Source organism: Apteryx mantelli, chromosome 2 (assembly GCF_036417845.1).
Source record: "Apteryx mantelli isolate bAptMan1 chromosome 2, bAptMan1.hap1, whole genome shotgun sequence".
Classification (NCBI taxonomy): domain Eukaryota; kingdom Metazoa; phylum Chordata; class Aves; order Apterygiformes; family Apterygidae; genus Apteryx; species Apteryx mantelli.
This window is the reverse complement of record NC_089979.1, coordinates 13,101,382-13,243,017: the sequence shown is the minus strand read 5'-3', so window position 1 is coordinate 13,243,017 and position 141,636 is coordinate 13,101,382. Positions and strand designations below refer to the sequence as shown.

Sequence of the window (141,636 nt, the reverse complement as noted above, 5' to 3'; positions counted from 1 at the left end):
TATTCATAGGGGTGAGTTTGGTCTTGCTGGCAAGACCCATCATGTTTGCGCATTGGTCACAGCACTGAAAAGAAAGGATTTCAGATAGTGAACTCAGTAGAAGATACTGGGCTAAGCACATTAAATACAGAAAATGCTCTACACCTGGCACATAACCTAGTGTGGAAGAACGGGGGATTCTGCCCCAAAAGAGGGAAGGGCCAGCCAGCAGAAGCTGCCTGTTGAGACAAAAAAGGGGCGGAGGTGCAAATAGCACAAAATCCACAGCTGTTCTGTGTGTTTGCTTCTCTTTTACAATTCAGGGAAGCTAGCATTTTGCCTTACTTTTGAGATGGAGCAAAATGAGAAGCAGTTTCGTCTTTATCTGTGAATTAACATGCAGCTTTTTCTATTCTAAGCCTTTAAAAAGTGATTTTGGTTGTATAACAGCTCCTGGCCTCCCAGCTACTTGAGTAGCTATGATGTTCTTTCAGGAAATCAAGTCATATCTTCCTTTAAAAAGAGCCAACAAATATCTTCCTAACCTGCTGGGAAGGAGCAAAAGACTCCTAGTTACTTCTGTCTGATTTGTTTTCTGATTTCCCAACTAACCCTTCTCTATCCAGATAACAAGGCAAGTGTTATCTGGATAACACTTCACACACTCAAATTCTTTGGTTTGGGTTGAAAATGAAGGTTGTGCTCCGGGAACTGCTGAAGTAATCAATAAGCGTCTGTTTCCTTTCTTGAGGGACAAGCAGGGTATTTTGCTGAATATATTTCTCTTCCTCGGAGCAGTCCCATGATCACTGCTTTTCTCTCAAACCTCGCCTATTCCTTGCTGACCCTCAGGCAAGCTGGTTCTCAGATGTGTGTACACACACGCGCACAGTCGCCACCAAAGTGAGAGATCTTTTCTTATATCAGTTCTGCTGCTACGGCTGCTGAAGCTAAACCTTACTCTCCCCTTTCATCTCTTTTTTTTTTTAAAAAAAGGCAAAAATAGGTAAAGCAAACCTGTAACTTTGGGTTACAGCAGGTGAGATCCTTTAAGGGGGAGAAGGGCAATGGGCCAGATGTCATTTTGTCAAAGTTCTCGGTAGCCAAACACAGCTCGATCTGATACGTGTCTCTTGGAGCAGATGTTTTGTGGGTATTTCCAGCATAAACCACAAGCAGCAGTATCTTAGGGCATCAGTGGATGACTGTTCTCCACTGCCTACTTGGCCTAAGAAATGTGGATTTTTTTTCCCCAAGAGGCCCCCAGGGTGTGTAGTGTTACTGCAGCAGGACTGGGGCTCTGAATCCTTTAAGCTCTGCTTCTGTCTTCGTGGTGGTCAGTGAAAATGGGATTGCTGGAATTCCTGTCTGTCAGCATTCCCGTGTGCTTCTTAAAAAAACTAAATTGCCAGTCAGAGTGGAATGGGTGCATGTTATTTTCTCCTTTTTTTTTCCTGACTTACCTGCATTTTTCTCCTCTTTTGTAGGTATCTGAAGTTCTGCTCACCTTCAAAGAGGTATAAGCACTGAGATTCCCAGGATGTAAGAAATACATTACTGTGAGTAGCTTTTTTCCTATTTTACTTTTAAGTGAGAAAGCCAAGCTTGCACAAACAGAAGGAAGATTTAAAAAAAAAAAAAGACACTTTAAGAAATGTTTACAACAAGCAGATCCAGTGTTTTGGAACCAGTTGTATGTCTTTGGCACCTCTTTGCAACCCACAAAATAAAGTCAGCATTGTATTACCACATAGGCTGAATAATTATCTTGCTGCAGATACAAACCACATGAATGTATTTAACTGAGAATATGGTCAACAGAATGGACCATTAGCACCATCTGAAGCTTGTTTATTGTTTTCAAGCCCTACCAGCCATTGAAAGACAAAATCTTGTTGAAGAGTTGAGACAAGGAGTTGTTCTTCAGGAAGAAAGCTTGCATATTATGAAAAGGGAAAAGAACATAGGTTGCCACAAGGTTTTGTGTGTGTGTAAAGCAACCCAGGTCTGTCATCAAAACAGAAAACTGAGTAGCAGTGCAGGTAGGAAGCAGTACCATGCTCCTGCCTGATGAGGCAAAATAACTTCAGAGGAACTTTTACACCGCATGAGACACCTAAATGCCTGGTTCCCTCCCCTTGCCCCAGAGCAGCAGGGGTTGTATCTCGTGTGTTTAAAGAGCAGCAGCACCGTGGGCTTCTCCCCTGTGTTGATGAAGGAGCTGGGGCTGTGGTTGCTCCACCAGCTGCAGCTGGTTTGCAGAATGGCCAGGTGGGACAGCTTGGGCTGTGCTAGGACCAACCACTGCCCTTTTAAGGAAGGCTGGCCAGAGCCTCCCTGCCATGTGTCCCAGTATGAAGGGACGTGCAGGTGGGAGCTTCTCATGTTGGAGCTAGGAGCTGAGATGTGCTACAGAAGAATGGGGCTAAAAGTCAGACTGGATGTTTGGGTGCTGCTGCTCTGCTGATCCAGGCTTGTTTCTCTGTAAGTCCTTTGTGCTGACTCTAGGTGTTAGGAAGCAGTAGGTAACAGCCAAAAGTTAGCTGGTTCAAAACATCAGACTTGGGGTTTAATGACAGCATTGTGCCCAGCTACAGAAAAGTTACATCTAGGGTGAAGAAAGTATATGTGTGTGGTTTTTCTCAGTAGAATAGTTAAATAGTTTTCTTGAGTTTTAAAATCAGTCTGACTCCCATCCCATTTTTACCCATGCTCTATGGTGATAGAAATCTATGGTTACTGGGAAATCAGCAGAATTTTGTTTCCATTTTTATTTCAGTGGCATACAGCCTGTTTTCTATTACACCAACACAAATCTATTTGGGACAGAGCAGAATAAAGCCCCAAATTGAAATCAGCCTTAAAAAAAAAAAAAATCCTGTGTTTTGTTAACAGGAAAGAAACTGAGTCTAGCAATCTTCAAAAAAATGCTTAAAAATTGCAAAATAAATACCTAGCAGGCATTCAGAAATTGGTAAGGAAAAACCTGCAATAGGGAATCCTATTTTCAGCCTTTTGTGAATGATATTGGAAATTAGTCCAGTAACAGGGAGAAAAGGGACATGAAATTATCATCATTTGTCATCTTTCATATTTATTTTTCCCTCAGCAAGTTTCATAGCTTATGCTTTCCCTTTGAATCAAAAATGTTTTCTCCCAGCTCCTCGTGTTTAAACCACCATGTGAGGCTTGCTAATCAAGCTGTGGGGCTTTTATTTTACGTCAGTTGCTTTTGATGCCTTGCACAGAGCAGACTCTGGCTTCTTTTTCTACAGCTGTGGTGGGAAGAGTAGAAACTGGTTCAAGGAGTAAATTCAGCAGACACAGCCGAGACAGTTGTGGGGTATATCTGTTAAGTGCCATGTTTACATATTATATGTCTCAGAGTATATCCATATGTTAGAAATGCTGTTCACTTGTCTTCCAAGCAAAGTTTGCTGTGTCTTTTTTTTTTTCTTTTTTAAAAAAAAAAAGCAAGCAGTGTTGAAATTTGGCATGGTTCTGCTCTGCAAGCATTTCCCAAGTCTGCTGTCCTAATGAATCTCCGTGTCCTAATGAATCTGTGTGCTGTTTGCTGCTGTAAGTGGAATAAAGGAGGAGACTTGTTTTGGTTGTGCGTTCTGCTCTCCAGAGGCAGGCCGGCAGTGCTGGGTAGATGTTGTCCACTAAGTCAAAGCAAAGCGGTGATGCTGAGAGAGGCAGGCAGTCTGCGGGTGCCTCTGGTATATCATAGCTGTGTTAAGAGGGTGAAAGATAAAAACAGACTAGCGTGCTGCTTGGAAGCTGCCCAGGTAACTTGTGAATGTTCTGAGATGGCTCTGAAATTACTGCCATGTGTTGTAGTCATTGCTCAGCAGTGAAAGGAGGCTGTAAATTCCCATTTACCTGTCTCCTAGTACTCTGGCATATGAAACGCTGTTTGACAGAAGCTTGAATGAAGAACTGGGGAATGCAAAATGTCTGCTGTTGCAGCAGGGTGATTGTAAAAAATTATGTGCTGCTCAAAAGGTAGGGGAGAAACTGAAGCTGGGGACCCTTGGTTCCTCTGTATCTGCTCTCTGCATAACATTTTAAAGGACAATACCAAAAAGTATTGGGACCAGGTATTGAAGGATGTGTGCTGTCACCTTGAACCTGGAGAGACTTGATGGAGAAAGAAGACTTTCTTTGCTGTTTTCCCCTCTCCATCTTATTCTCGTTTCCTCCCTGAGGACGCGACCTGTTGCTTGACCAAAGGGTGAGGGTGTTCACTTGCAACCCCAGGTGGAAGCTGAATAGGGAACTGCAGGTGGTTGTCTGCCCTTCCCCCTTTCTCAAGGTACTGTCCCCTTACAAGGGGTGGCATTGGGCAATGCGTAAGTTGTTCAGGATGGCTCTGGCCATCACCCATACGTAAGGGAGTTCAAAACCATTGTCAGTTTGCTATGTTATGACTGATCATAAACTGCATTGGTGTGGAGAGATGTGTATGTTCCCAGCTGGCCTGGGAACATGGACTTGAGAAAAGAGACAAGGCTCCAAGAGCTGGGAGCAGCAGTTGCTTCACCTGTTAGACATTAACTCACCTGCTCTTTGTTAACACTCTGCTATTGAACAGAAATATCTATGTTCTTCTGCTCCACTGGGCAAGATCCCATCCACAGGGTTTTGTTCTGTGGGTGACAAGACAGGGCCACCTCCTCATGAGAGAGAAGAGGGGCCAAGCACTGAGAGGAAATGGGGAGACTGTTTCCTTCAGTCTGGGTCCACTCAAGGAGAAATGTCTGCACCTCTGTCATCGTGGTGTAGTTGCTTTCCCACCCTGGGATGCTGTGTATGAGGAAGAGTTGGTGGGCTGGCTACAGATCAGTGTAGCCAGCAGCGTGGGGTCCCTGGGCCAGGCTGTGGCACTGGGCTGCTGAAGTATGGGAGGTCCAGCAAAAACATGCATGTCTCATGTAGTGTGTAGTCAGTGTTTCTCATGAGTAATGTAGAAAATTTTCCAACTGTTTTCTGTAAACAGCTGGATTTTATTTCATTGTGGCTGACCTGCATTCTCATGATGCAGGCTTGAACCAAATCACTCCTGATACCTGGTTGGGAAGCTTGTGTGTGTCATACCATGTGCAGTCTTGAATGTGTGACTGTAAAGGAGGTGCTTGTTGTGGTGGACCATTCCCAGCCAGGTGAGATATGGGTGGATTTGGGGTTTGCAGACTTTAGGGGGGTTTTTTTTGTCTTGTATTTGAAGCCTGAGCACTGCATTTACAAACTGCTTCTAACAAAGCAAAGGCAAAGCACAGAGTCTCCGGCAGTGGTGTGTCCTCTGAATGCTGGCACTACATACGGTGATGACTGCAAAACGTGGCAGCGGTGCTGCCACCTCCTCTTGTGTGAGGCGAAAGATTTGGGTCTAGCTGCAGCCTTCCTTGAAGGCTGAAGTGGTCATTGTGCTCTTCACCAGAAAACCCACCTTCTAAACAGTGCGCTCATTGCAAAATCAGTGGCACGTTTCCCCTGTACTCATTGTGCTACTGTTCGGTGGTCTTGGGCAGACTGTATTTAACTTTTAAAAAGGGAGCGGGGGGTAGAAGTACTGCTGTACCTGAAGAATACAGATGGGGAAGAGGAACTAGTTGGAGAGCAAGAGGAATTTAGTCAGGAGAAGCTAGGTTTAGCTAAACCCCTTCATTCCTCCTTTAATATCAGCTTAGGTGGAGATGGACCACTCTTAGCAGATCACAGGGTGATTCCTCAGCCAGGAGAGGGTGAAGAGATTCTCTCCATATGAGTGTGAACCTGCAGTCAGTCCCATGCAAGCTGGAGAGGAGGGGAAAAGCATGGGTTTTCCAAAAAACTCAGCACTGGCCTGACTTGGACAACCCTGGGGCTGACCCTATCTGGTTTTCCAGCAGCAGCCGCCACCACAGTGGTCCCTCGGGACCTTGCTCAGTAGATGGGAGTTGACAGCACTTGACAAAAAGAAAGCACTTTTTGTTCTGTGGGGATTTTTTAAATTTTTTTGGTAGTGTCTCCTCTTCTTCCCTTTCTTTTCCATTGAGCATGATGTCACAAATGACATCGGTCCAATAACTGCTTGTGGTTGTCATAGTCACAGGCTGTGACACCCAAACAAAGCAGCAGGCAACCGAAGCTGGCATACAAATGCTGTAATACTCATCGCATTCCTTTTGATTAATAAGTACATGGTTAGGGACTTATTTTCCATTGAAAAGTGCTGGGGGAGGGCATTAACAAAACAAAATTGTTGAGGGGGGAGGACAGGTGTCCCTGCCCTGTGTTGAACGGCAAAGCCTCACTTCTCCCTCTTGTCCCTCTTTCCCAAGTTAATGTTATTCTGGGCCTTGACACTTAGACTCCCTCGGGACCCCTGCAGCTGTTCCCCTTTGGCTTCATCCACACATCTCAACAACGGGAAAGACCCCATCGCCTTTAACAGGGGTCATGTCCCCAGGTAAAAGCCCCCTGAGGACAGGTAGTGACTGGTGGCCATAGTGGCACCGGGCTGGGAGAGCCGCGTTGGCCGTCTGCATGGTGGCTGCTGGCCAGGCCCTGCTGGTGGAGTGGGGGGTCAAGGACCGGGGGGGCCCGGAGGGCTGAGCTCCCTTCCCCCATGGCAGAAGGAGCCAGCACTGCCTGAATGGGCTCTGTGGTGGCCAAAGTTGCTGCCCCGCAGTGCATGGGAGACTGCACAAGTTGAGGGAGTGGAAGGGCTTTTCAGGTGGAGGATGAGGTGGGTTCCCCCCCCCATAAAATCTGTTCTGGGCAAGTTGCAGAGCTGTTTTGCACTTGCTAGGCTTAGTCTCCTCTCCTGAGTTTTTGCACAGTTGGCCTGATAGTAGGAAGGCACCTGCTGCAAGAAATGATTCCAAAAAAAAAAAAACTTACAGAAATAGATCTGGTGCAAGTTGTGTGTGTGGCAAGAACCTAAGGTGGGTGATCAGGACCCGCTGGGAACGAGCTGCGTAACCCTCTCCTCGCTGCTGGCGCACGGGGAGCCATCGCTGGAGCTGCTCTCACCAGAACCTTACGTTGCCCAGGGCTTTCGTTTAGCCCCCGCTCGGTGTACCTACGGGGACGTGCAGACCAAGAGCCCTCTGGCATGGCTTCCTCAAAGTAGTTGGGCACGCGATTTCTGTGCTTAGCCTGATAACTAGCCAATGCTGCCCGAACTGGGGCAGCCGAGAGGCGTCTGCCGTAGCAAGGAGGGCAGAGTCCAGCACCCGCGCGACTGCTTTGCGACTACTGATTCAGCAGCTCGGCGCTGCTGTTGCCGCTATGGCAGGCCCTTGCAGGGGGGCGCTCATTATATAATAGCTAGTGGTTGATTAATATGCTGTGAGTCAGAAACACCAGGGTATTTTAGCTTTCTCTAGTTGCTATGGTAACATTATTTTAACAAATAGCTTTTTAATATTTAATTAAAACTCTGCTTTTGGCAAGCTGGAGTAAGAACTATTACAATTGCTACTACAAAGGGTTAGCAGTGAAGTGTATTTCAGAGCCACGATTTTTGGTTGCTTTTGTTTTGTTTTTTTGTCGTCATCCCTCCCCCCCGGAACTGTCAGCTTCCTTTTTTTAAAAAATAAATAAATAAAATCACTGTAATTCATTAGTTGTGAGAAACGTATGCCTGTTCCCAAGACACAAAGCAAATGTAATGCAAATCGGCAGTTACACTTCACAATTGAAGGTTGTCACTTCTTTAATGTATAATGTCAAGCTCGCTATATAAGGACAGAGTGGTGTGATAGCACTTATTAAACTCTTCTTTGTCATTGGAGTTCCTTGCTCTACCTTTGCCTGCCTGATGAGATCATTCTCATTTTGTTTGCTTCGTGTTCCCTCTGTGTCAGGTCAGATGCTTTTCCCTCGGCAGCTTGTAGAGGAGGTTGGTGCTGTGTCCAGATCGGGCTCTGGAATGAGTCCTAGTCTTTTTTTAGGTGAGCTCCGCTGCTCCCTAATAGTGAAAGATTCAACAGTGGAGACAAATGAACAGAGAACTCGGTCTCAAGAGAAAAATAAATATTTAACAGTGCTCTCTGTAAATACCTCTTATTTATAGAACACTTACAGGTTCTATCATGCTTGGTAAATGTGGATACTTCTATGCAGGGATCCTACCTTGAGGGACATAGTGGCTACTTAATGTCATTTGTGATACAATAACGAAATGTGTCAATTGCATGGGATTCCCTCCCAGCCCCTATTTTCCATGATTACCATCAATATTGCACACTTTGTATCTATCTGAATCACATCCCTTAGATTCATTACTTGGAAAATAACACCTTCATTTCTTGAAGGGAGGGGAAGGCTATTTAGTGTTTTGACTTATTTGAAAGAGTCTAATGTTATAGGTAGTGCCATCATGTACCGCTGTGGTGTCTTGCCAGGTCCCTGGCTTTGCACTTGCCCTCTTGTGCTCCCAAAGGCTGGGATGGTGCTGTAATCCCATCTCTTGCACAAGGGAAGGTAGACCCAGAGACAGACAGACAAAGTTTCTCACCTTGGCTAACTCTAGCTGCCTGGAAGTTGAGCAGTTATTCTACGCTAGCTGTCTATGCCACCTCTGTAATCAGCTGAGAGACCGTACTATTTCCAGACATGTTTCATCCTACCTCAAGATAAATGTTCAAGACAGGCAGCCGATAACCCTCGGTGGGTGACCCCTCTGCCCACGAGTGATGAGGTCGTATGTTGGGTGGCAAAAGTTTGGTAGGAGAAGTGCTGTCCTATGTGAAAGCCTGCAGGCTTTTTGTGCCTGTTTCTGTAGGTAGTCCCAGGCTAGAGGGTGTTCTCGTTCTTTGTGCTGGTGAGGTCACAGTAATTTTGGGTTCCCCTTCCAAAGTAGCACAATTAATCTGTTGCACACTGTTCACGCATGGGTGTTAAGGCTTAAACAGCCCAGAGGGTTATGCAAACCCACTCTCTAGACATGTCAACTAAGGTACAAAAGACTTGCCAAAACTCTTCAAGCAAGCCAGGAAGAGAACCAGGGCTCTCCTTCCTATTTATGCTAAAACCATGCTACTGCAACCGTGATGACAGTGGTAATGTTATTGCTGCTGTAATACTGCAAACGGCAGGTGTTTTAGATGGTTCTTTAAAATGTTATTAGTTGCAGCTGCTTTTTTTTTTTTTTTTGTATGCTAAACACAGGTCTGTGTTTAAACCTTTGTGCTAGCTGGTGTAAGCCCCAAGGAGTTGGAGGGGATCCCGGGATGTGCCAGAAGCTGTGGTTAGAGCAGGGTCCCTTGGCAGACAGTGACAAGCGGAGGTTTTGGCAGGGCAGCACGTGGCTCCCAGCAGAGCTCATGGTTGCGCAGGCTAGGTGTTTGTAAGGCTTGCAGGTTCCCGCAGGGGTCTAAGAAGGCGTCCTTTTTTTCTTCTGCCAGTAGTGAACTGAGACTTTGCTGCTGCAAAATCAAACTCGATTGGTTTCACGGCAAATGGGGATCTTCCTGAGGCTTGTAGAGCAGCAGCAGGGCCCGGCTCTGCGGATGAATTGAGGCAGGTCCTGCCATGCCAAAGGGGCAGCAGGGAAGGAAGCGCGGTGCCTGGCGTGGGGGGAGCTGACAAACAGGTGGATGAAGCTGGCACTGCTGGTGGAGCGGAGGCAGCGAGTGTCGATACGTTAACAAACAGGATCAGACAACTGCAAAGGGGCGAGAAGGGCTGCAAAGTTTGACTCTACCTCACCGGAACAAGGGGAGCTTGCGGGGAGGCTCTTTGGGAGGAGATGGGAGATGGTGACTAGCGCGGGTAGTGATCCATGCTAGCTCTTTCGAGCCCATTAGGGTGGGATGGGGGGTAAAGTAGCTTCCTGCTGAGGTGTAGGAGAAGTGACCGCCAGGTGCGGGTCTGAGGGGCACGGCCAAGAGCCGGGATATCGACAGTGCAGCAGAAGGGAGGGAGAAAAGGAAAGGTCAGCAGCTTGGTTTGCCCCAAGCAGAGGTGCCTGAAGAGGCACGCAGCAGGCCGTATGGGGGGATTGCTGTGCCAGCAGGGTACGTGGTGAAGCAGGACCTAGGCCATTAGAGATTTGGGAGATTTCTGATGCCAGTTCAGAGTGCCATGTTGTGTGGCAGCTTCAGCTCTGCCTGGAAAAAGGAAACTAAAATAGCTCTTAAGGAAGAAATTAAATTTCTTTAGGAGAAAAAGCAGAGACAAGAGCTTATATTTTTTGTTTGGGTATGCTAGAAAGTTTCGCTGAAGAAGCTGTGTTGAGCTGAAGTGTGATATATGAGGGAAATAAAAGGTCTGCTGCAGACACAGGCAGGTTAAAAAGTGTTTCCAGGCCAGGTCCCTGGCTAGGCATCCAGAGCTCGTTCAACCTCCTCGTCAGCATGGGGCTACTGCAGCACAGTGCGCTCTGTAGGGTTTCGCCTTGCAGTGAGTTTGGGTGGGCACCTCACTTTGAGAGAGGAATAACGCGAACTGTGGCAGGCTCTGCTGCTGCTGCCCTTCGTGCCAAGGGGGGATCTGAGCTCGCGGAAAGGAGCAGAGGGTCCATCTCCAGAGTGACCACTGAGCGACTGAGGTGACGGGGCTCCCAGAAACGGGGGGAGCCCGGGCGCCCTTCCTCTCCACGGTGGTTTAGCATCCCTGTACTCACCTGCACGCACCTTGTACGCCCGTTCTGTAATCCACCCCACACCCCTGTGTAATGTGCACAGAGCCTCTTCCCTTCCCAGCAGCCTTGCTCCCTGGGCTGAAGCAAAGCTAACCCGGGGTTTGCTTCCCTTCCTCTTCTGGAGTCACACGCGATTTAAAACACATGCTGCTTTCACGTCCGCTTGGTAAGCGAGAACATCAAGGGAGTGAATAGAAAGAGGCAGGTAAATTGAAAGGGGGAGATGGGAAGTGGCAAAGATCCCAAGGGATTTTCCTGGAGGCTGTGCCCCCTCCCTGGATACCATCTCCATCCCATCCTTGCCTCTCTCTTATCCACCCTCCTGCTGCCGCAGGTTGCTTCCGGTAGTGTGGCCTTCTCGGAGCACTCACGTGCCTGTTGGAAGCTAGGGAGGCTTGATATCCTGAAGGAAGCAGCTCTTAAATCTGTGACTGTCACGTGTTAGCGAACGTGTTTCTGCCTTGAAACTCGGTGTCACATGAGTATCACATGGTTTCCATCGTGCTTGGTTTCATGCCATGCAGCTCTGAGATCAGCGCTGGATGGTGTGTATCTAGTCGCAGTTTTGCACTTGGTGGAGTTAGGCTAGTACATCGCACATGCGTTGAGCGCAGTAGTGGTCTCTGAGCTTTCTCAGCTTTCACTGTCAGCATTAGTCATGACTCAGGTATAAACAGATCTGGCACGTCTCCTGTCTGCCCTTCGCAAAGCACAGCTTCCCGCTTGCATGTCTTCAACCAGGCTGCGAGCGTGCTTGCTGCTCTCTGAAATCCAGCCAGGATTGCTCGGGATGAATCAAACCCAGCAGCTTTCAGAGTGGCTGCTTTTCAGATGTTACGGTGAACATGAGTAGGAAGGGCAAGTGCGTACAGTGTTCACGATCTCTTACAGAGGGAGACTAAAGCTCCAGCAGTATAGGGAATTGTGTTGCATTTATTGTGCTTTTCAAACTGTATTCACGTGTGAGGAGGAATAGGAATTTCTTACCACAAAGGGGTGGGGTTTTTTCTTCTCTTTTAAAACATTCAATGGATTCCTATTCCTGGTGTGACCTTCTTTTCTGATGGCTTTCTCATATGTCAAAGAGCCTGCTGAGTGACCACGAACAGACCATTGCTGTGATGCTAGAGGAGTGCAGAAAAGCATTCGCTTCCTTCTTTGATCTTGCTTCTGTTGAAGTCGGTACCAAATTTCAGAGGACTTCAATGAGCCAGGATCAGCCCCTTTAAAAATATTTGCAAGGCACTAGAAAAAAAGCACTTTCAAGAAGGTGAGAAGAATGCTATAAGTGCCTGAATGCACCATTAATAAGGGTTGTTTTATTATAAACACATTCCCTTTTGGTGCATATTATCAAAAGGAAGGGAACTTCAGCCTTCTGCAGCAGCAGTGCAACGCGTGCTGCTGCCTGTTGTCACAAGTTGTGTTTTGGTCTGTTACTATAGAAATAGCGCTGCTCCTTTTCATAGGAGAAAATCTGAAGGCAACTTGCTTCACTGTCTGTGAAAACTCGAGGTACGCGTTTCATGCATGTCGTGAGGATCTCCAAGTATCTCTTTCCAGACATGTCGTTTGGGCTAACTGGTGGTTGCTTGCACTGGACTTGCGTTAGTCCTGAATGATGGAGGCAGCAGAGAAATCGGGGTTAGGCCCTGTATCTTAAAAGTGGTATAAAGCTACTAGAGTTTGTAATAGTTTATACCATTTTCGGGGATCCAAGGGACAGTTTGTGAGCTTAAGAAGGTGGGGGGTTATGTTTGCATTTGCTTCCACGTTTGTATAACCATGGTGGCAGGGCGGCGCAGGCAGAGGAGGGCTGTCATGCACGTCTCCCTTCCTAACGCAGAACCGACTCTGACACGTCTCTAAGCCTGAGGCCGGCAAGGCAAAAGAAACGTGCTCAGCCCCGGCGATGGCCTCTTTGCCGCCCTCCCAATAGCCACGTGGCTGGTGCAGCACACGGCAGGACTGCCTTGTCGGAGAGGTGATAAACGGGAAGGAGGGAGCTCAGGCGGCTGCGGAGCAGCTGCCACGATGGCAGCGGAGGGGAAAACGTTCAGTAGGTCAACTGCAGTTGGTTTTGGGGAGGTAGGTGATGCTAAAAAAGTGTTTGAACAGCGAAACAAATAGCACGCTCAGGCTGAGAATGGATATTTTGAGAGTTTGGGGGGGGGTTTTGTTTGTTTTTTTGTAATCAGCTTATTAATCTCATTTACAGGGATGAGAATTTCTGCATTTGTACGCGAGCAGATCTCGTAGTAGTATCCCTTGCATTACAAAAGCTTTGCAGTGGAGCGTGTGGAGCTTGGTGGGGGCAGTGGGGCAGCTCAGATGTTCCAGTGGCTGCTTTTGCTCAGGTTCCTGCGGGAGGTGTCAGCTTGGCACCTTCCTCATTCCCCTCTCTGCCCAGCCAGCCGGGTGCCCCTCCACTGACAGTAGCTCGCAGAGATGGAGGCCCCTGGTGTCCATGAGCCAGGCTCGCGGCACTGCCCCTTCCCGCGCACAGCCTCTGTCACCATTTATCAACCACTCTTCAAGTCACCAGCTCGGGCCGTGGCCTAGTTTGCAGATTACCTTCTGCTTCGTTACGTCCTGCTGCCATAGCACAACGTGCTGCTGCACTTGTGATCCCGTTGAACTGCCCTTCTGTCCTGCTTATTCATGATTTTATCGCTTCCTAGATCTGGCGGTTTTATTTAGAAGTCTTCATAGCCAGTAAAAAAATTCTAATAGACTTAGGAAATTATGCCGTAAAGCAGAATCCCTGTCTGCTTGTTTCTGTCTCATCATTTTTTAATGTCTCTTATCTCTCAGCTAATACACAGTGTGTCTATCAAGTCTCTGGACAGTAATACATACGTATTTAAAATGTTGCTTCTCCTCCGAATAGATGCAAAGGCAGTGCTTCTCTTGTGCTCAGTACAGTGGCACGATATTGGGACATCGGTGCAGCAGAGTCTATCGTCCTGGCTCTTGTTCTGAGATTTCTCCACAACATCTTGAGCATTAGGGGATGCGGTATCAGCTGTTTTCTGGCTATTGAAATCCTCCCTTAAAACGTGCTGCTTTTGTGATGCTTTCAACCTGAAAATTTCACAACAAATGCCGATTTCAAAATACATCAATTCTTATCCGTTGCACTGTGTTTCTGTGGCCTCTGTCTGGCTTAGTGTCTGGTCATGCAAAGGCTCCTCATGTGAGTTGATTGCCCCAGTGTGCTCACGTTTGGTGATAATTGCGGTGTTTGCTCACAGACAGGCCCATTTGGAGGGAGAAGCCGTCCTCCTTTGTGCAGCCCCATCAGTTGCTATCAATCAACTCATTTTCTTTTTCATGAGTCTCTAACAGGATTAGTCTTGCTAACACCATCCAACTCCACTCTTTGTGCCTCTGTGCTTTTCCTCAAACATTAAATCTTAAGATCTGCAAAAGGAGGACGATTCTAGGTGTCACCTACCAGGAAATAGTGATATTCAAAGAGTTCAAGTAATTAGCTGCGCTTTCCTTTAGATAACACCTAATCTATTTGAGCAAAGGAGCCAGTCATCCTGTTTGCTTCAGTATGGCTAGTTGAGGTGTTATATAAAGATCTCGGTATGTGTGCTGGCGTTTTCCCTTGCTCTTCTCGCTTGTGGGAGCCTTGGCATGGATAGCAGTGCAGACCTAGATAACATCATAGTTGGCGTATTTACCAGTGTGTAATATCAGTGCTGTGTTGTACACCTGTACAAAATGCATAAGACTTATTTTTCCAGGACACTCAGCTGCTGAGGGCCCTATTAATCTGTTTGGGAGACTTGCATACTGAATGTATTTAAAAACTAGTTGGTGGCTGCTTTAGGAAAGCCAGCTTTTATTCCAAGCAACTGGAAGTTCTTCAAGGGGAGGTGTCACATTCCTTTGAGTGAATTTGGTGAATTTTTTTATTTAGCCCAAATGGGTGACTGATAGTGTATGGCTACATGGATGCACAGTGGTGGCCTGTGCATCCTTTCCCATGTGGATTACCGGGGATGACTGGTGTTTCTCTGCTGCTCCTTGTCAGAGATCCTCTTGGATAGAGGACTGGTGCCAAATTATGTGTCTTCAGCACAGCAGTGGTTAGCTCAAGGTGAGAAGGTCTCATAAAATCTGGGATGGTGGTTGCCTCTTAGCCAAGGTTGGAAGTCACTATGATTGACTCCACTTGCTCTGTGCTTTCTGCAGGGCAGGAGCACCCTCAGCTCTCTGCCTTCACTGGGCTGAAGGGATTGAACAAAACTTGTCTCACTGCATGAGTTGGAATGGATGATGCTGCTGGGCAAATTGTTTTTTAAGCTTAAACCTACAATGGGCTATTATCAGACAGTCGCACTAGCTGTTGCTTGTTGTTCCTGAGCTGCCAATCATAACACATCCAGCTTACTGCTCAAAATTACTATTTTTATCATAGTATAAACAGATAGTGAAGAGTTTCAAAGAGGATGTGTTGACTCATGGGGACAGCAGTATTTAGGTTTTTTGTTTGTTTTTTTTTTCTTTTTTTAAACCTTCAAAGCAGTTCACAGCTAATAATCCTGTACTCACCCTTGAGGAAGGAAAGACTGTAAAGTCTTTGGCACAGGGATTGGTTTTGTCTGTTTTGTAGCACTGAGGTTGTGATTTGGAAATACTATTGATCTGATAAAACGTTCTTGCTATACATGTCCTACGTAATAATTATATGGGAAAACCATTTTAAGTGAATTTCTCAAAAAACACTAGAGAAGTTACTGGGATGAGGACACTTCTAGTGTTAAAATTAAATAATATCCTGCCTTTCTCAAATTCATGCAAAGAAGCTTTATCCATCTGAGGAGGGTTTTTCTGTTGTTAAAATTCCATAAATCTGCATGGGAGATCTTAAAGTTGGATGAGGGCTGTGTGACTAAGTGAGGCATTTCTGAGTTGATTTGTAAATTGAAGTATAAGAAAATAAAGGTTCTCTTGGCTTGTTGCATTACCAGAGTATATTTGAACCAGTGCTGCATGTCATTAAACATATGGTGAATCATTTGACATATATGCCAAAAAGAGTCTGAGATAATGGGACCAAAATGTCATTTAGTAATAGTATTCACATAATGGAGTAATTTCCTGGAATATAATCTACAGGGAATATAAAATGAAAATTGAAAAAGTATTCTCACTTCTGTCTTGCCCCTTGTGAAGTACCACCACGATGAATTGTTAACCCCTTGGTCATCCACACAGCAAGTCAGAAATGTTAGGTTTCTTGTTGTGTCTCAAGCGCTTCTTTGTGCATCAACTTCACCGGCTCAAGAGCAAAATGAATTTGCGTGCTGTCCGTTTGTGTTGTCACTACGTCTATACTGTGTATAGTGAAGGTCCCTCATATAATCTGTAGTTATGGACATCATATGGGTCATACTTAATGGCTATCAATTGTGTTCTCCTGAAACAGTAATTATTTTGAGCACTATCAATGCCACATAACAGATCCAAAAAGATTCTCTGGGATTGTTTTGGTTTCATAGGATATGTTCAACTGATGTACATTGCATGGAGTTAAATGTGTAGTGAACCAGTGCTGGCACAAGCAATGTGACATCTTCCAGGGATTTTTACACTAGATTTTATTTTCTTTTAAGGTGTGTAATTATTGTAACCTATCACAAAACTGCAGTAATTATGAGATTGCTGAGGTTGCAGGTAGGGTTTTCTGAAAGTCAGCTACCAAATCTGCAGTCGATGTTTTAAACATTGACTTTAGCTTCTAGCAAACCTTCTTTAACTTCAACTATGCTTGAGTCAAGTGGCTAATTTACTGAGAACTCTTAGGGGATTCACTCTGTTTATCCAGTCCTGACTGGACCTGATTGGAAAAGCATTGTGATGGAATTTGAAAGAAAAGCAGAATGTGGATTTTTTTTTTGTAGTGTTTTGGGGGGAGGAAGTCTTGGGAGTATTTATCTATGTGTAGGTGCATATTGCTAGCAAAAATACAGCAAAGAATGTGTTTTATCGTTGCTGCCTTGGCCAACATGCTGCACCTTCAGAGCTAAAATAGGCAAGTTTGCAGTTTGGGCTAAAAACAAGGCAGGAGTGAAGGGACACCTGCAGCTCCTGTACATTAGGCATGGAAAGGAAAGCCTCATGCACGCTGACTGGTGGTTTACATCTCCACGGGTAGGTAGATGAGGTGAAGAGGGTTAAAGATGCTGTTGTAGATTTGGATGATCCTTTTTGTTTGGAAAACACGGTGGATGGCGCTTGCGGAGCATCAAGTTTTTCTCGCAGCCCTGTAATCTGTCTTGGTCCTTGACCATGCCGGGGCGTCAGGGCAGCGTTGTGATCTGGGCATGCACCATGGGGGCCATGATGGACAGAGGCTTCCCCTGTGCCGAGGCTGGACCCAGCCGTGATGAGGCCGGCTCTGCACCATGCGCAGCAGGAGCAGAGTCCAGGTGGCCAGTGTGCAAATCCCGGAAGGTGTTGGCTGCTGCTGGGATGCCCAAAATGTCATAGGCTCAAGCATGGGGTTTCTCAGCAGCCAGGGAGCCCCACTTCTGCGACCTTGGGCCAGGATGTGTTGCAGGTTTCCTCTGCTCTCTTCTCCCATTCCTGCTGAGCTTTGGGAGAAGACAAGAGGATGCCAGTGGCATTGAATTCAGGAGGACAGATTGTAGGAAATTGGAGGGAAAAGCAACTTCCTTATTTATTCTCCTCTTCCCTTTTCTCCAAGCCCTTGTGACCCCTTGCTGCTGTCTTCTTTCTCTCGCCTTCCCTTTGTCAGCAACCCAGCAGCCTGGCGGCCAGATGAGGTGCAACCCAACAACCACCGTTTTCATCATCTACCTACAAATCACTCCTTTTCCCCCTCTCTCCCCAGCTGAAAAACCCTGTGCTATAATGCATGTGGTTGAAACAAATTAAAAAACAAATTGGTGGCCCCACCAGGATAAATGCTATATTAAAATCACACATGTAATGTAATCAAAGCTTTGGTGTAAGCAGGGGAGATAGAAAATGCCCTGCTGACCTAATGCCCATTAAAAAAATCTGTAGCTGGTGTCAATGGGATGCCTTTTTCTTTTTCCTTTCTTCCCTTTTTCTATCACTTCTGTGCTCTATCTTCATAAGAACTTCAGTGCTGCATTAAAGAGATTATAGGTGCTTTTCATCTTTATCTTTTTTCCCCCCAATTTTGCTTCTTCCTAGCAAGCCTCAGGGGGTTTAGTAGTATTACGGTTTTTTAAGCAATTGATTTATAGCTCACCTACCTGCTGGGAAAGATTGACCTACTCCTGTGCACCTTCAGAGAGCCCTTCTTTTGAGTCACTCGGGACTGGGAGCAAACGGAGGGCTGGGTTCAAAGGTGCTCCTTTCCTGGTGCTAGCTGCCCCTGAAGGAAATGGTGATGACGTGCTGTTTTTTATAACTCAATATAAATTGCATGTGTGTATGTTGAACTAGCATTGTCCAAGGAGGAAAGGCTCTTTTTAAACTAACACCCTCTTGTTTTCTTACTCTGGATCTGGTAGAAATCTCATCTTGCTTTTCCTTCCCTCTTCCTCCCCCAGTATGTTTGCCATAAAAAGCCTCAGACAGTGCTTTGGTTCCTCTAAAATGTGAGGCTTGGATCGCGTCCAAGGCTCCTTTCAGTGGGTTAAATAATTTGTGGTTCTCCTTCAAGTTTACTGCCCTAGTCTGTGTCATAGCTCACTGTTGCTGCATGTCCAGGACAGGCACCGCAAGGTCAGCAGCATTCTTGCAGCTCTGTGCTGATAAATGAGCTGGGAAGGACCTCTTTCACAACACTCAGTATGCAACGAATTTAAGCGTACCGCATGAGCCATCCTATTGTTCAGCTTTTGAAGTGCTAAGGAGATATCCTTGGGCAGTCTGGAAAGGGGAATTTTTCAGTTCCTGCTGTCCGATACCAACATTAAATTGTTTCACCTTTGAGCAAATTTTTAGTGTCAGGATAACTGCTCTCCATCTTTTCAAAAGGATGAATTGGACTGCACTGAATATCCTGGGCCAGATCCCCCGCTTTTATAGTTTGGTCTAAAACCACTGACCTCAGCAGAGTTAGGCTGACTTACTCCAGAAAAGGAGCAAAATCTGTCCTGCTCTTGTTTAAACTGGGTTTTGAAAGAATAAGATCTGGAATTAAAAACAAATGATGAAAAGAAAACAAACGAGCCCTTTTCTACTTGTCTTGCTAGACCTGATAGTAAGGGTCTCACTCCCTGGTGCAACAAACTGTAGAAGTCCCATGGACATAGCCCCTGAGCTCTTTTTGTTTAGTGTCGCCTTCCATCACTACAAAACAGTTGGAGATGCTGCATCAGAGCTTTGGCAGGTGACAAAAGGGACTAACAAAGACTATGTGTACCCATTCGAAAGAAGAATCAACTTGGGGTGATCTGTCTTGCCTGTCCCACCCCTTCTTGCGCAGCCAAGTATGGTCTGGACATAGCTAACCTCCTGTGCGAGCCACCAGTATTTTGAGAGTAGATGTCTAGGAGCCGACTTCAGCAGCTTGACCCAGTTTCTCAGCAGTGTTGTGTGCAATTGTGTTGTGTTTCATCACATTCACTTTATTTTAATTCTCTGTTAAGAGAGGACTCTTTGATTTAATGATGATTTTTTCCATTACAGTTTCTGCAGCCTTTTCAAACTCCCTGGCTGCTTTCCCTCCTTTTGCAGTACCTCACATAGGATAACTCTTCTTTAGAAATGGGATCTTTCAAAAGGAAAGTGGAGGCACAACTCGCCCTGTGCCTGGCCCATGTGAGAGCGAAGGGATTTTAAGGGCTCCTTGTTTGCAGTATCTCCAATTTCTGCCCTTTCACCCCTCCTCGTGAGGCCATGAGAAATACCAGTAAATTGAATTCATCAGGTCATATCAGGCCCAATTACTTCCAAAGCCAGAAACACCCTTCCTCTGCAGAGGCTGCCTCACAGGTGTATTTTTAAAGGTTGTCTCGCCCAAGACAGGACCTACATGAGTAATTTGCCCTGTTTCTTCTGACCAAGCTTCCTTAACCCCCTTGCTATTCTGGTGGGGGTGGAGAAGGCAAAAGGCATCAGAGAGGAAGCAGGTCACTTCCACAAGACAAATCATGAAGACAAAAGGAATTTCTGGGAGAAAAGAAATAGGTAACTCAAGAATTAGATTTATTTTTCTTAGATTCCTCTTTCAGGTGAGGAACATAAAGTCTTGATCTAATTCACTGAGTATCACACAACAGTCTTGAGACTAGAGTTGCTTCAGGAAATCTTTCTGACCAATTGTTTATCCATCAGAAGAAAGCTGATCTACTGAAAAAATTCTTTACAGAAGTGTGTGCTTTGAAGCTTTTGTCAAGAAAGGCGCCTGAAGCACCAAATGGATTTGAGAGAGGATGGTCTGAATGCTCCTCAGAGACATGGCTTCAAGTCCCTGCTCCGGCCTGAAGAGAGTAGGGAGTTGGACCTCAGGTCTCTGCCATCCTTGGCCTTAACTGTTGGACTGTTGTCTCTCCCCTTCCCCCTTTTTATTTGGGTTTGGGGTGAGGGGCAGTTAGAAAAGGGGGTGTGGGGGGGGGGAAGCTCTCACTCTTATTCAGCCAAAGGAACATATTTTTTTTCTAAACCTCAAACTGTTGTGAAATCAAACTTTCACATAAAGCCTCAGGAAGAATAACCCTGGACTGCTCCAGGATGGGTAATTGTAGTGCTTAAAGCAGAATCTTGCAGGTGATGAGCAGCAGAGAGAATGCTGTTGGGGAGAAAAAAAATCCTTGGGAGCTGGCTTGTGTCAGCTCTGGATCCCAAGCGGTTACACAAAGGATTTGGCTGCATGGCTGGATTGAAGAATAGCCAAAGACAAGATGTGCCTGGAGGCCTTAGCTCCCACAGATGTCTGGGGATGCTGAATTTCTAAAGTATTCATTGAAGGGCAGGGTGGAGGCGATGTTTCAGAGAAAAATGTGTGGTGGCAAAGGCAAGCTTGAAAGCATAGCCCGTATTTAACTGATGCTGCAGCAGCTGCAGGTTGGTGCTAGCAGAACATCAGGTGCAGCAGCCAGCGATGGCTATCGGAGGCAGAGAGGGAGCTCACAAGGGCCCTGCCCTCGGCGGCCGCCTGCAGCAGCCACGCTTCCAGCAAGGTGGTCCTGCTAGTGCTGGGAGGAGCAAGGGCTTCTCTCCGAAAGAAGATGTTCCCATCAGTGAGCTTTTCACAGTCGCAAAAATATAGTGTGTATATTGACTATGCACAAAAAAAAACCAGCCTGCAAATGACTGAGCAGCTGGTTAACAGTTTGAGATAAGATGCGTTTCAGTAGCAAGGCTGTAAAAGTGTTGCCTTTCTCTGATATCTTCAGTGTTCTGGGGCAGCAAGGTTGTTGGGCTAGAGGAAACAGCTGGAGCTTTTTAGCATGCTCTTCTCCTTGCCCTTCTTCCTCTTTTTGTAGCTAGGTCCACGCAGAAAAGCACTGGTGCGCTAGTGGGTTGCCATGGAAGGAACTGCCACATTGCACTGAGTTTGTGCTGCCTTGTTGTTGGTTATTTCTTTAAAGAAAAGCAGGAGAAATTCTCACAAACATAATAAAACAGGGAGACAACCCAAATCAGCCCAAGCTGGCCACAAAATCAGCAGCTCTTGAAATTGTGCAGCAAGTTAGGGATGATTTTCTCCCCCACCCCCTCCTTCCCTTGGAAGGAGCGCACATGGGTTTTGGCAAACAAATACTGCGTATTAGTGTCACACTTGGGTTTTGACGACTGGTTGGTTGGAGCCTGTTTTGGAGCACAGGGGAAAGAAGGGGGAGGAGTGTGAGCTGAAGCGAGGGAGGAACGAGTGGATATTCTGGTCTCTGAGCCTCAGACCTGTCTCTGGCCACTTCCTTGCTTTTCACGCTCTGTGGTCCTGGCACGCCGTGTTATGTATTACTAACATATTGTGTTGGAGGAGATATGCCTTTTAACTTCTTGTCAAAGTCAGCTGTTAGCATTGCCGGGCAAAGCGGAGATGATTTCTGTGTTCTCGCCCTGTGATTGATGTTGGATTTTGGGGGTTCTTGGACACGCAGATCTTGCGAGCCGTTCCCGACCGCCTGCTGTGGCGGTGGTGACGCTTGGGTGCTGCAGGATTGCAGTCTGGCTGGAGAGGCAGTGCCGGCTGCCCGAATGACAGGGGTTTTTTTGGAAACGGTGAGACTTAGCGCTTTGGTAACACCTTCCCTGTGCGGACCTCGAAGCGCCTCGCAGGCAAACGAGCCGCGCAGCATTCCTGCAGAGCCAGCGCCTGCGCCGCACTGCGCGCCGCTCACCAAGGCAGGCAGAAAGAGGTTAACGCTTTCCTTTCTCCTTCCCTTTGGCCTTCTTGAACAATTTAGCGAGAAGATGATCCACGAGGCCAGCAGCCAGAGGAGAGCTTTGGAGTGTAGTGCAGAAGGGGGAGGCAGGTTGAGAGAGGAACATGAGTCACCTAAGAGGAAAACTGAACTAATGAGTCTTATGGGATGTTACAAACTTTAGCTCAGGTCTTGCTTGCCTTCTGTTGACCTAGATAGCGGCAAGATTAGCTGTCGTTTGAGTTAATTCCCATTTTTGTACTTCTGCCTGCCTATGGTTTCTTTATTGTTGCGTTTTGCTCAATCTGGTGTAGTCTTTTTGGAGAATAGCTGTTAGAACTTCGCTTTTGGGGGAGAATCAATTATGCCTATGAAATTATTCAGAAATAATTTGTTCAGCTGCCTTCTTAATGGAGTGAAATTGCTCAGTGACAGATTTCTGACATACCAAAAGGCAATCTGAAATAATCAGTTGACCTCGTAAGAGGCAACTTAAGATGTGTTCCCCTAGGGAGTCATTTTTTCATGTGGATAAGCCAGCCTTTGCTTTTGAAAATGAGGTCCCTCCTCCTCCTCGCCAGGAATGGGGAGGAGAAGAAACCCAGCTTCAAAAAAAAAAAAAAAAAAACACTTTAGACAAATATTCCTTCGTAAGAAACTGTTGTAATAAGCAGTTCCCCTTTTTCTGTGTTTCTGAAGTGTTGCTCAAGAAACATTGTTACAATTTGCTCATCTGGACACGCTGTGAAGTAGCCCGAGGGGAACCGGGCACCAGGGAGACAAGGAGGCTGGTGCCTGCGATGACTTTTTTTTTCTTTTGCACGGGGAATAGTAAGTATGCCCGAATTAAAGCGGTGGGAGGAGACAGGAGGAGGGAACTGTCAAGTACACTTTGTTGCATTTTAAGGTGTTCTGATTGCAAACGCTTTTACACTGGGAAAAAGTCATGAATGGGAGGTTTTGCCAATTGGCTTTTATTGTTGGCGGCTCGTTCGTCGGCACACTAATAGCTTATTGGGGTGAAGCGCTGTCCCCCGCAGCTCGGGAGCGCGAGGGGCAGCCCTCCCCGCACCAAAGCAGCTGAATCTCGAATGCGCTAAACCAAACCCGGCTTTGGAAGTAGGAACCAGTTTATTCTGCGCGCTGTGATGCTCACAATGAGAAGTGGAAGGAGCAAAGCGTCTCCCTCTTCGTGGCTCTCTGTGGCGGAATTATGCCAAGGTATCGATTGTGATAGTCTGATTGTATTTTACCAGTGTGTCACTTAATTTTTTTTTTTTTAAACACAATCTAATTTTATGAAACCTCACTTGCTTGCAAAGACTACTCATTCTCTTGTACTTCTTTCCGAAATAAGAAGCAGTCTTCCTTTCAAACTGGGGCATAAATAGTTTGTGAGCAATCCGATAAGCATTTCTGCACTTTTTTATAATTATTATTTTTTCTACCCATGCGGTTCAGACAAAGAGAAGGCATTCCCAGCCCGCTACATCCCCCTCTTTTCTACCAGTGTCGTGTCAAGGTGTGCTGGCGCCCTGTCCCCTGCCCTGGGTGCTGGTGTCCTCATGCTGGAGCTCGTGGGTGCTGGCAGCTCCCACCTGTGGGCCGGGGACCCTCGTTGCACAGGCCAGCACAGGGAAGGGTTGCCTCTTGAAGACTAGAATAAACCTGGAAATTAGAGATCCTTATATTCAGTCATCTTGTAGTATCCATGTAGAAAAAGCACTGCCAAGAAACCCTGAGGCTGGAGCTCCTGCAGTCTCCCAGCCCCACCATGTCTCTGCTGCAAGTTGGGATAGGATTTGCGGGAATTATTGCCCCAAAAAGCAACGATGGGCTCCCCTCCCCTGCAGCACTTCGCACGGGGATATAATGTCAGAGCAGGGGAGGGTTTTTTAATCATTGTGGCTTGGTGGTGTGTGGTGGGGTTTTGTTAGTTTTTTTGTTTTCCTCCTTTTTTGGGTTGCTTTGGGGAGGGGTGTTTCTAACCAAGTCCTGGGAAAGCAGCCCTGCGTGGCAAGGGGGAAGGAAGGATTGCAGCAGCGGGCACCCGAGTTCTGGTCTGGACAAAGGTCCTTTGTGGCCTTGCCAAATCCTGCCAACAGCCCAACTGCGACTGTGCGCAGAGGGCAGCGGCTCTCCTCTGCGACAGAGCCGAGAGGAAAAGGAAGCTCCTTTTGGTTCCGTGATCCCTACAGGCAAAACGCGCTTGTTGGCCGTTCTGCCTCATAGATGCCCCACTTGCCAGTAATAACACTTAATAAATGGTACGCGGCCACCTGAAATCTCAGCATGTTGTATAGCAAGGCAGGCCTGTTCACCACGAGCAGGCACTGTGCTGAAAATCTTCCTACATCTGCATGTTCGTGGGGTTTTTTGGTGTGTGGTGGTTTTTTGTTTGGTTGGTTTTTTTGTATAACGTGATGATTCTAAGGAAGCCAAATATTTGATTGAGAGCATATTAGTTGGATGAAAGAAGAAACTAGAGCATTGGTACAGAACAAGAATGTTCTTTGAATAATTTTAGCTCCAAACAACTATTATTTTTAAGCTGCAGGTAGAGAAGGCTCGGAGATTGAGAACAGCAGTGACGCTTCACCTCTCTTCTTCTCACTTCCTATGACACACAGTAGTGGTGGGTTTTGGTCTTTTATTAGATGTCTGAAATTCTCAGTAAGCTGGGGAGAAGTGTTGTGTGACCTGCAGTGAAGGGGATACATGCAGGTGTTTTTTCTTTGTCTATTCCACTGAACATGCCGTAGGCCCTCTGGCTCTGTCTTGCTGTACAGAGGATTATACTGAAGCTAAGTGTTTTCAGAGTTTCAAAGTGTATTTAATTCTCTCTCCTTTTCTTCAGTAAGTGCCCCGATCTCATACCCATATAAAACAAAGTGCTGAGATAAAATTTGAAGCCAGTGAGGGCAAAATGATGTGCAGAGGTGATCTAAATGGGAATTGCAGGAGGTGAAGAGCAGACATGATGAAACAACTTCAAAAGGCAGGGCATGTGATTAGGGTGATGGAAAGCAGCGTAGCTAAGCATCTCTTAGAAGGTCACTTTTCCAGTATATGACCTCTGAGCTGGCTGAGGAACAGATGAAGGGATAATGTGATGCATGCTAGGAGATCTTGACTTGTATTATCAACAGCAGAAACAAAACATGCCCTTGATGGAAAGATGTACGGATCAACTCTGAGTGGTGTAGGACTTCTAGGGCCTTCAGAGCTGGAGAAAGAAGAGAACAAGTATATTTACAGACTTTGATTGGGGTGGGCTGGGTATCGTCATGAGAAGGTCGTTTTCACACAGAGACCCTCCTTAAAATACTGAACTTTCCAGAATTTAGGCAAAAAAATGGAAGTGTGTGTGGGGGAGGGGGAGTTCTGGAATTGTAGCATTCAAGCAAAGGAAGATCAGGAGGCTGTGGCACCGCTTTGCTAGTGGTTATATTTTCTTGCAGCTGCAGAGGATGGTAATTTTCAGTTGGCGCGAGGACTGAGGGAGTGTGGCCCCGTCAGAAGCTGTCAGGTGGCTCTGCCGTGTGCAGGCACCTGGCCTGGCGAGTCGCTCCTAAGGGAAGGCAGCTAGTTCGGCCCTTTGCTCGCCAGACTCTTGCTTCCTCTTTTGAGACCACTAGCGAGTGCGAGTTGTGATGGCAGGTTTCGTGACCTTGGTGCTGTTTCACTGACACCTCAGTTAAGACTCTCATCTCCTTTTGCAGGGCTGTTAAAAATATTTAACTCATGAGCAATGCGGATAATGTTAATTATCAGAACACAGAGCAGTAGCCTGTGGCATGTAAAACCTGGATGTAACTTCTAGCTTTGTCAGACTTCCAGCATGACGTTGGGCAAGGCCTGGCTTGGGCACGCTGACAACAACATCCCTTTTGGCAGCAGCAAGGTGTAAACTGGCGTGGCCATCTAACGAAACCTCGGCCACAGTCTCTTCGTGCCTTAATTGCCCGTCGGAGCGATGGGGGTAATAGCACTGCCTTAGCTCCCAGGTCTGCTGCCAGGATAGGTGCCTTAACAGCTGTAAAGCCTTCAGTACCAGGCCAGTAGGATGCTCTGAACACCACAGGCCATTAACTATCTAAGGCAGACTCTACATGAGTGGACAGGACCTAGAAAAGATACCTATTTTACATAATCTGTGGAAGTCACGTGACTGCTTTTAAGGAAGAAAAGCCTCCAAACGTGGAACTATGTTTTTTGTTGTCTGATACAAGGACACTCTTGAAAAAGTCTTTCCTTTAAACAAGTAGCAAGAAGAAATTTAATTAATGTGACAAGATCAGAGTGCGTCTTATCTCACCGAGATACTCGGAAAACCTCTCGGCAGACCCAGCCCGGCTCATCACTGGGGCTCGAGGGGAGCAAGGAGGTCAAAGCGGTGGAGAGTGCTTCCCAGGTCAGTATCTCCCACCTTAGCCCTTAAAAAGGGGCTGCTGCTGCTTAGGAGGGTTTCTCGCGTGCCGGGATGGCAGAGACGTGGTCTTACGCACCGCCTTACCAGTGGTTTAGGCTCATTTGCATAACGCCCCGCTTGCGTTTTGGGGAGCCCTGGGCAAAGCGCCTCTTGCGTTTGGCCAGCTAGTGGGGACCTGACTTGCACGTGGGGGTCTGCACCGCGCGCCCACTGCCCGGTCTGCTTGCACCCCCAGGCATGGACGTGGCTTCCCAGCTCGGGGAGCCTGAGGCTGGCCGACTAATTTCACCAGGGTATTTGACTATGCGAGTTAGGCCAATGGCTGCCTGTCTGTGTGCTTAAAACTAGAGTTGTCCCCAAGTGTCTTTGATGTGAAGTTTGTTTGATGTGCTCTGGCTTGACTTGGAAGAGACCGAGTGTTTGGGTCCTTCAGAAAATCTGGCTGGCGGCTTCCAGGGACGGTGTGGTTTTGGAGGAGGGACGTCTGTAATAGCTGCTGCCGAAGTCCAGACTGCGTAAACGGTGTCAGTTCAACTGCCTTGACCTGACAGCTGTTGACTCTGACCCAAAGTTAAAGGATGCAAAGGGAAATGGGGATTGGAGAGGAAAAGAGCTCTGTTTTGGGGAGCAAGGTAAAATCATGTGAAAGGAAGGCGTTGCACTAGCCTGTTGTAGTATTTTATCCTTCAGTCTGTACTCGTCTTTCCGGAATGTGAAGATGCACAGAAAATCCCCTGGGGGGACAGACAGACGTAGAGTGACTCATCAGCATTATAAATCACAAACCATCTGCATTTTTATAACACATCTTGAATGAGTCAAAGGGGGACGTGTGCAACATGTAAGCTACTAATGTTTAATGTTAATTATCAGCTCCTTCCTCTTTTTTGAAAACATCATAGACTTCTTCAGTGCTGCTGTCTTGTTGGACAAGGCCAATACAAGGGGTGCTTCCCGTATCGAGCAATAACATGCTGGCCAAAAGTCCCCTGAGCCTGCATGCATAGCCCGCTTCATTCAGGCTCAACATCCTGAATATATGGATTTCTTTTCCTTTCTCTTTCAAATTTAAACTGTTTTGAGAAGCAGTCACCAAATCTCCCAGCCTCACCTCTGATCTGCAGGGCCTCCCCAGGGTGGGGTGGGATGAGATGGGATGGTGATCGTGCATTGGTGCCCTGGCGTTTCTGCAGGAGGAGTGCCCAGAATTCACATCTGACAGTGGTGGTGGTTGTTCCCCTTGCAGTTCACCTGTAAAAGTGTTTGTGAGTGCCTTAATGATTTTACCTGAAGAAAAAAGGAAAAAAAAAAAAGACACTTACTGGTCCATAAGGAAGGATTGTGCAGTTTCCAGGGCTGAGGGGACAACTGGTGTGGGAAATACTAAAGCAGAAAAACTTCTGTACTGTTGCTTAAGTTATGGAAGCATGTGGAGAAAAGAAATCAAGTGTTTCTGTTCTATAATTGCCAGTCGTCTTTCTGCTTTGGAGACACTTAACTGAGAGTATCCTTATGATAACATATCTGAAGAGAGAGGTTATTTCTGTGTAGAGATATACCCTGTCTAGGTGGCAATGTCATGGAAGAGATCGCAGGAAGGAGAAAGGGGATGTACACATTGCTGTTCAGATGTTTGACCTTAACAAATGGGAAATTATTTCTAAAAGCTACTTAAGCAAAGAGGTGGTCTTTAAAACATCTTCTCCCCCCTTCCCTCCCAATAACTCTTTCTTTTCTAGTATGCCTTTAAAGACCTAAAGCCAAATATTCAAACAGAATAAATTATTTGTTTTTTTGTGAAATCAAATGTGGATACATCCCAGTGTTACCTGTGTAGCTGAAGATACTGTATGCCTACAGGTAACTTTTGTTTTGCATCTGTGAATCTCTTGTCCTTCCACCATGTGGTCCCACGTAAACTCAGTGTGAAGAATTACTTGAATCTAGTGATTTTAGTCCAACCCAGTGATGAGGATTCAGTGAGCTGCACAGACAAGTAATTAAACTAGTTAGAATTAATGTTTTTATAGTGTTTCTATTTCTGTCTTAAGAAATCTGCTCTTCTTTATTTTTCTCTTATGAGCGTGCAAATACCTTTCCTAGGAATAAAAATACCACTGATGAAGGGAGATAATTTTGACATGGTACTCAATTAATCTCTGGAACTCGCTGCCCCTGGAAACGATGGATGCAGGGCGTTCGCAAGAGGCTTAAACCCCCGTGCGGCCACTGGGGACGCTTGCTGTTGTATGGGGTGATGTTTTCAGGGGATGGTGAGTAATTAATGCATCTCGCTTGGAAGAGCAGCATGAGCCAGAGCTGAGGTCAGTTTACACCTTTCCTTCCCAAAGGGGTGTTCAGGGCCCCGGTAGCGCATCTCCTAGCACCTTTGGGGGATTTTGAGCGCTTAGCGTGCACAGCCGTAGGCGCCGTGGGAATTTTGGGAGCCTTTCTCCCATGTGAGGGAAGGGCTTTGGTCTCTCTTTGCCGGAGGCCACCAGCACAGCCAGGATCCCGACGCAGGTGCCTCTCGCAGCACCACTCGCGGTAAGGAGAGACATTTCCCAGGCTGCACCAAGATCCGAAGCCGGTGGGAGCTGCAGCTCTTGTGCCGGTCACAAGGGCCCTGCGCGCCCTGTTGGGCATGCAAGCTGTCGGTCCCCCAACCCTTACCACAGCGGAGAAGGTACCGGCCAGGAAGCGAGGAAGCCTGGATTTTGTCCCCAGCTCTGCCACTGGGCTGGCGCGTGTTTCTGCTTCTCGTCCCTCTCCTCACTGGCCCTGCGTGCCCTTCTTCAGGGCAACCATCTCTTGCTGTGCCATAGATCCAGGTCACTGTCTTGGGTGGATTGTTTTAGGGCACGAACCAGGGCATAAGCTGATGGTTTTCCTCTGGGTGGGTTATTCCATTGTTTTTCAAAGAGCAAAAATGCTAAAATCGGGCTTATTCCAGATCTGAACAGCTAAGCCCAACCTGAATTTAAAAAAAAAAAAAGAAAGAAAAAATACATGCTAGTGATCACAGATGTGTATTTAAAATAGAAAATTCACAGCACACAATATTTAACTTCTCCTTTTCCAGGAAAGAGTTGGCCCCTTGGGTTCGTTCAATGCGCAGTGCAGAAAACCTAGTATTTTACCGCATCTTTGGCTTTACAGCAGTATGAATGAGAACATTTTAGTTTAAAAAGAATATGCTGTAAGCAGAATACTTTGATGTATACGTCTGTTTTGAAAACCCTTTCTCATCCTACGTTCAGCACCCCCCACGTTTACGTTGCGCGTGTATTTTTACAGTGTGTCTCTGGGCTTGGGCAGGGCAGCGGCATGGGTCTCCTGGAGCAGCGGCGCAGGATCCGTTGCCCTCCCCTGCTTCGCGGAAATGTTGACGTCCCGTTTTGAGAGTCTGGGCGCCAGAGATGGCGAGAGTCCTGGAGGCAGCCTGCTTCACTGGCAACCTCTGGAAAATTTTGAGCCTGTGATTCTTAAAAGAAAGAAAAACTGTAATTGCTGCTTCTATTCAGACATCAAATTCATGGCCATAGCAACCTGCCATCAGCACAAACATCTATGTGCTTGGACTCATTTTTTTTTTTTTTAATTTTCCTCTCATTGTATATGCCTACATCAACATTTGTGAACTGAAAACATACAGCACTTTCAAATTGTGTTTCTTCACAAGTACCCCAAAAAGGATGAATATAGTGGTTTATACGCTTCCCTGTTAACTCTGTTTTATTCAGCATACTGAGAATTCTAACTGTGTTAGAGCTTCAGGCTGATCCAACTTAAATGCTGTTTTAAAAGCTCTAGTCTGTAGTTCACAGTTTTCCCTTCTTTCTGTTGTTTTCCTGTGTAAATCATTACAGTCCTGATCCACTGTACAGGAGTTATAATGGGATTATAGGAATAAGCTTGTGCTTGTACAACTGCATATGATTAAGCACTGTTTTAAGGGTGTTATCACAGTGGAGAGCAATGGCATTTTTGCTGTGCAAGCTGATATGCTTTTTGATTATTACTGTAACAGCTGCATGTTAGAAACAGCTGTAAGGAAGGAGAAAAATCACCTTTAGGCATTTTCCTTTTCACACCGTGAAATGCATCTCCCAGCTCTCATCCCTGGATTTACAGAGTACTCTTGCCACAACGTTAGTGAATGTGAATTCAGCCTCCCTGATAGGGAGCAGGGTAATAGTTTAACTGTGCTTGTATGTATGCTTCTTGCTGCAGCCTTCATGGGCAAAAGGTAAATGGTTGGGGGCAGCTTATGATGTTGTCAAGTAATATTAATTAATTCCTGCTCTGAGCCAACGTGACTCTTGGACAGCCAGTCCGGTTGGAGTCGAGTGTTAAAAGCAGAGTACACATGCGCAGACGCCTGCGTTCATGGCATGGAGGAGCTTGGGGGAGTTTTCAGATGTTTGGGGTTATCTTTAATTTTAAGGGTGTAACTTGCTCTGTTGGACATGTTTGCTGTTGTTGCAGCTGAGAGGACGCTGTCTGTGGAGACCAAGCTCCCGAGCAGTAAAGCAATAAAATGCTTCCACCCTCTTTAAACTTCAACTGGCCCTCGCAAGTGAAATTCCCTCTATTTTGGCTTTGGTTTGTAGGTGTCCTTGTGCAGTTGCTTTTCTGCTGGTCGCTCCAGGATAAGGCTGGGGCTGGGAACTCTCTGCTGGCCTGTGGCAAACAGTTCAGTAAGAGGAAAAGTAGGAAAAAACTTTGCTGGCAAACCATACAAGTGTTGCTAAAGTGTTTGTTTAAATTAAAAAAAAAAAAAAAAAAAAAAAAAAAAGGTGCAGAGTATATCTGTGGAAAGTAAAGATCATTTGCATTGGGTGGGAGTTTCAGCCTGTTTCGGTCTTTGTTATATTGCTTTCTTTCAGCCCTGGCCTCCTCTGAGCAGGAGGCAAGATGCAGTGTGAAGTGGTGCTATTTCTGGTGCGCCGTTCCCTTTCCGCAAGCGCTGGGCAGGGTTTTTCCTGCCTCTCGATTTGACTTCTCTGCAAATCTGGGATAATCTTTGGACACCCTTATTCAGGTGGTCTCGTGTTTCTTGGATAGGAGAGAAGAGAGCGTCTCTGTCTGCTCCCCTCTCTCTCTCTCCACTGCCCAACCGGTTTGCCAGGGTTTTCTCTCAGGGTTTGGGGTTATGCTTTGTGTGAACGGCAGTATCGCAGCTGCCGTGGGAAACGTCCACCCTGCCGCCAGCCCTGCGAAGCCAGGTGTGGGAACACGGCACTGTGGGAAAGAGTTCAGCCTCCGTCCGAGTGCTTGCTTTCTGTGGGTGCTGGGAGCGTGAAACTGGCTGGGGGCACAGAGAAAAGCTGGGGGAGAGCGAAAAGGTCCCAAAGCTCAGCAAGAGAAAGCTTTGATTTATTTTTAATATTATATTTTTTTTTTGGACTCTTCAGCCCTTTGCTTGAACTGTATGTAACGTCAGTCCTCACTCGCAGCTTTTGTTGGCTTAGTGCTGCTGGCACAGATTACATTGGATTTTTTTTTTCCCTTTTTTAACAGCTCTGAACTGGCAAATGCACTAGTGCAGATATATTTTTACCAGCCCTGAGGTATTTTTACCGGCCAGACTCGATTCACTTGAGAAACCTACAGAGGCAGAAGTTACCTTTTGCTGCTGAAAGGTGGCATTGCTACACAAGCAAGCCTTTACCAGTGCTGGCAAGACCTAAAACATGGTTTATTTTTCCCCATAACTCTGTGGTTCTCCACAGTTTCCCCAGTTCGTCCTCCGTCTGGGCACCAAGGGACCCGCTAGGAGATCTGGTGTTTTGTTATTCATGCGCAGAGCCGCCAAATTAGTCGCCACTTTGTTCTCGTGTCTGATGCTCTGGAGCCATTTTAAGAGGGGTTGTAAAGATCATAGGACTGTGGTTGGGTTATTTCGTTAGCTCTTGGAAATTAAACAAAAGCAGACCTGGGGCCTCTCTCGTAACTGCTGCAATGCATTTTTGAGGAGGCATGTTTAAAAGAGCACATTGCTTCTGACCTGTGCGCTCCCATCCTGGATCGCTTTTCTGAAGCGGAGCAAATCAAAAGCTCTCGCTGCTGCACATGCTCTCTGCGGTTTGGTTTGGACCTGGTTCACGAGCGCAGCTGTCTGCTTAGAGACGAGCGCTTTTGTTTTTTAACCTGGGTGCTTTTTGCTGCTTTGTGTGTCTGCTCATTAAATTAATATATATTAATTTTATATATATATTTTTTTGGTTGTTGTGCTGCAGCAATGCAAGACAGAAGGGAAGCACGGCAGCCTGGGTGGAGGGGGCGCGGGGTGCACGCAGGAGGCGAGGGCTGGGCTGGGCGAAGGTGGTCGGTCGCCCGAGTTCCCATCAGCAACGAAACACGAAGAGGGAAACGAGCCGGGCTTTAGCAAAGCGGGGGCTATAAACCTGCTGGGAGAAATCGGTCTGCGATGGGGCTCCGATCATCTCGCCCCAGATGCAGGTCTTGTCCCTCGCAGGGGTGCGTGCGCACGCTAGACTCGGCGCAAGCTGTGAGGTGAAACATCCGTGTTTCCCACCTTGGTTTGCAGCTTGCTAAACAGAGACTGTTGCCAAGGGGTATTTCCCCCCCCTCTTCCCACCCCCTCTGCAGTTTTGGAAATCACCGCTGGTTATTGCTAGTCACAGAAACAGCCGTCTGCAGGTAAAGCCTGGCGGTTCGTGCAGCCAAGTTGGTGTTTTCGTTGCCCCCTAAACTCTAGCTGACTCGACGCCCAGGAGCGTCGCTTGGCTCCCGTATCGGCAGAGCAAAAGCAGCGCCGTTAGCAGCACTGTCAGGAGGAGCCCTGCGTGCCGAAAGCCGCCTTCGGTGGCGTTGGCTCCAGCAGGTGGTTTTCCTTTGAAAGCTCTGCGATGGTGGGTTTTTTTTGTTTTGGTTTGGTTTTTGGGGTTTTTTTTGGGTTGTTGTTGTTGTTTTGTTTGTTTTTTAAGGATGTGGTCCTTATTTACTGTGAGAACTGACTGGAAGCCCCAGGGCAGGAAAGACTTCTGAGCAACTTAATATAGACTTATCCCAAATGAGATGCCTGCTGAGGTCCTGGAGGGGCAGTGGCCTAAGTCCCGATACGCAGCACCTCCTTGCTCAAGCAGGCAGCCCGCCGGGGAGGCTTTCCTCTGACGGCAGAAGGCAGCCTGTGGAGCCGGGCTGCGCCTTGTCTTTCTCCCCCTCTTTCAGGATGCCGTCCTGCATCAAGGTCAAAGGCACAAAGGACGGTCTCTGGTTGTCCATGACCTCCCCCTTCTCTCCTCCTCCCCCCCCCCCCCCCCCAAACTGCCCATCTCGGATAGAAACTCTTTTCTCTTGTTGCTGGTCTCCAAAAAGAAGCGTTTGGCTCTTGAGTTTGATTTGTATGGTGGATAATGGTTCTCGTATGGCAGAAAAACTATTAAAAACAGTGAGTTAGCAAAACAACAGTTACGAAAATAGAATGTTATCTGTGTGAAATAGAACAGGCACAAGTGGCAATCTGTGCCATTTTCTGGTAAAATCTTAACAGGCAGAATTTCTTATCTCGCGTCCATCCACCCATTTATCTCGCAGCTGTTTTGGAGGGATCTTGGCCCTTTCGTCTTACCTGGGCATCCTTGCCTAGGGCTGGCCAACCGACCTGTCTTTGTGAGGGGCAGGAGTTTAGCAGAACAAGCCAGCTTGGCAGAAGAGCTCAGTGAGGTCCCAGAAAACAAGGAATTCAGATGGATTTGCAAACATTTAGTCTGACTCTTAAGAAGCCTTTGATCTAAGGTAGGTTTCTCTTTCCTCCACTCTTTCTCTTCCATCCCATTCCTTTTTGTTCTTAAGCCTTTTTTCCTTTTTTTGACGGGGAGGGGGGGGAGATGTTCAGTGAAATATAAATAAGCCTTGCTCTTGCTTTGAAGTCCTTTGATTCTCTTCCTTTTGCTGAAGTTGCCACGTGACTCTTAGGTAAGGTCATACATCAAAGAAGGAGCAGACCCTTGTCAGTGAAGCTGTGCGGCCCAGCACAGCAGCAGCGAGGGGAGCTGTAGCTCTGGTCTTGTCTCTGCCACCCTTTCCTGGGGCGCTACCTTGCGTCTCCCTTCCCTCATCTGTAAAAAGCACAAGTGCCGCATGATTTGCGAGGCAGATTTAGGCAACCTGATTACACTTACCACGGTTTCTGACAGCAGCAAGGACGATGCAGTTGATTTCTGCCCTCTTCTCTCACCTTTTGACCAGTTTTTGACTGGATTTCATGCAGGGGCCGAAGCTTCAAAGATAATTAATTTTCTGCAAGTTTCATAAAAATGTATGGCCAGGAGGATGGAAGACCCAGTGTTTGGACAGTCACATATTTGTCTCTAGTAACTTCTGATCCTGTCTGCAGACAAGCCATAGATCCTGGCCAAAGGACTCTGTGGGAGGATGATTGTGAGGGGAAACGGAGGGGAATTGAGGGAATATGTCTAAATAATAGAGACTATTCAGTGTAATCCAGTTTAAAGGTCAGTCAGCACAAATCCATAGAAAACCGGGCTCCATTTCTTCCCCCGTCCATCCCCTTGCTTATTGCAACAGAAAAGGAGATGGTGGAAACCCAAGGCTGCATTTTTTTTGTTTGTTTGTAATTTGCAGTTTTAAAACTAGTGCAGTCATAATATCAGCTGAACTGTGAAGTGGTCCTGCAGGTGACTTGTAAGTAATGCCAGCTGGTGGAAACCAGAACCTGAAACTGGGGGTGAGGAGCAAAAGCTCGTGTCTTTTCCAGGTCAATCAGAGCTGCTCCCATGGAAAGGAGCACGCTTGTCACTTGAGAGGACAGCCTGAAGCCGGCTGCCTTCCCCCTTCCCTGGCTCTTCTCCACCAGCCTCCCTGCCCGGACCTCGACCACTCGGGGAGCCTCAAAACTTGGCGGCGGCAGAAACGCCGGAGCTGCGTTCCCACAGGCTGGCTCACCATTGCTGCCGGCAAGGCTCGGTGAGGGGTCCCTGTGCTGGAAGGGGCTATGATCCTACCGCAATAGGCTGCGTTATGACGTTCATTTGCGAGGGGGCTGCCCAGCCCCAGGGAGGCATCTTCTAGGGAAGCGGAGAGCCAGGCCGCGGGGGTGTCCCACTGGGCGCAGTTGGCTCGGAGGTGCTAATGCTCTGGGAAATGACAGCTACAATATGGGTGATTCCAGGTTAGTGGGAAACGGGCACTTAATAGTCCTGACTGAGCCAAATGCTGAAGGCACCTAGTTGGCCTGCAGCATGCGGACAGCCCCGTCCCTTGTTAGCAGAGCAGGAAGGTGGCTGCGAGCAGGAGAGCGCCCGTGCACCGTGACGTCCGTAATGTAATGAATGGCATCCCCGGGCAGCCTCTCCTCCGGGCTGTCCGTTCATCGCATTAACACCTTGTGTTTAGCGAGAGCCTGATCCGCTACAGCGCTGCAAGAACTGATGTATAGAGAATTGCTCCGTGCTGCGTTTTGAGTAAATGGAGCTGGAAGCTGGCATCCTGGCTCTTATTCCCAGCCAAAGCTGCTTCTCCCGTCAGTATGTTGTTTTGTTTTTCCAGCTATGCAGTAGTGGGCTGATCTGTGATGGGCAGAGTAGCAGAAATATGCTCTAGGGATTTACAAGGTATTCATAAGTTGCACCACGAACCAGTAAGTTAGCTTCTGCTTTTGAAGAAGTTGTTTCTAGCTGTCACGCCAGTGCATAAAGGAGTAGGTTCAGGGGCAACAGTGAGGTGGTTTAAACTGTCCACTGAGGAATACTGCAGTGGGATTTTACTCTTTTATTAGGGTGGGTTGTTTTGACTTGGTTTGGTTTTGGTGGCTCTGCTGGGTACTGGATGCAGCTCATCACTTACAGACTTCACAATGAGAAAATCTGTGTTTGATCAGATGCGAGATCTCTAATTCAGATTCCTGAACTGAATGGGCTTCTACTGAAATGAATACAAGTCTTATCCCCTTACTTCACACATCTCCGCTTTCCATCCTCCTCCAGTTTGTAAGTCCTGGTGCCTGCCCCCTTTCTCCCTCCTGCCATATCCCAGGGACTCTCTGGGTGGGAAGGATGAGTTTCCTGTCAGGCCTGGAAGTGTTACGAATCCAGACCCTGCCTGATCAAGAGTGGCAGCAAATTAGAGTCAAGGATTGATTAGAAAAGGCATCTCACCACAGAGGCATTTCACCGAAGGGCACATCCCGCTGACGGCCGCGATGGGTGTGAGGAGACTCTGGGCTCCACCAGCTATTTTCCGAGCTGCACCATCTTTTTGGCTCTAGGCTGCAGCTTTACCAGTCTGGAGGCTCCAGCAAACCCTTGTTGCTAGAAACCCTGGGAAGCAGCCGGTGCAGCTGCTCAGGTCAGTGCTACCATACCTGTGTCGTGAACCCGGGGTTGGTGGGATTTACTGCCCAGGCAGCGTGGAGCTGATTGATGTGTCCAGAGCACTTCACGGTCAGTACATCTGTTGTAGGGGATGCACTGGATCAACTGTTTTTGGACAGTGTAGGTGCATCCGCTTTGATAGGGAGCAAAGACCTCCCTTTGCCACGGTGCTGAAAGCCCAATTTATGGGTTAAAATCAGCACTTCCGGGGAAAGCAGCTTGCTAAATAGGGCTGTGCTGGGCTCTCTGCACAATGCCTCGCTCCGCGGCTGGATAGCTTTGTTCTGCACTGGCTCAAGCCTCTACGTGGCCCAAGCGCCTAGCAGAGATTTGATGGTAAATGAGGGAAACGACTCTGCTTGGGTGACCTGCGCTGTCACAGTATCCATTAGCTGAGCCTGTGGAAATGTAACAGCATTTATAAGCTGTTTCAGTACTATTTCTTAATCCATGAATAAGCATTAAAGACACTCTTTTGGTTAAAATTTAAGTAGAGCTTTTCATTCTTCCGTATCTTATGCCAGTGAGAACCCACTGGAGTCAACACCAGTGAACCAAGGTTAGTCTAAACTTATACATGAGAAAGCAAGACCAAAATTTGGAGGTTGCTGTCTCGTTATTTTTGCTTATGTGTTTTTTGGTTGTGTTTGATTTTTCTGTTCTTTGGGGTTTGCTTGTTTGTTTTCAAGTTGACCTCACTTCCAGGCAGTGCTGGACATCTGTAGCTCCTCTCGGTTTCAAGAGGAGTTCAGTTCCTCAACATCTCTGAAAATCAGCCAGTATTGCCAAGCATAAGACAGTTTCAGGGGTGTTTTTTGACCTTTTAACAGTTCCTGTTTTTTTGCAGGTGAGACTTAGTGACATCAAAAAAAATTTTTTTTGATAGATAAAACAGCTGTGACAATTTCCACACACACACACACCCAGTGAGCACAATTCAATCATAACACAACTTGTGTAGTTTCTGTTTTGCTGACTGGTGTTGAAGTTGTATCTTCTTTAAAACACGTTGGGGTTTTTTGGGGTTTTTTTTTGTTTGTTTGGTTTTTTACAAAATGCTTATGTTTCAGAGTCTCCAACGCTGCTTCAACATGTGAATCATGCTTAAAAACAGATTTTTTTTTTTTTTTTTTTTAATTCTGTAGGAAGTCAGAGAATATCAGCAGGACACAGGAAGGGGCCCCATTTAAAAGGTATCTGGAGGCTTCTGCTAGCTATCTTCATCAATATTCAGTGAAAAGTGGTGCTTTTAGGAAACTCTTGTTCCAGAAGAGACTTGTAGCAGGTCTGTAGAGGCCTGTCATAGCTGGCTGTCATTTGTCTCTTAGAACCCACCTCAAGTCAAGACAGAGCTTTGAAACTGTTGATTTGTATTAACTCTTCTTTTTGCCTTTTGTTTTACAACTAAGGCACGGCCCTATAGCTTTATTTAGGATTCACCCATCATTAGTAACCACAATCATTTAGTAGACATATTTATATGGTAAGTGACAGTGGGAAGTAATTAAATTTAATATAAATCACACTCAATTCCAAATTTGCAGACTTCAAAATAATAATTAATAGAAACTGCAGCTTTCAAGAAAAGATACAGTATTTATAGCAGTGTCTGTCTTTAACAGCTAAATGTTTTGACTGGTTAGTAAGGATTAAAATCCAATGTCTGATCATCTTACTTGCTTCAAAGCTATTTTCTACCTGTGGTACACTTTGTGACTTATCCACTGCTTTTATTCTTTGTGGGCAGATTTTTGCCTCTTAAGTTCATTGGGGGGGGGGGGGGGGGGAGGAGGGAAGAGTTCAGCATTGTCCAGACTGGTGCTGTAAAAGCACATATCTTGAGCTGCGGCTTTCTGCTAAATACATGTTTTATAGATCAGTGCCTAATGCCATGTGCTTTGTTTCACAGGTGTCATGCAGCTGATAGGTTTGCTGCTGAAGCTGATGGTCACAGCCGGTGCTGAAATGCTTTATTAAACGAAGTAGAGTAAAATAATCCTGGAAAGTTGGAGCTATTTGCGACAACTTCAGAGTTTATTGCTCCCCCTGCCAGAAAGCCACCATTTGGGACTTTAGCCCACTGCAGACAGCTGCCATGGCTAGCAAAAGAAAGTCAACGACTCCGTGTATGGTGCGAACTTCTGAAGTAGTGGAGCAGGAAGCTGCTGAGGGCATAGAAACTCCTAAAGAAAAGAGGGCTGCCACACCGCAGCAGGACTCTAAGAAAAGCTGGCCTGCAGAAAGCTCGGTAAAAGATTGTGAAGTGGTTGAGGCAAAGCCTCCAACTGAAAATCAATCTAAGAAACCCCAGGGTGGTTATGAATGTAAATACTGCCCTTACTCAACACAAAACTTAAATGAATTTACAGAGCATGTTGACACTCAGCATCCAAACGTCATTCTCAACCCCCTGTATGTCTGTGCTGAATGTAACTTCACAACCAAAAAATACGATTCGCTATCTGACCACAATACAAAATATCACCCAGGAGAGAGTAATTTTAAATTGAAATTAATTAAACGCAATAATCAGACTGTTTTAGAGCAGTCCATTGAGACCACCACTAACAATGTCACTGTCACTAGCAGTGGACTAGAAAACGCAGTGTGTGATGACTCGCTTCTTGGGGGGATTAATGCGAGTAAAACCCCAATGATGAAATTGGGAAAGCCTAAAGTGGAAACCAAGAAAGGTCCCAAAAAGCCAGAAGAGGGACGTATAGAAAACCATGTGGATGGAACTCTCCCCCGCATCATAACTGAGGCCACTGAAGCTATTGCTTGTATAAATGGAGACCTTCTCCATGATGTGTTAGCTCACGTTATGCCCTCTGTACAGCTACCACCAAATATTAACCTTGTCCCCAAGGTCCCGGTACCTCTGAACAGTACCAAATACAACTCTGCACTGGACACTAATGCAACCATGATCAACTCCTTTAATAAATTTCCTTACCCAACGCAAGCAGAGTTGTCGTGGTTGACAGCAGCGTCAAAACACCCAGAGGAGCAAATCCGAATCTGGTTCGCTACTCAACGTTTGAAACATGGTATAAGTTGGTCTCCAGAAGAAGTGGAGGAGGCAAGAAAGAAGATGTTTAATGGTACTATCCAGGCAGTTCCCCAAACCATCACTGTCCTACCAGCTCCTTTGACAACTGCAAAAATGCCCCAGCCTATCATCCAGACAGCTTTGCCTTGTCAGATACTGGGCCAAACTGGTCTGGTTTTGACTCCAGTGTCAAATGGTTCAACAGTTTCCTGTTCACCAATTACGCTTGCTGTTGCCCCTAACCAGGGGCAAAAGAGAACGATACAGACTCTATCAAATATCCCGGAGGCCAAGCGTCCACACATTGTTCAGGTGCCTGAGATTCCTGCCAAGTTGACTGCTGCACCACTGACTCCAGCAAGTGAGCGAAAAAAGACAAAGGAGCAGATAGCAGAACTGAAGGCCAGTTTTATGGCAAGCCAGTTTCCTGATGATGCAGAAATCTACCGGCTGATAGAGACGACAGGTCTCTCCAGGAGTGAGATCAAGAAGTGGTTCAGTGACCACAGGTACAGAAGTCAACGGGGCATTTTGCACGTGAGTAATGACTCTTTAGCAAAAGATCCGATAATGACTTCAACTGGTCGACATGGCCGTTCATTCCACCCCTATGCAGATTTTACACCCCAGAGATTCAAAGAGAAAACCCAAGAGCAGCTTAGAGCCCTTGAAGAGAGCTTCCTACGATGCTCTTTTCCAACCCAAGGAGAATTGGACAGGCTTCGAGTGGAAACTAAACTGAGTAGGAGAGAGATTGATTCATGGTTCTCCGAGCGGAGAAAGATAAGGGACAGCATGGAGCAAGCTGTCTTGGACTCAATGGGATCGTACAGAAAAATTAAAGATCAAGGAACCCACAACGGTGCAATAAGCCGGGCAGAACTGCTGAACAGCTCCCAGCTACCTGGCTCTTTATCTGGGTCCTCTGCCATGACTAATAAAAAAACACAAGAGCAGATTCATCTACTGAAAAGCACATTTGCAAGAACCCAGTGGCCATCACCCCAGGAGTATGACCAGTTAGCATCTCAGACTGGGCTTACAAGAACTGAAATTGTTCGCTGGTTCAAGGAAAACCGGTCATCGCTAAGAACGGGCTCGCTTAAATGGATTGACCAGTACCAACAGCAGTGTGTTGTTGATGGTCATAACGAGCAAAACCAGAAAAAGGGATCAAAACACACTGAGAGCCCAAAGAATGGTAATGAGGTGTCTCGGCAGCATTACCAGGAACATAAAAAACTGAATGAAGAGAATGGGGGGAAACTAGTTGTGAGGTCAAGAAGAGACTGTGAACCACTGAAAGACTCTTTGTTGGGCAATCAAGCGGAGGGTATGGACAGGTTGGAGTGCAACAGCCACGATGGCCATGGCAGTGAGGAGAACGAGGAGCCGGCAGATGTGAACTGGGTGGAGGTGACGGTGGGCGAGGATGATGCTGTGTCAGACTGTACAGATAGCTGGAGTCAAACGGCACCTGAAGGCCAGGCAGAACTGGCAGACTTTGATTCTGAAAGTATATCTGGAGACAATTCCCACGTATAGACAGGTAACACTGCTGCTGCCCTGTTGTTCTGAGCCAGCCTCAGTCTGGTTGTGCTTCCAGTATCCAGTAGCCCCTTTTCAGTGTCAATCCCAGGAGCACATCCCTGCCGGATGCTTGTGCCTGCCGGATGCTTGAACACGAGGGAGACCCATCCTGGTTGCAAATTAAAGTAACCGCTCAGCAGGGGAGCAGTTAGCACTGTTTGCTTTGTTTCTCTTCTCCTTGTGGGTCAGGTCCTGGATAAGGCAGAACTTAACTGGAGTAAGTGATAAACCCTGAACTTTCTGCCTTTAAATGATGTGTGCCACTTCTGCAGAGCTTGAGGTGAAATACATTAGTTGAGCCATGCAAAGAAATAGTAGGTAACCCTAGTTACTAATGTCCATCTTGCTAACAGACCATTGATCTCCTGTGAATAGAGGCTCTAGCTATTTTTGCACCCTGGGTGGAGCCTTTGCAGCATCCTGACTTGCTCAGAAAAAAAGGTTGCTGGGGGAAGGGCCCAGGACAAAGATGTTTCTTTATGCAACAACAAGCAAAAAAAAAACGTTGTGGGGACTGAAGGGGCTCATGCAAATGTGCTCTCTTCCTCTCGCAGGTGAGAACTCTCTCCAGCCTTGCTTTGTTCTGCTTGCTCACGGTAGAGGTTTAGGAAATGCCCCAGACTAAGCCGTGTGGGTGTTTTAGCAGCTCTTCACAGGAGCCTGAATTTAAAAACAGACTGCAGGACTTTTCTGAAGGGGGTTTATACAGTCTCTCAGCATGTGAAAGGATGTGTTATTTGGAGACCTGAAGCCTGTTTGTGATCACAGTTAGGCAGGTATAAATTCAGAGCAAGCACCATCAGTTTTTCTCGACTTGCCTGTTGAATTGAGTTCACTGGAGCCTTTAACGTTTTATGCTTGGTGTAACTGAGATCTGAATCTGTCTCTGCCAGGCTGGAGTCTACTCAAGCTAGAAATTATCTAACAGAAAATGGCACACAATGCATTAACAATCACAGAGAACACATTTTAGAAATAATTAACAGTTTTCTGATATCTAATAAGTAGAAATACTGAAGCGTATTATCCTTTAAATGCACGCACCCCCAAAACCAGGGCAGGCCAGAGTTCCTCTACATCTACACTAAAGACTTTTATTATTGCAGCTTTGCAGTAGTTGAGTTGAACCATTAAATGTTGCGGCAGTGCAGTTTTTCCTCACAAGCCATGCTGGCTAGCCTAGAGCTTTCTGATTTCTCCTTGTGAAACACTTATCCAAAAGCCTCCTGAACGTATTCTCCAAGTTTAAAAGGGAAACACTCCAATGGTTTTATTTTTGAGCTACAAATTGTACAGACTTTAATTTTTTGAGAAATGTCGCAGCATCTGTACTGCAAAATATTTTAAAGCTCCAGACTGCAGTACAACACGTTGTCCTGCATTATGCTCATGGAAATGGGTAGTTATGGGCGTAAGGAAGAGGTTGTGTGTTACCTGAGTGGCAAACACTGAGGTTAAAGGAGGGAGGACTTGGGAACAGCATTGAGAGGTGTCGTCTTCTGGCCTCGGTAGCACGCTGTTCTCCTTGGGATGCCACCACTGTTTCTGAAGCCACATCCAAAATTAGAGCTGGAAACTGATCTGGCTTTTAAAACCAAATGAGCAACAACAAAAAAAATGCACTGTAGGATTCCCCCCCCACCCCCGGTTGTTATTCCAGGTCAGTTCCCTGTTCCAGCTACGAATTTTTACTAACGTAATGGAGGAGAGGCAGTGTGCCATGGGCTAGGAGGCTAGGAGAGAGTGGGATTACCTTATTAAACTTATTTTTTGCGAAGGCTTTGTACTGTGAAACCAAGCTCTGCTGCAACCCTGTTTCGGCAGCGCAGGTTTGGCGCCTGTGAGCAGCACAAGATGTGCTGCAGTCAGAAACCTCCGACTGTGAGACCTAGCGCAGGTACCGGCCGTAAAGCTCTGCTGCTGTGCAGGTGTTTGAGTGTGATCAGAGAGGAATTCTAATAAAAACTTTGATCTCAGTTAAACTTTCACGACTTTATCTTTTTGATGAGGTGTTTTCAAATGGCTGATTATAAAATACTCCTGCTGAGAAGAGCTGCACTGGAGCAGGACTTTCACGGCGCAGATCACTCAGTTAAGACCAGAGGATCGTTTTGTCCTCTGCTCTTTACCCCTCTCGGCATGCCGGCCTGGGGCCTCCACCAAAGTCTGTCGTCCGTTTTGTTTTCCCTTCTCTTCCCCTGTAGCTCTCAGCCCCCAACTGCGAGCGCAGTTCTGGTGACTGCATGGGAGCCCCGACAGGCAGGTCCTGGCGCAGGAGCGTTGGCACGAAAGCCGGGTGCTTTGTACCCTGCCGCCCATGGGAGCCTCGGAAAAATCCCTGCAGCAGGCTCCGGGCAGTTTCAAGCAGGCACTGAACAGGCTGCCCCTTCCCTTCGGGCTACGCCGAAGCTCTTATTTGTGTGAAGTGTGGCTGTCCTACCTAATTTTTAACTAAAACGTCGGTGTTAAATTAACTAGGGGTTACCTGAAATGACAGCCGTGGTATGCCTGGAAAGCAGAGAGACCTGAAGGAGAGCTCGTTTTTGCTGAGCTGGCGACTTCCCCTGTGTTACGCTCTGGCATAAAAGGGACCTTCCTAATGCTGGAGTCCTTGGTACCTTGGAGGGGCTGCGGTGCTGTCCTGGCCTCAAATGAGAAGTGCTGCAAAGTACTGAAGAGCTGACAGGGGACTTCTCCTTGCCTCGGCTTTCACGCAGCTGTAGTCATTATGTGAAGCTTTCATTGCTCAGCTTGACGTCATGCACAGACATAGTCCTTCGATATTCATGGTGTTGCTAGCTCCTCAGCTTGATGTATGTGCTTTAAAGTGAGCGTTATTCTCTGTTAGTCTTGGTATTTCTGTCATTGGCTGAGCTCATGTGTAGCTCCTGTAAAACTTGAACTGTTCCAGAGCTTCTCAGGTCCCTCTTAGCTCAGGTATGTAGTTTTAGGAGTTTCTGAAATTATTAGGTAATACTTTATTATAGCCTTGATGGACATGATGCCTTAGCAAATGGGATTTTTCAGAACTGATCTGTGTTCACCAGATTCTGCTACTACTGAGGCCAGGGGGAGTTTTACCGCTGCCTGGCCTCAGTGAGAGCAGAATTTGCTCAACACTATGAAATACCAGCCATAGGCTAATGAAAGTATCTGTTAGAGTCTGTTTCTGCCTCCTTGAAGTTCTTGACAAGATTGGATTGATTCCACAGAGTAGGATCATGTTCCTTAAACAGTAAGGCTGCTAGAAGTGTCTCCATAAGGTACCGGGGCCTTCAAGACGTGGCTGGCTCCTGTAAGGTGCGTTGCAGTCGTCACTAAAAACACTCTGTGCGCTCATACCGAAGCCTCCCATCCTTCTCGTTATGTCAATACCGTGTTGTAGCTCCATTTCCGTCAATAGCGATGCTCCTGCCTTCCAACAGCATGGGTTAAGATTAGGTCTGTTGTCAGCATTTGTGCAAGCCTGACGGACAGAAATTGGTGCTAAATTAAATGCAGCAAATTGCAGCTCAGTCATGAGAGCGGGGACGGCGAATGCCAGCGCGATTGGCAGTTGCTGCTGGCTTTCTTCACAGCTTGGTCTCCCAGGGGGGTTTTCCCAAGATCGGTATTTCTTCAGAGCTTTTTCTTTTTCTCAGAAATGTACATTCCTCCCCATCCCACCCCCTGATACAAACTTTCTTTTTGAGTCGTTCCCACGACCTCCACCTTGGGCCCAAATCTGGAGAGCTGCAGCCACCTCACCACCTCGCTCACGGTGAGCACGAGGTCCCTGGGTGCCCCTAAAGACAGGCGCCCCGGCTCTTGCTAGCTGGGAAGTGCTTGCCCCCATGCTCACTGCTCCAGGCGCTTGCTTGGCCGCAGTCACCTCCCTGGGATCGTGTGGAGCTTGGGGGAGATCTGTCCAAGGGGGAAAAAAAACAAAACCCACAAATCTGGGAATTGCACGCAATAGAAAAAAGTCCCCGAAAAGTCACTCCTTGCTTCATATGTACGTGTCGTACTGAGCATCAAAGGTTGTCTGGGCCCTCTTGGTGTCTTCAGCTCCTTCGGACCGTGGCGGGAGTTGAGATCACTCAGCTTCTCATGTGGCCTAACACATTCCTCACCGTCTGAAACTGGTAAAAGCTAACAACCCTGGGCTTTCCCTCCCTTCCTGCCCAAGTTCTTGTTTTTCTTGTGGTTTAGGGTTTAATCCTTAACGCCAGCTGTAGTGCCTGTTCCTGTTGTTGGGCTCCCTCCTGAAGGTGGCGTGGGATTTACCAGCGATCGCGGCAGAACTCGGGTCACCCTGGGACGTTTCGCGGGCCTGAGCCTGAAGCACGGGCGACTTGCTGTTTCCCCTAAAATCAGCAAGGCATGTCGGAGAACCAAGCTCTAAAGCAATGAAGCAATAGAGGGGAGGAAGCAAAGCTCAGTACAGCAATTAAAAATTGCTAATGAGTTGGGATGAGAGCAAGGGGGCGAGAAAAACCTGCAGGGACCGGGAGGCTTTTTGCCGTATGGGTGCGTGCAAGCCCATGCTCTTTTACTGGCCTTGACTGCTTTGCTTCCTGAGCTGTGGATGCCAGAGCTCACCGCTTCTCTGGAAATAGCAGACCTATTAGCAGCATTAACAGGGGCTGTGAAATACTTGGTTAGCTCAGGTTTCTGTAAGCCTCGGTGCGGGCTGAGCGTGGAAGAGGGTGCGGGAGATGTAGCTCCTGCTGCTGCCTGCAGCTTCAGCATGAGCAGCCACTTGCGCCTCCACGCTTCGAGCAAGGGGGAGGAACATGCAGAGACAAATCGCTGTTGTGGAGCCCTGGCCATGTGTCCCTGTCTGATCCGTGCTGAGAACTGGGTGTATGTGTAGGCAGGCGAGTTTTTGAGGGTTTTTTTTTAATCACTAGTCCCTGGTACAGCCTTTCCTTCAGTGCAGGAATCGTAGGAGAGCCCCTGAGTCGCTCTGTGCAGCACAGAAACATATAATTTTTTTTCCATTGTCTTGAGGTTTGTGTAATTCATTTTTAAAACCATGCAAAAAATTGTATAGAGTATTTATGGGCAAAAAAGGACCTGTAGCCGTCTTGCCTTTAGCACTATCTGTTCCTCTTCACAAAGTAGCTGCCTCCAGCCCTTGTGCCTAAAACCATCTTTGAACAACCGTGAGGATCTGTGCAATTTATAGGGTAATAATGAACCAGCAGCGAGTCCAGGCTCGGCTGTGTGTCCCCGTTAGAAATCTGTGGGGAGGTATTAGTTGAATGTTGTATGCAACAAAACATCTGGTGCCCTACTGCAGGGTCCAGCTGAGAAATGAGTAAGCTTCAAGGTATGGTTAATAGAAAATCCAGTGCTGCTGCTCATGTAATTGTTCAGAGTGCCTTTAAAAATGATGTTTCTTTTTTAATTTTTGCAGGGGTTCTGATCAGCTGCACTGTCCTGACAATGAAGGAGAAATGCTGTTTGAAAATAGAAGAAAAATCTATTTTCCTGCCTGGGGTGAGATAGTGTGTTGCAACTCCAAGTCTCAAACCGCGCTTGCAGAGGCACAGCGAGAGATACCCTTGTGGAGCATCATCATGGGATTGTTCATAGTGCCAAAGTCCTACTACTGCATTAAAAAAAAAAAGAAAGAGAGAGAAAAAAGGATCCCTGTATATAGGTTTCTCCTTTGCTTCCTCTCCCACCCACTTTCCTGCCCAGCCTCTTCCTGTACTGGAACAGATTTGTACAATGTGGAAATTTTGTTAACTTTTTAATCAGTGCAAGTTATTCTTGCCTATCATGCCATTGCAAAATTTGGGGGTTGGTTGGGGGGAGGGAGGTGTCTTTTGTGGGGAGGGCAGGGGAGAGGAAGCTTTTTTTGAGGTGTTTTCAGAAACATTTGGAATCATTTGGAATCCCTTGGGTGCAGATCAGCGCCTGGTCCCAGGTTCCCACCCCAGCAAAGGGGTTGTTCTGGCTTAGCTGGGGAGGGAGGGGGGGTGTTTCAAGGCTTTTTGTTTTGTTTTATGGCCATCTGCTACCAGTTGAAGTATTTAAATCTCTGCTTTTCTGTGCTCCTATGAAGCGAGGCTTTTCCAGCTCCTGTACTTTGCTTTTCACAAACCAGCCCAGGCCACAGCTCTCTGAACATCTTGCTAGAATGCCTTTTCTTTTTTAGCACTTTTTGTTTAAACATGCAGTGCAACCCCCAGAGGGGTTGCAGTGAGGAAATTAAGATGCTTCATAATCTGAACTTGTTTGTGTTTCTTTGGTTGGTACAAAGATGGACAATATAAACAAAAGTCTGCCCTCCAGCTTTAGATATTGTAGCGCACAAATGAAATTCCTGATTAACTCTCGCCACTAAATTTTTAGATCAGTTCTAGATTCCCGAGTGCACTTTTTTCAAATAATGCTAATTTTCTTTGCGTGGGGATGTCTGTGCGGGCATGTGTGAAGAAGAAAGAGAGGAGCGAGCATGTGTACGTGCGTGTCCGAGAAAGCGCGTGTGAGAACCGTGTGACGTGTTGCTCTGACTAGCTGTGTTTTAAAAACTTACCCGTATTTCCGTACACTGCACAAATATAATGCTAGGGAGTTTGAATAAATCCAACTTTTCTAACTTGTTGCTCATTTGTTGTAACTCAATAAAACAAAGGCTAAACATTTTGGTAACCTTTTTCTCGTCTCTTCTTTTTTTTTAATTAAAAGCAGAAATCAGCCCCCACCAGCTCTGCATTTGTACACATGAGCTCAGCGTCTTTATAGCTGAGATTAGGGTTTTAACTGGTTTTGCAGTAATCGGCTTGGCAAACACTAACCAGATTAAAATGAACTCGGTGAACCACTGATTTTTTTTCCCTCCAAGGTTAGAAAGTAGTTCCCCTCCCTAGGGGTTAGATAGTAGCTGTGCGTGGGGAACCGTGTTCCCCACACGTCCGTGGGCTCTCCGCAAGGTCTCCGGTGGGGAGCACGGCAGTTAATGCAGGACCAGTGGGATGAGGGGGGGCTGAGTCAGCGGTGGGACTGGTGCGAAACCCCGGCCTGGCGCGGTCGGGGAGTGAGCAAAGCTGGGGCAGGGTGCGTGTCCCTCTGGAGTCATTTCCTCTGGGGGGGGGCTCAGCAAAAACAGCAGCAGGATCCCAATTCTGAACCGAGATCAAAGACAGGAACTACATGTGTTGGAAGTTAAAGCTTGAACACTTGGTTGGATTTGGAGGTACCTTTATTTTGGTTGCATTCATAAAGCAAATGAATGAATGAACCCTTCACTGAGACTCACCAATACAGAGTTATTTTTGCTAAGCATCTGCACAGCATTTAAGTGTCGGAGGAGGTTTACAGTGGGTGGCAGAGCGCCCTTTCCGACTTAAGCTTTCTTACAATAGAGTTGTCTCGTTCCTTCTTGAAGGGGAGTGAATTACCTCCCACCATCCGCGAGCGTGCATGGGGCTGCATCATGAGCTGTGCTTGCTGCACATCCTCGTCCAATAGCAAAATCCAGGGGAACCTCAGCTTTTACGCACGCAAATGCAGTCGGGGAGCGTGTACATGAGTTATGCCATCGATCACAACAAGGCTAATCATGCTCAGTGCTTTGAGCTACAGGCCATACAACCTAATGCTCCATACGTGGAGCCTGTTTCCCGCGCAGTCACGTACGTACACCCCTGTGTGGTTTGTCAAGTCAATAGGTGAAAGTGTCATGTGGCAAAAAAAGAAAATTTCTCTGATAGGGTCTCCTCCAGGACTGGAAATTTGTAACAGAAACTAATTGCCGCTTCTGACTGCTTTGCTTACATGAAAGGATGCTAATATTTTAATTGCCCTTGTGCACAGTTTTCAACAACCACTTGGCAGCTTAATATTCCAGTTTGCATCATCTCTTCTTGTTTGGTGTGCACGTATGTATGTGTGTCTGGAGCGCTGACCTACTTCACTTAACTAGCAGCACTCCCATGGATCTCAGTGGGAATTTTAGGAAGAACAAGACACACCTGGGTTTTCTGTACTTGTACAGCACCATACATGGTGGGATTATGGGCCATGACAGGGGCTCTTTTAGATTGCTGCAATACAGATGAAACAATAGCAGTAGCCCTGGAGGTTGTTATTGCATAGATAATAATGTTGAATCTCTCCCAGAACAAACTTGCTTGCAAAAAAATGACAGGGGCTTTGCCAGCATCTTCCGTAAAAGCTGGCAGTACAGCAACATGGACTAGGTCTGTGTAGGCAGGTTATGGTAAGATATCAAGCCTTCAAATGTAAGGTTTCTTCAGGGAAAACCTATCCCATTTCCCTTTTTAGCTTAAAGCACCCCAGTTCTGCACAAAGATTGCTCTATGGTGGACGCCTGAACAAGTTGATGAAGTGGGTATTGCAAGCAGGCTTTGTTTTTAATTAATACCCATGCAGTGACTGCATGTCTATGAGAGTCCAAGTATCGAGGCACAATCAGAACGTTGTTTGCACTCTGCTGCGATTAGGGAAGTATTTGGGTACGGGTTTGCATTGCATGCTGGTGAAAAGAGTCTGCCAACACGTGGTTTTGTCATTCATGAGTGTGTCTCATCCAGTGCAGGAGCCGGGCATTTTCTCCACTGTTTGTTTTTGAGAGCAGTGTCCTCGAGCTAGCTAAGCCTTGAGATTGCTTGGGATATCCCTCCTCCACTGGGACGCAAGGCTGCTCCTCGGCTTCACTGACACCACAAACTGCTCCTCAGGACCAGAATTTACTGATGTTCAAGTTTTGATTGACATCTTTCACAACATTTTCTTTTAACATAACTAGTCTCTCAAAATTTTTTAATCAATCAGAAGAAATCTCGTTAACAGACGCACAAAAAAAAAAAAAAAACCACCAGTTTTTGCACTTGTGCATCAGTTTTCACAGTGCTTAGAAAAGGCCAACACTTGGAAGCTAGGAACCACTTGAATTAGGTGGCCTGTACTTCCTTAATTTGCTCCACTTGTATACTGTCAAGAGGATGTTTTTTTCATTATATACAGATGCTATTTTTCCTGCCCTGTTCGTAAGATGAGGGGATGGATGCTGTTCAGAAAATGTGCAGCTGTTAGCTTCTTACTGCACAGTTATTCAGGCTCTGCTTTGAAAATAGATTTATTCTTTTTTTTCAGGTTTTTCTGTAGTTCATGCTGCTGCATCTCAGCACCCCACCAATATTAAGCAGTCAGTTCCCAGAATAACTTGCGATGGGGTGTCTGGATATTGTACCCATCTTATAGATGAGAAGCTGAACCAAAGAAACCTGAAGGTCCTACTAATTTGAGAGTACGGTTGAAGATAACCAAGCACCACAGGCTTTTTTCAGTGTGGTTGGCATTTTCTAGCTTTTTCTTCATGTACAAAACAGCTGACCACTGACTCCAGCTGCAGCTCATGCACATGCCTTACCTACAAAACAAACCCTGCTTGTTCATGTCCGGCACCCAGAGGAACGCATAATTTAAGGCTCAGCCACCCCACGTTTGAGGCCGCACTGCCGTTAGTACCCTCCCAGACCCATGTAGAAAGCAGGAAGACTAAAATCCACCCTTGTCCTTCTTGGCATTTCTTCTTCGAGAGTGGACCACAGCGCTGCTTTGCACTGTCGTTCCAGGTGGGCCCAGGAGGACTAGAAATACTTGATTTCCATCTTCTGTATCTGGTAACGTCAAGTGCGGCAACCACCTGACGAGGTTCAAGTTGACAGCCTGGGTTGAGGGACTCCAACCAGCGCTTGCCTGGGGACCGCAGTCACCCGGGGGCCGGCGTGCCTGACGGCCCCCCCAGAGCGGTGCTGCCTCTCCTCATGCTCGAAGGAGGTCATGGCTCGTCTGGGAAGAGAGCCGAGCGCCCGCTGGCTTGGAAGGACCATATGGAACAGGGGCCACGGCAGCGGTGCCCAGGGCTGCCCCATAGCGTCCCCACGTTTACCAGGTTACCACGCCTAGGGCACCCCAAGCGCTGATATCTCCTGCTCCTAGGTGTTCGGCTTTGCTGTGGCAGTGGCTTTCTTCCACAGCGCTCTGGCAGGGCCATGTGCTGGTTTTTTGTTTGTTTTAAGGAGGAAAGGGAAATGTTAGTTTATGTAATGCGTTAGAACACGCTGTTGCTAGGGTGGCTTATAATTCAGCCAAGTGTGGATGCATTTTCCTAGGGAGGGTGAAAAGCAGAGGTGACATAGGCCATTGCCTTGCTGAAGCCCTTTCCCTAAAACGGGGGGGAGGGGGAATGGGAGTTTCTAGAGCTTTCCAAAAGTGGGGGCGCCATTCCCACCTCAAGCCTCCAGCGCCGACCTTTGGGAATCACCTTTAACGCAATGCTTCGAAAGCCCACAAATTTCACCACTGAAACTTTCCCGGTCACCTTCCAGCCCTTGCACGGCCTTCGCTAGTGAAGAGACCTGTTTCTAAATCGCGTTGGCTAACAGGAGGGGGAAAGAGTTATTAATTAATTAATTACAAAGGCACATGAGGCTCCAGGAAGTCAGCTCGGCATCCTGATAGCCAGGGAAGAGCACAGCGGCGAAGCGTGAACCCTCGTGTTTTCTCAGTCATATCCTGAGGAGAGAGACCAAAGGCATTTTAGGTCAGCAAAAGGGATGATTTCCATGCTCATCTGATCACTAATGAACGAAGGGGAAGCTGCTAGGAACGGGGTCTACGGCTCTGGAGCGTAATTCTGAAAATACTCGAGATGATACAGCAGAACGGTATGCGTTAAGAGAAGGTGCGGGAAGCATAAGATATGCCCCAAAGGAACGAAAAAGTCGCACAGAAACCTGAGGGCGGGTTGCTAGGGGGTTGGGCAGCTGAAGCGTGTCCCGACCGGATTAGCGCAAGCTCGGGCGATGGTGGAGGCAAGCGCCGAGTGAGCGGGGGTTTGCCAGACCGATCACAAAATGGGTGTTTTGATCGCAGCTGGCAAAAGCAGGGGTTTTCGCTGTCACATCCCCGACAGACCTGACGCTCCAAAATGGTAATTTTAATCCCATTATAATTCTTATAATTTAACTATACTATGAAAACCACATAGCAAGCCACACAAAATTGTCCCTTCCTTGCTCTTTCTCTTACTTCTTTAAAGTCTACGCAAACACAGTGCAATATATCAAATAAAAATTTAGTATCACAGTTTTAATTTAAAAAAGCATTACTTTACAGCACATCTACGGGGTAGTTAAAGGAATAATACCACTAACCCAAGTTTATGGATACAGAAGCTCAAAGATGTCTACATAATTTTTCACAAGACTGCGGAACAAATGGGCTAGATACAGAGCCAGAGTTCAAGCCTGCCTTGTTTTGAATTCTGGTTCAAAGCTTTATCTTCAAATTGTGTATTTGTTTATATTTTATAGATAGTACAAAATAGTCATTATTGCTGTTTTGTCTGCATTTCTTAGTCTTTTAGGTGTTTTGCCTTCTAAGAGGCGAAGACGCATGGGGCAGGAAGGAGCAGGCTGGGGCTGTGAGCCCTCGCGGGGTAAAGCAGAGCCCCGGGTTGTCCTGCAGACACACGTCCCACCCGACCCCACTGAGACCTCGCCTGGTCCCCGGCATAACTCTCCAGCCAAAGCTTTCACCTTTCTACTTTACTTGCCTGCATCTGCCTCCCTGCACCTTTAAGTCCCTCGCTGTCTCCAATTTACGGCGCCCCTCCTTGCTCTCGGCAGCCCCACGGGAGGTGCTGGATGCTAAGTGCTTCTCCGAGCCGGGCCCCCAATTGCAGCCAGTCTGACATTTCTGGCTTTTTTATTACTGCCGAGGGGGGATTTCTCCTCCCTTTACAACAGGAACTCACAGAGTGCCTCTGGGTGTGTTGTGACACGTTGGTCTGTGAATGCGATTAAATCCCTCTCGGTATTATGGGCAGCACTATCTCCTCAGAGACGGAGCCGCTCATCCTCTTTGGCCCATCTGAACTGCTCATGGGAGGTCACCAGTATCAAAACGGACTTTGCCACATGGTGGCGTTTAATATACATCTGTATCTAAATGTTCAAAATCTGAGATATTTTGCTTTTTCCAAGTGTTCATCCTCTAATCCCAGCGGACCCTCTGTCTCGACGCTGGTGCAGCCAGCTACTGCTGATTAATGATTATGCAGTTCTCCAGCAACTTGGAAATACTTGACTTTGCCTCGTACCTCAATATGCTCCCAAGACATGCATTAAACAGCAGAGTCATGGCTTATTGCCTGACTGTTAAGCCTTTTCCTAAAGCGATCCTCCCCAGTGCCTATTAATTGCTTTCACACAAATTCAGGTTTATTTGAATGTCCTCTGACAGTCTGTTGACTACAATTCTGCTCCACGTTTCCCAAGGTACTTTTGAACATTTACCTTCATCTGGGCTGGCTGTAGCTGCAATCTTTGATCCACATCATCTACTGGCTTTCTTGAAGGGTCTCAGTCTGACTTCAGAGGTGGGTGCACAGCTTCCCCAAAACTTGGAGTTGAGTAGAGGATGCTGAGCTGGGTAATCGGCCCTTAAAAGCCAGGTAGTCTTACTGCAACTGGGAATTTAAACCAGCATCCAATTTCATCCACTGATGATGATATTATTACTTGTGACACATTCGCAGATGGAGACCGAACTGAGGTGTTGCTTAAGCTAGGCACTGCCCACGCTCAGAGCGAGGGGATCTGCCTGGAGCAGCCTGCCACACAAATAGGAAGATGCAAGCAGTACTGGCAATATTAGCAGCGTTATAGAGAAGAGGAACTGAAAGGCCCCAGAGCAGTGAACCACGGCTCCAACCCCGGTCTCAAGTCCAGATGCAGCTAGTGCCCTCACTGCAGGCAAGCGCACACGTGTTGCGGTACAACTGTAGCCCACGTTGCAAGGCTGGCTGGAAGGGAGGTAAGCTCAGCATCTCGGCCAGGCTCTTGGGCGCCCTCGTGCCCTTCCCCTGGGCACTATGGGGTGCAACCAGCTTGAACCATAAACAGGCAAGCAGCCAGGAGCATGGGCAAGAGGCCCTGGGTCAGCCTGTTTGACTGCTCCGAACCTGCTCTCTGTGATACTGATGTAGTCCAGAGGAACAGCCCCAGATGAGGAGCTCAACCCCTACCCCAGCCTCTGATCATCATCTTGCTTTAATGCTGTTAGGGATTTAAACAAAGTATTTTTTTTTTTTTTTAAATAATGCCAGTGTTTCAAACATGGGGGATGGAAAATTGAACATGAAGCCACACTGAAGGTCATTCATACAAAGGCAGAGCAGACATTGTCTTCAATAATATTAAAAGGAAGACCAACCCTGCTGCGACAGAGCAAAAAAATGAATACTTCTTTTGATTGGAAAGAAAGTTTCTCCATGCCCAGTTGTGGTGCAGTGTTGCACAAAGGAGGCTGCTGTGGCTGGAAGCCATGAGAATTAATTACTTTGCTTTCTGAAGCATGTGCTGCTCTGTGCTGTTGTGCCAGCTTCAAGAATGATAAGCCCTCACCCAAAGAGGGCAGTTTTTTTCTTCTGCTGGGGGAGTTTTGCCTGTGTAAGTCACAGGAGGCTGCTGAGTTTTTGTTTTTTTCTTCATACATGGCCTAAGCTCGAACCTGAGCAGCACCACTTTCCTTTCAGATTCACAGACATGAATTTTATATTGTCCAAGGGAAGAAAATTTCACTGAACACCAGCACTCACTGAAGCACCGCAGTGTAACTGCATTAAGCAGTGGCCTAGAGAGCTCACTACTGTTGCAATGGTGGATTAGAGCATCGTGATGGATACAGGTTTTTGACAAATACAAATTTATCTCCAAGCCACCTACTCTGTGGATTTTGCTTTCAAGGGCATTTTAGCATCTAAACCAAGATGAAATACGTCTCTCACAGAGCACACGGTGGGGTGGTGGCACTGAAGGATGCCTTCAGCGCTTCGTCCTCAGCTGCTCAGCAACGAATCTTGTTCCAGAATCAGCTTCTTGATGATGTTTTTGGCCTTTAAGAGTTCTGAATTGCTTTGTCGAGTCTCTTGCTCCATTATTCAATTAGGAGTTTGGTTTTTTTTGTTTTTGTTTTTTTTTTTAAATATATAAGTGACTTGCAAACTGAAGTCAGAGGTTTCTGAAGCTTTTGTCTTCTGCTCACAAATGACTTCCAGGTGTCCCTTGGCAGGAGAGAAATGGTTTCACTCAATAAAAACACCACCCACCAATTCAGGATAGCTGCAGATGCTGCCACACTGACCTTCAACAAACAAAATTATACAGCATTTAAGTTTTCATTGGAGTGCTGACACTCCTTCTGGTAAGCAGCAATTCGCATCTCTCCCGAAGCCAGTGTTTGTGGCCATCTGCAGCTTCAGAACCATAACTCCTACATCTCCTCCTAACTTCAATTTTTTGGCAACAGCTGCTAATTTACCTAAAGAGTTGTCCTGCACCTGTGTCCTTAAGTTCTTCTGCAATTTTTACATGAACAGCTCCTGATGACTTGTTAGACTCTTTCAGCAATACTCAACTGTTTTCTGAAGATAGCAGAGACAAAATTGACATCTCCTTAGCATCCCGCACACCAAAGTCCTTAATTTATCTTCATATCTTTAGTGGTTTTTTTTAAATGTAACAAACGTAGGATTAAATACAAGTGACATTCAGATCCTGGCAGGCTTCCACCATTCATTTCTTGATGTGAGCTAGAACTCCTTACCAGACCATGCTTTGGACAACTGATTTTAATTTATTTCTCCTGAACAACAGTGATGTAATAAATAAATAAATAATAATGAAAAAAAGATTACCACTTGCACTCCTTAGTTCCTAAGCAAGCCAAGAAACAAAATCTTATGCACAAGATCAGCTCTTATTTGAAATGATGTGCTTCTTAATTTATTATGTGCAGATAGCAGTTTCTTGATTGACACTTACACTTGTTCAACACCAGATCAATGCTTCAAATAATATGACCCAGATTACCAGCTTCTGAAAGCCATTGCCATCCAGGCTGTCAGACAAATGTACGGGGTGGGAAAAAATTTATATATACACCCATATCCTATCTATTGCTGCCACCATTCAGAAAGAGGGATTGCAAACCCAGGGCTGCAACACATTTCTGTCTCTCAACCTTCCCCCTTCCACCTCCAGCTCTTTACTGGGGTTGCACAACCTATTAGTGGCTGTTTTCTGGCCTGTGTGTAGCAAAGTGGAAGCCTGACACAGTGGCATAATCAGAAATAAATGCAAGTGCACAGAATTGCCCTCCTCTTATTTGGGCAACGTACAGTTTACCACTGCTCACGGCCCAGCAGGGAACAGCTAAGAGTAAGCTGGCTTACCTTTTAATGCCTACTTGAGCACAGCTTGCAACTTCACAATACTCCTCTGAAAGGGGAAAGATTAAAGCTGCGCAGGCAACACAGCTGGTGAATTGGGAGTGCCGGCCCGGCCCTACAGATTTTGCCCACAGATGAATTTAGCTCAAGTCCAAAAAATAGCAGCAATGCAAGAAGAAAGGTATATATATCCTCTGTGAGTGCTCTTGGCAAGGCAACAGTACTGAATTAAAGATCACCAAATATAAAGGTCAGACTGTGTACAGTCCTCCCCTGGGCTGAGGGAGATGCCCAGTCCTGACCTGCTGCTTCAGCCCATGCCTAAGGGCATCCTCTGGCAGGGGGCTCCTCCTGCACTCTTCTGCAGGCCTAGCCCCTTTTATTCCACCTTGGTCCCCACAGCACATCTCTATGCGTAAAAAAAGCCATAAAAACAGAAGCAAGTTCTCTCTGGGCTTTTGTCTATGCAGGCATCAAGACCAAACTATTCTTAGATACCCTTCCCTGGGGTCAGAGTTGCTACCTTCTTGGTAGTATACGAACAATGGTTTTTCTGCTACTTTTTCCCCCCTAGACAAAACTCCTGCTTCCCCTCCCCCCCCCCTTCAGTAATATTCCCACACTTTTTTTTTTTTTTTAATGCAGCTAGAGGTCGTTATTAATTACACTGTTTCCCATACTCCATTTTCCTGCTCATTGTCCTCTGCTGCTTGTTGAGAACCTTATCTTTATTAGCTGGTCTTATCATGACTCGATTACACATTAACAGAAACTCTCCTTATTCAGCAGGATTTCCTCAGGATTGCATTGCTTCCAGCTTCAGAAAGCAGCTCTGAGGAGCAAGCCACTCCACTAGAGCCATCCTAGGAAGTTATTGATCTAATTTAAGACGCACGAGGGGACAAGAAAAGCTGTAAAATGACTTTGAGGAACTGGCAGGAGCAGATTTAGAGGACAAAGCATGCCTGTAGAGGAGCAAATGCATTAGCTTATGTTGTTTGCATTGGCATTAAATTATACAGTAATTATTTGGTTCTGGTGAGCTGTGCTCTGAGAGCAGCTACAGAGCTATCTACAACCCTGCAGCACAGGGATTGCATCCAGCTAAAATGTCCCCCTATCTACTTAGTTACTCAACCAAATAATACAGCTGTAGGGCCTATTGTTATCTGTCTGCTTTCACAAAATTAGACTATGATACAGTTCTTAAGAGACTTACTAGACCTTCAAGTGCTGTATCACCACACCACATACACTACTGATAAAGGATTTTTCCCCTTCAATGCTTCAATCTTGCTCAGGAAGGTTAAACAGCATCAGTTTTAAGGGAAGGATTTTGGACCTAGTTTTCTATTTCTTTCGCTTTTCCCTTATGATTGAGTATGAATTACACAAAAGAATCAGTTGCAAAGGACAGGGTGAGGGAAGCAAGAGACAAGGAAACGCAACGCAAGAGATGAGAAAATTGTTTCTTAGTTGACAGCTTTGTCAACCCCCAAAATACATCTCTTGAAGGCAATGCTCCATCCAAGGACCCCTCATGCAGATAAAACCTCGCAGTGTTAGACAGGGGGCTGCGACAGATACTCGAGGCAAGGAGTAGCAAAGCCCTGTTTGTTTAATGAGAGCTTTCCCTCCAGGCTTGAAGGAGTGGTATTGCTGTAATGACACAGCTCTTCCCACTCCCCTCTACTCCCAAACCCCAGCCTATGCACGTCTCATGGGGTGGCTCAGGGGAATAGAGATGAGGAGAAGGTTTACAGAATTCATTAGACATTCAATGGACCCAGCTGGAAAAAAATAGTTAACACTGAAAGCACAAAAGCTCTTCTTCTGAAATAGAAGCAGCAAGCTCCAAAAGCATATACAGAATTTGAGAACAATTGCTCCGAGTTTAACTAGTTACTTTCATCAGGCTATCTCAGAGAAAATGCAGCTAATACCTGGGAAACAGAGATGGATGTGAGCAAGGAAAGAGGTATTAAACTGGTTATCTCCTATGGGGGGGGGGGGGGAAAGGAAAGCAACTGGTAATTTACTGCCTGTACGACAGGCAATAGAGGCAAGAAAGATTATAAATTGCTGTAAAACCAATATTGCTACTGGGCCTATGATTTTAAGTATCAAGACTCCACTTCTGAAAATGGTTTGAAGCTCTTCTTTATATATGATGGCTGTCATGGTGGGTAATGGATGAAGAGTCCCTGTAACAACCTGCTCAGGCTTTGTAAATTGAGGAGGATTTACATTTTGAGGGTGGATAAGGTGAGTTCTGTATGAAGTTTTTCCTTTCTCTGCAGGGCTCAACCCTGGAGCAAGCACAGAGAACACATGCAGGTCTAATGTGCTACAACTGAGAGAATATTCCACAGAACATCCCTCCTGTGTTGAGGAATATTAATTTGGACCGAATTCTTCAGGCACAGTTTCAGATCAAAATGGGGAGGGGGTTGAATAAAATAATACTGTTCTAATTAAAATATTGAGGGGAAAAAAAAAAAAAAGATTGCAACTACCCCAATAAGAGCAGCAAACATGCTAGGGAGCTTTGACCATGAATGCAGAAACTCCCTGCCCAGAAGGTACAGGTTCTCAAGCATCACCACGTACTCCCAGCTCACAGAACAAAGCAAGACAAAGCTGTTGACAATGATTCAGACTAGACCTTTTTCCAAAATGCAAATTGTTTCAGGAAAGGGTTGGAAATTTCAAATTGTTCCTTATTGTAATGAAAAGTTACTACCAGAACACTTTCTGAAAAAGGTTACAGAAGCGTTGTCCACCAAAATGATATGGTTTCAACTTTTAGTTTCATTTGAGTTCTAAAAACTAACACAAAATGCTTTGTGTGTTCTAACCTAACTAAAAAGTCAATTCAGAAGTAAAGTCTTGAAACATTTTATCCTAATCAGTATCACCCAAATGAAATATTCTCATGTTGGAAAACTCCCTCCTGCAAACACTAATTTCTTTCTGATATTATTTCAGTGAAACCAAGCCAGGTTGCAGGCAAACTCAAGTCTGCTCTTCAGCTAGGGACCTGCCATTTATATACACATATACACACCTTTCCTTTCATATTAGAAGCTAAATTCCCCTCTACAGCATTCAGGAACAGCAGTTTAAATTCTGAGAGGCCTCCCCAGAAAAGGCTGCACCCTAGAGGTGCCAAACCGCAGCCTCCAAGAAGTGATTCAGCTGCATCTTCAGCCTTGTCTGCCCTACTCCTTTCAGGGTTGTATAACCTCACCAGCTTAGCATAGCTGCCTTCGGCCTAAAGAAAGAAATTCAACTGTCAGGTCATGCCAGACACTTCTCTCCTTCCTCTTCACTCAGTTCCCAGAGAGTTTTTGCATTTAGGTGTGCTGGTTTCCCATAGGAAGCTACTGCACCTGGCTATGTGCAACTTGGACTGCTACAGCCAAAACAGGCATTGACACAACTAGAAAGGAGTGAATCTTGTTCCCTATGAATAAGTGAAGACTATGTTTTTGAATATTGTTAAGAGAGCCGCAGAGTAGAAGGTAAGTAAGTATCACTGTACTCTGCAATCCGGAGCATTCTGAATTTCAGCAAGAGTTTGGATTGTTGCAAAATTCTTGCTCCCCTGCTCATGGGTATGTCCAGGATCTTCTCAGAATCCTGCAAGATTTAATCTCCGTTTTCTGAATTTACACAACACTAGGGCTGAAAGAACAATAAAGGTCTTTCTGCCATCAGCTGCATACAGCTTTGGGATGTTCGGGCTTCTTATTGCTGCCCCAGAATCTTTGCTGTACTTTTTTAAAACATTGATTAGATTTTTATCTTAAATTGCATACTCTGGGGAAGAAGAGCAAGACAGAACAGAGAATAGGACAAGACTGTAGCTTTCCTACTCATTTACACACATTAAACCCAAACCCTCTAACGTCTAGGCTTCCAATCACCTTTCTAGGAAACTTTCTAGGAAATGTTTTCATTTTCTAAATCAAAAAAAAAAAACAAAACTAATGTTAAGTTTCAATAAAATCCTTAGGATACGAATGAGCCCCCCAAAAAGATGAGGCCAACACCCAAGGTATGCACATTTCCATTTCCTTTTCACAGCTGCTGAAATTAGCAGCGAAAAACACAGACAATTCAGACTGAATAAGCATCTGTTTAAAAAGATGGGGAAAACAGTGTTACAAGACACAAGCTCAAGGCTTCTGTCTGCTGAAAGACTTACCTGTTTATTCCAGTTACAGTACAAATAGAGTCTCATCTCTCCCCCTTTACAGGGTTAAGGATTCAGCAAAGACAGGTGTTTTTTTTTCTTTGCAATCTGAAAGCAGATCATCACTTCTGGGCCCATATTGTGAAAAAAAGCACTTTGAAAAAACATTCTTTGGTCAGCCTATGAATACAACCCATTATCTTCTTTCTTTTTCATTCTAAAGTCCAGTTAAAAAGTCATTTGCCAACTTCTCGGTACCTTTAGATCCCTTCCTCCTAATTTTTTTTAAACCCCCCCCCCCCCCAAAGATTAGTACCTTATTAGACTTCACTACCTCATATACCCACTAACGTCATAGGCTCACAGTATTTTCATGAGAACAGCAGCAACAACAGAACCTTAGTTGCATTCCTCGGTCATGGTATTTACACCCCACGAGACAGGCTGTGATCACACACCGCTGTCAGAGCGGCAGGAAGCTCAAACACGTTTGACTGAGCTGGCTTGCAACGTTCTCCTGTGAGCAAGAGGGCACTACGCAAACCACAAACAAGTGCGATGGCCCCTCCAGCCTAATCCAGCAAGCAGGAGAGGCACACGGCACATTGCGGCCGGAACAGAGCACACGGGGAAGCCTCCTGGACTTTTCTCCTCTCATGACGCCAAAATGAAATATTGACACAATCACCTGCTAGAGTTTTTAAAGCACCAAATCTGAGGGGCTGAGAAGTCTTTTAGGGTTCATTAGAGCTAATTGACCAATTAATTTGAAAACAACAGGAAACATTACTACAAGGAAGTTTTCTACGTTTAACTGGCTGCTGCAAGGTGACCTGAACTCAGCCTGGAAAGCCTGATTGCTGCAGGCAGCCTGCTGACACCCCTGGTTACAACAGAGACCACCGGACCCTTACACAGGGACCTACCCATCGCCCTTCTATCCACAGCCAATCCAGGCATTAAACACACACACTCAACTTTTAAGAAATACATGCAAGTATTCAGATGCAAGAAGGTTGCTTGTCATGTTTTTGTTTTTAAACACGGCCTCCAATTTCTGTGACCTTCATCATGGGTAATATGTTGGTAATAAGTACTCTGGGGAAACTTGGCCTTGACAGCCAGCTCCAGCTTTAAAGGCATTTGCAAGTGTTTTGTCCTTAGGGCGGGGGGGGGGGGGGGGAACCACCTCCAAGCACTAGAATTAAGGTTTCTTCATCCTCACTTCCCACCCCCAACATCTACAAGATTTTGTAGAGGTCTTGCCAGCATCCTCACAGATCTTTTTATGCAACTTTTGCTCACAACCATTGTGATCACGCCTCCTAGACCACCTTGCAGAAGATAAAAGGATTAGGTGGTGTAGCAAACAGAACTCCAAAGATCACGCTTTAAAAAAACCCTAAACTGCCAAAATGAGTCTTTTCATCTTTTCAATTAAAAAAAAAAAAAAAGTACATTGTCATCTTTTAGACATAAGTACTTCCACTTAATATGCACACATTTAACTTCATTAATAGAACTACTAAAATAGAGTCTCAATCTGAATTTCAAGTTATACTGTTACTAATATCCATGGCCAAATAAAAATTTAAGGATGCACAAAACAAGAAAAGCTATTTACTATTGCATGCAATGGCAATGCTAAGAACATCTTTGCTGATATTAGTGCCCCACTATACTACAGCAAGTGCAAACTGATCCATCATCCTAATCCCTTCACAGGGCAGGGGGCAAGTGTGTGAATCATCAACATTTTAAGGATGAGCAGGAAGTACACAGATATGAGGCGGCTTGTCACATCAAAACCTTGAGACTGTAAATTCGTGTGCATTTCTTGAGCTCACTACCTTAACCAGCATTCTTCCCTCCCGACGAGGTACACAATGATACACAAACACAGAAAGGATCTTATGCTGTATTGCAAACAATACGCTATTCTGAAAGTTAAAGCCTCTCATTTTTCCTAACACAGCCATTAGATGACAGCTAAATGAAGCAACAGGTCCAGTTTCTCAATAAGGCATTTGCAATACTATATTACCAAGTTGCATTGAGAGAGGAGCTGACACCAAGTCGAAGGAAGTGATAGGAATGAAAGATGAAGTGTTCTAGAAGCAGACACATCTGATTTCTTATTCCTGGCTCTTCCACTGACCCTTTATGCGGCTTCAGCAAAAATCAAAAGCCACACACTTGCCACATTGCTTTATCTTGTGATTTTAGTATGGACCAAGACCTTCCTAGTTGAAGGAGATCAGCAAGTTCATATAGCACCTTATGCACCAAGACCACGATCTTCAGGGCCTCTATGGTAACAAATAGGACAACTGCAGTCAGATGAAAAACAAGGTTACGAAGGAAGAGACCAGAAAAGTCATGCAGAGGATGCTCATGGTGGGTCTGAATCAGTTGAGATAACAGACCTTCAAGAGGAATTCTGGCATACATCTGGCTGGACAAAGAGAGAGGATATTGCAAAATACCCAAGCTTACCCCCGGTAAGTGACCTCTATCAATCCCACAAAGCTTGAGGGTGAGCAGAAGGTATTTCCTCTTAGACAACAATAAAAGGATGAACAATCAGGTATAAAAAGAAAAAAAATGCTATAAGAGGATAATAGCTCAGAAAGGACACAGAGTCAAAACTCATGCTGATAAACAGGCAGAAAAAAATGCCTTTACATTTTGCAATTGATCAGAGACTTCAGAGAAGAAAAGACTCTCCCTCCATCCCCCCCAATAACAGATCATTTTCTTGAGTACTTTTGATCAACAGCAGGAGGTGGTGTAACAACACGGCTATCACACATTCTCTGGAGACATGCAGATCAGAAGGTTTGTCTTAAACTGAAATATGATTTAGTGAAACAGAGACAAAAACAGTGATTAAAACTTTAATTTAAAACTTTGCCAACAAAAAATTGATTACAAAAAGGGAAGTTATCTGTACAAAATAAGAAAGGAGGTACTCATTTAACAAGAGACTGCCATTGTGTTTGCTGAAGGACACACAAACAGTGCTTCAGGTCAAATGGCAAGTGAGAAACGCACAAACTGAACTTGCAATATGAAATTCTAAAGTGAATCTTCCATAAACCAAAATAAACTGAAGTTTTTCAAAAGCAAATCAAGACTTATCAGAAGCCTATTTTCCTTGCAAACCCTTTCCTCTTGATTTATAGAAGGAGGATACACTACAAAGTAAGACCCAACACAGTGCACAGGGCCAGGACAGTGACTTCTGCCATGCTTCGTCCCTCTCGTGCCTCCATGCTGGCCTTCTGTGCAAAGATGTTCTGCAACTTGAGTGCGCCCGAGTTTAGACTAAGTCACAAACTACTGCATCTTCACTTAACAGTTAGGTCCTGACCCAAAATAAAGACAAATGCTTTGGAGACAGTGATATTGCCATGACTAAAAGACGACCAGCTGCATTACGACTCCTATAAAAATGACAGTTCTGAAACTTTTCAAGTTAGCATCAATAACAGCTGTCAATCAATAGTAGATTAAATATTTACAACAGTGCAGTCCTATTTTCCTCCTACCATTTTATAGAGGGACAAGATCATCTTTAAAACTTATCACCAAATGGACAAAAATGGCAGGTGATTTCTGAACTCCACGTTCCTGTAAAATCTAAACACACAATATGATCATTACTGGTTTTCTACATCTGTCCATAAGCCAGATCAACAAAATTGAGTTGCAATAAAGAAATGGAGCATGCATCTTTTTCAGACAAGACATGTGAAAACTTCCAGGCTGACTGCTTAATTTCAAAGTTTCACATTAAGTGGTAAGTAGTATTTACAAGTTTTTAAACCTTCAGAACTCAGATTTAGTGAAGGAAAAAGAGTAGTAAAAAGATGTTTTGGCCCAAATTCACTTCACTTAGTTATAGATGCCCGAGACACGTATGCTGGGGCAAAACTGCCCTGTGTGGTCTAACTGCCCAGTAAAAAGACAGACAAATGCTAGAGGAAAATTCAGTGTAAGATCTGAATCTCATGCTAGTGGTGCTCTTCTTTTTACTCCAACTATAAAGGGAGGAAAGGGGCAACTATACTCCAACTCGAAGTCTCAGTTAAGCCTAGGGCAACTGCACTCCCAGTTTAAGTGTTATCATTCGTGTGAGCCCAAGCCTTACCTCTCTCACTAGCAGCTCCCACCTAGGGGACCTGGGGCACGGCTACATTTTCAAACTATGAGACATGCATGAGTCCTCCTCACAACTGGGAAAATTGAGATAAGCAAGAAGCTTGCTCAAGTTCATATGGTGAGTCAGTAACCAGCTAGCATTACAGCTTCCTGGCTCCTAGCCCCATGCTCTGCCCACAAGAGCCCAGTATTTGGAAAATACTGTACAGAATCATTCCCTTCTCCATGTCAAAAAGTTTTAACAAAAAAATGGAGATAGTAATAGACAGTTTATGTAGTTTTTTACTCAACAGTGAAAGAGTCCTTTAATAAAGCAATCTGTTCTATTGTATCTTGAACCTGGAAAAATTTATTTCCAGCTTTGATTCTTTGATGTCTTAAAGCTTTTAATAGAAAGTTGTAGATTTGATTAATAAACAATGCTGCGGTCAGTACCCTTCACATTAACTACAATGATATGTTATGTTTTGTAGTTGTAAATTAGTATTTGTGCTATCCAATTTTGCAATCTAAACAGAAACCCTGAAGCCAAGAATTCACAGCTCTCAGGAAAAAAAAAAAAAAAAAAAAAAAAAAAAAACACACAAGCCAGGCAACCTCAGTTTAAACAGAGCAAGCCTTATACATGACATGAAGAACTCAGATTTCAATTCTGTGAATATTTGTTATTGCAATTTCAAACGAAAGCCCTCTTATCCTTAGTCTTGCCCATCCCACGCTGCAGCAGGTAGGACAAATGCTGCGTGGCAAGAAAAAAATGCTCTCAAAATACAGCTTAATAATGGAAATGAAACACTTGCACTTTGCTTTATGAATGCATCATAGATATATCACTTAAATAATGTTTCCAGTGACCCTGGAACTTAAGCACAGCTACAGGAAAAATCAGCTTCCTAATCATAGGGGTTAATTTGATCCCTCTGCCACACGCTGGATTCTTACCTTACCACAGGCAACAAAACTTTGAACACATCAGGTGAGACAGAACACCATTAGCTTGTTCCATCACATCACAGAACAAGATGCCAGAATGGATGCCTGTTATTACAGACAGACAATACTGTACAAAGAAGGCTTTTTTAATGGCAGAGTCAAATTGAATACTACTTGCTAACCTGGAGCAGGATCTACATTTTTCCCTTCTGGAGTTTTTAATTTTGTCTTGCACCAGAAAAATTCTTTCTAATCAGTTAAATCCAACAATACTACAAAGAGCTCATTCTTAAGCACGCTCTGTACCAGGAAGGATCCATCCTACGTGCTATTAAAACCAAAGAATTGCTGTTTTTCAAGGGCAGGAGTTCTTCACTGGTCACCTAGCCGGAAACCTTGGCCCCAGTTGTGTCTTCCACCACCTTGTTGATCCTCAGCAGCTCTTCTCATGCTCGCAGGTGGGACGCCAAACCCTGACACTCCTCCTCTTCTATTGGGCAACCAGCGGTACCTAGGACAAGCCATGGGGGAGACAGAGAGAGAGAGTTTGAGAAAGAGCCGTACTTTGGGGTGTAACTACCAGACTACTTCTCTACACGCTTCCTTTTAGCTGCTAGACTTTGCAATAAAATTGGCTTTTGATAGCAATACCTCACAGAATTCTTTCCAAGTATTAAGCTCTCAGCATGCTGAGAAACAGGAATTCCGGGCAACTTAAGTCTCTGTGATATGGTTATACACAGTAACCCAAACGGGGAGGGAAGGGGGGGGGTGGACACACACGGTAAGGAAGTCTCATTGTTGAGAACAAACACTCTGATACCAGCTTAATTCCCCTTACTTCCCTCCTTTTTTCCCAGAGAAGTAATAAAAAAAAAAAATCCAAGTCACTGCTGAGCATATATCTCTCTAATACTTACAGAGCTCCAGCATTCAAACATCCCACTACCCTCTGAAGTAAAGATTCCTGAGGAACTAAGGACCAAAGAGACTAAAGGAAATACAGGTTCAGGTACCTAGCCTGCCTGCAACCAGAGTTTAACTGACTTGGCCAGAACAAATCAGGGCTGTAGAACCTCACCATCCAACTTCGGCTACCATTTGAATAGGCAGTGATCTAAAATACAATTTTTGTATTTTGCTAGCGATACTATCAATTCAGAGTCATTTGAGCTCTACAGCACACAGACAGTCACACTGTGCTCCTGTGAATCCCTTGCTGAATTTGGCCATGCAAATCTGAGGCCCAAGGAAGGAAGAGGAAAAAAAAAACAACAATTCCTTTATACAAGAAAAGTGATCTCGTACAGAAAAGTTCATTACTATATTAAAGGTATCAGTAATTCATCACAGAATCTTTTTAATAAAACACTGCAGTACAGAGACAGAATTTATCCCTCTTTAGAGATGTTTGTAGTACTTCTGCTCCTGCTTCTCAAATACAGAGAAGAATTAAATACCTGTAACAGGAATCAGGAGAATTGCACATAATCAACAAGATTGATGGTAGTTTCAAAGCTGTTATTACTTTGAAAGACATTTTAAGGCAACATTTTGTCTTCTAATCTTTATGGAAAATTAGGTTTAGCAGGAGGGCTTGCAAAGACAAAGCTAGAGTATACAGCCTCCCTTATTCATATAAAAAGTCGTACAGAAAGTGTAACTGTAATCCAACTTTGCATCTTTTAATTAACACTTTAGGCTATTAAAAAGGGTTAATTCAGTTGCTAAAGCTTGGTAGAGAAAGAACATTTACAACCCAAAAGGATGACAATAAGGGGAACTGAAGAAATAATCTTTGGTTTCTGATCTCAATGTTTCAATGCTAAAACAATGAACAGATTGCAAGAAAAAGCACCTCAGAAATCCAGACCTGCAGTTTTAGTCAAGGCCACTGGTATCAACTGCAGAGCAAAATATGTATTAATAGTACTGAACAGATCTGCAACAGGCTTCTGTTCTGTTGTTGCTGCAGGTTGCTAGCCTGGTAGCTGCTATAATGATACATGGAAATACAGATAAAAGATAATTTACAGGAGAAAGTGTGATTAAAAAAAACAAAACACCAAAAAACCTGGCAGATATTGCCTGCTAATTGCCAGAGAGATCTCTATTACCATTCAATACACCAGCAGAAACATGACTCTTATCTCACTCTTAAGAGTAGGCAAAAAAGCCATCCACAGTGGTAACACTTCCACCTCAGCAGTTTACAAGAAACTCAGGTTTTTTGATGACTCAGAATAATCTAATATGATTTTCTATGCATGCAACCCAGTCAAGAGATTGAAGCAGGTTGATTTAGGAAAATATTTTACACCCTGCTGTCCCAACGAATGTGTGTTATATAGAAGATTGTTCCACATAGTGAGCCAAAGAATAAAGTCAGCTTACAAGAACTGAGGTGTGGACAGAAAATTCCTTCCTCCTAAATCCATTGGATATTTAAACATTAAGAAGAAATACAGGTGTCCAACCAGATTTCCTATCAGCTCATTGATGACCCTGCAAGGCAAAAGAAAAAGAACTGTTTCACATGCTCTCTTTTGCAGAGCTGAACGACCATCTTCTGTCAGTTCACCCTGTTCACCTGCCACAGGCACCCCTACGGCCATTGGCCACAGAAAACTCTCCTTCCCTCAGCGTTTTGCATTCACATCTTTTGAAGTGCCAGCCTTCAGTGCCAACACATCAGCAGGCTGCTTCACCCCCCCCCCTTCCAAGCCTTCTCTACAGACTGCACTGAAAATGCAATTAAATGCTTGTTTACATCAGTGAATTAGACCGTATAGCTATTAGTGTTGAAAATAAGTCGACCTAACTTGAGAGGTTGCTGCTGTTTCCACTGGACAGCCTGTCTCCTGCTGTACTGAACAGTTTTGTTCCCAACTTTGTAAAAACACTGCTGAATGGAGGCCCTTGAGTATTTTCTGTCATGCATAGAAACAGCAGGTATCCAACAGCAAGCAGTTTTCTTAAGTGACGGATGAGTCAGTAGGAGGCACAGCCAGAAAAGGGAATTTGGAATTGCTGTACTCTTATCTCCTTTTATAAATCAACCACATAACTTATTATCACCAATTGTGTTACAGCGGCACCAAGAGGCTCAACCAATACAGGGGCACTAATGTGAAAGATCGTGCACAAAGAGGGGATTTCTGCATCGCAGAGTTTAGTCAAAAAGATGCAAGGCAGACCAAAGGATTCAGAAAGTGCCGGCATGTACTCTGCAGGCTTTTTATGGCCATATTTCTGTTTCACAAGCAGAAAAAAATAGCGTGCTGGGTGAGATTTTGAGGGAAAGAAGTAACAATACTGTCAGAATCAAGCTGAGTTTGTTTCTAAAACCAGTAATAGTGGTTGATCATATGGGATGAAGTCTTTCTTTTCTAAAAGTCTAATGCATAGACCTACTAGAAAATAAACTAATTCTTATTTCCCTCCCCCACATTTTCTAGTTCTCTTATCCACAATTCTCCTCCATTGCTTTTATATTAAATAATCGCTGTATGACACAGTGAGCATTACCAGTTGTATTAGTACAGCTTTAAGCATCTCCTTTTAATATTGCTGCTAAATTTAGTGATAAGATAAATAGCTGTGAAAGCCTTTATAGCTTCAAGCTGGCCATATTAGTAAATACATACGATCCACCAATGATGTAGTTGAATCCCAGAATAACCCATGGAAGGTAACAGGCCTAAAAAAGAATTAAATGGAGACAGAGAAGCTGTGAGTACAAGTGAAGGACATAAACCTGCATATGCTCCATTGTACTTTTGTAGGTATGGTTATACCAGTATTTTCAACATTACACAAATCCCAATATATTAACTTAAGTAGATTCTAACTAACAGGTAGGATACTCTAAACTGAGCAATCACCAACATTTTTAGACAAATCATACTGATTCAAACATTATACGCAGATATCTCCTGCACGCTACCTTTCACAGCAAGCTTACACCTGAAAAGTCATAATATTTCTGAACTTGAAAAGGTCTGGAAACAAGTATCAAAAGACTTTTCGCTACAAGATCTGGCAGAAATAGACTAGGTTACAAACTATAGAGAAATTTAATATACCAATATTTTTGCCACTATTATTAAGCTTTTATTCGGGTTAATGTTCATCAAGAAAATTTTTCCTCTTTTTTTCAGGCCAACGAATTTCAGATGTCAGGATATCTTTTCGTTAAAGCCACACTGGATGACAGCATATGGAAGACCATGGAGAAATTATTCTTCACTGCCTCTCAAGGAGTCTGTAGCTTTGTGTAAGCATAGGATATCTTTAATAAGAGAAATGTATTTTGCCTTCTAGCTTATACAGAAATAATTAAGTCCAGCAGCATCTAGCATCCCCTTCACATGCATCTTAAGCACAGAAGCTTTTCCAATATCCTGTTTGGTGTACCTTAAATCTTGTTCCAAACCAAAATGATACAATCATGTCTCTGTTCAGCTGGGCCCAAACATAAAGTACAGACATGATGAGAGGAATCATCAGCAACTGCAATATTAAAAAGAAAAAAGAAAAGAAAAAGTTACCATCACTTTTGTAGACACCTGAGAAACTTAAACAGGCAGTAGGAACTACAAGTTTCAGAAACGATCTGTAAGCATGATACATCACCAAAATCCTTAAAGTTTACCCCAGAATCTTTGCCAAATATCATGGACCTGTTCACAATCTAATGAGAAAGCTAAGCAAGAGAACCGACAGGGTCATTCTATATTGCTGCGCTGGAAAATGCCTTCTCTGTTAATGAAGACACGGTCCCAGTAGGCTAGAGGATTTGGGCTTGTGTGCTTACCTAAGCTATCATAAGCTGTTCACTTCCTGGTATAGACATCAAATGATTAATTCACACACAAAAAGCACAGATTTTCTGAGCGTCATACCAAATATGATCAGTGCTCCTCCTCACTCTCAACACAGCCATGCCTATGCTTCAGTGTAGCGCAGTCGAGGCACAAAAAGGTATCTCAGGTACGTAAAACAGTAGCACAAGACCACATGAAAGCAAAGGGCTCTAGCTCTTACTGAGTGAAATGGGAGCTGCAGCCAGTTCCACTGCTCCTGGCTGCTTGGTACCACACTTACCACAGTCAGCAGAACAGAACATATTTGTGCCCCAATTGTTTCTGTTCACGAGCCAGGGCACTAACCCAAACGCACCCCCATCTGCAGCTAAGCTAACAGGCCAGATGAAGCGTTACTGCATCTAGTTACCCATTATGTCTCTCAGAAGCTACCGCCACCATGGGAAGGTGTACCACTGCTTCAGCATCACCAGCTCCCAGTACCACGGCTAGATTCGGCAAGGTCATCTTGGTAGAGCCTCAAGTTAAACCTTGTTCCAAGCTAGGAGATGAGACCGTTTCAAATACTCCAACTACATACAGGCACAGTAAGGAAGTACTGCTAGTGAAACAAATATAAAGCAGTATTTCAGCTCTCTGCTGATTTCTAAACTGGAGAGACACTGGGCTAACACTTCTGCAAACTGGCTTGAACACCACCAAGCAGCTTGGCTGACTGGAACGGTAGTTAAAATGCATCACTGTAGAGGTGGCACTAATTTAAAGTGAAACTTGTTACAGTTGGCATACTCGAGTCGGTGTAGCCTTCCGCAAGCCCTACGGTGCTCAGCACTCTGGCTCTTCCCACAGGCACCTACCTAGAGGTCTTTATTCAACTAGCTTTTGCCTTCTGGAAAAACAAAGTGATGTCTAGACTCTGAAAGTATTTGACATGGGAATAAAGGCCCAGCTGAGGTAACTCTGTCTTCTCACTTTGCACACAAGCCACTCAACATGAGCAAAAAACCCTATTTCTAACAGCAAAAAAAATATTTGTACACCAAACAACTGCTCCTCTTTCAAGTAAGACTTCAAATGTAAATTTAAAACCATTTTAATTTCCCTTTTATAAGGATGACATAAATCAATGCTTCAGTCTCAATTCAAACAACATACGTGCAATTGTAGCATTTTTAAGAGAAATTCTGTGGAATCTTCCCCCCCAGCAAGAACATTTCAAGTGCCAAATTAAGAAGAGCCTTTAACAGAGCTCAATCCTGACTGCAGATGCACGATCGCTCTTTTAATCCATCAGATAAATGATCTAATAAATACTAAAATAATCTTGTACAAAATACTGGAGATATTGCTGCAGGCTTTGGGTGATGGGAACAGAAATTAGATGAAGAATGAACTTCAGAGGCAGGCTGAAAAAAATGTTATCTGATTAGATACTCTGTTGTGTCCAACATATGTGTCCTCATTTTCCTCCTCAGAATCTGGGCAGGTAAGAATCGCCTTACTGAAACCGGTTATTTAGATTGCTATTTTAATCATTCTTGTGAGGATTTTGCACTTCACATGTCTGGTATGAATCTTGAGATGCATTTTTCACAAAGAGATCTTCTGTCAGCAAGCAAAAGGAAGGAATGCTGTGAAATGAACTTGAGAAATCTAAGGAACCCAAGAATCATTTTTAAGAATAAGAATGCACATCCACAGATCTTACTACGCGCTCATTATAGGAAATGGTACACAGGTGAAACTCTGGGTCCATTTTAGTAAAAGAAAGAACACTTTCTAACTAGAAGATCAGATTTTCGTTCCTTGACTCCCTATTGACATTATGCGGGGCAGAGTCAGATACAGGCTTTTGATCAGGCTAGCTGAGGCTAACACAAACTACTTTGAAAGCCAAAAACTAACAGCACACACATAACTAGTCTATTTTGATATAAGCTAAAGCAACCTAGCGTAACTCATGATGTGCAGTTACGCAGATATGCTGTCTACAAAGTCATTAAATAGACACAAAGTTCCAAAAGGTTATTTTAAAAGACTGCACTGCACTTACCTGCATGTCCATTGCCAAGCCAGTTATCTGTCATCGCGTCACTAAGGAAAATGCAACAAACCTTGACAGATGAGAATGACCAAAAGAAGCTACACATGCACACACTGAACACACATGGAAAGGTCTTTAACTGTACAGCTTAAATGTAAGTGTCATGTGAATGTAATGGTCATGTGAATTATCAAGTCAAGCTTTGGAAAAATGAAAAGCCTTCTATGATGTACAGACCCATGCACATTGCTTATGTACATACCAAACCCAATCAATCTTTGCAGAAAATCATGTTACAGGCCAGGAGTTGATTCTTTCTTTAGTCTCTTTAAACACAAAAGTGCTGTTTTTATAACTATAAGGATACTAGATCAGAAAAAACATCTAATAACACAACTGGGTCATAGAAAAGAAATAATTTCTTGAAGTCTATCAATGCAGACTTTTAATAGAATTTTCCTAACTCAGAACATGAAGGATCTGCTTGCTGTCGTAATTGCTGGGGAGAAACAATTACTGAAGAATTATGCTATGATCAGAATGCTTTTAATAGTTCACAAATGAGTGTAAGATGGCACCAAGCTTTTTCCCAGATTACATATTCAGGTTACTCCTTACACTGTATATGGAACAAGCAAGTGGAAACTTTCAAATGACCATTTTGAAAGTCAAGTCATAATCAGATTCCTCCAATAGCTCACAGCTCAATAGCCTGCAATGAGAATTAAGCTGACGGTTTTCTTAACATAACTAAACCTAAGCTGTTTTCCTAGTTACTACTGTAGCTCAACAGGATTAGCAGGAATGACAACAGCAATTCCCTCCATACAGTGGAATGTGACTGGAGATAGTCAATCTATTGATAAGGCAGCAGCATTTCTACACAGTAGCTTTTCTGGCTTATCTGGTACACGCTGAAGTCACAGGTCCCTTTTTTGCCTGCATATTGTGCTACTCCAAATTGCTATAAAGGAGGCTAGGAACAGCAAGAATAGAACAGGAACAGAGATTATTTTTCTAATGGGGTACAGTAAGAAAGAATAAAGAAGTGCCATTGAGAACTATTCCAATCAGTTCTGTTCAAGAAATAAACACACAGCGTAGCGAAGCCTGGGGTCATCCAGGGCTCCCTAGCTAAAGCAAGTCTTTCAGATCAAAATCGTTCATCCAACTCCAGCCTGACTCAGCATTCAGAGACATTACTATTCCACGACTTTTCTGGCATTAGACAACCTAAACTACGCTGAAATGAGAAAGTACGCAAATCACCAGAATAAGTAACAATATGTTAGCTAAAGACTGGACAACACAGACCTATAAGGGCACATCTACACTACGAAACTGAGTATAGCGCAGAGATCCATAAAATCATAGAAGAGTTAAGGCTGGGAGGGACCTCTAGAGATTGTTTAGCTCAGCCCTCCTGCCCAAAGCAGGGTCAACTAAAGGAAGTTCCTCAGGACGGTGTCTAGTTGGGTTTTGAATACCTCCAGGGATGGAGACTCCACAACTTCTCTGGGCAAGCTGTTCCAGTGTTTGCCCACCCTCACCATAATAAGGTTTTGGGTTGTGTGGGGGGGGGGGGGAGGGGTTTGGGGGGGGGTAGGGTGGTTTCTTGTTTTTAAACATTTAAATGAAATTTCCTGTGTTTCAATTTGTGCTCGCTCTGCCAAAAGCAACACTGCTTTCACAGATTTAGCCAACTTGTAACCAGCAGGTGACGTATCTCTCCATGAGGTACCCTTGAATTTCCAATTCAGGGAATAGCAAAGATGAGACCTGTTTACACCCGCCATCTTAAACACACTACATGTACTAGCCCACGGGCTCCTAGCCCATATGGCAATCCACAGAAGTGGTTAGTCGAGGCAATACAGTGAACACGATGGAAGCTCATGCAACACAAGCAGAGCATTATGTAAGCAGAACTCTAGTCCCCAAATTACAAACCTTTATTAGTACGTTTATTAAGATTCTCCCTCCAAGTCACTCACTACTTCTTCTCACTACATTTTTAAAACTGTTAGTTGATAAAACCTGGTCTTTGAACATATTTCCAAGTAGAAATAGGAGAACCGAAATATTCCAGAAGTTTAATAAGCAGAAGGATACAACAATGCAGATCCAGTTAAACAGGAGCATGAACATGTAATCTGCTGGTCTTCCATCAAAAGCACCTGTAAATAAGAAGAATCATTAGAAAAACCCTTGCAAGGCACTGAAAATGATGAAAAAATCAAGACTCCTTCCAACACATTTATATAATAAAGGTCCACTAAATTAAAGGTCCACAAACTCTGCTCTGTGCCCAAGTAACCAGCTAAGTTGGCAGACAGCTAGAAATTACTATTTTGCCTCGATTCTTCAAATAGCTACCCTGGATAACAATGTAGTATATCGCAATCACAGAATTGTTCGGGTTCTTTTGATTTCCATCTACACAAACACTGCCTTAAGACCGCTTACAAGTAAGCTCTCCCTTGCTTATCCAGAGCATCTTTTCTGAGGATGTTGGTAGGAACGAACTTAATAGTACAGCTGGTTGATGAATGTGACCAACACCATGCAAGGGACACATTATGGCAAGCTAACATTTGTGGATCATCCTCCTTACCTGTTTTACTTTTAGGAGTTTAAGAAAAACTCAGATAGTAACAGTTACCCTAAATACAGCCTGTAGCTTACGGTTTTGTTGGTTTTGTTTTTTTAATTATTTATTTTAAATAGGCTTATAATGGAACAACCTACAGGACTGGAAACTAAGACATTCAGCCTATTGCATTGCATGTGCACACATCAACTCTACGTTAAAAAAAAAAAGTTAACTCTGGAGGTAAGTGGATTTAACTTCGTAAGACTTAATGGGGTTGGATCCAGTCCTTCCTAAGGAGTTACCAGTTGGAAGCACACAGTAAGCAAATACAGTTACACAGCAAAAGCAGAGACACAAAGGTTAACTATGAAGTCATAGGAAAACTAGTCCTTTCTTTGCCAACTTACATCTTTCTTGCATCATCTAGTCAGGCTCAAGAGATATGACTATTTTTAGACTCCAGAAGAGTTAATGTATGTGACAGAAGAGTATGCATGTGCATGTATACATGCGCACTGTTCCTTCTTACAAGCTTGTTTCCAGTTCTGAACATGTATCAGCATTTTTCAGGAGATTTTTGTTAAAAACCAAAACCCACAACAACCCCTTGTAAACATGAAAATCATAAGCTCCCACTCTTTCAGATTCTGGTAAGTCTGTTATCACAGACCTCAGCATTTGAGCACAATTCCTGTTAACTCTAATATAGCCCAAGAATACTAGTGAGATATACCCAAAATATAGTAACAAGCATAATGCACCAGAAACAAGCTGAATTACACAAGCTGAATTACACAAAATAAAACATCAAAATGCCTAGGGATTTCCACTGTCAAAGGAGGCAAGCTGAAAAGAGGGGCACTGTTTAACGCTACCACTATTTAGTTTCCTACAACTATTTTATATGCCCCCAAAATTAAAAAACAAACAAAAAAATACCCTCAGTATTAACTTTTTTTTTTAAAATAACAGCTAGAGTAACTCAGCCTATGTAAAGCAAAACTGATATTTCAGTCATTTTATTATTTAAGTTTAGACACACAAGTTGGGGGAGGGAGGGTCACTTCAAAAATATATTTTATAAAGTTTAAATTTGGAGAGCTACATGAATTGAAGTTTTCTCCTTACTGTTGCCATACAACAAATCTCAGCAAATAAAGAGAGGAAGCTGACTAACTCTATAGAAACTCCAGCATAGCAGAATATGAAGGAAATAAAGGAAATATTTTTCCTTCCATTTTTTTCACTTCTCATTTTTCAATTCTTGTTAATAATCTCCTAGATAAAGTGTTTAAGTTGCTTTTTTCCATTTAATACCTGAGAAAACTGAGCTACAGACTCACAAGAGGTGACAGACTACCAAGCTGTGAAAGCTCTTTGCTGTAATGAGTTGGTTGAGCACAGGGATGAGGTGGGCTCCAGCCCCCTGGGTCCATCCGTGGGGCCCAGAACGCAGCCTGGGCATTGGGGAAGAGCTGCAGACTGCTCGCCTCCTCATTCACGCTGCCACTGAGCAATCTCCGCGTATGCCCATTTTGGTTTCTCTGCTGGTATTTGTTATGTTCTTCAGCAACAGAAGCAAGACAAAACACGTCAATCTCATTTTCCTCAGGAGGCCAGAGGTCAGCTCATTAGGAAAACATCACAAGCACAGTACAGAACTGTATGGGTATTTTTACAGCTAAATCTCCTCCCCACATAAATTTGAAGTTAACATGTAACATTAGTGTGTGCTCAAAAGCCACGTACAACCCTGAAAATAAAATCTTTCACTTCCTCATTTTCACCGACAAAGGGAAACAGAGATCTCTGCTGATTCCAACCTGTAAATACATTAAAAGCAACTTGCACACCTCCCACTTCAATAACTACAGGAGCCAAACCTTTTTTTTTTTTTTTTTTTTTGGAAGAAAGGGAAGGACTGACCTAATTAAAAACTTTTTATACCAAGAAAAATGACCATTAATAGAGAGGTGACATGCATTAGTTCAAACAAAAACACATCAGATGACTTCCCAGTTTCAAACTCCAGATGCACACAGCAAGAGTGCAAATTTATTCTTGAAAGAATCCAGTTCCTTTCCTGACACTTGTGCTGTAGCATAGACACCTAGAAGATTTTTTAGTATTACCAGTGATGCCTTACAATGTATTAATAAGCAACTCTTACTACACATAGCTTTGCACAGTAGAATGTCGTAACTGCCATACTCTCTTGCATGCACATGTCTATAACATAGTACAAGAGAAGAGAAAGGGGGACTGTTTTTAGCTCTAAAACTACTACTTGATAAGAAAAAGCAAATATTTAAATCCAATCTGGCACCATGGCTGCATTTCCTCCCTTTCCCTGCTACTGTTCTCATGACAAAAAAAAAAAAAAAAAAAAAAAAAAAAAAAAAAAAAAGGGGGGGGATTTTACAATACTCTCTGGAAGACAGATTTACTGTGGAGCTCTTCTCTGCCTACCCAAACATCATCTTTCTATGCATTGCCACTTATACCATCAGCTCTAAGACTTCATTAAAACTACACAGAAGTTCTTCTTCATAAGGGCTTTCAGGAGGAGTTCAGCTTTGTAAATACTTTAGCTTAATTATTTATCTCCTTTGAAATAATTTTTGCCAAGCCTTAATGGAATGTGCAACACAATGAAACCAGTTTTGAAGCTACCTTCTAACAACAATCTCTTGAGACTATCAAAACGATGCTTTTTTCATAAATTGTGCTTTTCTCCATAATCTGATCTCCTTTTTTCTGCTCCCAATTTCTTCCTCTAAATTGAAGTCCAACTAGTTTCCTAACTTTTTAACATTTCTATTTGACAGAAAGGTACAGGATTTCTCTCAACTCAGGTCAAACTACAGAAGAACACAGGTAAGCATCCTTGCCAAAAATGATATTGTTATTTTCTCAAGATGAATACACCTGCTGTTATATATGTTTTAGCATACTTCCGTGTTAAAGGAATCAAACACAGCAGAACTGAGGCAAAGTTGTCTTTTATTCTCAATTCCTGAATTCCAACAGCTGGAAGCACCAGGCTGTATTCACAGGAGAAGCGTCACATTTAGATCCCAAATGAATAAGCTCCCTTCCAAAGGAAAAGAGCCGGTCACACCAACCAGTTTTCAGAGCAGTTTCCCATTGACCAGAGTACGTGGGCACAGAGATGAGCCAATTTTGCCATAATCCTGTCCAATCAGCCATGTGCCTGCCTCCACAAACCAACAGAAGCTCTAGCTGGCAATACTAAGTCACTATTAATTCCGGGCAGCGTTTACCACATGCATACAACTTAACGGATAACATACCTGTTTCTAATCGTGACGAATATTGATACAAGAAGTATAAATTCACCAAATAGAGAAATCCTGTTCCAGGTCCCACTGGGAAGAAGAAAGTCGCAGTTATCGGACGCCAGATCTGTCCAGATCAAAAGAGAAGGAGCTCACTTTTATACACTGTAGAATAAATTCAAATGTACAGTCTTTTTATTTCATTTGTTACCAATTATGTGGAAGATTAAGGAGTAGATTAAAAGATAAATAGTCCAAGTATCCATTTTTGCTGCTACAGCAGCCTTTACAGGATTTTCCTTTTATGATCTGATCAGCAAAGCTATCAAGATTGCAACAGAAATCACACACAATTTTAAGGTCATCTCCACAGTACTGAGCACCTTTTGCAGTGCAAGAAAGAGATTCTTGTCATGATGCTACCTGTTTTAAAGGCATCCATATGGCACCCATTCCAACTTGTACAGGAGCAAATCTTCCGTAAGGACTTCACACCATAGCCTTTAGTATACATTTCCAGATAGCAACACATACTATTCTGAGCATTTTGCACCTGCTTTAGAGACTTTCTCAACTATCAGTATCAGGTACAGACATCAGCAATGCAGCAGGTAGCAGGGACAGAAAACATCTACCCATTTACGAATGAACCAGCACTTTAGCGTGCACCATTTCAGAATAACATATTAGGATCCTGAACACCATAACTCAAGAAGCATTAACGGAACTACAGAAAGAGACAGTCACTTAAGATAGTAAATTCAGGGGACAGTCATGAAACAGACTACAGAAAGAGTTGCTTATTTGGTTTTTTTTGCATTTTTTTTTCCGCTGTATGTATAAGGAGCACGATGATAGAATCTTAAGGATTGGGATTTTTTTCTTCACTTTCCACTTTGATTCAACCAGGCATTCCACATCCTAACCATGTGCAAACCAAAATAGCAAAATTTTAACCTCCCAACACAAGGGGAAAAAAAAAAAGATTCTATGTCCAGACTGCAACCACCCTCATCATTGTTAATACATGCAACAGCACTGCATGTCTGAAACTCCAGGACGTCAGTGTTAAACTACATCAACCATAAGCACAGAAGTTGACAATCTCCAATTTTAAACTCCAAGTAATAACACAAACTCTACGAAAGTATATAAAATGCACTTCACTAGCTCTGCCTTAACATTTCCAAAAGCACCTCAGGTTCAGGGCAGTTCTGCACCTGCCTTTCACGGGGTCGTACACACACGATCCCTTTACAGACTAAGCAAGGCTGGGCAAGTCACTTGGAGTCCACCAAGCGCCCAGGAACAGCCAGTGACAGCCAAGAGGACAACCCTAAAAAAAGTACCTAGGAAAGGGGTGCAACAGGATGGGTTACAAGCCAAACTACGAAGCCCTTCACAGGCAACTGCCCCTTTCCTGCTCGCCAAGGGCCCTGGACAGGGCTGAGCACCACTGCCTGTGTCACCTTGGGGCGCCTCGGGGCTGCAGAGGACTAGCTAAGCGGTGCCCAGCCCGCAGGCTGTGTACAGGTTAAGCAGGAAGGCAGGCCCAGCAGGAAGGCAGGCCCAGCTTCCTCCTGGAGGCAACGGGCTCGCTCATGAGGGCTGTCCCAGTGCGTGACTCCCTCCCAGAGACGCCACCAGAGCGGGGGTGGGGGACCGACCTGCCGCCTGCAGCCCAGCCCGGCCGCCCACGCACTACAACTCCCAGAATGCCGAGCGCGCCCCCGACCTAGGCTCTCTACGGCGCGGGCGCCGCAAGGCACGCCGGGACCGGTAGTGCGGCGCCTACCTGGAAGCGGTTGATAAAGGCGTCAGGCCAGAGGAAGAGATAGACGGGGCTGACGAGGCCCAGCTTGCCGATGAGCGGCACCGCGATGGAGCCGGCGAACCAGTAGCGGGTGATCAGCGGGATGCTCCGGAACCAGTCCCCCAGGTCCGACATGTCGCTGCGCTCGGCCGCTGCGGCCGGGGCCCCGCTGCGAACCGGCCGCCGAGGGAGAGGCGAGGGCGCGGGTTTGGCCGCGCGGCTCCCACAGCGCCGCCGCCGCCCCGCCGAGGGAGGAGGGGAAAGCGCAGCCCGCACCCGCCAGACGTGGCGCCGCCGAATTCGACCCCGCCGCAGCCACTTCCGGCCGCGCCCCCTTCGGCTGCCGCGGCAACGGCAGTGCCGGAAGTCCCGCCTCCCGGGGGTCGGCAGTCCGGCGGTGTGGGGCGGGGCGGGAAAAGATGGCGCCGACAGCGAGAGGCAGTTGCCGGAGGGAGGGAGGGAGAGCGGTGCGGTGTTTGGGGCAGGGGAAAAGCGGGAGGCGCGCCGTTGTTCCCGGTGGTGCATCTCTCGCTTTACTTTTATTCAGGCTCTCTATAGGCTCAGGATTTACAACTGGTTCATTTTCCCAAGATTAAACGCATGAGAGATGCCAGTGTTTTTGTAAAAAGAAATGGATCTGCAGTAAATTCTGCAAAAAATGTGTTAAGTATTTGCCTTGAAAAGCATGGGCTCCATTTTTTAAAAAAACACATGGTGACTACGTTCCAGTTTTCCATTCCTTACCTTTAGCCCATGTCTTGTCTCAGGGCATATCCAACTTCTGAAGCTTTCAGAGCAGTTCGGGCACAGTCTGTAGCCGCCAAGCAATATAGCATTATTTTGCCATTAATAACAGCATGAGCTACAGTGGCATTGTACATATTTTTATTGGCTGATGGCTAACCCAATTTTTCCATCAGTTCAAATGCGGGCTCCGTGTTTTTGAAGCTATGTGAGGGTCTCATCTTTGTATGTTTATGTGGTTTAGTAAGAGAGTTTCTACATGGGTAAAATTATAACCTCGCTTCTACAAAAATCCAGTCTTTCAAAGTCACGCTGATCTTTTTCAGTGTTATTTTCAATAAAGTGTTCAGCCGAATGTAGGACATCCTTGCCAAGCTGAATGCAAGACTTAAGGCTCCAATCCTAACTTACACACGTTGCTGGCTTTTGCTTAGATTGCTAGTAACGCATTCCCAGCCTCCTCGTGCTGCAGTAACGGGGCTCTTCGCCCCAGGCCGTGTCACAGCACTGTTTCCCCTCGCCGTGTTTGTTAACGCCGGCTCCGCTGTGACCGCCCAACGGGAACTACAACTCCCGGCAGGCTCCGGGGCTCCCAGGCCGCGTGGCCTGTTCCATTCTCCGAAAGGCCGACAGTAGGGGGGGGTTCCCCCCTCCACTTCCCATTGCCCCGTATTGATAACATGAAAGCGGGGCGTACCACGTGTGCGGCGCCCCCTGCCGCGGCGGGGCGGCGCCCCCTGCGGGGGCCCGCGCGGCGGCCGTTGGAGCGGACTTGAGGGGAGGCGGCGAGCGCCGGAGCCGCACCGGGCCGCGCCGCGCCGAGGATGCAGCGCTGCGACCTGGGCGGCCGGGAGCAGGGCCCCATCTGGCACCGCAAGCCCAGCCCGGCGGCGCGGCAGGGGTAACGGCCGCGGGGGGCGGCGGGGCAGGGCGGCCCCGCGCGCAGCGAGGCACCGCGGCCGCCGAGGGCCGGGCGGTGCCGGCCCGGCCCGGCCGGGCTCCGCCCTGGGAGCCTCCCTCCCTCCCTTCCCCGTTGCGCAGCCCAGGCCTCCCTTGCTGCGCCGGGGCGTGAGGAGGCCGAGGGCGCTGCCTGGGGGGGGAGGCCCCGGCGGTCACGCTGCCGCCGCCCCCCACGGGAAGGGGCGCAGGAGGCAGCGCCAGGTCTTTCATGTCGGTCCGGGGGGTGCAGCGAGCCTCGGCGGACACAAGCTACAGCCGCGGGGTTTCCACTTAGATAGTAGGGAAATTTTTTCATTATGAAGGTGGTCAAACATTGGAGCTGGTTCGCAGAGAGACTGTGAAATCGCCATCCTCGGAGATGTGCAGAATTTGCCTGGACAGGGTCGTGGCCAACCTGGTCCAACTTCGAAGTTGGCCCTGCTCTGAGCGGGGCTTGGAGCAGATGACCCCGGGGCCCCTTCCAACCTGAATTATTCCACAGTTCTGTGACACACCTGGAGCATCTGTACATGTGGTCCAGCTCCCATGTTGTGCATTCAAGCAAGAGACATAGCTTCAGTGGACTTCATAAATTATCTGTGTAACAGCTCTATAAGTAGTGACTGCTTATAGGTTAGGACCTTAATGATCAGAGAGCTGGCAAAACCATATATGGTCTTATGATACTTAGTTTATAGTGCAAGCATTCTAGGGTTTCCTTTTTATAAGCAGGAGGTTGAACTACATCATTGATTGTATGATTTTGCAGACCATATCTGTGATAAGGAAGATCACTAGATTATTAAAGTGATAAATAAATGTTTACGCTTGTTGAGTTACTGTCCTCAGAGATGTGTGTAGATTGGGGTGTTTACAAATAATATCTTCCAAAGATTGAGCAACTCTAATATTGTAGCGGTTACCCATGCTAACTATTTTGAGCTTGTGAATGTCAAAATCATCCCAATTTAGTTTTTCTTTTGTTTTTAATTGTATTAAACAAATTACCATGGGCAAATTCCCTGGGGAGTTTATTTAAAATGTTCGTGATACATGAGAAAAGGTCAAAATATGATCAAGCCCAAGCTAAAGAACCATATAAATGCGGTTTTTTTAGTACTTTTATAGTGCTTGGCATGGAAATTCTGGATGCAGTTCCATGAACTGATATTTTTATTCTCCTAAGTTAATTTAGTAGCAAAGGAACTTTTGAAAGGCAGAGAACCATGTTGAGGAAGTATTGGGAGATGCTGTAACTAGACTGATAAGTGCTCTCATTTCAGGATGTTTTTAAAATTGGAAGTCATACTTTGTTTTTTAATGGCATTACAGATACTGTTATCACATGATTATAATATAATTATAACAAATTAGCTTAACATCCATCTAATCTTATTTTTATGGCCCCTCCCTTTTACCCCAGAAAAGAATAATCTTAGCAGGATGAGATTCAATTAGTTTTGTGTCTAGTGTGAACAATAGCTGCATGGCCCATCTTCACACTTTGTACATGTACCAACAGTTGCATGCAGATGCTGGGTTGCATATTCTACTCTCTTGGCGGTCAGTGGCTGCAAGTGCCTCGTAGTCTTTAATCAGCATCCCAATATCCTGTGCATTTTTACATATTTACTTTGATTCTGAATTTACATTCAGGTAGTTATAGAAAATAATTGGTTTGCCCTGTATTATCCAAGAAATCCAGGAATAGCAGCTCTCCCATGTTTTTGGAGTAAGTAATGTCCTGCTTCCTGGACCAACCTTCCTCTAATGACTTACTCTGAATATGGGCTGCTGTTCTGCATCAGGCCCCACCCTCTGCTAACAGAGTGATACAAGTTCAGAGTGTGAAAAACTGTCAAGAGCAAATTTTGTTCCATAATATCTCAGATGAAAATGATAAAAAATGGCTTGCTTCATACTTGTAAAGACTTTAGAAAGAAGTGGTATGAAAACCAAATTGCTCCTCATCTGATCTAAGTGGTTTCTTATAGTAACTCATAGCTTTTCAATTTTCTAGCTTGTTTCTTTACAGGGAGAGTGAAGAACCTGGTAGGCAATACATCACCATAAAAGTTAGTGCTATTCATTAATAATATGAATGGCAGTTGTGTAACTAGGAGCCTCATAAACTGGCCAGGAATGGTGGATTTCCCCCTGTCTGCTTTACATAATGTCTCCTAACTACCTTCCAACAAAGTGAATACTTTTAGAAATATGTGCTCTTTCACAGAAGAAGATTTTTCAAAGATGACAATGAATGATTAGAATTGTAAAAGGAATACTTTAATCCTAGATCCTGGAGAAATACATCTTAAGGAAACAGTTCAAAACATGGTCATTTTGCTTCCTTTCTTCACAGAGTTATAGTAAACATAATTCATAGTGCCACAGGATATCATTCAAAGACAATACATTTTCTGAATGTGACTTTTGACAGTTCTGGAGATTCTCTACTTGCTGGAGACCACCAAGGAAATATATATGTTTTTAACTTGAATGGAAACAGGTAAGAATATTTATATCAACCAAAAGGTGCTATTTTTAATAATACATTTTAATTGTCTTGACATCTGTAATGTTTTTCATGCCTGGTTGAGATAGTGGTTTACTCAGACCTGAAACTGCAAGCCAGTGTCTCACGTAGGCGCCCTACATACTATTTTATTGGTTTAGCTGCTCCAAAAAAGCAGAAGATTGTAACATTATACTGAACAGACATCAATATCATAGATCTTCAGTGATTAGTTAAGTGTTACCACATGAAATAGGTTATTCTGTGAATAGTACTGATCAATTAATAATTATCTATGAATTACAATAAATTAGACCAAGTATTGTCATTTGCAGAAATACACGAATCAGTCTTTTCAATTTCACACTATTGAGTTTTAAATATGAGCATTGTTTTTTATAATTCTTTGCTCCCTTCTTTAACATTAATTTGTTTTTCTCTTGGCGAAATATGTTGAAACTGATTAATTTATTATTTTACTTGACATTCTGAACCAAAGATTCCTAACACAATAAGAACATCCTTTTTTAAATAGGTTCAACCTTGTCCAGCGAACAATGCAGGCTTGTACTGCTTTGGCATTTAATCTTCGCAGGAAGACAGAATTCCTTGTGGCTTTGGCAGATTATTCCATTAAGTGTTTTGATACAGGTAGGGAGAAATTTAAAGCCTTTCTGTAAAAATCTGGATTGTTATGAAAACATATATAGGTTTAGCTTCAACCTCAAATTTGTAAGATTTTTGGTGGAAGTCTCACTGTGTATTACATGCAATGTAGTCTTCTGAAACAACAACAAAAAAGATTATAGTCCTGTCTTTTATGGGTAAAGAGCCCTTTGCTTCGTCACAGCTTCTTGTTTCCACTGAGTCACACAGGTTTCTGTTTAAGTGAAGTATAGCACAGGATCAGGATTATATGTGTTAGCTTTTCTGAAGCAGATCCATATATGCTTCTGGAACAAGGTGTGTAAAAACAAAACAAAACCAGCTGTCAGTGTATTAGAGTTTGCAACTGAGCCAGCTTTAAACTTTATTTACAGAAAAAATATTTAAACAGGAAGACAATACACTAAAAGAACTGTCAGTAGTTTTGAGTATGCAAGTAAATCTGTATCCTCATTCAAAAGTGACATCTAAAATTACTTTCACAGGCTACATGTTTGTTTTTGACTTGATTAGAAGTTAAATGGTGAAAGGCATTGACAGTTCATTCTTCATAAGTTAGTCTTAACTTATCGGAAAGTGCACTTGTAGTGTCTCCTATCATCTGGACTTAAATCTTTAGTAGAAGCAGTAGAAATAAGTCATCTGTGATTTGAAGGTTTGAGTCTGATATTATTGGTGGAGATTTTAACTAACGCTGTTTCCCAAAATAGAGGAAGAGTAGGAGATACGGTCTGAAGTGCTCTGTTTTTCCCCCCATAACTTTCTCACTGAAGACCAAAGACTAAATTTAGTTTTTGGATGCATTTAGAGAAATCTTGTTAATCGGTCCACAGAGTTCTGGCTGTTTGTATGGTGGTGTTTCCAGATGCCAGATCATACTGAAGAATGTTTTAAAACACTATAAATACTTTCCACGTAAATCAGTATTGGGCAAACTATCCTTAGAGGTGTATTAGTAAATACTCAATTGGAGGGCCCCATCAACTGCTTAAGAGGCTCTACCCTGTAATCCCATGTCCTCCTCCCATGCGATAACAGCCCTAATGAGCTGCTCAAAAGCCATTTCCCATCTTTGATGCCATAGCGGTAGGTCAGTTGGAACCACCCCATGGGCTGTCAGGCAAACTACCCAGTATAAATAGTATAATTGCCACAAATATTGTTTAGTTGCTGAGGAAAGATTAGTGGTCATGCAGTCACAAGTGGGAGAGAATGCAGTCAGAGAAACCATTTCTTTAATATGCAATACGCTGCATAAAAATGTTCTGCACTCTAAAAGAATTAATGAGATGTAGCTTTCTGACTCTGCCTTTCTATAGTCATAACCTGTTGCCATTAAGCCTTCCTTCTTTACATCTGTAAATGGCTGCGTAATCATTCGTGCATATTGCCCGCAAGTCAAAACAAGTGTAGATTTCTAGCTAGAACATTCATGCCTCAACTTTTAGACATTACTGCTGGTGTTCACAATGGATAATCTGCCTACTAAACATATTGAACTTACCCAGTCTCAATGTTCATGGCTTTTTAAGATTGATTCTTAGGCTAAATTAAACAAGTCTGTGCGAGTTGGCTTTCTGCGTAAGGAATAACTTACAAAATCTGTTACTTAGCGATGAGGAGAAGGTTATGTTTCTGTAAGGTATAATAACTATATGAAGATTGCTACCTTTGTTTCTTGTTTGTTGGATTGTGGTGGTGAACAGGTATACTAGGTGTGCTTAAAAGTCTCTTTCACTGCATAATGTTGACAATAAAGAGTAAAGCAGTAGTTGCTTTGCTTAGAATGAGTTTCAGATCCTTTTCATTTTTTTCATCAACTCCTACAGAAACCAAAGAACTAGTTAGTTGGATGAGAGGACATGATTCTTCAGTGTCTTCCATCTCTGTCCATGGCTCAGGCAGGTACGCCATCACTACATCTCCTGATACAGCACAACTCTGGGACTTGGACACCTTTCAAAGAAAAAGAAAGCTGAATGTTCGTCGGTCTGTGAGTATACAGAAGGTGAGTAAAGAGCAATTGCTAAAGCATAAAACAAGCATACCTGGGTGGGAGTAATACCGCATATTAAAATCACAGTACTTGAAAATACTTTAAAAAATACAGCTGAATCTTTTCTATGTTCTTTGGACATATCTCCTTAACTGTGATTCTGTCACATCACCCAGACCCCTGGAATCACAACACACTAGTCACACAGGTCTGCTGGGAACATTTAAGGAACCTCCATCTTTGGAGATACTGAAAACTAGGCTGGATTTGACCCTGACCAACCCAATCTAATCTGGAAGTTGGTGCCACCTTCTAGATTGGCCCTGCTTTGAGCTGGGCGGGAGGGCCTCAGAGGACCTCCAGAAATACTCTCCAACCTAAAGGTGTTGCTCAACAGAGTTTTTTGGCAATAATGGTAGTTTAAACAGTCACTACCACCCACCCCATTCAGCTGCTTATTGCAAAGCTGCTCCCCTTCCTGTGTGCCCTGGTCATGCCAGCACTGAATGTGAGAGCTAACAAAGCTGAAAAGTAACTCAGCAGAAAGAATTTACTGCTAGTGACTACTTTGGTTCTGTTTGCTGCAAGACATGCCGGAACAACTCAGGGAATGAGAAGGGTATGTTTGCGTCGAGGAGTGGTTTAAATAGGTCTACCATAGCATTATGCTGATTTTAATAGGTCTGCCTGTGCCACCAAATGTCAAACCTTGGCATAAGTACTACAGAAAGTACCAAAGCTGTCCCTGAGCACTGCTTACATGTGCTGCACTACAGGGAGTAGTCTTACAGACACCACTTCAAACTGAAGTTCTTGTCAAATTGGTCACTAAAATTCCTGTGCTGGTTTTGCAAAGAACAAGGGTATTCATTTGAGTATCTTCATGTTCTAGGTCAGGCAGAAATTCTGTCAACCTGAAATAATATCCCATGGAAATTGCTTGGTGACTATGTTTACATTTTTTGTTGTTTTATTAAAACTGTTCTGTAGGCAGGTCACTAAAATAATTATCACATCTTCCCTCCAGAGATGGGTGCATTTATTTGGTGGATAAAATTTTTCTGATGCTCAGTATGGGTTTTTGTGTAGGCTAGGTGTGGGGGGGTTCTTGTTGGCTCTTGGAATTTGGTAGAATCAGGATGTTTCAATATGGAAACAACTTTTAAACCAAAACAGTAATGGCTGTGGTTCGGTGAATAAATCACTGTTTAGGGAATCAAGAGCTTGTGGTTTTGTTTTGTCTCTACCATTGCTGATATGACCTTATGCAAATAGTCTAACTTATCTGGATCTCGTTTTCCTGTCTTTAAAACAGAGATAATGATGTTTACTCCCATGTCATGGTTTAAGACATGCAGATAAGTGCCAAATTAAAGATCCAATTTATTATTAGACTGTAGCTGGTGACACTCAGTGTCCGAAGTGGCATTCTCACTTGCTATATGAGCCTTCCTGGTAGTTTCCCACCAATCCCTGTAGTGTACTTTGGGTGGTCTCTTCATGTAACCCCAGTTTGCAGTCCAGCATACACCTTCTGTTCAGTCAGTACAGGGGCAAAGCTAATTAGAAAAGACAAAGAAAGAGTTACACCCTATAAGAATGGCAGATGAAAAAAGACAAATGAGAAAAAAGAGCTAAAGGGAGGACATTTGTAATGGCCATTTTCAAAGCAACTTTTCAACAGCGGCTTGTGAGCAGCTTGTGTTATCTATCTAGAATAAAGCACAAGATGAGGAACTGTTCAGTACTCCAGTTTGTCAAAAATTAAAATAGCAACTTTCAACTGCTCCTAAGGCTTCACTTGCTGTTGGAAGGACCCATAAGCATTTTTTTGAGAACAGGAATTAAGAAAAGGTAGAAATCTTCCTGCCTAACTTCATCCATCTGCCTGATAGGCGTCTGCTCTCAGTTCCTTGTCCGGACTTCCTCAGAATCCCTGAAGAAGGACAGGCAGCTCCACAGGGCAACTCAGCCCAGCTAAATATGAATGACTATGGTAGGTGAGGTGACTCTCCCCCACAGGTAACTTTCTCTCACTCACTGTCAAGTGACTAATTTGGGCTGAATATCTAACTTTTAGTCACTAACGTTAGGCAAGGTGAATCCCATCTCACATATCTAGATTTACAAAATGTATATTTATAACCTTTTTGTTATTGTTTTCTTTCATCCTGGCAGCAAAAATTGCATTTCATAGATGAAGAATACATTACTAAACTGTCCACAGTGTTTTTTCTACATTTAATAGTTATACGTAAACCTAAAGAGTTCAAGTCTAAAGAAAAGTCATGGAGTTCATTTGCAGGCTGTTGGTGCTGTTTGGAAGCTGAAGCTACGTTTCAGATGCAGTGAGCTATTCAAAACCCACCAGTGCTGAAAGAGAGCCCTTTTCCTCTTGCTCCTGGATGCTTATTGCTACCCTTTATATTATGCCCTCTCTGCCCCTCATCAGAATCCCCCACAAGCCAATTTAACAGTCAGAAAAATAACGCAGAAGAGACAGGTGATTCTTTGTCACTTCAGCGAGTTAAACCGGCTTAGCAAAGGGTACAAGTTGTGAACCAGTGCAAGGGAGGGCAGGCCTGCCTGCCTGGGGCAGGGGAAGGGGACCTGCCACCTCAGGGATCTCAGCCTTGCGTTGCAGCTGCAGTATGCAGTTACAGTCTGTTAATATCCATGCTGCTGTGGTTTCTTGCTGTATTTTATTCTGTTGTTCAGTTTTGTCCAATTTAAAAGGTACATTCTGGACAACTTTATTCCATTTTTTTTCTTCGTACTCTTTCAGGTTTTCTTTCTTCCACTGAGTAACACCATCCTCAGCTGTTTTAAAGATAACTCCGTTTTTGCATGGGAATTTGATACTCTTCAGTGTAAATACCAGTTGCCAACTCCAGTAGAAGGTTCTGTATTCCTTTATAAGGTCTTTGCAATTACCAGGTAAATTGCTATCTTAAACATTCAAGAGGATACAAAAACTGCAGAAGTTGTAGTTTGTAAAAAGGTTTTCACTGCTTACTTGTAATGTTTTATGGAAGTATTGAGCTATATGTTATGATAAGCTTTTGATCTCTGCTGTGACTGACCCTTTCAGCAACAAATGGCATCAGTTTGTATTACAGCCCCATAGCAGTTGAAGTAAAGTAAGTTGAATTTTAATTACTACTCAAATAAAGTTTAAACTATCCATTACAAAAGCAAATTTTATTATTTAGGAGCTGTTTTGTTCTTTCAGTACAGTATGAGAAGAATAATGATGGATTCAAAAGTGATCTAAGGGCGTAGAAGGAAATGTATGATCTCTCTTATTTTAGCTAATATAATAGTATTCTGATGAAAACTTTGCCTTGTTTGTGATCCAGAGATGGCCGGATTTTTGTAGCTGGTGGAAAATCAAATCATCTTCACTTATGGTGTTTAGAATCAAAGCAGTTGTTAAGAATAATCCAGATGCCTACAAAAGTACGGGCTGTCCGCCATCTGGAATTCCTCCCTGATAGTTTTGATGGGGGCTCTAATCAGGTCAGTTTTTTACAAAGCTTAAGACTGGAAAATTTGTTTACTTGATTCAACACATAGACTTTCGGAGGGTTTTGGGGACAGTGAGGGGATGGGCAGTCTTCCATACAAAGAAAAGTTACTGTCTTAAATATTTGCTCACTTTCTTTTTTAGCTTAATGGAATGTAATTTCTGATTTTGATATTCCTCCTTGTTTTGCATTGTCTATATTCATTGTTGTGTCCTTTTATCTTGTAGGTCCTTGGAGTGTTAAGTCAAGACAATATTATGAGGTTTATCAATATAGAAACATGCAAACTTCTTTTTGACATTGGGAGTCATGAGGAGGGAATTAGTACAGCAGCGATTAGCCCCAATGGACGGTATATTGCATCAGTAATGGAAAATGGTAGTCTTAATTTATACAGTGTCCAAGCTTTGACTCAAGAAGTAAATAAGGTAGAGTCTTTTACATTTCTTATAACAGCAGGAAATACCATTAAAAAAGATACTTGTCTACAAGATTTGCATATCAGAAATAGTTTGCTAATGTCATTGGCTTAAAAGTTTTGGAGTGCTGTGTTTAAAATGACAAATAAAGATTTTTAGAGTTCCCTTCATATTTATTTCAGCCTGTCAGTTAGTATGATGTTTTTAAAGTACATCATTGTGTTTCTGTTTTCAGGAGGTTGCGGGAGGGAGGATTTCTTTCTACAGGAATTTATATGGAGGATTTCTTTCTATGGAAATTTATATGGACCATTTTTTTTCTTTGTAATAATGTTGTGGGGGGAGCAGGGGCGGAGATCAGAGGATTGTGTTGCTTCTACTCCATTTTCTTCCAGGAAATAGTTTGCAACTGTTGCTCTCTTATTCTGCTGGCACAAATGGTCTTTTTTTTTAACTGTGATTTTGTTCTTCTTACTGTGTTATTAGATACTAGAATCCATCATTATGACACAGTCATCTTCCTAATCCTTCCTAAATAACAAACATTCTAAATACCAGTTCTTATTTTATTAAAGTAATTTATTAATGGGAGTCAAGTTTCTAAATCCAGAATTCCATAAATCTTTAATCACCATGTCTTTGAAGTAACCAGCTTTGTACAATAAAAGAGTTTGAGCTGAGGAAGAATGTGTACGAGGTTGTAGGTCAGACATGCATTTCATTTGTGCTTTTCCTGCTGGGTCGACATGATTTGGGATTGTTACTTGCTTTCCCAATCTCCACAATTAAATTAATACCTACCTGACAATGAAGATTAATTAAAGTTTGTTAAGGTCTTTTGTATTCTCTTTTAGCAGGTTGTATAGAAAGATCTTTCAGTAACACTGAGAAACACACTAAAGTAAATTAGCTGAATACATAATGCACTTGTACTATCCCAATTATATTTTAGTGTTTGCTAAAGAAGAATATACATGATGACTGAGTTGGTGTTTGGAAGCTACATAAACCTTCTCATAGTCTTCTAGTTTATTACAGCATATTTATTCACTTGTGTACTTATTCTGGGGTTTGCAGTCCATATATCTTTGTTTCTGTTATAAATGTGTATCTGTTGTTCCTACTGTGGCTATTGAGCTCAAGAACACTGCATAGAAAACAGAGTAAACATCAAGTTAGAGTGACCTTTAGGCTGTCTCACAAGATGTTAACTGAGTTTTTTTTATTTAATACTAGCCTCCACCACCCCTGTTCAAAGTAGTGGAAGATTGGTCCAAGTGCAAGTTGGGGGCAAATAAACTTAAAGTGAGGGTGACTTCAGGAAGGTCAGAGCGCCCGTGGAAATCCAGAGGAAGCAAAATTCAAACCAGATCGCTGAAACCACAAGTGAACACATCACTTGAAAATAAAGAGGTAGGAAGAAGTTGCAAATACTCTGTTCTCCAGCCTGCAGCTCTTGAATTTCATTGCGAAAAAAAGTTAGCTGCTTACTCTAGAAAGGAAGTTCAAGCACTGATTGACTGTGAAGTTTGAACAGAGAGGGGATTAAGAGTTTTAGCACCTTTCTCCCCCAGTGTTTAGCACATACTCCTGCATTATGTGACACAGACAGAGCTGTGGAGCTGTCCCTTGCCCTTCCCCTGGTCAGGTCATGGGTATCTCTCTGAAGTTGTTCAAGTCACTAGAACCACATGTGGACTTTTGTTAAAACTGCTCTGCTTCTCTGCTAGCAGACTGCACTCCTAAAACTTCTGTCTAAAAACCATAGCATTTTTGTTATTATTTAGGAGGTGCATTATTGTTACATTTATTTCCCTTTTCTCATCCCTGTACTATCTTCTGTTTCTTTATCCCTAGTCTCATATACATTCTCCTTACAGTAGCATTCATCACAAAATGATCCATTCCTTATGTTAATATGGTTTGACTATAGCTATCATTTAATTGTACATAGTTTAGTCATTCGGGGTCTGATCTGTTTCTGACAGAAACCAGTGACAGCTTTTTTTGACTCCAGTAGAAGGTGAATGTTGTTAAAATATCCAGAATGATGTAACAGCAGTATACCTCATAGTTTTTTAAAATACGATGGTAGGAGCTTCAGTATTTAGCTACTGTCGTCAATTAGAGCACAAGAAAAAAGATTATGAAGCAGAAATCCTTACATACGTTCGTTGTTAATTTCCTATTTTGTAGAATGAGTTGCCAGGTGGATTAAACAAGAAACGTCTGCAGGCCTTGTTGAAAGGATTTGGAGAATATCCAGCAAAATACAGGTACATCTGTGTGCATGTCTGTGCTTGCATAAAATAAAATTGCTTGTGCTTCCTGGCCTATGAAAGAGAAGTAGCTTGACTAAGTCTGTATTTTAATTGCAGGATGTTTGTTTGGCGCTCCTTATTACAACTTCCTGAAAACCACTTAGCATTCAGTAGCCTAATAGATAAAGGCACCCACAGTGCATTTGTGCATATTCAGAACGAGTATCCCATCAAAAGTAGGAAACTGCTGAGAGTTTTACAAAGGTAAACATATATTTTCATGTACTGATGTGAAGTGTACCCCCCAGCTGGAACCAGCTGTAATGAAAGTCTAAAATGAAATAGTAGTGCCTTAATGCAGTTTTCCTTTTATAACTTGTATATAGAGCATCTATGTACTGAAAGTTTAGTCCTCTATATGGTTATAATATGCATGCGATATTTTTGTTCGTCTTTGGACCAATGTTTTCTACTCCTTTTCTTGCTTTTACATATAGGACCTTATCAGCTCTAGCTCACTGGTCTGCTATCTTTGGTGAGACACCTTATATTCCTTTGTTAGCGTTCCCATTTGTAAAATTATTTCAGAACAACCAGCTGATCTGCTTTGAAGTTGTTGCTACTGTAGTAGGTAAGCAAAGATGTTTAAAAATCCAATATGCTACAAAGTATTTTAATGCAAATGAGCTTTTCTTGATAAACTGAATGAGTTATTTTCCTGAGAGCTCACCAGAGGTTTTCTTTTAAAGGTGTTCACCAGGAATTAATATGTAGTAGCTGTGTGTTTTAAAACCAAAACCTGTTTTTAAATCAAAACAAGATATTAGACTTCCTTTGCACTGTTTCTAGCAAAAACTTAGCAGTGTAACAGTATTTTTAAAGTCTATTCAGTAAAAAAAAAAAAAAAAAAGTGTATCTAGCATAATTGCAGTGTCATACTGAATAACCAAAATCTATATGTGAGATATGAGAAAAGAGTAGTCAAAAAGAAAAAAGAACTTGCAAATCAAAAGGGAATGATCTCTTTTAAAGTTTTACTCTGTTTAGTTGTCCTAAACATGTGGTAAATCCAGTTTAGTCATTTGGCTGAAAGATGGCAATGGCTGTCTTCTGAAGAAACATACTAAATTAAAGTGCTCTGCTCTTAAATTAGTTGTTGCAGCTGTGTTTGAGTCTATAGAAGATATGTGCTGCCAAGCATACGTAGCCCCTTTGCAAACGCATGCTGTTACTGTCTAAGTATCCAAGTTTACAGAAATTATTCTTAGTATGTTAAAAATTACTTGATACAGGCAGGAGTTTCATGAGACAGGAAAACTGCTTTAAGTATTCCCATCTGCCTCCAACTACTTAGTTCAACAGCACACAGAATTTTTTCATTTTATCTTTAAACCAGATTAGTCCCCCAATCTGATTCACAGTGTACTGACACATACACTTATGCCAGTCCAGCTAGCGGAGCAGTGTATGGTGGGAATGGGGTAGGAATATATTGCAGGGAAGAGGAGGGATGGGAGGATCTTAAATAGGCTTTGCTGCCAAAGACTTCCTCTTAGAAATTTGCAGCTTTTATAATCAAACCTGAGCATTGTCAGGAGTCTGTCACTCTGGATTATAATGGATTATGTTATTTCTCTTGTAGTTAATTTTTGTCAGCGCTGGTTTGAGTATTTTCCCAATCCTCCGGTTAATGTCCTTAGTATGGTGGAAAATATTTTGGCACATCATGACAAAGAACTACTTCAGCATTTGATAAAATGCAACGTGACTTCACAGGTAAAATTCTAGCCAGATTTTGTATATAAAATGTTATTGCAGTGAATGATAGTGCACTAGTCTTCTATTTTGGCATAATTCTTTTTTGAGGGAGTTTTCGTTAAGTAATAGTTAATGATTTGCTCATACAAGTTTGAAGAATATTTCATCACTTTCCGGCAGCGTTTCCTTTTACATGAAGATAAATCCTCATGTACACGCTACTGTAGTTCATAGAAGCCCTTTGCTTTCAAGTGCACATTGTTTGAAAAATTACTGGTTGAATTATAAATGTATCTTTACCTTTTTTTTTCTTTTTTGGAAGGTGGACATAGGTGTGGTGAATGAATTTAGTAAATAAGGCAATGCCATAATTATATATATTTATCATTAGGGATGATTTTAGCTTTGCAAATCTAAATGGAAGATTTACACCTCCATAGAAATAAAAAAATGTCTTTATATTTGCTCCCCTATTCATTGAGAATCTTTATAGGGAGTGGTTAACTTACCTTCAAATCCTCTGGCTTAGTTCCAGTTTGTCTTTCATAAATAAATAAATTCGTGGTATAAGACAATAAAATTTCATATTATTCCAATTAAAGGAACAGTGAAATTCCACTAATGGATTATTTTGTTAATTTTCCCAAATAATGTAGGTTTATGCCTGGCCTCTTCTAGAAACACTATTCTCTGAGGTTCTAACAAGAGAAGAATGGCTGAAAGTCTTTGATAATATCTTCTCCAACCATCCTTCATACTTTCTAATGGTTGTTGTTGCCTATGTTATATGTTCCAGAGCTCCATTGCTTCACTGTAATCAAACAGAGGATTTCGAGGTAAGCATCTTGCAATTTAAGTCATCTGAAATTGTATTTACAGAAAAGCATAAAACATCATATCTATTTTTATGGAAATTAAAAAGAAATGTTTCAATTCCATGTTGATATATTACTGCATGTCTGAACAATGTCATCTAGTACCTGACAAATGTACTATAAATGAATAAAATATTGAGCAATTTCCTGCAGTTTCATATAATGTGAAGATCTTTAAACTTTCACAAGGTTTCTAATGCCACTAAAAGTCATTTTGTGAATGTGGAAAGTTCATCAACCACAAAGTTATTCTGCCTCTTATTTGGGGATCTAAAACTGACTTTGTGCGGAGACAAAATACTGTAGTTCTGTCATGGTCTTATTTCATTATTTTGCCTTCAGATTTGCAGTTAGCGATATTATTTGACTTTCTCTGAAACAGAAATTTACGTTTAGCTTTACATGAGAGGAAGAGCATTTTTCATATGATGACGCCTTTATAGGCAAACAAAGGGCCCCGCCTTGAAAATGTACTTTTGGGCAATCAGTTTGTCAGACATCACACAGACAACATTATTGCCATATTCCTTCAATAATCAGTAGACAGATTTTCTTTTAAGCGTCAAAAGTCACTGAGATTTATCTGTCTGTGTAGGCAGTTGGACTGCTCTAAAGTCACATTCTAGCTTCCCATATCTTTATGTAAACGTAATTTGGAGAGAAGAAAAAGAACCAGAGGATGCTTTTAGAACTTGAAGAGGTTTGGATCAAGTCAGTTGAGCCAGTGATTTTTTACTAATTGTTCGGGCTAACTTGGTAACCCCTTTTTTAATCCATGTTTGGAATATAGAGCTTACTAATTTACCTAACTGTTCCTACAAAGCATATTAAAAGCTTGCTTGATGTTTTGTAGAATGTAAATAGAAGCATGTCTCTTACAGTATTTCTTTCATCATCGGAACAACCTGGACATTAATGTCGTGATTAAAGAAGCTTATCATCTTATGGAATCTACACCAGTAGATATCCATCCACAACATATGCTTGATGACTTCATACCACTTACGAAAGGGCAGTACCCTGTATTTAATAAATATCCCAAGTTCATTGTGGATTATCAAACTCAGGAACGAGAGAGGATCAGGCAGGATGAAATTGCATACTTACGAGAGAGGTATTAATGGGAAAGTTGAAGACAATGTCAAATTGGGAGGGACAGATAGATATGATGTAGTTCCATTTTTCTATTTTAATGTATATGCTTGAGAAGGAAGAATATGATTAAGAAAAATTGGAGACAGTGACTTAAACAGCTACAAAAGTTAAGAGTTATTTGGCTTGCTGTGTTTTTAAGTTAAATTGACAGTCTTATCTTAAACCAAAAGTGTTTGTTATTTCTCAGAAAATATTTGGCCTAAAGTCTTCACACTGGAAAGCTTAGAAGTCAGAACCTAAATTTGTGTTAGCCTGGTAATGTTTAGCTTTGTAAAAGGGTCGGGAGTTAGCAGCTTACCATTGAAATTACCATGATTACATGGCACCTTTAGAAATCAGTTTTCCTTAAGAACATGAGAAAGAAGCTTCATTTCTGCACTCAGCTGCCATGCCCTGTTTGTAACAATTGGTGCTGTAGCTCTTCTTTATGCTTTTATCAGTACGTAGGGGGGATGCTATGCTCTTTCATGACATCTCATTTCAGCAGTTCTTTGCTAGTGTAGTCATCAATTTCTAAGTAATCAAGTAATTTCTTGATGCCTGTTTTTATATGTTAATGTGTGATCTTCCATTTAGACAGTTAGTGCATGAATTGGAAGCTAAAGCACAGGAACGGAAAGTAGAAGATGAAACCTGGTATCGGAAGCAGGAACTGCTTCAAGAAGCTGAAGAACAGAGGAGAAAAATGCTGCTGGAAGAAGAAGAGAAGCTGGCAGAACAGAGACAGAGGTACTATAATAAAAGAAGCATTAGGGGCCCAGCTACAGTACCCTGCTATTATATTTTTAACCATGATTGAAGGAGAAATTACCACTAATTTGTGTAAATTATAATATAGGAAAACAGTGTGGTCTGGTGGATGGGATTTCGGTGTGGGAATGAAGTGATCTGGTTTGTATTACTGCCTTGCCCAAGGAAATACAGCAGATCAGAGGCCAAGTCACTTCATATTTTTGTCTCAGCTCCCAGCCTTTGTCTTCTCTCTTCAGATTGCGACTGCTCTTGGGCCGTCAACTGCTGTGTGTTTGCACACTGACTTAAGACTCGCACTGCAAACATAACAGTCCTTTACAATATCAGTGACCTGTACACATTCTTCCATTTCTAATGGATTTAGAAAAAAGACTGTTTTAACTGTTTTATCAGTTGTTGAGTAAAGAGTTGTTATAGTACTGAAACTAATGTGGTAGTCCACACATTCTGCAGTTATGAAGAGAGTTTCAACATCTCCCTAGTTAGATCAACTAAAAGTAGTATTTTTCTTGAAATCCTGTTTCCTCACAGAGTAGGTTTTTCTTAAAGAGAACAGTGGGCCTTTCACTGCAAACTAGTTCACAAGATTGTGATTCTGTTCCTGGAAGCAGTTTGATGTTTTACAAATAAACATAAGTAATAATTTTGTGCAGGAAGAGGTACCAGGACACTGGCACTATTCTAAGGAATAGTATCCAGTTCTGGACCATTGCAGTACTAAATTATTGCTTATTAAAGTGCGATAGCAGCAGAACACAGGTTTTCAAAGGTTAATTGGGAGGGACTGCCATTAAAGGACCTCTGTGTGTCTGTGATTTCAATTTTGTCTTGTAAATGAAAACTGGACAGTTTACAGAATGAAAGCATCTGCCCTAAGCATTGTAAGTTAGAGATTAGCTCATAGTAACTAATGGATGATTCCAGTGCAAGCTTGTACTCTTTGACAATGACTTTTTATGCGTACAAATTGCCTTGTTTGTGTTTATTTTGGCTTTGAAGACTAGCTGCTGTGAAAAGAGAACTGAAAGTAAAGGAACTGCAATTGCTAGATGCTGCAAGACGACGTTTTCTGAAATATCAGCAAGATCAGCGGCAGATGGAACTCAAACGTCTTGATGATGAAATTGCAAGAAAGGTTTAGTATTGCTTAAGCAATTCTTTTCGTGAAGATTTATCAGGAAAAGTAAATAATCAAAAATGCACAACTAAAATTCCAGTTCATATACTGTGATTTGTGAGCACAGAGATATATTTAGCATGAGATGGACTACTTTATGTGGTAAATGCACATTTAAAAGTCGTCTTTGGCACTTGCTACATTCCACTGGCTTGTTTTAACTGGCAAAACTCCTGAGAAAAGCCAAATTCATCTGTATATTGGCAATGCTGAGTTATGAGCTCCTTAAAGGACTAGTCAATTCTCAGTTGTCTGTGGGCAGCATATCCAGACTGCAAATGAACTCTGCTATTGCTTGAGAGGCACCAGTTGCCTCTGGTGAGACCTGGCTCTGCTCCTGCAGGGTTACTAGCTCAGGCGCTGTGGCCTGAGGATGCACAGGATGGAGCCTTTTGAGCCTTGTGGGCACAAACTTGGTTTTTTGCAGGCCATTTCCAGTGTCTCAGCACTACACTTCGCAGAGCCTGGGGCGGCTGTGTGAGTGTTTCTGTAGGAAGACGGTCAGGGGATTGTAAGATTCGTTAGCTGCAGCTCAGCACAGGTCCTGCCAGGTGCAAACTGGCCACTTCCATATCTCTGTACTGTCCTCCCAAGCATTCTGGGTTTGGAGACACTTTATTAGATCAGGAGCTGTGCCCTGCAGATTATTAGCACTAGATCAAGCCTGACAGTTGCCTAATATGACTTGCTCTATGCAGAACTATTCCTGTATCTTTTCTCCACCTTGCCCTGCACTTTTGTTATCAATTATTTCCCACTCTTCATGGTATGATAGAAAGTTAACTAGAACTTAGAGGTAGGACGTGGCTTGAGATTTGGACATTTTATTGTTTTGGGGGTTTTTTAGGGACAAGAATTTTTTCTTTACTGTGTTTTCATGGGTTATTTTTCTCCTCAAGGCATCTGTAAGAGAGCAAGAAACAGCTGCTGCTGCTCAAGATGTTGAAGTACGGCAAATGGAACTTGAATCACAAAGACAGCATTTTGAACAGGTAAGTATAGGAAACTATACAGACATTTATATTTAATGGTTATTCCTGTGCAGTTCTGAGATTTGGTCACATTTGTTCAACCAGCCTATGCGGGGAAAGAGGTGGGTCCTTTTTTTTTAATTTTCCTCTCTGATACTGTTTTTAGAATAAACTCTCTATTAATAATAGCATTAGGAGAACCTACTGTTATCCATTCTTCTTGGAGAAAATACCCATATCCTCCCCATTTTGTTCTTCTGCTGTTTAGAGGAATCATTTTGTTGCTGCAATCTGTATGTATGTGCTCATTTGGTTAAGAGAAGTGAGGAACACTTAAATGAGAAATAAGTCTTAACAATATGTTCATCATTCCGTGAACTCCTACCTTTTCATCTGTGGTATCCAGATATATCTACATTTTCTGGAGAAACCAGTACAATGGATTGATGTAGCTGATCAAAGAATATCTAATTGCCAAAAATAATTAAGCAAAAAGGAATGGATGTATTGTGGGGAAGGTGTAATTCTTTTCTCAAACATCTTTGTTAATCATCTCCCTAAAGATTCCATTTTTTGTGTAATGCTGATTTTAATGGTTGAGACATCACTGTTTAGTAATAAAGATTTTTAAATCAATAAATATTGTTTAAATGTAAAGTTAAATATGAGTTAATTATCATAAATGGTTGAAAAGCAAGGCTGCCAATGGAAGGCTTTAATAATGTTGATTTTAATTAGAAATGGTAGGTTAAATGTCTAGAAATCACAGCTGTCTATGCCTGTCTTGCATACATGTAGATCCAGCTGGAATGCATGCAGAACTGGTCTTCCAAAATGCCTTACCCCTTACTTTAAAGTATTTTTCTTCTTATATTTGACTTTTTAAAGCTTTTGGTCGTATGGCTTTTTACAATCTGGGCTAAATTTCTTTAAGTGCTTGTTTATTAAATACTCAGCCAGCTGTATTGTGGCTACATAATGCAAACCAGGCTAAGCTTATTTATACTCAATAGTATATGTAAAGTCAGCTGTTCAAGAAAATTAATCCTACAGTGATTGTGCTCTTTAGGCTAGAAAGGTAGCAATTATTTAACTAACTGAGGATATATGTCTGCCCACAAGAGACTCTGTAGACTGGATTTCTCTGCCCGTGCCCTGAAGTGACTGGAAGCTGTTTTACTGCTGTTAGCGAGGGGCTGTACTCAAGCTTAGAAGGCCTGTTGCGAGACAGTGTATGCTAACTGTGCTTCAGTACCCTGCTGACACAGCCTGCTGGATTCCAGCACGACTGGGAAGGGGTCGTGTCTGTCTGCAGAAAAATGTGTAGATGTTCCCAGATCAATGTGAAGAAAAGGTGGTGAGAGTTAAAATTCTGTTTCTTGATCTGCTGCTGATCCATACTGCTTTGGCAAATCAGCTCCTCATTCAAGCTACAGATGTGTTTATGACAAGTCCCTGTACCGTGAAACATGGTTTATATTTGTGAAGTGTTTTGAGGTTTTGGCTAAAATATGCCTTCAAAGTGCAGAATATTTATGTGATGAATCTGATTCACTTATGGTGGAGTTCTGCTCTTATTCTCTATTGTGATCCCCTGCGTGGAATTACATCAATATAAACCTGGGAGACCACTGTGCTGACTCAGGCCTAGTGTAATTCCAAGCGGATAAAACAGCACGGAGTATCACTTTCTTGAACATTTACGATAGGTTATGGTATACAGTGGGATAAGATGTGTGTATATATTCAAATACTAGTTTAATGAAGTTTTAATAAATGTTAAAGAACCAGAATTGCAAATATGAAATAGTAGTTCAGTGACTATAATTTATGCTTGTGTGTTTGGTAGCATCTTATCAAAGATCAAGAGACAGTAATGCAGGAAATGAAAGGAGAGATAGATACCAGTCGAAGAAAGGCTGATCTGGAAGATCATCTTGTTCAGAAATTGATGGAAGTAGATCGAGAAGAAAAACAGAAAGCCCGGATGGTAAAAACATGGGATCTTAACATGTATTTTTCGGAATTTAGTGTGTTAACTAGTAATATGTACTAATTTAGTAAAAGTATAATATTTTTTTAAATCTGTTTTACAGATATATATGTTAATAGATAATGCTGGTGTGTTTAAAATTCTGTTTTTATCTTTCATTTGAGCTTTTCAGAAATCTGACTAGAGTGTTCAAACAGCTATATAATAATGAATTTCTGCAGGTCTGCCTTGAATATTCAACTTTTCTTTACTTTCCAGCAGTTATGGTGGCAAATGAGACTTGAGTGCTCTTCAGATTAAGTTATTTTCCTGTTAAGGAACATGTTTTATTTGTAACCATAACAAAACAAAAGTAAGCCCTCAAAGGAACTTGCAGTTGGCAGTACTTGGCAGGAAATTCAACTATAGAAGCTGTCTTCTAGATCACTATAATGAATGTGTATAGCTTGACATTAGGAATTGTTCAGATTTTCAAGCTCAGAACTTCTGACTGCACAGTTGGAAAAATAGTTGTAGCTAGCCCACTGCCCATATGCTTGGCATCTGCATTTATATTTTGTCTAGAAATAAGCATATGGGTCTGAATTTTTGTAAGCAGCCTCCAATTTTTGGAAGCAGATGGATGTGGGTGGAAGTATTGGCATTCAGGTATCAATCTGATGTTAATTGCACCTGAAAATCAGATAAAGTCCATGCTATGAAAGCAAAATCCCAAAAATCATAGAAGAGGTTTATGCCTCATTTCAAGAGAGAAAAAAAAAAGTGCCCTCAGTAAGTGAAAGAATAACAAGGATGAAAAAGAAGCAGAAGAAAGTACTTCCGAAGAAGACAACCTGCCGTAATGAATGGAGCAGTGTCACTGCAATTTCAGTCTCCTAGTAGGGACAGCTAACAGTGATTCTGGAGAACACCTCAGTTTGACAGGAAAAGATCCTCACTTATTCATGTGTAAGGCCATGTGCTTGAAGTAAAGTAAATGCATTCCTGATAAGAAACATGTTTTATTAGGTAGCTGAAGAAAATTTAGCCAAAGCAGAGCAGAAATGTGTTGACACTGACTGGAGGATGCAAGCATTGCACAAACTAAGGTGTGAGGATCAGGACCGGGAGGAGCATTATAAGGAGATAGCCAAGCTCCTTCATGACAACAGAGTAAAAGAAGCCGAACTGCTGAGGGCTCTGAAGGAGGCAGAAGAAAAAAAGGTATTTGTGTTATTTCTATTTTTAAATGGGACCGTCAAAAGTGTAACTGCCCTTTGCTCATCACACGGTATAGCATAAAGCTGAAAGGTGTTTACCTGAAATACTTTGTTGTAAGGACTCTTCTTTCCTGTTCCTGCTGGAAGTTTCTAGAAGCACCAGAGAAAATCAGTGAGGATCTGTTAGGTTTAGGAAAGCATATTCCTAATTCTGTAAGCTCCTCTTGTTTTTTTTCTCTAACCCAAGCCTTTTACCCTTCTCTAGCTGTTTGAAGGAAAAAGTTTAAAAAAAAAGAAAACATTCACTCAGTGTCATAGTGTACGTTTTGATTTAAGGATGAAACATAATCTGTAATAGTTCAGATGGATTTACTTGTTGCTTTTTCCATGGAACGCATCTGTTGAATATATACTGAATATCTCTCTTGCAGTGGCAAGAAGTTACGCAGAAAAAGGCTCAACTGGAGGCAGAGCAGAAGGCAGCTGCTGCTGCAGATGAACACAGGAAGCAGTTTTTAGAAGATGAAATGAATGATGCATTAGAATTGGCTGAAAAGCTGCAAAAAGAAGATGGCTATTTTGGTGAGCATAGAGATAATGCAGTTCTTCTGTGTATCAGCATACTAGATATTGACGGGAAGACCCAGATTCATCAACTGAAGACAAATTAAGTGTCTAATGTTAGGGGTAAACTCAGGCTTAACTCCTTTCTATAGGTACTTTTTGGCAGTATCCTTTCATGAATCCAATATACGAGGGCAGACTTGGAAAAGAATCTCAGTTTGATATCCATCAGATGCAGTCATATAAATGATCATGTCTAGAAAATTAGCTGACTGTTGTGTATAGTTGGGAATCTGTGTTTTGTTTCTGGTTGCCAGTGATTCCCTCATGCATCCCCAAAACTGAAGATAATTTTCTCCCAGTATGCTGTTATGTAATGTTTTCTGGGTACACAGAAGAACAAGTGATGTAAGGTAGTTTGCACTAGTTTTTTTTATCAAATCAGAAACCTCAACCTGTAACTCTCTTTTCAACTTGAAGATAGCTACAGTTTGGGCTTCCCATGATAGATACATAACAATTTTCCATACAGATAAAAGCAGTTTCACCATAGGAGTCTTCTCTCCAGCATTTAGATCTTTCAGACTGAAGTACTGTCCTGCTGACATTAATCTCACTCCAACCCAGCCTAGTTATTTCCCATCACATGGTGAGATGGCAGAATGAAGTTCCATACTCCCCTGGCTGTTCTACATACAGTTGAAGAACACAGGACAGAGTGCAAGCTCTTTTTATCTCCTCTCCTTTATCCCCATTATGTCATGTTTGTGCAAGTACGTCTCTTTTTTGAGACAAGGTAGGATTTTTGAAATCCCTGTGATTTCTCTAAGTGTCCTTTTGTAGGCTGCCATCAGAAGGGGCATTTCTCCTCCTCCTTCCTGTGCTGGACACGTTTGCATACCCTCTTGCATCAGATCTAGCATTTGCAGGCTATGCGACTGGTTAGAGCAGCTTGCTTATCCAGCTGCATGTTAGTCCTTTTTTGTAGGACTAGACTTAAGCCACATCAGGGAACTGATCGGACTTTGCCCCATAGTTGCCTGAGCTCCCATGCCAGCACAGAGGAAACAGTGACCAAGAGCAAAGGAAAGGATGGAAATGGCACTTTTAGTGGGAGCACAGTCTTAGATCAGCTTAAGTTAATCACAGAATCTCATCCCACAGAAATCCTTTGTCAAATAATCTATAAAGAAAAGCAAACTCACTACCAGCAAGCGAATTTGCTGAGTGTTTGTTCACAGAATAAAAAAGTATTTGCTTCCACGACTGGCCAGTACATTCTTCCTGAATGTTGCCTTTGTATGGCTTTGCAAAGATTTATCCCATTCCCCCACCTCTCAAAGGCACACACAAGATGATCTGAGATGATTAGTATTGCTTTGGGCAAACTTACTCAGACATTGCCCTAATTTGCCTAATGCTTTATTATGGAGTAAATTGCAACTGCCTTATTAAAATGGGTGTCTCCTGTTAAAACTGCAAGTGTGAGTGGCCATATTCTGCTTGAAGTTAGTGACCCATCTGTTAGAAGATTGATTAATTATAGAGGAAGAAACAGTAATATGGAGCTATAATTTCTTGAAATGAAATTCAGTGATGTATCGCTTTGGTTCATAGACTGAAACTTGACTTCTGAATCTGAGCAAATTGGACTTGCCATTAGCTGGAGTAAGTGATTGTTCTAGCTTTGCTTCCTGGAAAAGAAATGCTTCACCGCAAGCTAGAAAAATTATTAGAAATTTGAACACAATTTACAAAGAAGCCTTCTCTCCATTTCCCACAGAGAGACTGCATGATTTAAAGGCTGGACATGCAGAGACGGGTTTAGGATTCCAGCAGGTGCCAAAGTCTGGAAACGTCTGTTTGAATGATTTATCTGCATCAGAGTCATCATCACATGGTAAGTTTCTAAGTTAGGACCTTCCTTCCTCTTATGTTTAATTTCAGAAGTGTTACTGGAACACCTAGATGGGTGATTGAGTCATTAGTAACTGTGTAGGTGTTCAGTGGACAGTGAACAAGTTTATTGCTGTATTCTATTTCACACCTGAAAAAAATCTGTGTGCTGCCAGGAATAGCATGGGTAGGAAGTGTCTGCAGTGTGTCCCATTATAGGAATATCCTCATTCTAGTCCCACTCTGACCTGATCATTTTACATATGCTTTTTCTGTTTTCATAATTGTGTATGATTTGGGGATGTTGAGAGGGTGTAAAACTCTTTCATCTTACTGAGAGTTACAGTCAGGAACTAGTCTAGAATCATTTAGTCTGGGCTGTCCTTGCCATTTTGGCCAGTGAATGTGCATTTTAAAATCATGTGTACTTTATGTACAAAACTCTTTGCACACAATGGGAAACATATATCTTTTGACCTGTCATAGCACCCCATCAAGGTCTGACCTTTCTGTAACAAAAACTAGGACAGCCTTGGGAGCATTTTCAAAGAGCTCAGGAGGAGTTGCTCTTCACTTTTGCAGGTCTTAGGGCTGTCTTGGATACAATGGTATTAAAGAATGAAACATAGTGTTTCCATGCAGAGGTTATTTGTTTTCCAATAAGAGTTCATGGTATTTATGCAAAACTCTTAGCTGAAATATGAAGTCTTAGTCTCTTGCACTTAAATGCCTTTAGGTCGAAGGCGAGAAGAACTGGCATGCAAAGAGTGGGAACTGATGGCAGAAGTCAGACGGCTCAGAGAAAAACTTACTTCACGGGCTCGAACTAGACATTCTGCAACTCGTTTCTCAGCTACAAAGTGGACACCTTGAGATGGTTTGCTCTGGACCTCAGCTATACATTCAAATTAATCAGTGAAACACTAAATATGTATAGTGTGATCAAGGACTAATCATAAATTGTTTATTATAAAGGTCTTCGGAAATATTTTTGTATAAAAATAAAACATGAGGTAGAAAAATGTGTGGTGTTTGCAGACTTCTCATTATTTTCGTACTAATTATAATTACTATTTTTTCTTCTAAAATAAACTCATTATTAAGTTGTTATATTTGTGTGCACAATTTGTTCAGGTCAAAACAGTGACATGAAAAAACCAAGCACTGTTAAAATACTGCATTTGCCAGTGATGTTTAACTGGAGTCTACAAGTTGCAGCAAGGAAATTTGCTGTCAGAGAAAAAAGGTCATCACAGGGAGGGTGGTCAAATACTGAAAAGAGGCCTTGATCGGCCATTAGGAGACTGGCCACCCTGGACTTTGTAAAGGAGGGAACAAGGTGAACATGAGGATTTTTACATAAGAGGGGGCCTGTGAGACTATGCAAAATTTTCTAGGGAAGTGGGGAAGGGGCTTGGGGAGGAGCGAAGAGGAGAACAGAGAAGAGGGGGTATAACAGCGGCTGGGTGCCTGTAAGCAGATGCCGGTCTGTTTGTCTGACTGAGCCCTGCCCTGATCGCCACAGTCTAGCCTATCTTCTTATTAAATCCTTTACTTAACTATCTTTCTGTGTCTTCTCACGCTCTATCGCAGGCACAAGTGCTGGAAGGTGCCAGCAGCTGGTGAGACACGTGTGAGTGGGTTCGGACCAGCAAATGGAGTCACACCTCAGGCAATGGTGGTCTCCATGCCCACGGTGCCAGCAAGTGGACAAGAGAGAGTCCTGGCGACCACAGTTGATGGGACCTTGGCATCGCGGGGCTGTGTGTCAGGACAGGCCATGTAACTCCCTTAACAGCTAATGTTTTGGCCTAAAAGTAAAACATTATGTGCTACTGGAGCAAAAAGAATGAGGCCCAGTAAAATAAAATGAATCAGTCAGAACCATTCCCCGCAACACTGATACAGGAGTGGGCTCGACCATGTAAAATAGTATGAGGACCTGGGACTTGATTTGTCCGTTTTTCAGTCTGATGCACTGAAATCTTCAATGCTTCTCCATGTTATCCCAGTCATTTGAATCTGACTACTTTTTCACTTCACTCTGAGCAACAGGGAATCACGGATTATCATGGGTTGGTGGCTTGTTAGTGTCCTCCACTGCTGCAGCCGGAAGTTGTTTGTAGCTTAAGGGAAACCACGGAAATGTCAGCAAAGATCCTTTTGGAAAAATCTTAGTAGAATCTGGGGAAGATGCATCTTCCCTTTTCAAAAAGAGAAAAACACAATAGACGAAGATCTTTGTTGGGATGTGTAACAAGTAAATGGTGAGAAAAGTGCCTTTTTGCAAGGACTGCAGTTGTCTTGAAGTTTACATGTGATTATTTCTATATTTTTGAAAAACAAATTTTTTGGCTAGCACCTCGGGCCATATGTATTGTTAAAATGTTACAGTTGTAAATGTGTATAAACCAGAATGTTTGCAGCAAGAGGAAGCTGGTGCTCTTTCATGCTTACGTCGTACTTTATATTATTCTGTCTGGTATTAATCTGGTCACAGGCACATGAGAGCTGGGGCTGTTCGAGGAAATGCTCTCACATCTCGGGCGCCTGCCTGTGTGCTTGTTTTACTCAAGAGCCCGCTGTGGAAATGAAAGCGATCTCTCTCTATGCCCAAACGCTGAAAAAAGCTAGCGGACAGCTTGGATTCAGAAAACCTGTGCCAAAGCACGTTTCTAAAACAATACAGGACGTAGCAAGTGTTTCTGTGATCCCACAAGCAGAAAACGAAGCCCCTTGCCCTGAAACTACATCTTAATAAACCACAACAACGACGGTTAAAACGCGCGGTTCCGCGGTGGGTTGTGCTCTGTTGTCCCGTTTCCATGGCGTTAAGGGCACCCCGGGCACCAGCAGCCCTTCGGGCAACGCGGGGCGCGCAGGCCAAGAAAAGAGTCGCCGGCCTTTGCCCCGTGTGAGGATCGAACTCACGACCTTCAGATTATGAGACTGACGCGCTACCTACTGCGCTAACGAGGCGGCTGAAAACCTTCTCCCCGCGCTGCTTATGGAAGCCGCCCCGGCGGCCCGGCTCCGCCGGTGCGAGTCGTTGTGGAGGCGCCGCGCGGGCCCTTCCTGCGGCTGCTCTGACGAGCTCCGTGCCGGAGGGACCCGCGGGGGCCGCGGGGGCGGCGCGGGGTGGCCGTGAGTGACCCCGGCGCGACGCTGCGGGGCCGCGGGGTGGCTGTGGGGCCCCGAGAAGGACAGTGCGGGGCCGCGGGGTGGCGGTGGGTCGCCGGGGCGGCTCTCTGGGAGCCTGTGGTGACCGCGCAGGGCCCCGGGGTGACCATGCGGTGGCTCTGTGGGACCTCCGAGGTGACCATGTGGGGCTGAAGCACAGTGTGGGACCCCAGGGTGCCTCGCTGGGTGACCACGTGGGACCCCAGGGTGACTGTGAGGCCCCATGGTGATGGTGCAGGACCCCGGGGTGACACTGTGGGGCCCCGGAGTGCCTCTGTGGGATCCCAAAATGACAGTGTAGGACCCCGAGGTGACACTGTGGGACCCCTGAGGTGACCATGTGGGGCTGAAGGACAGTGTGGGACCCCATGGTGCCTCTCCGGGTGACTGTGTGGGACCCCAGAGCGACTGTGAGGCCCCATGGTGATGGTGCAGGACCCCGGGGTGACACTGTGGGGCCCCAGGGTGGTGGTGCAGGACCCCGGGGTGAGTGTGTGGGACCCCCGGTGACAGCGCTGGCCCCCGCCGCGGGGGTGAGCGCCCAGCCCAGCGCGAAGTCTCCCGTGACAGCGTCGCTGGGCGCGGGGAGGCCCTCGTTGGCGTTGGCAGGGCGCAATCTTGCACGTCACATTAATTATGCGGCATCGTTTTCAGCGTAATTGCGCTTAGCAGGTCACCAGATAATTAATGACTTTTTGCTGTGTCTGACACAGCTGCAGGCGGATGTTGGGGGTGGGGGGGAAGGGCGGGGGTAGTTTTTAAAACCACATCTCCAGCTGTGCCGTGGTGGCTGGGACATGGTGGGGTGTCTGGGTCAGGAAAGGGTTCCAGGTGTCACCTCTCCTTTGGCTCTTTGAGGTGGGTGTTTCCTACCTTTCATTGCCCTCGGTTTAAAATCTGAACTATGTCATATTCCTCCCTACTTTAATATATATTTTTATGTCATACTAGCATATAATTACTTTCTTCCGCAAGGCAGACCCATTGGGTATAGAATCTGGGGTTGTGTCTATCTTGAAAAGTAGGTCTGTGCTACTCTTAACAGATCATACGGCCCTGAAAACGTCTTTGTTCCAGAGCACGTTGGTAGGAGCGATACAAGTCGCAGCTCACGCATGCACTTAGCTGCCCTTAACCCCTGTACGAGAGGTAAGACCAGCATTTATGCTCCAACTTGTTCTGCGAAGCTCTACAGTTCCCTCAAGAACTGTAGCACTTTGGGTGCCTGTACCTAGCGTGGAGCAGACTTGCAAAGCTGATGGTAAACTCTACCTGTGTGATAAAACTGTGTCACACGTGCCTCCGCATAAAAGCATGCGTACAAGCATTTATGGAATACCTAATGCGTGGTACGTTCACACCCTGTCTTAACTCATCTCTGTGCGGTCATACCAGTCGGCCTAGCTCCCCACAGGTATTTCGCTTCTTGCCCCTGCGGAGAATGTGGGCCTTAGTCTGTATAATGACACAGCAGCTGAGCTTCCAGTGTGACAACGTGACTCCAGAAGCTGCAGCTTAAGAAAAAAAAAATCCAAACAGCACTAAATGTGCACAATCAAATGATGAGTGTTTGTATTTCTGATGCTTTGAGGCTGGCTCACAACCCTCCCTCCGCATAATATTCAGGGTGTTTGGGAAAGGGTATTTATTTCTTTTAATAGGATGGCATAGTCACAAAGCTTTAAAGAAATAAATGAGTGCATTGTCTATGGTAATAGCAACATACTATGAACGGGACACAGTGACGAATTTCAGTCTATTTTTACGCTCGCCTGGCAGGATGTAGGTACGGAGAAGAGTCCCTGACCCTTTTTGCCGTTCTGAAGTTACGACCATGACTGGTGTCTTTGTCCCAGTTAAACATCAGAGTTGTTTTTGCTCCGTAACGAACACTATAGGAAGACCGAGAAGCCTCGAGCTGTTTTGAAGATTGTGCAACGATGCTTGGAAGCCTACCTGCTTCGGGTTGAGCACTCTCCTCGCTCGCGCCTTTCACAGAATGCGCCGGGAAGGCAGAGCGAACCGAATCAGACAGCCCTGCTAATCGGACTTGAATCCTCCGTGTGCCCTTGGGCAAAGGTGGGTGCCTCTCAGATAAGCAATCTAATCAACTTTGCTCTGTGTCCCATCTGGAAACAGATTGTTGCTGAAGAACATCTGAGAAGCGAGCGCATTCGGTTGGTTGGGTTTTTTTGTTTTTTTGTTTTTTTTTTGAAGATAATTGCACCAACAAAATCAGAGAGTGTGAATTTGCCCGAGGTACTAAGATCTCTTTATTTTTATTCGTAATTAATTCCTTCAGCCGAAGTGAATTTATGCCAGAATGCAGCCTCTGAACGTGAAGGAGGGTTGTGTTGCCTGCACAGCGCATATGTACGGTAGCCACCCTACGGATCGGCTGCTGAGACTAAGGACCATGAGCCACTCGAGACATATGGGCAAGATAAGGAAAAGGCTGGAGGATATCAAGAACCATTCCTTTAAGTTGACAAAAGCGGATTTCAGCCACAACGAAAGTGTAAGACTGGCCACGGACGCCTTCTTGGATGGTGGGACAGACTCTTATCTCGAAGCCTTGGACAAAGAAGGAGAGGTGGATTTCCTCTCCTCCGTGGAAGCCCAGTACATCAGGGAAAATGCCAAGGAGTCTTATTACGGCTGTGAATCTCCCGCTGACAGGGCAGCTGGACCCAAGCAGAACGATGCTGGATCTCTCGCGTCGGGGACCTACTTCCCAACCATTTCTGACAGCAGTGAACCAGCTCTACTGCACACATGGATTACTGCAGAAAAGCCCTATTTAAAGGAAAAATCCACTGCCACTGTCTATTTCCAAACAGAGAAGAACAGCAACATCAGAGACATCATACGCCGGTACATCAACAAGACCACTCAGGTACGAAGAGAAAATTCGTGTTCCCTCTGCATTTGTTTGCCACCCTGCTTTTAAAAGTGGCGGTAGACACGGTCTTTGACTAAAGCCGGCCCGGTACGCTGCAGCGTAGCTTTGCGCTGGGCCAGTGGCTTTAGAGAGGCCATTATGAAGCGAGTGCAGTGCTTTTTTTGTACTCACAGCGATACCTTTTTGCTTTAGTGACTTAAAAAAAAAAGCACATTCCCTGTGTGTGTGTGTATATATATATCTTTACAGGGGACAGAGGCAGCACTGCTGCACCAGGAGGCGTCCCTGGAGGACTGAAATTATTTAGGAAAAAGTCCTTTCATCCCTAGCATGTTGTCAGCGACACTCAAACGTCCTGTGGGCTCCAACAGAAACTCCGCAGCGTAACGCGGCTTGTGTAAATGACAGCCAAGAGGTGACAGAGGCGCCAGGGAAAGGGTCTTGTAGCAGGTCAGGCTGCCCAGGAGCTGGGAAACCGAAAGGTGAACAGCCGATAGGTGACAAAACACTTATGTGACGTGTATTCTGGTGCAGTAGCCACAACTCTTTTTTTCCCTTGGGAAAAAAAAAAAGACATTTCAGGACTCTGCTCATCATCATTGGGGCGTTTTGCCCTTGTATGAACCTGAGACTCCTTTAGCCATTTCGCAGCTGAACGGTCGGAAACAAAACCGTCACGGCTACTGCCCTGCAAGGGAAATTTGGGGATTCCCGGCAAGTCAGTGGCGACCATAAAGCCCCCAAGGACTTTTTAAAAGGTCAAAGCGGGGAGCCGCATCTGCAGCAGGGGGCGATTTTCTGGAATTTCTATAAGTAAAGCCGCTTGCTGGAGTGCACCCTCAGCCTTGGGGGGGAGTGGGAGCCCCCGAGGGACCGCCGGGGACAGGGTTACACTGCCGGGAAGAGACTGTGCTTTATTGATCGATTTCTTTGAAACCTTGCTTTCAAACATTGTAATCACTAATAATGCCTCTTGTTTTTATCTCAGTTAGACAAAACAGGTTTGTTATTCCTTGTTCAAAACCTTAATCTCAAATCGCTGCTGGCTAGAGAAAGGCAAGACGTGAGAGCGGGAGAGCTGTGGGGCGCCGGCCGTGCCGTCCTCCGGGCCTCGTGTCTTTGCTTTACTGTTCTGCTGCAAGGGCAAGCGCTGGGGCTGCTGCTGCTGCTGCTGCGCCTAACAGCAGAGGAGAAGAACCTCCTTCTGCAGTTCCCCTTCACGTTACACGTGCTCGGCGCACCAGGGGAGTTACAGATCAGTGGGTTTAAGTTCAAGGCCTTGGAAAGATACACTAACAAAAGAAATACCAGGAGAATAGTAAGATAAGCATCAGTTGATGCGTCAATCCAATCCAATTTTCCATCTTGAGAGGAGAACATCTGTAGGGGAAAAAATGGGAAGAGTAATATAAGTCTGCAGTTCTTGACCCAGTCTCGCACGACCCTCTTAGCAAACTAATTTACACTGCAAGAGGTTGCTAGAATAACACTGATTGATAGACAGCAAACCTTTGGCAACTGCTCTTTGAGTAGAATTTTTCAATGGCAGGATTTATTAAATAGTATCTCACAAGGGTCTATCCTAGATACTGCAATATTTGATATATCCATTAACAGCTTAAACAATGGACTAAAGAATACGTTTGTGGATGGCATCAAACTGCAAAGCACTGGCGAGTAGAAAGTACTGTAGACTTAAAACGTTGGTGAAATAGGTCCAAATCGTAAAATGAAATTCAGTCAAAGCAAATGAGAAGCACTGCAGTTAGGAGAGAAAGGTCAGAGGCAGAAATACAAACTGGGAGCAACTGGTGAGAAGAACGTGCACCTTCTGAAGGAAGTCAGGTATTAGCTGGGCTGAGTTGCCCTGGGGAGATGGCCCTTTCCGTGGACAACAGCAGGAATCTACGGAGACCGGTGCCTTAGGCAGGCAGGGTGAATCCGTGCCCCAATGCTGAGCCCAGGGGCAGTGGGGTGGCGGTGATTTTATATCACATTTACAGTTCTCTGAATCGTAGCTGTCTGGAGTCTGCACGTTTAGGTAGCTGGAGGGTCTTCTGTGCCCGGTCCAGGCTGCTCTGAGGCTTTGACACTCTGCTGCCATTTGCGGATCGGCGGCGTGGGGGTGCGTTTAAACTGAAACAGTGAGTTTACAAATCGTTGTGGAGGTTTGGTGTCTATACGACCAATAAAACAGTGAAGCAACAAATCTTACTGATTCAGGCACTTACGGAGAAAAACAGAAATATTCACCTATATGTTCTAAGGCTTGTGTTTGTTGGAAATTTTTTAAAAATAAATAAACCCCCCACTACATTTTAGTGGCCTCACCGGCAACTGTAAGTTATGCGAATTTGCTCTGCTGAGGCCTCTGCTCCCCCCCAGGTGCTGGCTATTGTCATGGACGTGTTCACGGACACCGAGATTCTCTGCGACCTCCTGGAGGCAGCCAACAAGCGCATGGTGTTAGTCTACCTGCTGCTCGATCATGGCAGTATAAAGCTCTTCTCCGAGATGTGTGACAAGCTGCAGATTGCTGAGGATCTCTTCAAGGTACCGGGGCTCTGGGAAAACCTGGGGCTGGCATTCACCTGCCGAACTTGAGGCACTTTGGGTTAGAGGCACAGTTATGCTAGAGTATCCCACCTTGCAATCAAAAGGGAGAAAGACATCCAGAAGTAGCGTTAACTTACCTAATACCCCGCTGAAGATGCCCACATTTTTCTATGAATGATATAGGAAGCTGAGCTATTTCCATTAGGTGCTTAAGCTTAAATGAAACTAACCTGGGCCCTAAAGCCTTAAAACAAAGCTTAAGATGCCAGTAGAGGTGTGTAACATAAGCATATCAACTGCTTCTCTTTAACAGCTACGCAGGAGCCGTGGTCTGGCTGCAGCCGGAGCTGCACCCAAAACTCTTCTGTGTGAAAACACCTTGGCTGCCACAATGGCTGAATTAGGGGGGTCGGTTTGGCCTGGGGGGGCGAATTCTGCTGCCACTGACTTGCTTGTTTGCTGCTCTTGATATTCAGCTTCATGGTTTTAGCTGAGTTCCTTGGGTGTTTGTATGAAACATGATAAAACTATGTTATTAAAGCTTTATTTTAAAGATAATGCCTCTCATGTAGCTGGTATCTGGCTGTTAGCTTAGTCCATCTTCATCTCTGCCAGAAGAAACTGAATAAAGTAATGACCTTAAAAATAGCCTCCCAGGGACCGTTTCAGACGCCGCGCGGTACCTACGACATCCCCACAGGGTGACTGATACCCCGCAGTGACTGCAGCCTGCAGGAACGGCAGCGGGAGGGTAGGCAGGAGACCGAAGGCATTTTAAATGCACCAGACACCTGTGTTTCAACAGCTGACTGCCACCCCACGCGTACAAGGAAACTGAACTTAGTAAGGCGTTCTCGTAACAGCGTCTGAGTGTCTGCAAACCCCCAGTCCCTAGAAAGAACGGGCCTGTGCTATTTATCGCGGGCCTGCTGCTACAATGCGCAGGTTTCAGAACCATGTGAGCCGACTCCTCGGTGCCGCTCATTTACGGAGGCCTTGCTCCTACGCAGGATACGCGAGCGCAGCAGATGGCAGCGCAACGTCTGGGTACCTCACCCGGCTTTGAACGAGCGTGCTCGGGTGCAAGGAGCAGGCAAGCTACAACAGCGCAGAGCGTAGCAAGGGGCTAAATCGACCTGCTTCTCAGTTCGCGCGTGTCCTTACATTTTGTGCTGCAGCGATACCGTCCGTATAGATTTCACCAGAAGCGCAGAACGTCCGTGCAGGCCCAGGATGAGAGGAACAGGGGTTTTGCCCTACTGTATTGTACAACAGGCAACATAAAACAATCAGGGTCGCATCTAGTGCAAATTTTTGCTGGGATGTCAGTGAAGGTGACAGACTGATCTCGGTTTTGGACACGTATCTCTCACTTCGGTAGGTGTAGCATCAGTCACCGGCTAACAGCACAGCTCTGTCTGTGCGAGTTTCCATGCAGGTTTATATCCTGATTGAAATAATTAACACTATCAGGTGAGAGGGCTTCACTAGGTTTCTGCTATCCCCAAACCTTCAAATGCAGCATTAGAAAATTCATGAAGATATTGTAACAGTAGGAAGAAGTGAAGAGCTAGGGGTTTTAGGGGAAAAGGGCCCTTTCCTTCTGATTTTTAAATAAAAGATGTAATTAATTCTGCTTGTATTAACTATTATTTTTTTCTTTACCAGAATATTTCAGTCCGCAGTGTTACTGGAGAGGTTTACTGTGCCAAATCAGGCAGAAAATTTGCAGGACAAATACAAGAAAAATTTCTTATTTCTGACTGGAGATATGTGCTCTCTGGATCTTACAGGTGAGATCAGCCATTGCAGTTCATGTCTGTGGGCCCTTTTATTGTTTTTGATGTTACTTCACAAAGAAAGTGCCAAGGAAAGCTTTTGTACAGCTGAAAATTTGGGGGGAACAAAAAACTCCCGTGCTTTCAAGTATATACCATTTTTCAACAATCCATTTAACATGTTTTCTAACTGGTTCAAAAGCTTATGTGAGATCTTTATAGAACGTGGCATTTGATTTAAGTGTTCAGGACTGAGGCAAACAACTTTGCCGGTGCAGCCTGGAACAGAACTAGAAGTGTGTATATCTTCTTTTAATATTATGCTTTCCTCATTGTTTCGGTCCTCAGATGCTATCATGAGCCATGATACATTTCCATCTCCCTCAGGATCCCTTAATGTAGCATATGTCACTCAGCTTATCTAAAGATTTGTTCTCCATATGACAAGTTTAGTGATTAAAGGGAAAACAGAAATACTCTGGAGACTTCCTGTTTTTTTCTTGTGTTTCTTTAACAGATAGGAAGTGTCTATGTAACTGTTGTACCCTTTTTTTGTAAGCCACATCTGCAACATCTGATATACTCTCCATTTTTGTGCTGCTCTAATTATTTCAGGTTCAAGATGTAGCAATGCAACAGCTGGGATTTTAATTAAGATCCAAAATCGCCAGACTTGAGACTCGGAGCTTGGATCAAATAAAGTTCCTAAGTCTCATGGCTACAGAGATGAGCTTAACAAACGAACTGTGTCATTCAGAACCCAAATTCAGTTCCCAAATGAACCATTGAACAAAAATGAGTGAACACACAGAGTGGATTTTATTGGCCGCTCTGTGTTACTGTTGTGCTCTCAGCTTTCGGTTTTCTTTTAAACCCTCACCAAAATGCAACATCAGATTTATATATGGAGTGGAAGAAGTGAAGGTCGTGTGGGAGGAGAGGGGCAGAACAAGACATTTTCTTTAGCCAAGAAACTTCCTTTGGCATCTCTTTTCACTCTTATTAAAAAAAAAGAAAGAAAGAAAGAAAGAAAAACAACCCTCAAAGTCCTGTGCAGTCACTTCTGTCATTCTCTAGTGCTGTTGCAGGATCTTCTGACCCCAAGAGACTTATCTAACTACATAACCTCCTGTTCAGCAAGCAAGCAGAGAGGGTGGTGAGAAACAAATCTCTACCCTATTTAACTTCATGCTCAGCACTGGCTTGGGGATTCAGCTGGGTTATAGCTGCCTCTCACCACGTGGCATTTTTGTGGGCTTGATAGCTCTCACTTTATTCAGTTGAAAGTTTTCTTTTATCCCTAAAATCTTATTCACCAACTTCTGCAGGTATAAACAAGAATAATTTTAACTTTGAGTAAAACAGACTCTTCTGCACTGTATTTATTAGAAATTGTATTTGAATAGCTCTCAAAACTAATACAGAAGCATATTTCATCTTAGTGCTGTGCTCTGGTTGGCTTTATATCAATGAGGGGAGTGGGCTGAGGAAATAAAATAGCCCTGCAGTACATCCTGCCCTCAAAGGGGCCATGAGTCACTGGCTGTAGCCACAGTGTTCGGGGACAAAATCTATTTATTATTTGCCTTATAGACAACAAAGAGGACTGAAGTTGGCCACCAGTAACTGCTGGGGGCAAAGGACCCACCAGCGAGTCTGTGGGATCTCCTGCTCTGGAGTTGTTTCTAAAAACATATTAAAGAGCCATCGCTTGGATCAGCATGCGTGTGCTTGGTCGTGCCTCGCGCAGCACCCTGGGGCTGGGGCATTTCCAGGGGCCTTTTCAGCTGTGTGTTTGTATGAGCACAGGCCTTTAAAAGTGCTTTAAGATGTAGTTTTTCCCCTTAATTTTTATTGTCTACGTCTGTGATGCGGGATGTAGGATTTTTTTGGTGTCTTTATCTATGCCATCTTATGATAACTGTTGGGTTTTTTTTTTTTTTTTTAATGAAATTTGAGGTTAGATTGTGTGCGAACTCAGTGCTGCTAAAAGAGGCAAAATGAAACCGCCAGACCCCAGCGCTCTCTCCTCGGGCAGAAAGCCCTAGAGTCGGGAGCAGTGCGACCATCCCCTTGCGCTGGGCTAACGTCCGCTCCTGACCGTCGCCCCCAGGGGTTTGTAGTCCCATTCGCTCCCTGGCTTTTGCTGAGGTGGCAGAGTGACACGGGGGCAAACACAGACCTTAATCCTCAGGGGTGATGGAGCACCCTCCTGGCTGCCACCCTTGGAAAGCCTCTTCAGAGCCAAAGCCAGCCCCAGACGTAAGTCCCTCTGCGGAGAGCGTCGGCTAAGCTGCAGCAGGTTTCTCACACGGAGGTTGTCCCACTAGCAGGCAACACCGTCGCGTTGGTTAGTTCAGACATCAAACCTGAGCTCAGCTGAGAACCCCAGGCTTCCCATTATAGGTTAAATGCATTTTGTGCAAAGCTGTACATTACTGCAGTGCTGTGACTACAAGGAACGAGAGCTCGGAGGGGTCACTAGCAAACTGCAGCTGGAGTAACACAGAAGGGCCGGTCAGAGAAAATGAAGCCGGTGCAAATGCAGATCAAAGAGGAGAGGTGGGTTTTGATTCAGATGACCTTAAGTGAGACAGTCAGGAACGGAGCATGGTTTTTGAGGCAAAACCCTGGAAAGACTTCTGAGAAATATCTGCCAGTGACTGACTGTGTGATACTTGTGCCTTGGCCCCAGGTTGGGCCGTGTCTCTTTGTGCTTTCTCTTCTGCCTAACGTGCTTCAGCTCCAGCAGGCGTGGTAGGATACGATCCGTCTGGACAAACGGTTGTAATGAAAAGTGGAGCCTTTTTCTGAGCCTTTCCCACAGAGCCAAGAGCACTCAGAATTATAAACTATTGACCTAAAACAAGACCTAATACCTGTACAGGGAGTTTCCTCTTAGAATGAAGCCAGTGAAAAACCTGTTAGGGCTTCATAAAAGTTTTGCCTTGTTTTTCAGCTAAGTGCATAGACCATATACTGCTCTGACTTGTTAGGTGGAGTGCACAAACGTTTGTCTGAAATTACACAGGTCTCACTTGCCTTGTTAATTTATGGCTGACCTGTTTGCCATCAGTCCATGGAGAAACTTCCATGAACTTGGGGCTCTGAATTGGCTCTGACTTTCTGTACTTACAAGGGTTACGGATAAGGCAGATTAGCCACAAACAAATCTCTGCCAGGTACTCCAGGGAGTTACACCTGGAGTAACACATGGGAGTAATATTATCAGAATTTGGCCAAGAGTATTTTTGCTCTGAGTTTGCTGTTTTTTTAAAAGCAGCTTATAAATATGTATTTTGTTTTTTATTTCTCTGTAAACTCTCTTCTAAATTAGAACCGCATATCTATTGTACCTAAAATATAAATCTGTCATCCCAGGCCTCAGCTCTTTAACAAGTTTGTAACCTTAAATGTGGCTATCTCAGAAGAGCATCTGACTTCTAATCTGCTTAGCAGTTAAAAAAAGATGCGCGAAGGTTGACGGAGTGCTGCTTAGTGGATAAATGCAATGTCAAGTTAGCTCAGCAGACGCTGCCAGAACAGCGAGGAATTAGCTTGTTGCTCTGTCTACCTCCTCTCCTGAGGTCTTGTCCATATTTAGAATGATTTGAACAAAGTGGATGAGAGGTACCAATATTTTAGTAACGCTTGCTGTATATTTTACTGTCCAATCGTAGAATGCACAATACATATTATACTGTTGCCCAGTGTCACTGAACTAGTCACTACGTCACACCTCTCCTCCCCACTCCTGAAGCAACAGTATAAAAACTTCTGTCCAAAACCTAACCCTCTACAAAAATGCCCTGAACCGGCAGATTCAGCTGGTGCGTCTTTATTCTGCTCGTGTCAGCTGAGGCTGTCAGGCCCACTGGTTTTCACAGATTTGTCAAAACATGACAGGAGGCAGCTCTAAAGCGCGCACACCTCCAGCCAAATCTGGCTGTCAGCAATCCTTGTGCAAATCCAGCAGAGCTAATAAAGTCACACGGGAATAACTGGGACAGCGTTGGGCCAACCCCGAATAACCTTGGGTTGAGCTCCAGCGCTGCTCCGTGGTCTCGCCGCACGGCTCAAGCCCTGGCCAGCTCGGGGAGCGACTACGTTTCATTCTCCAGGCTGTGCTCCTTTGGTGGCTGGTGCTCGCATGAGGCAGGCTGCACAGCAGAATCAAGCCGGCATGTGGTTGTGTAGAAAAGCACAAACTGGGATGAAATTCATGTTTGCCAAGGGGACTAGTGAAGAATGTAAGAGAAAAATCATGCAGAAACCATGGGATAGTCTAAGGTGTGTCTCTAGATTATCAGAATATTGCAGTGTTTTTGTCTTATAGTAAAGTAGTATTTTTATTTTTTTTAAAGGCTGTAGGAAATATTTATACATTTCATTATCTCTCTAGTGACGAAAATGAGCATTTGTCCAACACATGTAAAACCAAGTGTGGGGGGTTGTTTTGCAGGGGTGGGATATGACAGAGAGGGTGAGGTTTTTGTGGGCTTCTCTTGACCAACTCAGATGAAGAAAACAGACACAGGATGGTAATTTTTGCTGTTCTTTCTAATGTCAGTATTGAGTAGAGAAGATTTACAAACTGGTATGGCAATCTGCAGGGAAAATACAATTTATGTGTTTGCATGGTAAGACCTTAATTTAAGCATGGTACATGGAAGATAAGTACCTAATACAGGGGTCTAAACTCCTTTCCAGGGAACAGACACCTAAACTTTAGGTACTGAAGGTACCACCATGTAGTCCTCCGGTGGATCTGGATCTTGGTTTTCACCACTCCCTTCACAAGGTTATATAATGTTACAAGATTTCTTGACAGTTTTAGAGGCAGCTGCAATAACAAAGCTTGATCCAAATCAAAGAGAGAGAGAGCACTGATGGGAACTGACCTGAAATTCAGCTGCGACACCATCTTCATCCTCTGTTTGGACAATAAGCTTTGGCTGTAAAACACACAGGCTTTTTGCACCATCTCTGCTGGGATCTCCAGTTCCTAACGGCTGAAGCTAATACTAACCCTTACCCCGTCTTTCCTTCCAGTTTCACGTGGTTGTGTGGCCAGGTCCACCGCAACCTTCTCTCCAAGTTCACCGGCCAAGTGGTCGAGCTGTTTGACGAGGAGTTTCGCTACCTGTACGCGCTGTCGAAGCCGGTGATGGGACCCAAGTCTCCGACCTGCACTGTGCGCTTCCTGCTCAGCAAGGCCTGGATCCCCCAGCTCAGCCCCCCTGATAGCAGCCCGGGAAGCGCCAACACCCTTTCGGATACCTTCAGCAGCCTCTCGGCTGGCAGCATCCATCGGACCACGCAAAGCCCAAGAACTCCCTTATTCGGCAGCAACTTCACCCCCCAGTCTCCTCTCCGTAGAGTTAACTCCTTCCACAACTATCTCTCATTCACACTACCGCCACTGCAGAACACCATCCCGGCTAACTACTATCAGCCCCACTACAATACCGCCATGGTTCCTTATAACAACATGAACATTTACAGACCTATAAGGCTTAGACAAGAGGAGCCGAACAGGACAGAGTTAAGCTCGCCTTGGAGGTGCCTTCCCAAAGCTACGCTGTTTGCATAATAACCACCTTGTTTTGAATTGTAAGTAAATGTAGTGAGGACCTGTTTAGCAATTGCTTGTGTACCGATGAATATAGAAAGTCTGTATAATATAAAATGAGGATGATTTCAAGGCTCTTGCTTTGTTTTGGTCCTAAGGGATGCTTCTTTCACTAATTAAAAAGCTAAGCCTGCTCTCATATAAACCTTGGGTGTACCACGACCCCAGTTAAGAACACATATAAACAATGCTGCTTACAATGTAGAATTGCTGCTACCAGTCACCTGCTCTTGATAACATATTTGTGACTTAATAGATTTAGGTGGTTAACTCTTTCTCATACAGTCCGGCACCTGAAAGAGGGTTACGTCACAGTTTATTATTGTGGATTTTCCGCACTTGCGTAAGGAGCAGTGTGGGAGACTCAGGTCTTCTATTTACTTGCCAAACAGACTCGATGGTGGCAGCAACAGTCTAAGCTGCGTGTTGTCATCACACCTTAATTTTGACTTTGGAGGACTGCTCTAGGGCACACAGGGAATTTCTGCCTTCACACTGTCTCTCACCTGTCTGCTTGAGCTGGACAATATGGACATCTGTTCGTGTGGTTTCTAGGCTCAGGCGTGTGAACCATCAAAAGGACTATGACCAACAGTCCGTGTTACGCAGGGCATCTTACGGCAAACGTAGGCTTGCTTTCAGTCATTAGTGACATGGGCGTATGCCCACGCGCTTTGTTAAAATACCCTCCAGTCCCATCACCTGAGAGCAATTTTCCTCATTGCAAAGCATCAGCGTAGAGTCGGACTGGAAAGTAAAGCAGCAAAGCCCTGCTGCTAACGCACCTTTCCGATACCAAGTTCCAATTCATTTAGTGGTATGTGCATCTTAGAAATGCTCTTAGTGGTCATTTGACTGAACATTAAGTTAGAGATAACGATGCTCTAGTCTAGAGTTCCTCAAAGTTTCTAATTCTTTTTTAAAGAGAAACTGGGTAGCTGTAGTTCCCATTGAATACATGGGAGTTCCCACTGAATACATGGAAGTTCCAGAGGATCAGCAGCTTGAACCATAGTGCCTGCAAAGCAGGAAAACTTAATTGTCAAATAATCTTGAAAATGACAGAAACTTCAGTGAGAGCCATAAAATATTTGTAAGAAAATTCATGAAACATAAATAAAGAATTTCTATACAAATCCCAAAGTTATTAGATGCTTAACATCTGATTGATCAGTAATTTTTTTACACCTGCTTTGTACCATCATTTCATCCAATTCCAAGAGAAAACAGAAACCTAAACACACATTTGCACATCTGACCTATGTTGCCTGACTTCTCACCTGCCCCAAAAGAAAAGGAATAAAATTAAATTGTTTAGGCTGTGCTATATGCAGCAGCAAGATTTCAGGTGAAGAGAGTTTCTCATCCTTGGAAGAGCTATCACTTTGAAAGTGAAGTTTACAGAACTTTGGAAAAGGTACAGGAGGGACAAATCCTGCACTAGCTGTGGTGTGGACTTTTTCACCTGTGGGATCTAGTTTTGGAGTCCAGAATGAACAATAAGCTCTTGCATATAATTGTAAATCTCTGTACATAGCAACATTTTTAGGATTCCTGGGGTAGAAGATTTGATTTTTCATTCCTATGACAATCCTATTTGTTACCTAAACATGGCAACCACTCATGTAAAAAAGAAAAAAGGAAAGACTTTCATTAAACTCCCTTTGAGAATCATTTTTTCCTTCGTCTTCTCTTCATTTGTGCACCTTAGTATCTTCTCTTCCAAAAGCTAAGTGGTTTACATAAAGTCAGAGCCCAACTGAACAGGAAACACATTTTGCTGCTTCTGAAATCAACAGGAACAGAGTTAAACATAAGTGTCCTTCCAGCCTGGTTAAGATGTTTCTTCTAAATTTGGTTCAGTTCCCCGATCCTGTTCCTGGTGTGGCCCAACTGGGGTGGCACTGCGTGGGACATGGGGAAAAGTTTGTAGACCACTGCCTCCGAAACCTTCATTTCCTCTGGTCGTGACCCATCAAATCCATAAAGGAGCTCCTTTCCTCACTGGGGGGCTAGATGGTTTGCCTACAGGAGTTGTGGAGGACGCAGCTAATGAGAAGTAGGTAAGGGACAAGCTAGTAAAACCGAAGGAGCACTGCGAGTTAAAAAGAACTAATTTCAACCCTGGATCAAGGGTACAGCTTGTGCTAATTTAGACGACAGCTGAACTTGAATGTCAAATGAATGGAATTTCAGTTTTGATGGAAAACAATCAGAGTTTACAATTTCAGCAGTGAATTATGCCAAAAATCCTAACAGGCTCCCACAGGCTTGATCACTCAGCGATCACGGAAACGTGTGGTTACAGGCAGCTGCAGAAACTACCTGTCAGCAGGGTCACAGCAGCACGCTGACATACCATGTCAGCCTGATGGGAGGTAAGGGCTCACAGAAACACTGCTACCATACAACAGAAAGAGCCGTGCGCTAACGTTGCAAGTTACAGCACTGACACGCTCTATCAGCTCAGAAACAGAGAGCAGCTATTCAAGCACTTAACAGCAGGACACATAACGCACCTGTGTTTGCACACAGCGATCAGTTCAGAACCATCAGATCTAGGGTCCGAGTGTCCTGCCCAAAAAAGCCCACAACATGAGGAAGTGTTAGAAGGACAAAACCAAGTCTCAGTAACAGTTAAGGGATTTTCACTTGCACTTTGCAATATTAGAATTTGCTATTTAACTCTGTACGGAGTACTGGTGCCTGCATTAATACCAATAACAACATCGTAACAGCCAAAACACGAAGAAATCTATCACAGGCAGATGTAGAATTATGCAGAACTCGGAAGCAAGATCGAAGCATTCAAAGGCAAGATGGAAATACAAAGCCACTCATGAGATATAATCGGAACAGAAAGCTCGAGTTAGAAGTGGCATGCCAAAAAAGTAAGAGCAGGCCAAAAAAGGAGGAACCGAAGTAGCTTAGATGAGAGATAGCCAGACTCAAATGGGACAAAGGAATATTTCACAGGCCCAGCGCAATAAACACTGCCTATTTGGAATAGTAACTATGCAACACATTCAGAACAACATTCATGTTGTTTTCTTTGCTGTAGTTAAAAGCAACATTTTTGCTTTATTGTTCTGTTTGAGAAAATACTGCCTGTTCTTAAGAGCTCTTGCTTGCCTTCCTCCCCCCCCCCCACGACATACTCAGGAGTTAGTTAACTCTTGTGCTGCCAGTCTAAGACACAGCCTCAAGTTAAAGCATCTGCGCACACACAAAAGTCTCCGAACTGCCTTGGCCTAGCCGCTGTGTATTTTGGACATCTCAGTCCCAAAGTGACAACAGTTGGCAAGTACTTCATTTGCTGCTAGAACAGCTCAAATGCAATTCCTGCCTTCTCAAATAGTGGAGCCAAGTCATTTGGCTAGGCCCCATGAAATACCTTCACAAACCTGGTCCCAGAAAAGCTGTGTTCCAGTGTTGTAACTACTAAACCTATTCAAGAGCTGCAGGAAAACAAAATTATAGCCTTTGTCTGTGGTTATGCATGACTGTAAGTTTAAGAAGAAACTAGGAAAAGTCCCTGGCCGAGTAACTTAAGTTTTTTGCCAACATAGCTTGCTATTAAGTTTGCTGTGTTCGCTATGTCTTTGCTATAAGACACTCTACTACTGAGGCCAACACTAACTAATTTACAACACATTATGGACAATCTCTACTGCAAACACACGGGCAGGCTACTTGAGATGTAGATGACAGCAGTTAAACACATCCCCAGCCTCTGCGGTGGGCTTCACTGCCATCAGATATAGCGCTCCACAAAAAATTACTTCTACCCAGTAAAGCACACGTATGACTAAAACGAATATCCTGTGACACCTCATGAGTGCACTAATGCTTACCCAAGTATACTTGCCAAAGAGCCTTTCGGAACAAGCTGACCAGGATGTGGTTTAATCGCATTAAGTCACCACACTATCAAAGATCATTTGACATGGCTGAAGGCAATATCCCGTTTTTCCGGAGAGGTTCTGCAGTTAGCTTAGCACAAATCTATACTATACCAAGTGCTACTAATAGATTTCCTAACCAGTATCCTGAAGCTTTAAAATCTGTGTAAAAGTAGCAGATACAAAGACAGCTAAAAGTAGCACATACAAAGCGTGTTCATGCATGGTGAATTGCCTTTCAATCGTCAGTTAGTTAAAGTCTCTGCACTCTCTAGTATTGCAAGCAGAAAACCAAGGAAAACGTGAAGTCACAGCAAATGATGTCTAAAAGATTCCTAGTTTTAAAATACACTCATTAAACGATACTTTTATGAAAAGCTGCTGAGAATTTGCATCGCAGTTTAAGAGGGGATAAAACGGAGGAAGAGCACACCCTGTTTGCCTGGGATGTAAATTATGTCTAACCAAAGAAACTACAAAGTAATCTCTGCCTTTTCCCGAGCAAGCCCAAAGCCTGTGGTGTCCACGCTTCTGAACTTCAAGCAAACAGGTGTCAGCAGACGCTAAAGCTTAGCCTGCAGATCCAGGGGATGCAGAAACAGCACAGCCAGCTTGCGCAGCAAAACATTTTTCCCCTTGCAGGGTTTTACAAAGGATATGATCTGACTAAACACTCTTTAGTGCGTACAAACAACCTTGACAGCCTTTCGCCTTCCTTGTAGAAGCACAACTAAAGATGTATAGCTTTGAAGAGAGAAATTCTCCCTCCACTTGAGTTAAACATTTACTATTTAGATTTTTTCCTAAAAAAAGAAAAAAAGGATTGGAATTGTCCTTATTGACAATTTCTCAACATAAATATATTTAAGATTCCCAGCTATCCAACTTTGAACGGTTAATCACCAGAATATCAATTAATCACAAAATATTAAAAATTTAAATTAAGAAATCAGCTAATTCCACAGCTCTAAATGCTGCAACATAAAGTTTCTTGATACCAAATTTTAAAACTGGACATCATAAACCAACCTGCCACTCCCAGGGCATCCCAGGTCCAAAGAAATCACAAGTGCTTCAAGAACAACTTTGTGCAGTTTATGACTGAAAGCTACCTTTGAAACTTGAATCACTCAGCTCAATTTTATATTGGACTTATTCTGAATACAAACAAATCAGTGAAGAAAGAAAATGTTGGGACATGATGACTGTAGAGATTTATATATATTCTTAAAAGACATACAATAAGAATGCTTAAAAAAATACAATACGAACTTTATTGCATATATCATTCCATCATCACCTGGAGATAGGAGAATAAATACAGTAAAACCTTTAAATTACTGAAGGTGGGCTATATATATCTGAATAAAATTGTCTGTCAAAGTGACATAAATCATCTTGGAGATTTCTGAACCATTTGATTTCAAATTCTGTAGCTGATGCAGTGACCAGTGATGACGGCGCTGAAGGGCCTATGCATTTTACCTCACCCTGAAATTCCTCTTTTATTTTTTCTGGTAGAAGATCCACCCCCATAACCTGCAAACAGAGTAAGGAAGAAGATGGGAAACAAGAAAATAACTTGCAGGGAAAATAGACAATATTACATTAGTAAAAGATCTTTACATGAAAAGCCATTTACACATGAACCATAAACCATCTAAGAGAAGTTTCCAAGTCATGATCCAGTTGTTTGTGCATTGCCTTCTGTAATAAATATGGAAAACTGAGAGCCTGAACTTCACAGCAGCACAGCCCCTCCCAGCTTCTGGCTGTGCTCAGATGTGGGGATTTTTACTCTCCAAATATGCCCACTTTAGCAACAGCACCAACACTGATCTCCTACTGGGGGCCAGGGTCAGACCGGGGCAAGCAAGGAGAGAAGTTTCTTTTCCCAATCTTCTTTTCAAAACCAGAGATATTCTGCACGCTACTGCCCTCTTATGGATGAAATCCCGCAAGATTGCCTGCCAACTTGGCAATGACTTGGCTTTTACTAACTCAAAGCCCTAATACTGACAGGAAAGCGAGAATCTGACTCTCTGATTTCCTTGGGTTCCTTGATGTGAAAGTCAGAATTCCATAAATGACACTACAAATGTTTAATCTTTATGAACAAAGCCATACAATATTACTCTCCTCCTCTGTAGTTCTTTAAAACTAGAACCCAATACACTGGACAGACCAAAGAAATAATGTAAAATAATGTCTCTGGCTTTTTTGCAAATCTGCTGAAAGAATGAAGTGTTTAATAATTCTGTGGCCCTCAATATAGTCTCCACTTCCATTCCATACGTGTGATTCACTTTGTGGCTTCTAAAGTTCCCGAGATAAAATTTACGTCGTAGGAAAACGCGCAGTGACAATGATTGAGAGCATCTGCAAATACAAGTCCAATGAGAAGCTTAATAACCCAGACCATTCCCACAAGAAGACTCTCAGCAGACCAAAGACAGGCCCCTATGACACAAGCCAGTGCTGTGCAGACGTCAGTTCAGCATAATGCACTCCCGGGCAACCCGCCCGGGCTAATATATCCTGCTTTGCAGCACAGCTAATTAGCTCGGAGGAACATCGCACAAACAGGACTGGGTATCTGAACTGGCTCAGGTACCCCAGCAGGACTTGACCCTGGGCTGTCTGCAGATATCTGAGAACTCCCTCGCAATGAAACATACCCTTACCTTGGTCATCAACAGCAAGGAGCTTTCTTTTAAACCAAAACGTTTCACTTTGTCCTCAATTTCTTTTTGACTTTTTATGTTTTTCTCCAGAACAAAGGAAGACTGTTGCAACTGTGTGAGCTGAAGTAAAAGCCTGAAGTGAAAAAAGTCAGTTAGAAAAGGCACAGCTGCCAAATGGTAAGTCAGCAAACCCCAAAACAACTAAAATATAATACTTCAAAACAGTTCTTCCTGACTTTTGCTGACTGCAAAAACTGTGGACAAATGAATACATCTATCTGAATCTACTATGGTTGTGCTATACCACTGCTATGATAAAAGTACTTAGAAGTACTTCTGAAAAGCAGTATGCCAAGTTCCTCTGGTTGCTCTACACAAACATTTTTCTCCCCATGTATTTGTCACACAATTCGAAAGTGAAGCTCTGCTCTGCTAGCATTAACTGTGGTAAATCACATGCCCCACATCCTTATTAAGGTCTAACAAGACAGCAGTGCACTGCTGCATACAGAAACGACTACCTTTGTAACCCGAAGAGCTAGAAATCTGGGTGGTTTAGACACATATCAAATATCCTCACCACATGAGGCAACCCTGAGATATGTTATAAAATCTTTCCCTGCAATTTGAAATTCAAGGAGGTGCCCCGAAAGTGAGCAGCATGATTTATAAAGGCTAGATGTTGCGCTCACAGCATGGCTATGTGCCACGGAGGGACCTCATCACCAACTGCTCGACCCGGGAGAGCAGCAGCAATTTCCAGAGTCACCCTCACACAAGGCCTGTGAAACCTTTCAGCAGAGGAAATATCTGCGTACGTTCAGACAAGGGACCACCGAGACATATCAGTATCATTACTGAGACCTTTATCCATAAAGTAAAAACAACAGCAAAAATAATAACTTTCATCACATTTACTGTTAAATGAAGTAGAAATAAAAATGGAAAGGATTTTTTTTTTGAGTGAAATATGTTTGCTTCAAAATTTGCATCAATTCAATGTAAAAAGAATGAACTCTCAATGAAAACAAAACAAAACCTTTCCTCCATTTTTTATTTTGTTGGCAAAACTAAGAGAGTCAATTATTCACAGTGCTTTAACACAGAATCTTATTTACTATATAAATCAATACTAACATCCCTTTCTCAGCTGAAATTTACCCTGCCCATTGGTTTATGCAACACTTACATGTCACTTAAAACTCAGCAAACTTGAATATATTAGACAACCTATTTAATGCATAAGCCCTGGGCAGGGGAGAAGCTTACCCTGGGCAAGATTAGTATTCATTATATGTATCTGCAAAAATAAACCACAGTAACGCTTAGTCTAACTGTGTAGCCAAGCATGGAAATCACAGAGTTTGTAAGTGCCTCAATGCTGAACCATATACACTGAAACAAGAAGCACAGATTATTTTAATATGAATGTAGTTTTACTGTTCTGGATCAGTATAAAATCTATTGAACTTCTCCCAAGCAACAATTAAAGTCATCTTCTCTCAGTTAAAAGTAATTATATCTGTTTATATAACTTATGTTATTATGTGCTTATTATATAAGCACAGTTAAAAGTAATTATATCTGTTTTTGCATTTCTTAAAACTTGCCTTCATAGGACAGTTGTAAGGTGTTCACTGTAAACATTTTCAGAAGTTCATAAAATAGCTTTAATATCTTCAATGATTAACACATTACCGAGAAGCAAGAGAAAAGAAATCAAGACTATTTTAACAAAAAACAGTTCCTAATTATCTCTTTGAAAGATTATGTTTGGGGGAATTTGTTTTGTGCAAGGGTTTTAGGAAGCAATGTAAAAAAAAGAAAGAGCATTTTAAGGCAGTCTCATCAATCAGCTGTCACAGAGTTCATTTTTCAACCTCATCCATTATGCAGACTGGGGTATTATTAAAATAACACATTTTCTCTCAAACATTGAGGCTTCAAACAAATCAGGCAGGTGGTACTCACACAAGGCAGACTGGCTAGCCTTTCCGTTTGGAGAGTTCGGTTGCTGCATCTTTAATAACAAACCAGCAAACAGCCATGCTCTAATAGGAGTATTTGCAGGAGAACAAACCCTTTTGTATGTAATGATTTGAAAAAGATTCATATCCTGAGATCATTTTAAAAATGCTTTATTCTTCAACTATATATGACACTGGTCTACTCTTTCCACTTGAGTTTAGGTTGTTCACAACTACCATGTTGGTGGGCTTTATTTCTTAGCTCTCAAGCAATAGCAGGGTGCTCTGGGTTCATGTTGCCCATACAGAAACAAACATTTAAACTGAAAATGTAAACTTGCAGTATTAAGGCTGGGAATAATATGTTTAAAATTGTTTTTGGATTGGGAGAAAACATTATTCTAAGAATATATTTAGTTACCTTGCTCTAATAAATGAGGCACATGCTTTTATCCCAACTTTCTTCAACATGTTCCTCTCCCAGGATGCAGAGGCTGTGTGTTTCCCTTCGTCCCTTCTTTCTGCTTCTTCTGAAGTGCAGAGGAATTCTTTTATTATTTGGCTGTTGCTACAAGTTACTGGATTTTTATTCTTTGTTTCTATAGCAAGGCTGGACCAAAAACATTCTTTCTGGCTCTCTGAGCTGTGAGACTGGAAATTAATCTCTCTTCCAGTCGATGTTTTGAAATTACTGTCACTTACTCCAACCTCTTCAGACTGATTTAGTTTCATTTCTGGAAAGAATAATGGAGACAGATCCTGTAAAAGGCTCATATAAGCTTCAGCAAGCAACTTCCAGTACCAAGGGTTGAAAGGATGTAAGCAGATCAGTTGCTGTAGACACATGATCTTTTTTTCTACATTTTCCAGACCCTGATAAATGGCAAACTGCAGGTTGAGAACAGTCGTTAAGTGATCCGTATTAGTAGCACCATTTCTCTATAAACAAAAGAAAATAAATTAAAACCAGGAGTAGAACCACATCATCCTTCATTGCCTAAGAAAATGTCTCTTTGAATAATGACGCACAAATATCTGTAAAGGTAATTTTTTAATTGCACAAAACTGTGTCAACTCTGTTAAATATTTTAAATAATATAACATGATATAGATCATGCATGATCAAGTTGACAGCACTCCCCCTAGTTGCCTTGTCCAAGTCTGAAAGACAAAAAGGTCCCTGAATATTGTCATTTATTTGCCTTCAGAGTTTTATACAGCTGCCCTTCTTTGCAGCATAAACACCTTCTGTATAAAATAAACAGCAACAGTAAAATCTTAGCAGACTGCCAAGCATCTGGACTTTTTCCTTTATGAGGAAAAACTCACTTTGTGGTTAGATACTCTTCTTGGTGGCAGTTTGGCAGGGCGTGTTTGGAAATAAAAGGGAGTTTTGAACTGTCACTTTATAGTGGAAAGATTTAAACACTCATTTATCCACTTTCTTATAATTCCTATTACATTACATTAATTCTGCCTGGCAGAGCATGATATTTCGTCCCTTCCAGGACTACCAGCCTCTTTGGACAGGGAGCTCATTGTGGTACAGGGTGTTCTGATTTCTAAAGCGTGATTATATCTGCACTGACAGTTACCCTCTGTTTACCAGATACTCTGAGCACTGAACATCCTGAAGGATTATACACACGAAGGTTATTTTTTGAGAAAATGGTCCACGTGAAAGAATTACTAGCAATATTTTTATGTTCAAAGTATAAAAGAAATATTACATTATTTACCAGTTTTTCTGCAATATCCAGAGCCTCCTTGTGTCTTCCTAGCCGAGATAAACACCGAGCCTGACCCTCTTGGACATCTCTTCTCATTGCAATGTTACTGGCAGGTAGGAGCAGTAAGCAGCTCGAGTACTCACACAAGGCTTTCTAGTAGGATGTTGACAAAAAGAAAAGCAAAACAAAATAAAGAGACATTTTTATTTATTTAAAGGCAAGCCTGACAGTAAGCTTTGTTTATAGTTATAATCTAAAAGACTTACAGTCACAAAGAGAATTCAAGAGCTGAAATCCAAATTTTCATTTCTCCAGACTAAGCTACCTCCTACTGCTAGCAGTGCACGAAGGCCCTGGTACCAAACAGCCTGTCTGAGCCGTGTTCAGAACGGCCCAAGTCTGGACAGTGATAAGCAACCTCAGTCCTAGCTCAAGTTTAAGCCCTGTCAGGATTCACAGATTGTCTCACCACCTCTCTCCACACCACAGGCTTGATCCAGAAGGGTTTCTAAGAGCTCATCTACTGGCCCGGGCCCTACATGACCCAAGGCGCCTTTCTTCTAGCTGACAATTCAATGATCAGAACGCTCATCCGAAATTCGGGAGACCTGGTTTCAAATCCCTGAAATTCATGAAGAGATGATTTGAACTGTATGCCCCTCACCTCACATGAATAATCACCAAGTCAGAGAATACTGTAAGGAAGATGATTCTCCATCATTCCTGTAAGGTGGTTCTAATTTGCATGAAATAATTAAATATTAATTGGGCTAAGGAAAAAGACAAGAATGAGCAATACTCTGTAGCTTAATGCTCAGGGCACCCACCAGGACTCCAATTAACATTTAAATACATTATATTAAGTATTTAGTGATGGCAAGACAGGAATCTTGGTTCTTCCCCCTCCGTGTGAGTGCTCAGACCAGAAGACTAAAGAGCAGTGCTCATTCTCCTATCTCTCTAAATGAATATCTAATTATTCCTTGCAAACTCGGATGGTTCTGACAGACAAGCTTAAAGGCAACATACCCTAAACACCTTCCAGCATAATGGCTGAAACCTATTTTTTCCCTGGCAAACATCAAGTTCACATTCCTTCTCAAGCGAGAGAGATATTTCCTATGTCCAGGGAGTGCAGTAGCCATGGGGCAAATGGATGTGAGGAGGTCTGCAGAACATCCCTGTTTGCCTTGTTTTGTGACAAAGGGATATAACCCTGGCCATGCATTGGCATTATGACTCCCAAGCGGATTCTGCAGTCAGCTATATCCTCGTGGTGATCCTGTATCACCAGTGTCCTTGGCGTTTCCTATCAGGTGACCCAGGCTGACATAAAAAACATTATTTACAGTGAGCGGAGTGAAGAGATTACTACCCGCACTTAATCATTACCAGCCTGCTTCCTGAGGTCAGTGCTTTCAAAACCGCAGGCGTAATTTCACATGCAGTCACTCTCTACCCTGGCTCTATCACGGTAATCCAGGTTAGCGTAAACACTTAACTCCAGAGGTTTTTAACATGGATCTTTGTGACAGAAACAGGTTGGGAAGGAACCGTACGTTCTATTACACTAGCAGATCTGAGGGCGTGTCATTCTGGCAAGGGAGAGCACAGCAGCAAGCAGCAAGGAGCAAGGAGCAGTAATCTCTTCACCTGGGTCAGCAGCCAGAAGAGGCCGTCTAACTGCAGCCTTAGGCATCTCTCTTCTCAGCACACTTTTATGAATCCCCTCAAGGCACCTCAACTAGGACATGGGAAAACAGATTTGTCAAGTATAGCCAATGTGGCAGTAAGGCTGGAATAACAGCAAGAAGCAGGAGTCAGCGCAAACTGAAGTAAAAAAGGATCCACAAATACAACGGGCAAGGCAAGGTGAGTACTTTCAGGAGTTGACCTGAGGACTATGAAATCAGGGAGCCCGTAACACAAAGCATAATCTGGAACCAGAAGCTATCAGAGTTGAAACATGGGCAGGAGAGGCTGATTTGCAGCAGGAACAAGTCTGAGCTAACTGGATCCTGGAATTAGGACTATAGAGGCTGGAGAGCTCAGAAGGCGGGCAGTGAGGACAGGGACTAGGACTACAGCAGGCAGGAGCACATATGGGGAACATAAATGGACCCCAAAAGCACAACAAATCATCCAGAGCAAGGCGAGGCAACAGGGAGATGGCACAACCAATGATGAGGCCCACAAGCCAGCTGTCAGTCTCTGTGGATCCTGACTACAGTCAGCTGTAATGTAACAGCTGGGGAGCTCAGAAGAAGGTCAACAGCAGCCAGGTGGTTGCCTGTGATTAACCACTTTGGTGGGATATGACAGTCCTATTCTGAGGTGCCAAACTCACCCCATGAACAACATAGAAATTTGTGTGCTTAACTCAGGCTGGCTATGATTTCACGATCGCAGATGCCAGCTCTGATCACTACTGAACCATTCAGACGTACAAGTTTGATCTGGCTCGGGTCTGGGTGCACATCACAGTTTCTGTTGAGCTGGCCAGAGCTTATGTTGACTTTATGCAGACTCCAAGAGAGGAGATGGTATCTGACTGCAAAAGCTTGCCAGAACTGAGTTATCTGTTATTGCTTAAATACATTTTAACTAGCAGAACGATGCTTCACTAGATCAATGCTTTTGGTCACTTGGTGACATGGCTACGCTGCTCTCAACACGAACCAAGGTGCTGTCAAGCTGGAGTTACTGTATCAGAAGATACCACCCTCAGGCCACGGCTCAACCAGGAGGCTAACGGTTAATCGCTTAACATACCCAGGACTGCCAAGTCATCTGCATTTAATCTCTGACAACCTTTTCTGTCAAAGGCCGTGGCTCATCCCAAACCCCCGCTCAGCTGAGGGGATGGGCACCATGCAAATACCTCAAACTCTTGCTCCCTGTACGCCAGGTCGCCCAGGAATTTACCAGCCGTTAGGATTTTGGTGTCATCCACGCTGTCCGTTTCCTTGCAAAACCACTGCGAACACACAGGAAAGCGGTCGCGGTGGGGGGGAGAGGGAGATGTTTCAAACTACAACCGTCACGCTGAGATCGCCTCCTCGGCAGCTCCCACCGCCCGAACCGAACCGAACCGAACCGAACCGAACCGGTCCGGTCCGGTCCGGCCCCGCCCGCAGCACGCGGCTCCCCACCTGCCCCGCCCCCCGGCCCCGGCCCCGCCAATCGCGGCACGCCCCGTTCATCGAGCCCCGCCCCGCCAACCAACCCCCGCCCCCGGCTCCGCCCCGCTCCTCGCGGCCCCCTTACGGCTCGTCCCTCCCTGCCCCCGCCCCCTCCCGCTCCGGTACCGGGCGGCCGCGGCGGGCACCCGCCGCCCCCCGCTCCTCACCCGGGGCTCGCAGCGCTTGGCGCAGTACGGCGGGCCCCCGCCGCCGCCGCCCGGGCCTCTCTCCTTGCTCTGGGCGAACACGGAGTCCTCGAACTCGCAGCCCAACGGCAGCTCCATCGCCTCAGCCGCTGCCCTCCCGCACCATAGAGTGCCGCCTAGAGCGAGCCCCGGGCTGGCCAAAGGGGGGGCTAGCGCGCCCCCTGCTGGGCCGCGCCGCTGTCTCGGAGAGAAACCACCGAGAGCGGCGCACCGGCGGCCGGCGCGTCTCCCCGGAGGGGCACAGAGTTAAGGAAGGTGTTGGCTAGAGGGGATGCTCCCGCAGCCGCAGAGGAGCGCCGAAGCGAGCGCCGCAGGTGGGGGGGGGTGCTGGCACCGGCCATCTTGGATGAGGGCAGGGGAGTGGAGTGGAGCGGCAGTCGGCAGGCGCGGCCGCCGGCCCGGGCGCGAGGGGAGCGCAGGGGCGGGCGTCACTTCCAGCGTGCCGTGCGCGCGGAGCGCGGCATGCTGGGAGCTGGAGTCTGCGGGCGCGGGGGGGGCGCCATGGGGGAGGCGGGGCGCCATGAGGGAGGCGGTGACGCAGCTGAGATAAATGTGCGCGCTGTAAGCCCCGCTCAAAATTAGGGCTGGTTACAAGGCCAGAAAGATCAGAGGCGGTTGTGCTAGAACGGTCCTTGTCCCCCAGGCTTTGCCCACCTCACGGGGAGTATCCCTGGAAAACAGCGCGGTCCTCTCTTTTGGAATAGCTTGTGACACCTGGTTTTGGGCGTTGGCATATTGGTTTTAGGAGCTGGGCAATAGGGGTGCAGCTTGGGCTCGGATTCAGAGCAGGACCGTCGCCCACAGCTCTGGTGAAGATCTTGGTCACCAGTTGTCTAAATGGATGTTTTGTAAAATACTGTAGCAAAGGCTTGAACCTGAGTTTCCCATGCTTAGATAAATTAAACGCATAATCATAGTGTCACGATGTTTGTGTCTGGGCCTGGTGCATATCCTAGGGTGGCTGGGAGTGTAGTTCAGTAACTTTTCCATTTGATTTGGGTTCTGGCCCCAAGCAGAACGGGAAACTTGTGACATCTTAGTCTTTCAGAAGACAAGATTTTCCAAATCTCCCTACACTCTACATTGCTGTGTGATGCGAAAGGGGGACATAGCAAGAATAGCAAGTAAAGCCTGACCCTAGAGCTTCCTTAGGAAGCAAAGACTCTCAGACATACTGTAGCAGGTTAACAGCACCAAGCTGAAGTCGTATCTGTTCCAGCTTTCTGCCCTTCCTCGTGGCATTACCATACATGAAGCATGTATTATGTTCTAAGTGAACTGCAGTGTTGTTTCCTCTCTCTGCCTTGCCAATCCTTTCATCCAGAAAGGTCTGTTTTGGCTCATCTGATTGTCATGTAAATTTGGGGAAGGTCCGCTGAGGGGTTATCCTTGTACAGAAAAATGGACTAATGAATTTGGCTCTACCAGAACAGCCTTGGAGGCCAAAGCTCTACTGGCAGGGTGAATTGAAAGGTTTCCTTTTAGTGGAGATGTGAAATATGTGGGGTTTTTTGGTTCTTTCTGACTGGCTACATGCTCAAAATATTCTTCCATGCCAACATAGCTGTGACTGCATGTGGCATTAGCTGACATAAATCCTTGGGGTAGAAACTAAACTTTGGCAGGTAGATTTGATCAGAAAAGAAAAGGGAATTGAGTTTGTTTTTGTTTGTTTGTTTGCTTTTAAGTTTGCTATTAAGCATGGCAAATAAACCCTTCCGAGCACAGGAAACTGCTGAGCAAGCAGGTCTCAGGGAGAATCAGGAGTCTGCTGCACATGCTGCAGTCTTTTATTTACAAGCATCAAGGCAGATGAACACCATCAGAGCTTCTTGTATGCGCACACCAAAACCATCTAGTTTCTGCATGTGGACTGCTGTGATGAGCTTCTGCGGGACTGGCCGAGCACCCAGGAGTCAACCTGCAGGCGTGAGCACTGCTCGTGTCTGACCAGTTACAGAGCCTGCAGCTCTGCTCACGTATACTGGACACACACGCTCCTTTCCCACTCCCCCAGGACTGCCAGTCACGCTGCAACACACCAGTTCAGTCTGACAAGTAAAGCACTGAAGTCCAGCAAGACCATTAAGAACAAATCAAAGAGAAGAAAAACTGAAGATGAAGCATGAGTAATCAAACTGAAATGTGGCTCCAGCTCAAAGCAAAACACAAAGTGCAAGGCACTGCCAGGGGCAAATCCAAGAGCAGCCAGTTGGCTGCGAGCTCGGATTGTGGAGGCCCCCAGGGCTCGGGGTTTCAGCCATCCTTGCCTCCGAGGATACCAGTGTGGTCTGCGAAGGCTCGGTGTTGCAATGCAGAGAATGCCTTTGTCTGGTAAATGATAGGAGAGAAGCAATTCCTGAGCACTGCACGGGGGGCCCAGCAGCTGACTGCAGGGCTTGAGTCATAACTCACAGGCAGAAGATTGCTTCTCCCCTTCCCCCACCTCCCCTCAGACGCCTTAAAAGGCTCCTCATATATTAGCTATAGAAATACAAAAGTGCAACTTTAGGAAATTCCTGTGCCTTGTCAGCACTGGAGATTAGCTCCATTTCTCCCCTAAGACCCAAGTCATCAGTGCAGCTGCCAGAATACGAGCTCCCACTGTGCTTAAGCAAAGCTGTTGGCCTGAGTTTGTACGGCATGATTTGCAGTGGTGCCGTTAGCCTTGGTGTCATGCAGGAGAGAGCAACATCTGAGCAACATCTCTGCAAAAGGCACCTTCGAGGGGCTTGGGAATACCTGGGCCCTTCGAGAGCCTGCACTGCTGCAGCTGCTCCATGTAGACGTGCCTTCAGGGATAAAAACAAGCCCCCTAAAGGCCGCCGAGGTCTTACTTCACTGCCAGCCTAAACCACCAGCTCAGCATATGAAAATCAGACTAATAAAACAAACGGGCTGCAGTAAGTTGCAGTTGCTTAACAAGTTCCTGTGCATCAGCAAAGCTATTGTAACTGTTCACACGAGCATGGCTAGTACCACTGCTGCGCAGGGCTGCGACCCAGCTTCAAACCCGGTGAAGCCAGTGTGTTTTATCTTGCAATCAGGGTGAGCACAGAAAAAGCCTGGACAGTAAAGACAACTCAAAGGATAGGTAGTGATTTGTTGTGCTGCCATACCGCCTGCACCTTTGGGCCAGGGAACGAAAGCACAGTGTGGCAGACAGAGCCCGTCTAAATCCCCACAACCCTTCTTCTCCCGGCCTTCCAATCTACTCTGAGGCAAAATTAATTCAGAAGAATTCTCCCCCAGCGGTTCTTTAATTGCTGATGTTGTTATTTGTATTGTGGTAGCCTCTATGGGTCCTCCCCACAGCCCAGGCACCCTTGTGCCAGGAAGGGAACATGCACAACACAGGTTTCAGCGACCATCAAACACACGCAGTAGAAACTAGAAACCTCGATTGGCAACTAGGGCCCTGTTTGGGTAGGCACTACCCACACACGTCAGCGAAGGAACAATCCAGCTCTCACATGGTTTATAGTTTTATTAAAATATGCTGGGAAGGAGCTGCCCTTGGAAGAAAGCAAAAGAGAGCCTAGTTCCCTCCTCAAAGCAAGAGCACTGCCCGCAGTGAAGAGAGCAGTGAGGCCCATGGGGAGAGCTCCTCAAAGCATGGGTGGTTCCCGAATCATGAACTGGATTCTTCCAGACGCTGTGAAATATTCATACTTTGAGGGAAGATTCGTTTTATTTTTTTGACAGTCTTAACACAGGCTCTTCCCTAAACATGTTCATGAAAAGAGAGACGCAGCTCTTTATTTGCAGACATTGTCTTGCTGTCTCCGTGTATCTCTCTACTTACTGTCTCTCGCCTTTTATTTAGATTGCAAGTTCTTTGCAGTAGAGAGCATCTTTCATCCTCTTTGTATGGTGGCAGACCTACGGGGACACTCTCCGTGACCATAACACAGGAGGGCAATACAAGTAACATTTCAGGGCTGGGGCACATGGGCTATGACCACTGCAAACAATAAAGACAAGTGGAACTGATCCAACAGACAAAACTGTGCCGTTAAAGCTCTGACAGATAAGCCTCTAGCAGATCGTACTATGCTAGTTTGAGATGTAACTGCAGAGCTCAAGAGCAATCGTCCTTGAACAAGTGGTCACACTGAGGGTGGCCACAGACTGACACCTGGGCCAAAGCTCCCAGAATCCACAGATAACAGCTTCAGAAAAACAAACTTGTCTCAAACTCAGTACATCTTTACGAGGTGCTGGCAGAAGTGGTATGAACCTCCCTCCATCTTAAGCTAGGTGAGAAACCAATTCAGCCATATGTGACAAAGCAGCAGCTAGATTTGCTAAATCCAGATCTTACCTTAGGGAAGGTAAACCCAGTACTTAGCAAGGGCAAATACAGGAACTGAAATGGTTCCTTACTCCTAGAGGGAAAAACAAAAGTGCTCCAGCACTACCACACACTGAAAAAAGGAGAATAAATTGAAACCAGGCAGTATTAAAATGAGAGTGTGGAGGCCAGCAGTTGAGCAGAACATCAAACCAACCATGCAGGAACAGGTGACTGATAGGGTGAAGACAACCAGAGTAGCAGCACTGTTTCGCCCAGCCTGCACTAGCACCGAGTCCAACAGGCAGGGAATCACCATGGGAGCGAGTAAAACCATGGAATTTGGCTTCTTTGTAAATTATCAGGACATCCCACAGTTCAAAAAAGATACAAAAAAAAAAAGGGGGGAATGGCAGGTGAGGGTAGAGCATCATGTAAATCAGAGAGTAAGAACTTCATGCTGTTAACAGAAGCCAAAGGCTTTTCAGGAATTCCTTAGGACAGATAGGAGGACACATCCCCCAAAAGACAGTACATTTGGCTGATCCACCTTAAAACAGTAAAGCCTTTCAGACCCCTCGTAATCCGTGATAACTGGGCCATAATCCTTCCCCCTCTGGCCTCACAAAAACCAATAAAGCCATTATTGCCCAAAGGGTGCACTAAATACAGATGTGTTCAACTATTAATGGGTATTGCAAGTATTTGCTGTCTAGTAACAAAACCGGTGAACAGAACGGGTGCACCCTTGGGTGCATGAGAATGTGGCTGAAAAGAGAAAAAAGCTTTTTGGAAAGAAAGAAAGAGTAAGGCGATCCGGTGCCTAGGAGAATCTCAAAGCAGCGCTCTTTATTTGCAAGTCTGCACCTTTTCAGTACTGCTACAACATACCTGAACTACTTTACTCACCCCTCGTTACAAGCACTAAGGCTGCAGCTTTATGGCGAATGGCTGTGTTTGACATGACGGTTATCACAAAGCGCAGTATCTCGTATTACATCTACTGCTCTAACGGGGAAAAATGGTCTTGCTGTCAGCTGCAGCGAAGAGTTCGTGTGCCTCCTTCTGTGCCCCCTTTCCAGTTTTGTCAGCGGGTCTCAGAAACCTCCCTGCCTTCCCCTGCCGCAGGGCAGTTGTTGCTGCTAATGAAACCAGGCTGTGGAGAGCACAGCGGACTGGTTACCTCTCCAGGTGAAAACTTTACTACTGTGAAGTTGCCAGGACCTGGCAGGACTAAGTAGCACCGAGTAGCAGCTCCTCTAGGACATCATTTAAGCAGCCGGATTTGGCTGCTGTGAACCTCTGTTGTAAGAGCAGCCATGGAACTGAGCTGACTTCCTACAGTATTGCTGTCTTGCAGGAACAGAGGGGAACAAATCCAAACAATTAGGGGGAAAAAAAGAAAAAAGCTACATTGGAGAAATATACCCACGGCCCAGGATTGCCCTGGAATGACCCTCACAACTTGTGGTCTTCTCCAGTCGCAGTCTCTTTTTCCATATGGAGGCTGACAGGGGAGACTGCCTCTACAAGGGAAACAAACTTTTTTTGATTCTCCAGTGTCTTGTTTCCCAGGCAGCTTCTGCCCTGCTGGAAAGGACCAGTGGAAATTGCTATTAAATTTAACTTGTATGGCTTCATACTTGCCATGTACGAGTATCAGCGGCTGCACAGCGGCTGAGGCAAAGCAGGGGGAAGGCACCGCTGAATGC

General features: G+C 44.2%; 5 protein-coding genes and 1 non-coding gene across 13 annotated transcripts in view; 3 read left to right on the top strand and 3 right to left on the bottom strand.

Moving 5' to 3' along the window:
* The window catches only part of ZHX2 (zinc fingers and homeoboxes 2), a 78,462-nt gene extending 30,440 nt beyond the window's left edge, over positions 1-48,022 (top strand). The window contains exons 2-4 of the mRNA XM_067290204.1: positions 1,467-1,538; positions 38,645-41,336; positions 46,779-48,022. Of these exons, the coding sequence (XP_067146305.1) occupies positions 38,831-41,332 (2,502 nt within the window). The 5' untranslated portion in view covers positions 1,467-1,538; positions 38,645-38,830 and the 3' untranslated portion in view covers positions 41,333-41,336; positions 46,779-48,022. The remainder of the gene's footprint in view (positions 1-1,466; positions 1,539-38,644; positions 41,337-46,778) is intronic.
* A 15,692-nt stretch (positions 48,023-63,714) lies between these two features.
* DERL1 (derlin 1) lies at positions 63,715-80,822 on the bottom strand. The gene is made up of 8 exons (XM_013956827.2): positions 80,486-80,822; positions 78,706-78,817; positions 74,911-74,975; positions 72,808-72,834; positions 70,345-70,440; positions 69,576-69,628; positions 68,323-68,433; positions 63,715-66,439 (listed from the first exon to the last, which is right to left on the bottom strand). Exons 1-8 carry the CDS (start codon positions 80,636-80,638, stop codon positions 66,301-66,303), a joined length of 756 nt encoding a protein of 251 aa, XP_013812281.2. The 5' UTR covers positions 80,639-80,822; the 3' UTR covers positions 63,715-66,300.
* Positions 80,823-82,036: 1,214 nt separating this feature from the next.
* TBC1D31 (TBC1 domain family member 31) lies at positions 82,037-107,021 on the top strand. 6 transcript variants are annotated; one of them, XM_067290198.1, is made up of 22 exons: positions 82,037-82,148; positions 84,627-84,695; positions 85,237-85,352; positions 87,197-87,375; positions 90,149-90,300; positions 90,723-90,882; positions 91,118-91,318; positions 92,546-92,722; positions 93,506-93,585; positions 93,688-93,834; positions 94,068-94,201; positions 95,213-95,346; positions 95,985-96,164; positions 97,085-97,317; positions 97,935-98,087; positions 99,111-99,246; positions 100,188-100,280; positions 102,109-102,249; positions 103,261-103,455; positions 103,883-104,033; positions 105,799-105,915; positions 106,648-107,021. In XM_067290198.1, exons 1-22 carry the CDS (start codon positions 82,072-82,074, stop codon positions 106,782-106,784), a joined length of 3,162 nt encoding a protein of 1,053 aa, XP_067146299.1. In that variant the 5' UTR covers positions 82,037-82,071; the 3' UTR covers positions 106,785-107,021. The 6 variants fall into 6 exon arrangements, with proteins under 6 accessions (XP_067146299.1, XP_067146300.1, XP_067146298.1 ...); XM_067290199.1 differs by having other exon boundaries at positions 84,549-84,695; positions 97,085-97,215; XM_067290197.1 differs by having other exon boundaries at positions 84,549-84,695.
* Positions 107,022-108,817: 1,796 nt separating this feature from the next.
* Positions 108,818-108,890, bottom strand: TRNAM-CAU (transfer RNA methionine (anticodon CAU)). The gene has a single exon. It is a non-coding gene; the product is annotated as a tRNA-Met (tRNA).
* A 2,517-nt stretch (positions 108,891-111,407) lies between these two features.
* FAM83A (family with sequence similarity 83 member A) lies at positions 111,408-122,011 on the top strand. The gene is made up of 4 exons (XM_013956863.2): positions 111,408-111,987; positions 114,379-114,546; positions 116,218-116,342; positions 121,380-122,011. Exons 1-4 carry the CDS (start codon positions 111,415-111,417, stop codon positions 121,918-121,920), a joined length of 1,407 nt encoding a protein of 468 aa, XP_013812317.1. The 5' UTR covers positions 111,408-111,414; the 3' UTR covers positions 121,921-122,011.
* Positions 122,012-127,117: 5,106 nt separating this feature from the next.
* C2H8orf76 (chromosome 2 C8orf76 homolog) lies at positions 127,118-135,847 on the bottom strand. 3 transcript variants are annotated; one of them, XM_067290193.1, is made up of 6 exons: positions 135,592-135,847; positions 135,124-135,219; positions 132,252-132,395; positions 130,934-131,451; positions 128,546-128,678; positions 127,118-127,400 (listed from the first exon to the last, which is right to left on the bottom strand). In XM_067290193.1, the coding sequence occupies exons 1-6, from the start codon at positions 135,706-135,708 to the stop codon at positions 127,194-127,196; spliced, it is 1,215 nt and encodes a 404-aa protein (XP_067146294.1). In that variant the 5' UTR covers positions 135,709-135,847; the 3' UTR covers positions 127,118-127,193. The 3 variants fall into 3 exon arrangements, with proteins under 3 accessions (XP_067146294.1, XP_067146295.1, XP_067146297.1); XM_067290194.1 differs by lacking the exon at positions 135,124-135,219 and having other exon boundaries at positions 135,592-135,846; XM_067290196.1 differs by lacking the exons at positions 135,124-135,219; positions 135,592-135,847 and adding an exon at positions 135,015-135,097.
* Positions 135,848-141,636: the final 5,789 nt, after the last annotated feature.

What these genes read in the sequence shown, in the direction of transcription:
- DERL1 (XM_013956827.2), bottom strand. Translation starts at nt 80,638, where the DNA reads ATGTCGGACCTGGGGGACTGGTTCCGGAGCATCCCGCTGATCACCCGC. An exon ending in CCTTTATCAACCGCTTCCAG is followed by an intron (nt 78,818 to 80,485) that starts GTAGGCGCCGCA and finishes TGATCTGGACAG; the next exon opens with ATCTGGCGTCCGATAACTGC. An exon ending in TTCGTCACGATTAGAAACAG is followed by an intron (nt 74,976 to 78,705) that starts GTATGTTATCCG and finishes TCTTATTTACAG; the next exon opens with GTGCTTTTGATGGAAGACCA.
- TBC1D31 (XM_067290197.1), top strand. Translation starts at nt 82,072, where the DNA reads ATGCAGCGCTGCGACCTGGGCGGCCGGGAGCAGGGCCCCATCTGGCAC. An exon ending in TTGATGGGGGCTCTAATCAG is followed by an intron (nt 90,883 to 91,117) that starts GTCAGTTTTTTA and finishes TTTATCTTGTAG; the next exon opens with GTCCTTGGAGTGTTAAGTCA. An exon ending in AAAGACAGCATTTTGAACAG is followed by an intron (nt 100,281 to 102,108) that starts GTAAGTATAGGA and finishes TGTGTTTGGTAG; the next exon opens with CATCTTATCAAAGATCAAGA.
- FAM83A (XM_013956863.2), top strand. Translation starts at nt 111,415, where the DNA reads ATGCAGCCTCTGAACGTGAAGGAGGGTTGTGTTGCCTGCACAGCGCAT. An exon ending in ACATCAACAAGACCACTCAG is followed by an intron (nt 111,988 to 114,378) that starts GTACGAAGAGAA and finishes GCTCCCCCCCAG; the next exon opens with GTGCTGGCTATTGTCATGGA. An exon ending in GTGCTCTCTGGATCTTACAG is followed by an intron (nt 116,343 to 121,379) that starts GTGAGATCAGCC and finishes CTTTCCTTCCAG; the next exon opens with TTTCACGTGGTTGTGTGGCC.
- C2H8orf76 (XM_067290193.1), bottom strand. Translation starts at nt 135,708, where the DNA reads ATGGAGCTGCCGTTGGGCTGCGAGTTCGAGGACTCCGTGTTCGCCCAG. An exon ending in TGGATATTGCAGAAAAACTG is followed by an intron (nt 131,452 to 132,251) that starts GTAAATAATGTA and finishes TTTTGTTTATAG; the next exon opens with AGAAATGGTGCTACTAATAC. An exon ending in GCCTCATTTATTAGAGCAAG is followed by an intron (nt 128,679 to 130,933) that starts GTAACTAAATAT and finishes TTTTCACTTCAG; the next exon opens with GCTTTTACTTCAGCTCACAC.